This window comes from Necator americanus, chromosome V (genome assembly GCF_031761385.1).
Source record: "Necator americanus strain Aroian chromosome V, whole genome shotgun sequence".
Classification (NCBI taxonomy): domain Eukaryota; kingdom Metazoa; phylum Nematoda; class Chromadorea; order Rhabditida; family Ancylostomatidae; genus Necator; species Necator americanus.
Window position 1 is genome coordinate 30483164 of NC_087375.1, and position 126204 is coordinate 30609367.

Genomic DNA, 126204 nt, shown 5'->3' on the forward strand with positions numbered 1-126204 from the left:
ATCATTGCCGCACTCTGCCACCTTCAGTCTTTGATTTATTGCATGTCTCCCGAATCGAGAATGCTTATTTCGGGCGCCGTAACGTATCACGTATACAAGACACACACAGCGACAGATACGAGGATTTTCATGCACACCAATGTCCATTAGGATATTAGCTTGACAGTCGGCAAATCTTCTCATATGCCATGGAGATAAGCCAGCCCATCGTAGATTTTCACTATTCATTTCTACGACTGTGTTCATCGCTGCTGGTAACTGTGGTTGCTAAGCGCTAAGAATTCGTTCAATCATCCTTGGCTACCCCGAATGTCCTCGACAAGCGGTGCTGGTGGAAATAATAATCATATGAACAACCTTAATCATAATCTGAATCTGGTAAGTGTCTGGCGATTTGTTTTATGCAGCTTTTTTTCTGGCAATTATCAGAGCTGGTAATAGATAGAAGTTCGGTCTTTTGTGCACAGAAGCACTGTTTGTTTTCGTAAGCGTTCCAAGCCTCCTGGTTTATCAGGATTATTTACGGATTTGTAACGCGCAACACTTGTTTGCCAAATATCGTGTGAGTCAGTGTCGAAAACCTTTGCACAATGGTTTGAAAAATTGATGGGAATATTGGAGAAAAAAGTCTCGATTTCAAATAAATGACTTTAACTGGTCATATTTTTGTTGGAGTTCGTATTTTGCATTTAATGAATCTCACACCTATTTCTGATTTTTTTTTGTAGATTGTGCGCGACTTTTTCTCTCCGAACTCATAGTGGAATTAATCTTTTGTAACGGGGTTCTCTGTCCCCCTAAAACTTACAATTTTTTCAAGCTAGATTTTTGCTGACTCGATTCGGAAAGAAATAAAGTGAGAATTCAGTGAAGCCGCAACTCACCATATTTCAAGCTCACTACTAAGAACTTAAGCAGCACATAAGCAACTAAGCACCAATTTTGTTTCACTGTTTAGAATTTAACTTTATGTTGATACCGTAAATGGAATAAGAACATAATTTGACACATTGCAAAAAACCCTTCATCAGTAGTCACGAAGGAATATAAAAGCCACCTTTATGGCCTCTTAAACTCGCTGCCTGCCGTTTTAAATCAACTTGCTCATAACCAGTTCCATTTCTCCAACAGTGCTTGTGTTTCGTGCTTCTTGCTGCATCTTGTTCTTCTTTCTTACTTTTTCCTTTTCCTCCTTACGTACACAGCACACTGCTATTGTCGAACTATCTATTTGTGCCGTGCTATCAGTGAAGCGTGTCCTCGCCGGCCACCTACCGTACCCCGCTGCTGCTCGGTCGGTTCGCCACACGGCCACCAAACAACCGGCTTCCTCGCTCAAACAATGAGCGCAGTGCGGCTGTTGTCTCCGGCGCTGTGATTGGCTGCCGGCCGATGGGCGTGGCCGGAGCGACGAGAGATCGCCGCAGAATCCGCGGCGACGCAGAGAGTACACGACACGATGGGCGTGTCGCGACTGGGGATTGCGTAGCAAAATCGCATTGACGCTGGCTCAGCCGCCGGCTCGTCGCCTCTCCAGCTCGTGGTTTATCGTAATCTGAGGATGATGTGATAGGCTTATCGGGTCGAGACCACAGCCACCGCCGTCGCTACTAGCAGTCGCCGCAGGGATTCGTCTGGACGCGACGACGACAGCGAATCGCTGACGTCGTCGTCGACTTTCGAAGTATGCCCTGCGGCGGCTGCCGAGGAGTTGGGTGATCTCGACCAGGTAAGCCAGCATTAATCCTTGTGCATCTCATCAAATCCTAATCGCACCTTCTAACTCTGGTGTGCTTCTACTGTTTCTTCTAAAATCGATGAATAGTCTTGTGTAGTGAATTTGTCAGCTTATCTGCAGGCCAATTTCTTTTCTGTAGGCAAAACTCGACTCCTCGTCGTTGCATCACATGATTCCAACATCGACCATGAACAATGGAAATTTTGTAAGTTCTATTTCTTAATGTCCACTACTGGTAGATGTTTGCTTTATGGATCTTGTACAGGCGACATTGTTGTGCTACGAAGTGTGTGTGATTAATCAGGAGATTTTGCTCACGTAAGCTTCTTTGCCACCTATTCTGCAGGCACACACCTTTGGTCTGCATTCTCTCATCTCAGCTTTCCGAAAAACCTTGTCTTCATCAAGAATTTTCATAATCTCCACTTTTTACTCTGAAATACTTTCCGTCACTCTTCGAAAGTAACCAATTTGAAGGAATTCAATCTTTGAAGGCTGTATTTGTAATGCAGAGGAATTTTTTGAGTACAACACCAATTCGCCCACATTTAAAAGCACTCGTAAAGTAAAATTAGGAGAAATATTTGCCTGGATCAAACACATTATGTTTTTTTTTAAAATATTTGCTCCCTTTCTGGGAAATAAAGAGCTGATAAACGAAAACTTTAAACGTTCCAAATTCCGGAGGTTCGAATGAGACTTGTCGAGGCATCACGTGGATCATTATGTACATATTATGATGCGTATTCTAAGATGTTTTAGTGGTAGTTACCGTCGCTAATCCTTAGCCAATTGTTTTGCTCTTTGAAGGGTCCCATGTTGATTACTTAGCTGTCTATGCTTTTTTTCAACGACCAACGTATTAAAATTATGCGACATTGAAGAAAGGTCTTCATATTTCAACTTTCAAACACTGTTGCACAGTTTTTTTTTCTTCTTGCAGGTCCTTGTAGTCCTTTCCTCTTTCGTTCTTCTAATTATTCCCTTCTGGAATATTTGTCCAGACATACTTTCTATTCTATTCTGCGTAGAAACAGTGTCCAGAACTGATCAAACAGGTGCAGCAGCTTCCACGGAGCACTTTTTAGAGCTAAGCTTAGTGCGTCGAGTTTTTCGCTTCTAGGAGGACATCTTCAGCAAGTTTCCCAAGGGTAGACAAGCAGCACAGCTAGTCCTTTTTCTTTGGTTAAGGTTTTCTGAATGTGAGCCTCCGGTTCCGTGAAGATACACAGAATGGGATGTTAAGAAGATATTCTTAGTTTGCTGTGATTTGCTCCAAATTCGCCGGCACTTCTTTTTCGTCGACGGTCGTCTGTCGTTCCGCTTCCATCGAAGGCTTCGTTTTGGCACACAGTTGTCGAATCTTCGTGATTTCACTGCATGCGAGCGAATAGTTGCTAATTATCTGGTAAAAATTGTTTTTTTTAATGCTCTATAGTTGTGATGGATGCGGATGACGAACTAAACCGTCGCTGTTTTTGTGACTTGAGGATTGATTTTCCTTTTCAGCGACCTTAATTTCCTCCAAATGTTTTTTTTTTTGATGATTTCTTTTTGACATATCCAACTGCAATAAGTGGATGAAGGGCTTAACGCTTGCTACATGCTGTTACCAGACTGTTACGCTTCGACCAATGCACTCATTCCAGCATTCCTTTTTAAAAAAAAATGATAAAGATGATGGAGATCGCAAAAATGCATTCGATAAGAGGTACTATCCGTCGAAATCAAATAAAAGTGATTCTAATCGTTGTGATAACGTTCAAATGGTTCTGGAAGCTCGAAAAAGGGGAAAAAATTCGAGTTGCACGGTTACGGTAGCTGAAACACAGTGCAGTGTCAGTGAGCTACATACAGTTCTGTGCGCTGGTCACTTTGAAAACATAGCGATCTATAATTTGAAGAAGAGGGAACTGACTCGGAATGTGTAGATGTGCATCAGGTTCTATTCAACTATTTATACATTTAGTTACTCTGAGCGGTATATCCAGAATTCTACGGAATTCTGCTTTTGTTTCCATGGTTAAAGTGTTTTTTTATGTAGATCAAATAGATGCCCACGTACACATTTGTTTTAATGTTTTTCAGTTTCAGTCTATGCCGTACATCCCATCCGTATCCTCTGCAGCTGCAGCCAATATGTCCTCGGTAGCGAACATGACCGCAGCGTATTTCAATACGAAAGGAGCAGCCTACGGAACACCTCACCTTGGCTTCCCAACAGCACCTGCACATAATTTCCTACCGACCGGCATGGGATACATCGGTGGCAGTCTGGCCGAGTGTCAACCGGCAGGACTCGCCTGGAACGCTGGCGCCCCGCCAAGGTATGTTGATGATGTCCACTCGGAAATATTCCCGGAAAAAAGGGAAGAGTCATTATTTGTGATTTTAGCTGAAGAACAGGTTACATTGCAAAGCTTGACGCTTTTCCTCGAGAATATTGAGATTGTGTTTGATAATTCTGAGGAGAAAGTTTTTTTTTCACATAAAACATGCCTCGTATACATATTTTCGAAGTTTTTGCTCATAAAGCCAGTACTGTATACTGTATACGAGTAACTGTGCTGTATAGTGATATTATTTTCACGCTCACCGAGAAGAAGAATAATCTAGCTTTGCAGTATTGAAATGAAGTGATTTAATAAAAGAATACATACCAGAGGACGATAATTTTGAATTTGAATTTGAATTTGTCACAAAAATCCTTGGATTTAACTTAAAACTGTAAAATTTCGGTAGTCTCCAGTAATTTCGGTCCTAGATATGGATAATGTGAATTCCCTGAGTTCGGTGTTTGCAGAGTTTTCTTGACCAAATTTCTTACTCGATCCCTAGAGGCTGCTTTAATCAAACGCTTAGATCTCCATGTAAATGTCTGAAGAATGAAACAGCACGTTTTTTTAATTTACCATTTCTTTAGAATCATTCTTATCAGTATGTACTCAAAAGATTGCTGCGATCATTGAAAAATCGGAGTGCTGCGAAGAACGGTGTCGTTACCTTTGCTAGGGATACTTTTGTACTGTTGGATTTGATTTGGGACGTCCTGAAAGAGATCAATGATCTCTTGGGTCTCTTCTCGAAGATCCTGAACTTGGGCGGTTGTTTCTGAAATGGGTTAGGCAGTTGATATCTACGTATGTAAATGTAGTCGAGTAGATCCTCTCCCCTCTAGCTTTTCTGTTTTACGGAGACCTGTAAGTAACTCCAACCGTTAACTTTTCATGATCAGATCACTTCAAATTCGTAAATTAATTATTAAGTTTGGCTCGAATGATATGTTATCGGTACGTTTGAAAAATAGCTAAACTTGTTCGTATAAACCAATTTTTTGAGATCACTTTTCGAGCACTATTAATTTTTATTTTTTGGATACTTAACTGAGTCCACATCAGCCACGTTGTTTGGTTTTTTTTCCACATCTTCCAAAATATTTATTACATTATTTTTAAGTGTGGTAGCCAAGCAGAAATTTTCCTTTTTGACACTATAACTTCAACTTGAACGAAAATAATTTAGTAATGGAATAAGTATGAACGGTTGAGAAAATCGGCAAAATATTTTGTTGTGTGGTTCAAGTGGAAATTGATTTGATTAAACAATGAAATCTCGGAACGGAGAGCAGACGTCCACCCCATACGGTTCTGGAGAGTCTGATTTTTTATTGAATTAAGCCTAAACCATTTTGAAAAAATGCTAACATGGTCAACAAACTGCTAACATAATATTTTGATATTTCATAATTTTATTTAAATCCAAAGAAAGTGAAAATGAATTGATGGTGAATCACAGGATCAGCCGACACCTCATTGAGGTAGAGGAGAACCTGATCCTGGCTCAGAGATGGATCACCGGATGATCAGCAATGGTAGCCAGGATTACTATTGCGATTAGCAGAACGACTGAACTTTTTTGATGTGATTTTTGTGTTCAGGAAACAACGTCGCGAACGCACCACCTTCACTCGTAGCCAGTTAGAAATTCTGGAACATGCATTCCTAAAAACCAGATATCCGGACATATTCATGCGAGAAGACATGGCTTTGAAGATTCAGTTGCCGGAGAGTCGAGTGCAGGTTCGTCGCTATCACTTTGTTTGTTGTTGGTGGTGCAGAAGATGCACGAAGAGGAACACCTTGACCGATTCCATGAAATCGATTTCGCTACTTTAACCGATTCGGCCGCAAATTCACCGTTCATCAATGCACGTTTCTATGGTGACTCTCCTCTAAATGATGGCTATTTCGCCACGAACTTCATATTCAACCGAATCGGGCACCCGTCGCGCACGTGCGATTGGCGGCCGCACAGCCACACGCGCATATACGCCGGGGGAACTCGTTTCTACCGTAATCCTCGGCCCGGTGCGGGCAACCAAACAAAAATCGCTTAACGACCATATCGATTTGTCGACCAAGTGTATATGGTTGGAGATGAGGTGTTTCCTATGCAGTGGACTACATCTGTCCAAATTTTCACAAAGGGACCAAATGGGTTGGGGCTTCTGAGGTGGCGGTGTATAAACGGTGTTGAGCAGCCCGTTAGGCTTATTAGAGGCTTTCTGCAAAACGTCCAAGATGTTTTATTTCGATTTGGAAATTTAGTTGAAAAGGAATTGGTAAATCCAAAGTTTTCACGGTATGGATCCATATTAAACGTCGGATTTCTGCACGTGGGGACGGAATCCAACAAAATCAAGAGATAGACTCGTGAATAACGATTTCCCAAGCGTAACATTCTCGATGCCTTATCTAAGTTTTAAGTAAGTAAGTAATATTCTCGATGTCAGTGCCATAAACTTCCTTTCTGTTCAAATTCTTAGCTTTGCTATATAGTAAAAACAAATTTTATTCAAACCAATCGATACCCAGGTTTTTTTGTGGTTTATAACATCTAATCCTAGTGGGGACGTGCGGTCTTCAGAAGTTACGTACGAAGAAAGATCTACTGATCACCTTTCAGGATCCAGAGGCATCAACTTTCGCACGACACCACTCCTGGTGATCTATGACTAGTTTGTAGAAAGCGGGAAAATGGAGGATTTGGTTTTTCTGGGCGGGAATTGAAAATACTGCTTTATATGTAGAAAAGTAGTATGAGAACGCAAAACACGGAAACTAGCACTTTTCCTTTTCCTTATAATAACATATGGTGTAAATTGTAACCACAAGAAACAAATTTCAATTAATTTCAATTTAATAATTAATTAATTTAAGGTGTGGTTCAAAAATCGTCGTGCTAAAGCTCGTCAACAGAAGAAATCGCAGCAGAACAGCTCCGGCGGTAGCAGTGGTTCATCGTCGACCGAAGGAACAAACTCCGCTACAGATGCTGATGTGAATGTCAGACATATATAAAATCAAACACCGAGTTATTTTCTATCCAAAAAAACATTCTTTTGTGTTCTAGATCAAATCTGAAGAGCCAAGCGAGACAACGCTAAGCGAACACTCGCAGAGCCCTTGTCCTGAGGATAAGACCTCGTCAACCGCCAGCTATTTGAGCACCAGCGCTTCGCCGAACAACTACGCCGCTACGTCGTTCCGGCCGCAAGCACAGTACACTTACGGTAGGGTTCGATTTATTGATTGGTTTTTTTCGTCGTTACATACTAACATAACATTGTTCGGTCACCTTATGTTTCGTCAATGTTCCGGATTCCGTTTCACGGAATGGGCGTGGTCATTATCTGGTCAGCCAATCACAGCAAAGCAGAACACGTATTTAGAATTCTCATCTTCCTCTTGGAATTTTTAATGATCATTCAACGATTTTCGTCGTATAGACACGCAGAGGAATTTTGCTTCGGCATTGATAAAGTGCATGTAAAGAACCATACCGGAGCAGGTTGTCGAGAGTGCAGAGGAGAAAGAGTGCGTTCATTGCGTTACTTTCGTCGCTGGTAGCTGTAGAAAAAAAGTTCCAGTGGAACAATTCAGCTTCGCAGCAAATATTGACCCAATTTAGCAAGAACTGTTCTTTGGAATTGACCGCGACAATGCGAATATTGATTTTCCAGTCTTTTTTTGCCTGCTAAATATTTCGAGTTCTGCGTAATTAGTGCTTTATCGCGTCGCTTGCACGTATACGCGTCGTGCGCAGACACGAAGTCTCTTGCTGTCTGTGCTCTATCAAATTCACAGTATCTGTACGCGTGATAGCAGAAATTTGAAATTTGGTCCCCGTGGAGTAGGATAAATGATGTACTATGAACGAGTGGGCGTAGCGTTCTTTCTAGTATTTGGAATTTATTGATTTTTTTTTTACAACTTTTAGTGATATGTTTTATTTCAGCAAACTACCAAAGTCCTATGGACTATTTCCAATACACTCAACCGTCTTCCGCAGCAGCCGCCGCAAATCCATACGGGATGGAATCATGGAAATTCCAACCAATGGGCTAGATTATTCATGAGATTATAATTTAACTTAAGAACTAAGCAGTCACTAATTGAATATACATAGACAAACACAAGAACGTGAACGTTTTGCACTTGTCGTGACAATTTCTTCGGGTGTCTGTGTCTCCTCCACTGAGTACACTGTACACGAACTCTCTCACGCATCCCATCTACACATATCTTGAATTGTCATTTTTGTAATTGAGATGACATCCGCTAAAAATACATATTGATTGACATAGTTCGACTATCTCAGTATAATACAACTATAACCAGTGACCCTTTACGCAAAATGTGATTTATTATTTTCTTCTTATTGATTGTATGTTTGTGATCTACGATTTTTGAGAAGGTTAGCAGTTTTTAAATGTATTATATGTAGCATATAAGTGTTATTTGGGAGTTTATCAAAATCCTATGATGGAGAAAAAAATCAATAGTCGTTCGTTCTAATTGCTATCAATTGATCATGGATCAACTTCCAAATAACATCTATGTATCGTTTCGATGGATTCTGCTGCAACTTGAGATTTCAGATTTCTGTTAGCACCGACTTCAGAATCCATCGATGCGTGGAAGATTTATTGAGATTTATGTCTCACTCTGTCTACTATTCCCCTAATAATACTTGTCAATTTGACGAATGTTGAGGTAGATAAGTAGCTTAGCAAACTACGTGCGCAAATTCTGTTCAGTCAACAACCAGCTAAGCCTGGATGTAAGTTCTTTTTCGGGAACTTACATTTATGGAATATGTACATTGTCCGTTAAACGTGGAACATTTGGCAACAGCTTTATTTTTTTTTCTTTTTCTTTTATTATCGGTTTATAGATGTATTCATTGAAGTAGTAGAATAAAAGTGATTGTGAAAAATTATAAGAAACACAGCTTGAATAAAGTGTTTTTGAATAAAACGAGAAAACATATCATTATCATTATGGTGTATTTCAGAAATTAACATATCGTCCAATGTGTGTGACGTCTTTGTTGTTTCACGTGAAAAAAATTCCATCTTGTGCAAAAATATCCGTTTCAGTACTGGAGTCGTAGCATTTCTTATAAAAAAAAAAGAAATCACATGAGTGTGTTCAATCACTCATCCTGTCACTCGCCTGACAAGAAACGCATCTGAAATTTGTATGAAGAAATTTGTAGATTTCTTCCCCTGAAAATTTTAAGCGGGTGAAGCGCAGTCGGTAGGAAGTTCGGCTGTGACAGCGCGGTTGATACTTCGAAACCGCCCTAGGGCCAACTAAGAGTTTCATCCTTCCGAGGTCGATAGATTAGTGCCAGATTTGTCCGTAACGATAAAGACACTAAAATCTCACACCGGCTCGGCCTTATTTTGATACAATGACTTCTAGGAGTGCACATGTAATCGCAAATCTCAAAATCTCTGAATTAAAGACTTAGACGGACGCCGATATAGATTGATCAATGCACTTTATCCTTCACTTTTTCCTTTTTTAATCAAAACATACCTGTAAATCCATCGAACATGATCGAGAACATTCTAGAACAATTTACGCTGTGCTTCGAGGGCATAATAATCCTCTAAGGCCCGTGAGATCTCTCGAAATCGAAAGAGTATAAACGCGTAACACGGACTTGCACATTCTACTTTGTTCAGATGCATCCCAGCTCGGCACTGGAGCTGATGTCAGGGAAAAACCACTTCCGTTGTTGGTCCTGATGTGTTCCATCATTTCACTACGACTACGAGGTCCTGATTTTCCCTCTCTTCCGGAGACATTAACTTGATGATCGGTGCTGTGATCTGCGCTTATCTTCTGCAGCACAATTTAGCCTTTACTGTGCCGTTGTTCTTTGAAGGCATCACCCCACGAATCTGGGCTGGTACGGATTTCAGGTGGAGAGTTCCTATACAGGGTTGTTGACTATGGAAGGGAGGGTGATTCCGTCCATTTCTTCCTGATTGTAAAAAAAAACGGCTCGGAAGATGCAGCGCGTGCACAAGGCTGGCGCGCTCCATTTGAACTCGTTGTTGAAAATGGCGAGCCGGAATGCTTGAAGCCGTAACTTCCGTACCATTTTTTCAAGGCAATTAAGAGGAAATGGACGAAATCGCCCTACTCTCCATAATCTACGACTCCGCATAGGCATAACCCACCTAAATCCCGCACCACCCCAGAGGGGGTGATGCCTTTAAGCAAGTCAGCGGTTCTTTATAACATAGGTTCCGTGCTGATCAATCGACAGTTGAAAAGGTGTTCATTGTCAGGAGAGTGATTGAAGTGTGGTAGCGGTATTCGAAGGCTATACAATTAACTTTTTAAGATATCAGAACACTCACAACTCTCCTCATCGAGGATTTCTTCTAAACGCGGTTTGCATCAATGGAATTCCAGAAAAGTTCTTACGCTTATTAACGACATGGATAGAAGAACACCACTCAGGTTTACTTCACCGTTCTAATTTGAAACTGGACCGAGACAATGACTGTAGCGGGATCCTCTCTGTCTAGCATTGCTATCGAAAACATCAAGAAGAACACTTCGAGTAGTGTCTCGTCAATGATGTTTCAGCACTGGATGCCAGCAGATATGGGTTTCTTCAGAACCGTCAACGGTAATCAGGGTAGACGTGCAACCCATTGAACTCGTGAATGAGTTCTATTATTTGGGCTTTGTACTGAAGAACGATGTATCTGCAAGAGAAATATTCAGCAAATCTTCGCAAAACCATTCTCTTTGACCAATCGCTTGTGGCCGACCCTAATCACCAACGAAGTGAAGCTACGAGTGCATTTATTGACACTCTGCCCTATCACCATGAAGGGAACGGAGATTTGGGTAACACCGCCAACAGCGACGGAGAAGCTTGACAGCATTTAGAGAAAACTGCCTAGATGATTGAGGACTTATCCGAGCACAGAGTGGCTGTCATTTCTTCTCCTTGGTAATCGTTCCACCACAAAAGTCACTTAACCTGGCATGATGAATATCTACTGATTCTACACAACCTTACACTGTACAAGATGTCCAGACTACGCAGTTGTGAGTTGTGCAGAGACGGTCGTACGCACTTTTACGCATCAGGTGTCGTCTGAGGTTTAGTGGTGTCTCCACGCCCTTCATGTCATTCTGTGGACTTGTTCGGCGAGGGTAGCAACATTTCGCTGTGCTTACCTCCCACGAGATGTGAAGTGGTCATAGTCATAAAACTTTTCTGCAACCGACTATTTTAGCCTACCTAGGTTAGATCTAGGATAGAGCTATCTAGGATTCTCAGCTGGATACCCACTTCATATTGTTGATGTTCAATTTTTTTGCACTTGGCCATTTGATGCAACCCTTGCAGCCGTCATGTACAAGCGACCTGCAACTTTTCTTTCACATTACAGTTCTGTGAGTAAGCGAAGATGTTTCTGCTACCAAGGTTGCGACACCATTTGTTCTCTCACGCCCCGTTCCACAGCTAGATACGTCCATTCCAGAAGGCCCATTAGTCCTCGATAGACCTCTCTAGTGAACTTAATGAACAGTCGCTACTGGTTAAAAAGATTGAAGTAGGTGTCTAATCCCGAATATGCTGGGCAAGGATCAGTATAAATTTTTCAAATTTCGATATGAAAACAATATTGTTAATGGATGCCAACCTGTTTCCCATGGCAACGCCTCTAAGCTGTCTCTGGTACTATCCAGACCATTGGAAAATAAGGCATCTTAGCCATTCGTTTGTTGATGTCATGTTCCTTACTCGTAGCGTTTATTCCGTACAGATTCAAGGAAACTTGATTATGTGTGGGAAAACCAGGAGAAGTTTTATCGTCGCGTTCAAAACGTTCATATACATTGAAGACAGAAGACCATGACACCATATTCGCATTCAAATGCACTATCACTAAACTATTAAATGAGATGTTTAAGGAAATTGTTTGAGCTAGTCACGTGATCAGGAAGTCAGGAAATAGGTGGTTCCTTCTGCTTTTTTCTCTAATGTTGCATGTTCATTTTTATCGTTCTCATATTTGAGACAAAATACGACCTTTAAATCCAAATAGCACGAAAACAACTTGACGTATAGTACAGTTATGTGTTTATATAATTCGCTATGGTTTCAAGAAGACACCAGGAAAACACTTTAAAAGTTTTTGTTCAGGACTTTAATGAATAAACGATAAAGTGCACGGCGTTGATCAATTCCTATGGGGATCGCTCTACGAGTTCGACATCAACTCAGACTTTGTCTGCGTTGGCCTACAGATTTACTTGCGGGGTCAGCCGATGTATCAAATCAGTGTGAGTTTATCTCCGCAGATAAGTCTTGTGCCAATTTATCAAGCGCAAAGGGATGAAAGGCTTGGTTAGCCTCTGGGCGGATTCGAACCTCCGCTCCATCGTGTCGCCACAGCAGAACTTCATACCTCTTACTGCGACTGCGCTACACCACCACGACTTTATCAATATGAGTACAAAATCAAGACGTACACACGATTCATATCAGACACTTTATTAGCAATACATTACAAGACGTTTGACTGAAAAAGTGCATAGAAGACAAGACACAAAGGAATCGATTTGCATGATCATATCGACTTTATCGATCTACTATTTGTTAAGCACTTTTTCTAATCCCAATAACAAAACATTGATTTCTGTCTTTCTTTTCCTGTCCTTTTCTGGAGAATGGATTCCGATTAAAAATATGGCAACTAAAAAACTTTATGAAAGAGTAGCATTTTCTTTTTGACGCTACGGTACGCTTCAATGATTGACTCAACAGAAAATTATAACGCAGCCATTTTTTACGCGAGAAATTTCTATAATTCTGTCCAGCTCATACGATTACCTTTGCGGTTGCGTTTTTAAAGGAAAAATCAGTCCGGCAAGAATAAAAATAGGTCGAATGCAATAAGTTGAATGAATTGAACGCTGCATCTCGTGCAATTGCTCTGCTTGATCAGCACGTGCATCCAATTGACAGCATTCAAATAAACCCAAACAAAAACAGACAAGTTTTTCTTCCCCCAAAACAATCAGAAGTAAATATAGTCGCCCCAAAACGTTTTAAATCGGACTTACGCAACGCGTCATCGATGGAGACCCCTGATCCCTCTCCACAATATTCAAAAAACCCCTCGACACCTCCTTTCGTTTTGATTTTCATAATTTTTCATATTATTCGTATAATAGTAAATGAGTCTGTCTGATTTTTTCTGGAAGTGTGCATTATTAGCGTTTGCTGTAATCCTATCTGCAGCAAAATCTCAAAATCCTTCTCAAATCTCTAGATAAGCCCAACTATACACAGTTGCAGAAAGAGTGGAGCAGAAATTCATTTTTACATATGGAAGTCTTTGAGGGGATGGTGTAGGATCAAAAGAAGTAATTAAATTAACGAGAAAAGTAGCTGCTCATTATTAGGAGGGCTGTCGCACAAAAAAAAATGAGACAAGGACTAGATTTCTAGAAACTAAAAATTGGTGTAGGAGTAAAGAAAAACGTTGAATCAGCAGAGAAAGAACTTTTCTAAGGCAACTCAATAACATTCAAGGAATATTATACAAAAAAAATTGTAAAACTATAGAAAATGAGAAGAGAAGAGTTCCGAGAAGCTCATTACGCTCGGCTCAGGAAGTTACCTCGACACAGTACGTTTTACGTCCGACTGTATGTGTATTCGTGAAAAAATTAAGTGTGGAGTACAAAACTCAATAACTTACTATGCTTTTCAAGAGTCGTAATTCTAAATTATCCAGGTAAGATACTGGAACACAAACACTAACTGCTCCAAGAGATCCACGCCTAGTCATAATTCGTTCCCGTCGCGGTTATGAGTTGTATTTTTGCGTGTTGGTAACATCTGAACCAAATCAAAACCATAACCTTTCATTTTATGCCAAAAATTTGCTGCACCTAAAAAAATGCGATTAGATGCCATCATCTGACATCTCTCTACAAGTTCCCTGCAACGTACCGCTATAAAATTTGTCCTTCATTTTTGGTTCCGGCGATATACTTAAATATTTGAGATTTTCATTATTACCAACGTCCTCCCAGCTCACATGCTTATTTGTAGGTATGCTGAAAAATCGATTTATTGATGTGAACGATTGTTGATATGAAGTATAGCTGATTTTTCGCTTATTTCTGTGTTGAAAGAAAAATGTGTACAATTTTGTCAGCGTATATCCACAATGGATATATTTTCTTAATAATTCACCGTCATGTCGCCTCCTTTCATTCTGAGGGAAGGATCACACATTACACATTTCTTAACTTATATCGAAACGAAAAATATCTTTTTCCGGATGACCGCGACGCGTATCAGGGAAGAATAGAATTTACACAGGTGAAAAAGGGATGAAGGAGAGGAAATGAGTAGATTTTAGCGGATGCGCCGCTGTTGTCCTGTTGTTTGTTTGTTGTTGTTGTTGTTGTTGTTGTTAATATAAATTCTTGCAATTAAGTTATGGTAGGGTCAAAACGACATGGAGCACGAGAGAATTGCGTAAGCGGCTGCGCTCGAAGCGGTGCGATGGACCGTAGTGGTCAGGACCAAGCGGGGACTTTTGCTTCCATTATTTTTCGTTGCAGTCATTTCGCAATGCTCCCAATCCGATTTTAACCGCTCCGTTGACCGGGACGTATCGAGCGCAGCCGCTTACGCAACCGTAACGTCCTTCATGCCATTTTGACTATACTGTTAGAAGATATACCACCAGGATAATTCTACCGAGTTTCTCTTCTTTTCGTCTTCTGCTTCCAATTATCGCTTTGACGGATCGTTGAGGATTTCTGGTTTCCTCCTATTTCTATTGCGGAGACGCGCGTTCTGACTTCCAGAAAATAAATAATAAAAATGAATAAATAAACAATAAAAAAATAGATAATACAAATTGAAAATAAGTGTCTAATAAGCAAGTATTAATTCACAAAAAGCGAAAATCCATGATCACATAAAAGCGGCACCTATTCTCAATTTCGACAAACTTCGGAACCGACCGAAATATGTAACGTCGGCAGACGTCCACATTGAATGGCGCCTTAAATAACTGGTTCTCTTGTTTTCTTCAAACATTTAAATCATTTTGAGCCGATAACGATCGGCTTCCACTACCGGTTAATGGTTAAATCAAAAATCGATGTAGAAATTCAAGTTAGGGTAAATGAACAAGGCTAGGGATAAACATGATCGATCCTTGAATTTATGCTTTCTCAGGACCTAACTGCCTAGTCTCGGCACATTACCTTCGTGAAATCTGCGGGGAGATGCAAGCATATTAATCACCACCAAGCTCTTATTTTCTTGATTATGACTGAAAGAAACAGGGAATTTTTCACTATTTCTTTGCGGATCATAAAATTTTAGATAAGGTAGGATATGAAATATCCAAGAGACACATATGAAGGCGATAAAATTCACCCGGAAAAGCAAAAATTAATGCTCGCTGTTTTTTTTTTCACATTTGCTTTGCAGTATATGTTATCAGGAAGACGCAGAATCGCGTTGATTTTCCAGTTCACGTTTTTTTCAATTTTTTTCAAGTTTACGCTTACTTCAGTTACTTCCTCCAATTCCCCCTTTTGACGTCCTTCATTGAGGGGTATTCAGAGAGTGTTCAAAACTCATCAACTAACAAAGCTTTTGAACAAAACAGGGATTGAAATTTTTCTTAAAAAGCTGACTTTTTGAAAACATTTGGATTTTATTCTCTCAACTTCAATGGAATTTTTGTCTCTTCGCATGAATAAAATATTTAGTAAAACATGAACCGAAACATGAACCGATATTTGAAAGACTTCTTTTTGCGACCATAATTTTATCCTGCTATCGGGATAAAAAAACGCCAAGACTTCTCGGAATGAGCCTCGGGATGTATGGCTGATAGCTTACGGTACTACAGTGATCAGAGAGGTAGAAATGTTCCTAGAAAAAAAAAACTCACCCAGTCTTCACAAAATTTATGAACGACTGTTGAATCACATCGGCTACGATTTGCTCTTTCGCGTCAATTTTGAAATCACCCAAAACATACACATCAAACATGTACGGATATTCATTCACGTGTGGTGAGCCTTAAAAATTTCACTCTACAGATCCCATTTAATTCTAGCGACATGTGGGTGTGGCAGTTCGTCACCAAGGTTACTCACCCCTCAACCTTTTCGGTACGTCGGATCTCCAGATAGCTTCATTGTAGTGGTCAAAAGAGTAAGCAAACATCTTCCAGCCGGCTTTTCGACGCGATAAAATCCCGTCCACAGCGGGAACGTTGAAGAATAGGTCGCTGACGAACTGAATTCGCGAAGGGCTTTTGCAGGAACAGTCGCACTCATTCCGGCGAGGAACCGTACCTCTGTATATCGATCCAGGTAGAAATCGTAAACTTCTTCCTCATCCCTATCAACGTAATAGTCGATGAGCTCATTAGTGGCCTCATCTTTGTGATTTTTGAAATAATCTCCATGTATCATTTCCTAAAAATGGGGAGAAATTCATTTGCTCTTTTACTAATGAACACTTATCTATTTATTTGAAGAAAAGCACCTTTAGGTGTTAATTAATTCATTACCTGTTACAAATCTCTATTATTTGACAAAACTTGCATAATTCATTGTCTATTGAATTATTTCCTGACTTTTTGTGGAGAAAAAATCTTTTAAAACAAGAGTTGAATAGAGAAAAAAGGTAAACGATAGATTTACCTTCAAGGAATCAACCAATTTTGTGCGATCCCACTCCTCAAAATGTTTCGGATTTACTCCAAATTTGTGTAGAAATAGCGAAAGGGATTTAATGGCTGAAATAAAGAACTTAAGTTCATGTAATCGTCCAGATCTTCGTTGTTTGCTGAAATTGCTGACATTCCAAGAAAAAATTTTATTTCACGACCAATACAAACATAATAAATAATTATAATAATATAATAATATCATAATAATAATAAATAATAATAATATTACAAATTATGTTCATTTAGTAATTTCAATTTGCGAAATTTCTGTGTACTATCTGTTGTACAGCAAAATCAGATTAAAACTCGCAAACGTTTCACCTATTTCCAATCATGAAGCAAGTTCGCCATAATTCGCTATCGTTCAGCTTATTTCATGCATTCAGTTGCGCTTGAATGAGTGGCTGGTGTCGCGATGATCACAATGACACCCTGCTTTTCGTTCAATATTGGAATTATAATGATTGATCAGTACCGACCTATAGGTTAGCAAAAAAATCTTATTTTCTCCGTTGTGACTCCGTTTCATCTAGCACACGATTATCGCAATTTTGAATGCCTTTGACTGATTCTAAGGTGTTCGAGATAAGTGAAACACCTTAAGGATCACGGACATCCTTAATAATCCTATGTTGAACACAGAAAATCAGTCTGCTTGGTGTACGGTGTATCGGGTAATGAAAAGAATCCCCCTACAGACTTGTACACTGGAGAATGCGGAGAGAACGTTCTGAGTGATGTGGATCTGGTGGAGTTCTCGTGAACTATTGGTCGTAGACCCCGCAATTCTAGGAAGAGAGGTAGGCCCCCAACATAGCGTTTTCAAGGAAATCCTCCTGACTCTCATGCATTTCAGTTCGTCTTACACGTTCAGATGTTTAATTGCTACTACACCAATGCTACTCCCAGAGAGCCCGGGGCAGCAAGCCAGAGTGAGACCATTAACTTTGGAAGGGAAGGGCTCGGGCACAAACAGTGCCCAACCTCCACCGCCGAACTCAATCGCTCAATAATCCTGGGCAACTACTGTGGAAGGTAGACTGATCTCCACCCCCGAATCTGAAAAACGTTTGTCCTTTGTTCACGTGATATATTTTGCGTGGTCTTGTTTTCCTCAAGTACGATATCTCATGGATTCTGCGAAAAAAAGTGGTAGGACATCTTTACTAACCCACTAAGGAATTATTACGTCCGTCTGCCATTAAAATTCTGAAAAAACGTCTAATATAAATAAAGTGCAGTTGACCTAACAAAAACCTACTGAAAAACGACGCATCCTTGTCTGACACGCCCACAATCGAAGGCTTGGGAGGTGCCGTAGCGGCCATCTCGTCTGGATGTTGCAAAAATTCTCCATCGATCACCGGTCCCCATTTGAGGCAGTCAAGGCCATGTTTGGTATAGCCATGTAAATATGAACATACAACAGATACGATAAAGTTCAACTGAGGACAAAAATCCTACCACATCGAGGACTGCATCATATATTGCACGAACTGTAGCGTGTTTCATACAATCCTTCAAACCTTTTCCTTCGCATCCTAGTGCCTTTAACATAATTAGCTTTGCTACAACGACGCTACACACCATCCTGCTAGACTCACCTTTGCAAGATGCAACGAGTTGTTCGCCACTGTTGGTCCTATTGCCCAAGAAGCCCATGGAGTGCCGGACATCTCGATCGAACCAGCAATGTAATCTGTGAGAATTGATCCATACAACAAATTCAAGGGATGCCAGCGATTTACTACGCGGGCAAACCTCTAGTTAATGGGCTGAGAGCTAACTGGCCAACTGCTGATCCTCCTGCACTCAGACCCCAAGCAGTAATCCGGGTTCGATCGCCGCCAAATTTGGGAGCGTTTGCGTGCACGAACTGAAGAATGTGTAATTGCACAAAATAGTGAGGGCTTCCACAAGGGTTTACCTTCACAGCAGCTGCCATGTCGTATAGTCCTAAATTTCCAGGAATGCGTGAGTCACCGGTGGAGAAAAATCCTGAAATATTTTCCTCGAGTTTTTTGACAAGTGCTCCACTCTAATGGCCAACTTTTCAAGCCAAGAGTGACGCGAATTTTGTGTTATGTGCTCGTCTTGTTTCTTTTACAGAAGATAAACAATGACGAATGAGCTTCTACTAACCATAGACACCGAGACGATACTGTATCGTAACAACGATGACGTCATGCGGAATATATATGTCTGCGAAACCACGAAATCCATATATACTAGTCGAACCGATTTCATAACCTCCACCATGCACCCAAAGCAAGATAGGATAACCTTCTTTAGGAGCCTAAACTTTTTTTTTGCTACAAGGAAAAGAAATATTTGACGATAACGATAGAGATGAATAGATCCACGAACGTACTATTAAATGCATGTACCTCCTTCTTGGGTCTGATGATATTAAGAGTAAGGCAATCCTCACTCGGTGGCGGTTGGACCGCAGCTTGTTGTGTGTGAGGATGACATGTGTGACCGAATTTCGTACCATCGCGAATTGATGACCACGGTATCGGTGGAGATGGCTTCTAAACGGATTAACACCGATCCGCCCTATCTTATCTGTATTCTGTAAGTACCATACCTCAAATCGTAGCTCTCCAACAGGTGGAGCAGCGTACGGTATGTTTAGGAACACCTCAGCAGCAGGGCCACTCTTGGTAGTGTGTATGAAGCCCTGGACACTTCCAGGGTCTAAATGAAGAATTTGACCCGTGGCGCCGACTGCAAGCCATAATATCAGTAAGTAGTTCAGCATCCTGAAAATAAATATATTACCTCCATTTCGATCTGCTCACAATTACCGTAATATCCGTTAGAACCTAGAAAACGTCATAAGTATCATATCGGTATATCGGTATATCATCATAGCTTCTGTTGCTTAGAATTGTTGTTTGTTTGGTGTTTGGTATTGTTGAATAAATTGTACAATTTAATCGCTATTTGAATTGAAGAATAATTTCAGATACTATACGACAAAAAGCTAGCGAATTAGGAAAACTTAGGAAGAGGCGAAAAATCCGCTATCGACTCCACCAGCATTTGCTCCTCTAATAATTTTCCTCTCCTGCTTTTTTCTTCGACATTCTTTGCGATTCCTGGATCCGGTCGCGGTCGTTCGCTTTCCTGCCTGTCCAAAATTGTGCGCCTGATTCGCCCCGTTGCGTTTCAGTTGCAATTTCCCCAGAGTTTTCTTTGGCTCCTTCTGCCCTGATGGTGAAGATGCCTCAGGCTTCCGTTTCCGTAGAATGCCTCTTCTCCTAAGATTACCTTTCAGCAATTCATCGATATCCCATTGGACGTGAAGCCTATGCCTCAGGTCCAACGACCATCCTCGACAACTGAGCATCCAGACTCTCTCTCTCTCTCTCTCTCTCTCTCTCTCTCTCTCTCTCTCTCTCTCTCTCTCTCTCTCTCTGGTTGCTTCCAGAGCAAGCTAACGTTTAAAAAATCCCTTTTGCAATTAACATTAACATGATCTAGCTGCAATTTTTTGAGGAAATAATTCAAAGTAATCAGACACTTTCAAAAAGACAACAATGGTTTGTGAGGAGAAAAGAAGGAATCTTTCTTCGACATTTTTTGATAAGTTCTTGTAGATTATTCATTGCCACCACCAATGAACAAAAAGTAAGATGTTATCGTAGTAAAAATGAGCATACCCGCAACAGACAACACAATTGTAACTGAATGCACGTAAAAATTTCAAGAAATTCTAGAGAAATTTTTGACAAGTCAGCTCGAGGATTGAAAATACGTGAAATCTATGCTGATTTTTTTTCGGATTCTGTTAAACACCTTGACAGGGCACAGTTTAAGGGATTACGAAGTGCGAAATTACGAGTATATATGCCGTAGAACTGCCACAGTAATCTTTAAAAAGTTTGATTGAAAGTGAAGAAACAAATGTGAACCATTGATCAGGAGGTTCTGAGCGGAAAAGCTTAGAAGTTGCGTGTAAAATACACATAGAATGATCGACAAGTGATCGACGTTTGCCGATGACACTATGCGGTTGTGATATGAATAGCCGGTTTCATTCAACTGGCACGTCCTGTTTCAAATCAATTTCTGAACCATCACCAACGTAATCATCTTCAGAAGTCAACTATTATGCTGTATGTGCAGAGCGTAATGGGAAAAATAACCTCCTCGTATATATTCTCATATTTTGTTGGATATGCAAACCTAAACAAGTAGTTTGTTCCAATTGTCGATTTCTCACTAATTGCTCTTAGTAGTTCTTTTCACATTATTTATTTGAGTTTACGATCCAGTTTCATATGTGTCTCGATCGAAGACTTCTTTTCTTTTGTCCACATTCCCTTTATCACCTCTATTTTACTAATTCTTTTTAAAGATGCCAAGTTTGCAAGTTGAAGCCTTGGAGGGTCAGGGTTCAAAAAAATTATTTGTTTACGAATTCTTTAACAAACATCATTTATAAGCTTTGGTAGTGGGATCGAGGTCCTACATATGCCCCCCTCCCTATCGAAACCATTTCAAATTCACCGAACTTGTGCTAGCTAACAATTTATTTTCGAATTGAAGCAGGTTTGGATGGTGCAGTTAAGGCTAGGAGGCTGTCTGAGTAATCGTGCGCGAAAAATGTGACTTCTCGAGAGTGGGTCCAGGAAACCAGCTCATATTCGCAGTCCGCAATCACGTAAGTTCTCTGCGAAATAGTGTGTCAAGGAACAGAAACCAAAATAACATCCTTAACAACTATTTGTTTTGCTGTCATTTTGTCATTTTGTTGCATTCGTATCACACACGCATACTCGTATCATACACACATATATATATATATATATATATATATATATATATATATATATATATATATATATGTATATATATATATATATATATATATATATATATATATATATATATATATATATATATATACACACACACACACACACACACACACACACACACACACACACACACACACACACACACACACACACACACACACACACACACACACACACACACACACACACACACACACACAAACACACAGACCGCACCAAACGCACCGACAACATGCGCGACACTCCACGTGCAGCGTACCACGCGCAGCACACCACACACACCTCAGAACACCGCGCGCCGCACCACACCACACACACCTCAGAACACCGCGCGCCGCACCACACCACACACACCTCAGAACCGCGCGCCACACCACACCACACACACACACACACACACCGCACTACCACCACACAAGTACGGCATCACACACCGCACCTCACATCTCACCAAACAAGGTGGTAACTCGTATCGTACGAGTTGCAGTGGAATCTTTCAGCTGGTATGTATGCGTTCCAAAGGGAATGACAAGCCGCAATCAGCTGTCGCGCGAAGTCGTTGCACACTGAGAAGTGCCTTCGATTTGGCAGCGTAACTGGACTGATTGGAGATATTCTGAACGTAGTCAAATGGTGCGAAGGAGTACAATTTAGAGAGAATGGTTCCCAAAAAGAACAACGTTCACTACATGGTTTTCCCAGTGGAACGGACTCAAATGAACCACAACCACGGCATTGTGTAGGCTCTAGAAGAGGGACGTTTGATGTCTTCGCTGCAACCAAACGATTTAAATCGAAAACATCGCTAGGGTTTTTGTGGGAAAGAGAAAAGCGATAGGTTTGTTTTACGAGTGGAAATGAGCGACATAGTACGGTAATTGGTAGGAGCGATGTTTTCCAAAAAGAACAACGTCAAAGTGGAGTCAAAGAGGTAGAAAAACAAAGCTTCTGGCGGCAACCAATTCGTTTGGGCCAACGCGTTCACTTCAGCCCAAAATAGTTGGAAGTTCATTGATTGTGTCTAGGCTGAGATGCATTCGTAAGCTCATACAATGACTAGTGGGGGCTGGCGGGTGAATCAAGTCAGTGTTTTTATCCTCCCAGACAGGAGCTGCACCGATTTATCATCCCTGAAGGAATGAAAGACCTTGACAGTTTTGAAACATTGGTCGTGCACTCACAGCCTCTTACCAACTTCGCCAACCGACCAGAATCGAAATTATGTGGAGATATTTCAACGAGAAAAGGACCTAATTTTAAGAATAGATCCAGGTAATAAAAGAATATGATTTTATCCTACAAAACGACGTGACCAATCGTTTGCTTCCACAACAAATCTTGTGAGAAAATTAGTGGAGAAAGTGAAAATGCTGAGGAATGGCAGAAATCAGCAGAAAGAGATTCTTCGACTGCTCGCTTGAGCTACAAGCTGATAAGCACCTGGACGCAAGAAATGATAGCGGCTCCTGCCTTATGTGGCCGTTTTGAACACAATATTTTTCGAACGATCGAAGAACTTCGATAACATTTGACTTTTAAAGTTTTATGGCAATGATCACTCACTGTTTATCAGTACAAATGAATGCTGATAGTAAGTAAGTTACTGTCCTTTTTTTATTTGAATGAATATTGTAACTGCAATTCTGTCTTATTTTCGATGAAACAATCTTGCAAAATGAAGGAAATTGTTCGAATTATTTTCAAAGAACAAATCTTGCCTTCAACTAAACATTAATTTCCACTACCTAGAGCATCATTTTTGAAAGAAAAATTGCTGATACTCCACATCTTCGATTGATGCGCTACATTTTAAAGTGTGGCCTGGGGGGTCTTTTACTCGTTAACAACATATTACAACAAATTTCAATTATAAATGCTTCTTCTATGGTAATTATTTAACACTTCAATATTGTGATTAGCTTCTTTTACAGAGCTATCATCATTATGATAGCCTGATTTGAATTTAAATGTTGACGTTTCGTGGTAAATTGCTCGCACGCGCCTTAACGTCGCTTCGCTGTTGATCGAGATAAGACACTTCTGGTCTATCACGACAAACAACCTGGACGGATTCTTCTCCAATCAGACGCTACGATCATTCCACAGGAAATATTTATAAACGAGTTCAAAAGATGATGTCTGGAAGTTATTTATAACCGGCATTCAAAAAAATATATCGGAAAACAAACTCTCCAAGAAGAAAATTCAAAGAAATGCTAAGGATTGTAAACACGTACGTAGCAAGTATTCTTTTTAGTATCGGAAGTGTTTGTTAGTGTTCCGAACTTAAAAATGCATGCTGCAAACCTTAATGCGCTAAAACTCAAGAACTTTTCTTATAGACGTAGAAACACGGCATCTGTAGACTGACGATTTTAGAAATGTTACCGTAAACAGGACGAGAGCTTACAGGTTTTTTAAGACGTTATGACCGAAGGAGTACATAACTTAAAAGCGAGGTGACTGCGATCTGTGATCGCTAAGATGAGTTCCATAAAAAGATTGAATTACAATAATTTGCAGAAGAATACATAGAAAAAGTTGTAAAAACATATTGTCTTAAAATGAGAGGATTTTTGAAAAGCCTGGACAAAATCTAGGATTTCGAATGACCACTTCGATGAATTACTCATGAGAGTGCTGTGAGTTAGGATTAACTTTAAAAGACCTAATCTTCTTCCATAAAATTGACGTCTCAGCCTACAAGACACCAGTAGTTTTTTAGACTTCTGCCAAAAGCCTAGGAAAGGTAAGGACGAATTTCTCGCTATAACCAGTATTGGCGTCTGTTTGTCGATTCGTACGAATTTTTACTTACAATCAAAATCCAAGCGGTACCATTCTTGTAGCCATATTATCGGTCTAAATGGCTACTGGCTCTTCCATCTCTTCGTCTACTTCCTTCCTCAGAGAATTTACAGGAGAGAAGTGGATGTTTGAGTGGGTGGATCTCATATGTTCTACATTTCCAAGTTTTGAAGGAAGAAGATAAGGAGAAAGTAAGGTTGGTGAACGATTTTTGCTACAATCATTACTCGTTACGCTAATATCCATTGAAAGTCAAAGCATGGATGCTACCTTCCTGGGTTCGTTGTACCCTCGTTAAACTCACATTTTCAACACTTGTGAGTGCACGCACCTCTCGAACTTGATTGCATTGCGAACACAAGAGATAGCGGTAACTTATGTAAATGTAACGTATAAACATAAACATAAACATTTATTGCAACAACCGCTCTAAAAAAAACAGCTATTTTGAACAAAAAAAAACTCTAAGCACTTACATTCAATCCAAAATCTTTAAGTGATATTGAATAAAAAGTTAATTTAACTACGTAAGTAGTTAGTCGGTGCTACATAAGTTAATTACGTATGTAAAGCAAAGTATCGAGTTGACTTAGGAATTATTTGAGGAAAAAGGTGGTAGAATAATGACACAGTACTAATTTACGAGTTTTTCACGTACGGATTGTCTGTTTGAGTCCGTTCAATTACAAAATTTCTTCGTTTCTGAACACGAATCTTCAACAGCTTCTGAGCACTTTGGAAATAGTGGTTGAGTTTTTCCACATATGGATCGACATTCGAGAAGAAAAACTCGTCCACCGTATTATCGTAGAACAGTGTTTTCATCTCCTTCCTAAGAAAATTTGCAATTCGCTCATTTGATTTTATTTCTCCAGAAATTGCACAGAAAAATTACTTGAGACGTTCGGTGATTCTATATAGATGGTCCTGGTAGTTCAACAAAACTTGACTGATTTCTTTTAAATACCTTAATTATAATTAAGATTACAACAAGATCAAAATTAAGATTCTCATCAATAAGACGCTCGGCGAATCGTTTTCTTCAGAGCCTTATGCTGGAATAACGCTAGTAGTGATGGGCGAGAGTGGCACAGTCGGTAAACGGTTCCACTATGACTGCACTACCGCTGTATGGTTCAGAACCGCCTTAGTGCAAACCAAGGTTTTTATTCCTCTGGGGTCGATAAATTGGTATAAGACTCGTCTGGGAGGATAAAGACACTGGCTCGATTCATTCGCTATCTCTCATAGATCACTGCATAGGCTAGACACGCGCTTCATAAGCCTCAAACGATCCTGCATTGTAGTCAACGCGTTGACGCATCCCGTGGGGAATGATTAACGTTAGATACATTATTGTTTTATCCTTTGAAGGCCTCACCCCACGAATCTGAGGTGGTACGGATTTCAGGTGGAGCATTCGTATCCAGGATCGTAGATTACGGAGAGAAGAGTGATCCTGTCCATTTCTTTCTAATTGCCGTAAAAAACGGCCCAAACGATACAGCTTGGAGCGATCCGGCGCGTAATTTTCTACGAGTTCGATTAGAGCGCGCCAGCCTTGTGCACGCGCCGCATCCTCCGGGCCCTTTTACGGCAATTAGGAAGAATTGGACGGTTCCACCCCTCTCCATAATCTAATATCCCGTATACGAATACTCCACCTGAAATCAGTACCACCTCAGATTCGTGGGGTGATGCCTTCAATTTCGACCCAACTGCTAAACATCGCTCTTGTTGAATCTTTTTCTAATTGAATTTCTTCCACATGAACTCGATCCGGGGTGGATATGGTAGAGTTAGTAAGGGGCTTGATTGTGACCCCACTATCAATGGTTCGAAAATGCCCCAGGTCAACTACGAATTTTACTTTCTCCTAGGCGGACTGATTAACGCCAGACACTTTATCCTTTATACTTAGATGCAGTCTTCCAAGGTTGATTTCAGGTGTACAATTAGAGTGGATTTTTGGATGGAATTTTTACACTAAGAACACGTTTGAATCCAGTAATTTAGGTGCAGGACAAACTCAACCAAAGCAAATGGAACTCGTGAACGTAAGCCTAGAAATTCTTTCAAAGTGCGAAGATTTTATATTTCCCGTAGAGTCAACTACTATTCGGTAGTTGACTATTAGTATTAGTTAGGTAGGTTACTGCTAGTCAACTACTTTTAACACTATTGGTGCGAAAGTCTTGCATCAATATTTATTCTTCGATCCAGAACTTTAGAGGTTACGAATTGAAATTTTTGGATTTCACTGGTATTCAACTACGACTTTATTAAACTGAAGTTAGATTTGAACCGTCGTCTATTACGAATTCCTGCAAGGGCACAAAGCATCTGACGCCACTACTCATATCTGTGATGCGTTCAAGGGAAATGTAGTATCCCGCTGGATTATCGCCCGTTTGTTGCAACGGTTCGAGTCAGTAGATATTTCTTTCGAACATTGACCTCGTTCTCGTCGCCCGAGTGTGGAATGATGAAGCTTTGCGTGATGGTCTCAGAGGCAAACCCATTTCCACTTTACGTGAACTGCCGACGACGCGCGAAATCCAGCCGCACCACACTCGTCAGACATCTTCCAGCTTTGAGTTACAGAATATTGATATCAATTAGGGTCCTTCACGGATTGAGTGCTTCGCAGGTGGCGACAAGAGTGATTGTACGTCATTCTTCACTCCTGTCCCTACACAGGCAGAACTTTCTTCGCGAAATCATTACAGGAGATGAGAGTTTGGCGTTGTATGTTAATCATACACAACAGAAAAGTTGGCTTCCGCGAGGCGAACCACCTACAAAAGATCAAAAGAAGGATTGCACGACAAAAAAAGATTTTGCTGTGTTGTTGGAAGAAAATTGGCCATGCTGATTTACTTCATAACAATGCCGGACTTCACGTGGCAAAATTTTTCTGCCAGAAAATTGTCTATTGGTTGGGAAGTTCTGCCGCAGTTTGGTTATTCTCCTAGCTTCGCTCCATCTGACTTCCATTTATTTCGGACACTGAAGCTACATCTACGAGAGGAAGGTCAGAAACAGCTGAAAAATGAGATTTCGTGCTTCTTCGACTCCCTGCTGGAGACTTGTGGACTATTGGAATTGGTAGTCTACTGAAGCGTTGGATATGCGTAATGGATCATGATGGACATTGTTTTTTCGATTGATATTTATGAACAAAAAAGTTATAATCAATTGAAAAAGTGTGAGATTTGGTGCAAGACTTTCAGACCACACTATTAAAGTTAAAGTAAAGTTTCTGACGTTAATCAATCTGATTGAGATGCGCCCCCACGTTCACTTCAATTCAGAATTGTTTGAGGTTCACGTACGTGTAACTGGCCCATACAATAACCTACAGTGGCTAGCCGATGTGTCAAGTCAGTGTTTTTATCCTCGCAGACAAATCTGGTACCAATTCATCGACTCCGGAGGGATGAAAGGCTTGGTGAGCACTAGGGCGGATTCGAACCTCTGATCGATCGTGCAGGAAGCGGAACCTCTAACCACTACACTCCACCCGCCCCACCACATTATTATTTAAGTATTTTTTCTACACCATGAGTGTATGAAATCTCTAGAACCAACCAATTTTGTGAAATGTTGTGACGAATATTGTACGGTGACAACCATCCTTGAATCTTATAGTTGGTTTTCAATTCATTTTCTATGCTTTTAACCGAATCTTGGAATTGCACTTGGAACATATCGTAGATGATTTTGCCTATAATAAATGCAGTTATCACATCGAAGACGGATCAAACTTCTAGGATTTGAATACAACCTGGAAAACCACATGTATCCAATTGGAAGAATCGATTTTCAGGACAGTTCATGATTTCGAGAGCGCGTCGTTCAGCCATATTAGTGATCTCCTTAAAAACAAAAATAGCCTAATTTAGAAGACAAGATTTTTTGCGTTCTCTACTAGAGTTGAAACGAGGTTCTTAGGGGGAGATCTTAATTTGCTTGGCGTTTCGGCTCTTTCACAAAGGAAGAGGCCAGAAATTCAAAGCCTCAGATGGAGCCTCAATTTGAACGATCTTGTGTTCAACCGTCATGTGCTCTATAACCTTGCAGTTAGGGCATAGAATTTCGATAATCGTTCAAGGTAGCAAGGACGAAAGAACTTATCAATTGAAATTCGTCTTAAAGGCAGCGTATCACGATTTTAACGTGGTACGGTACCTGCAGATTCCGGAACCCAGTCTGGTTCCGCTCATCTTTCCTTAATCCTTCTGAAAAAAAGCGTAGAAGACGCCGATTTTTTTACGTCGATTTCAGTTGCAACGCGCCACCCATGTACTCACCGCAATCAAATGCGAGTGGTAGAAGATATATGATGTCTGCTCATGACCCTCTTCAAGTGAAACCAATTAATAGGATGCTGAGGTGCGTGCACATAGATGTGTGTTCTAGCACAGCTCGTAGGAACTGTAGCGGTTCGCACGCTGTTTTTTTTACGACGATTACGGAAGGATAAACGGGATGACGCAGGGTTCCACAATCTACTACCCGGTCTAACGCTTCCGCTGTGGGTTCCGCGCCGCGTCAAAACCGTCATACGCTGTCCCTAACTAGCGCTCTGCCGGTTGTCCAGCCACCGCTGTCAGGTGTACCAACGAATGTGTATTGCTGTGTAGGATCACCGATGACGACAATTGACGGGATCACTCAATCGGTGGCTGAAATTACTGCCGGACGTGGCTTCCTGCATCTTTATCGAAGCGTGTCGCCGGTGAATACACTTCTGTCCATACCTTCTAGATCCACAACAAGAGCTCGCGCAGAATCTATCCATTTGTCACCGTTTCATATCTTCAACAACGAGTTTCATATCCTCAACACTCGTAAACCTAAGATCGACAATGTCCAACATTTCTGGGTAAAGGAGGTTACCAAATATTTCACGTTCCCTCTAGGTAATTCACCTTTTTGCGCTGCGCTTTGGCGGTGTACTGGACAACAGCACCTTTCTGCAATATCTGGGTAATTTTCGCCGTGTAACTGCACAAGATGTGTAGCTCGCGAATGCCTAGAGCTCAAATTCCTGATTACATTTAGTGTAAGCAGGGTCAGCAAAGCAGCTAGCCATTAGACTCTCATATGGGGCCCATCGTGCACGCAGGATAAACGTGAAATCGTTCGAATCAACCTCTATGCGAGTCTCTGAAGGCGGCAAAAGAGCCGAAACGTAAGCCAAACAAAGGATCCACCCAAAAAATGTGGAAGCCCACTAATAGAAAGCATGGACAGTATATCAAGGCTCCCAAACGCAAGAATGTTTGACCTACGATGTTTTTCTTTACAAACAAATTCTCAGAAATAACCTCTCCTCTCAATAATGCGTAGACGGGATTGGCTCCAATGAGTGCGATCTGCGTGTTGAGAAGCATCGATGGCACGGAGACCGGCCATATCTCGCATAAGCCGGCCATGTGATCGTATCTAAAGTAAATAAACTTACATTTACAATCATAGCAAGCTGAAAAATGAATGAAATGGCACTTTTTTAAAATGATTATCAAAGTAAGAAAATCAAGCAAAATTAAAATTAAGCAAACGTAAGGAGAAGCAGATTGACAGCTGCAATGAAGACCGCGCTTGTTTCCTATTGTAATAAATTTTCTTCTTGTTTCTAAGCCTGTTACTATATCTGTTATATAAGCCCCCTTACCCAAAGAAATAGCATAAGCACCCCAAGTTACGGTACTCGCCCTCGTTGCGCTATTTTCATTATTGTTAGGACACCTACCTCGACCATCCAGTAATTATGATCCCTTCAAAGTTAACTGGTTCTGATTGTTGACGAAACGACTGGAATAGATGAGGTTAGTAAGGTTTTAAAGAGATCGCTCAACCGAAGAAGTGAACAATCTTCTGTATCGGATTCGGCGCTTTTGTAATGAAGACGTAGCGCATCCGCAGTCATTCGTTCGCCTCCTCCTCCTGGCACACGCACTTTTTTTCGTCTACTGCACTCGATTTGAAAAACTGCAGTCGCTCAGATGGTCAGAGGCGCCGACTCTTTTTATTGTTTACTCTGCATTTTTTTTTTTGCAAGTTAACAGATATGGAGTTAATAATAAGAATGTGTCATGAACGTAGATCTTACCAAATTTGGTCTTACAAAAATGCTAATATTCTAGATTTTGATAATACTATATTAGTAGGGCCGATTTTTTATTTGAGAGTGTTAGATGAATTCACATGGATGAATAAAATGAATGACCAAAACAAGAATTTGTGAAATCTATTCAGATGATCGATAGCTCTCATTCAACCTCTCCTACTGGAATCAGTGCTGGAATCAGCAAAACATACATACCCTCGCAGCCAAAAGTGAAAAAGGTGCCCTCGACTCACCCTTTGTTGAAGAACCCACTGAACATTATTTTTTTCGTAGTGTACGTATCTGTTGTACATTGCGGTGGGTGAATCAGCTCCTTTAAATGCTGATGATGCCCAAATTTTCCCAAAATTGAGAACGAGTTCCCTTATCGTGTACTCTGGAAAATAATCTTACACTACTTACTTACAAAGTGACTTCGAAGAGCCTGCATTTATGTTCGCCTGAACAAACGCGCCACGCGTTATCGATTGGAGCAGAGCGGAGAGCGGAGAGAGTGAGCGCCCTGCAGGAACGTCGGCGAAATGCTGCAGGCGCGCCGCGGTTGCTCGGACAAACATAGTTTTGAGCATTTCTTTATCTGTGAACATGGACACATTCACAAACACGTAAGATATTTATATTCAAGGCAAATTCATAATGAGAATGAAGTTTTGCAAAAAACATTAAAAGAAATGAATAGCCATTTCTTCAAGCTCAAAAATTCAAGCCGAAAAAAAAACGACAACTTAGAGCGCTAATATGAAACTAGAGACCGCCTTTATTTCCAATTTACATAGCAGTTAAAAACTACTTTTTTTTCAATAGAAGTAACTCAACTTAGTATTCTTATTCTGAAAATGTTAAACACAGAACTTTCAGGACAACTATCACCTGCATACCTTGAACACCTTGTACGTATTCGGAATAATCCCAAACCACTGGCTGTATGAGTTTTCCGAGCTCTCCTATTTTTACACCAGTTTCAATGAAGCTCCTCAACATATCATGCCAGGCGAGAATACTAGAAAAAAATCATACAACAATATAAATAGAGCTCTACTGAAAATACGTATTACCGTATGCTTTAGCATTACAAGATTCAAGAGTTTTGAGAGTTGGAATAAATTCCTGTCTAATTTCCATCTTTTATTCTTTTGTTTCCATAACTTCTTACCTTTTCTAGCAATTTTTTCTAGCAACTCCTCACAAATTGCAATAGCTACACATCCAGAAAAATTTGTTTTTTGGTTTTTAAAAATGCGGTGATCGTTTGTATTTGAATAATCAATAATGTGCGTAGCATGCCCCTCGCTATACTATTGATTAGGTTTTTTACAATTCTGGCGTTTCGTTCCTATTTGTAGTTTTTTCGAACCAATCACTTTAATTTTATCACGGAACTTTAAAAATGTTCTTACGTACGTTGCTTCGCCGGTAATATTCCTGGTGTATTCTGATATATTTGCCAGGTGCCTGATCGCCAGTTTCTCGCGTGATCCTAATTTCTTTTCTTTCTCCTTGGAAGCCTTACAAGTCCCGAACTGAATCAAGAGCGAAAACATGGAGAAATGAACAAAATACACGGTGTGGTTCCTTACACCTGAGTTTTGTGTTAGAAAAAAAAAATGAGGATCCTGGTTTCATTGCAATTCCCCCCACAAAGATTCGTTAGATGAAGAAGTGAGCAGATTCCCAGGAGGAAATGAGTAGCCGAACCTCAAATGCTTCATCAGCTCCAATATGGAAGCGTTTTATGCCAAAAGGTTTGTGGAGGCGAACAACTTGTCTGATCGCTGTTTTCACAAGGTCTACAGCCTCATCGTCACCGATGCAGATTACCTAAACAGCCTCTTAGCAATAAAATTTCAAAGATAATTCGTAGCTCTTCTGTAAATTGGAAATGTTTCCACCTTTAAATATTTACTCAATGCCGCGTTTATACTCAGCCTTCAAATTTTAAGCGTGGATGACCGCGACGCGTCGACTGTAGCGCGCGCAGTTCGCTGTTTTACATACATACTTCGTCGCTGAGCATAATACAGCTGGAAAAATTCGCGATCGATCGATGCAAACAAAGGCATTGTTTCTGGATAAAATTCGGCCTTCGAGTTCGACGTATGGAACTGTGTAGGCGGAAGTCAAGAAAAGTATTAAGTTGTTTTATAGAAATTTAGCAAATCTATTAAACGAATCTTTTCTTGAATCAGTTCAATATTATTTGAAAAAACTCAATTCCATCACAATTACAAATTCCGATTCAAGAAAAATCCTGATCACACCTGAGGATATTCATCGTTTTCACGATATTTTCTGAATTTTTCGTATTTTAAGATCCATTCCATGTGCCCAAATGTCTGTACGAGGGGTATCACTTCGAGTTTAAGGCTCCTAAAATGCGAGTATGGTGTGTTTTTGATTTTCATTACATCGTCCTGGTCAATTGATTTTTTTTTCTTTGCTACAGAAGGAAGGATGAAATATTTATTTGCTGTTGAAGTGCTTCTTGGTTTACTCTCTGACTACAAAACGTAAGGTACAAATGCTCAGATGGTCACTCTGAGTAATTTTGCATTTTTAGCCTCCGGTCACACATTACGTGGATGGAAACCCATGGTTGAAGGCAGTGTTCAGTTCAAGGTTTGCTTTTATACTGTACTAGGTAGATTCAGGTATGTACTTTGTAAATATTATAGGTAGAAAATGGAAGGACTCTGCTTAAATCCAGGAATCAGATAAGAAGAAACATTTATAGGGATCAGTTCACCCGACCAAGCAACTCTTTACTTTAGTGACGTAAGCAAACAACAAAACTAGCTCGAAACAATAGCAACCGCTTCTAAATCAACTGATACAATGAGGAAATCGTGGATTTTGCCTCATTTTTTATCCCATCCACAATACTGGCGTGAAAACGTGGTTTCTCAAGTAAACTGATCCCTCTGAGTTCGATTTTTGTTTTTTTTTCATTGAATTTTTGGGTTTTCTTAAGAAATAATTTATTCTTCTGTGTGCTGCTTGCAATGTATTTTCATCCACGACTTTACCGACTACCGTGGAAAACTCTTAAAAAATAGTAAGCGGTTCTCAACCGATCCTAGGGCCAGTCGTAGAGTCCACTTTGTAGAGTAGAGTAAAGCTCCCTGCTCGACGAACTTGACACAAGGTAAAGTTCAGCGACCTCTTCTTACCGTGATATACCATATTTGGGAGTGAGTTATTATGTGTACTAGGTGAACTGCGGAAATACATCCCAATTGACGAAAATAACCCAGGGATGATATCGCTGTCTGTGGGATTCATCAGTTGTCCTTGGTACTCTCATAGTATTTTTTATTGGTTGTAAGTAGTTCATCACAAGAGAGATCCTTGGGACCTTATCCTTCCTTAAGCCTTTGATTCGACGTGAAATATAATGTGTAGTGTGTGGAGTACGGAAGAACAACTTGCTCGATGGACTTCGTAGAAGCACAAAATGAACTCTAGCGATCTTGTCCTACCCTAATCCGTTGTTCAAGCTTTAGTTATAATGTGTCGGTGTGAGCGACGGAAAAACGACCTCGACCTCATCATACCGTATTCCCATATTTGGGCTCTTTCGATGCATACTGACTGTAGACTGCGGAAAAACACTCTGTCTGACAAATTTGAACCTAAGGAGAGGCAGAAAGTGAATGCCACACCTCCCCCACGACCTCATCTTACCGTAATCTCTTGCTTAGGCGTGAATTACGGTGCATGGAGTGTGGACTATGGAAGAACTTAGCTTGACAAACTTGGTACAGAATGGATTTCAACGATCTCGTCCTACTGGAATCTCTGGAGCTGAATTATCTTATATTTTATTCGGCCGCTTTTCCCGCAATGAGTAAGGATTATTTCCCATAGATTTCGGGTACAAGCTCAGAATTCTCCTGTACCGACTATCTGAAGCTGTTGTTCTCATACCGTTACCTTATGGCACCTAAATCGATATGTAGGTCCCTTTCTCTTGAAGAAATTAAGTTTTTGCCGAACTAAATCCGTCAAACATCTTCTCGGAACTACACTTACTTTGCTTTTCCTAGAATTTGCCGAACTTCTTTCCTTGAGTACGCATTCGTGTTACGTACGCTTTCTAGTTTACCACTCCAGGGAAACATATCCTCCCATTCAATAAGTACGCCTAGATGGATTTCTTTTAGCATCATTCGTCATCAAATCAAAGGATCTTCCCATTAAAACCAGCTTAGCTTTTTCTAGCTCTTCTTCTTCTCCACTTTAGCACATACTCTTTCTCTTTCTGTTCTTTATTTGTTTTCACGTTTTTATAAATCACAAAGGCTCACCTGTTGCTCCTCCTTTTGCGATGAACTCCAAAAGCGCAAGAAAGTATTCTAATCGTGGCGGAGCTCCTTTTAAGTCAAAGTGCACAATAACATTGGTATAGAAGTACTGTAAAATAGGATTGAATCTGTCTGACATAATAATGAGGGCACTGTCCCGGATGTGATCATAATTAGTTAGAAGGAACAATGTTCGTTACAGAGCTTCGCTTTCCAAAAGAAATGGAGTAGATATGGTAACGGTAGACAAGGTGCATGACATGGTAAGGTTGACTTTGGTGCTGCATCAAAGAAGAAACGATAAAATTGATCGAAAGGAGAACGCATCCTCTCCTAGGTTATTGAGGTAAAAAAAGTACAAAATAGCCTGAGCCTAGTGAAGTTTCGTAAGCGACTGTGATCGAAACGGCCCAGCAAAGATAGCGGTTGCGGTCTAGTCTTCGCCAGCCCCACTCATCCAGGGAGCTCTGATGGATCTAACGATAGTCCTACCTCAAATGCAACCTAATACGCAACTTCACCAAGCCTCGGGTTACTCTGGTAGGTCACTTTGGTGGTACACTTGTTTTTTTTTCAGGTTCAAGGAATGGGCAGTAGAATAAGTGTATTCAGTAGAAACACCAGCGAACCTCATGCTGCGATTTGTTGATTCTCAGACTGGCAATTTCCCTGATGTTCCTCGCGTGAGGAAGATATCTTTTCCGCTCCACCGAAACTCCCTGTAAATTCAGTTTTTAGCTCCTCATTTCAAAATTCTCACTTTCAGCGAGCAAGTGTTTCGGACGATGTTGGAGGAAAATTGATGAATTTCACAGTTCCCGCAATCCATGTTTGCTCGAGAAACCGCGATGCATCCGCAACAAGTACTGTACATTACTTTGTTCTTTTTTCGCCTGACCAACACGAAAGCCGCACCACACGCACACCAAACACACTCATACGCACACCGCACCACTCCGCACTACACAGACCACAACACTCAGCAGCACACCGCACCCCCACAAACCGCGCCAGACCGCACCACACCGCACCCTCCACAAACCGCGCCAGACCGCACCACACCGCACCCCCCACAAACCGCGCCAGACCGCACCACACCGCACCCCCCACAAACCGCGCCAGACCGCACCACACCGCACCCCCACAAACCGCGCCAGACCGCACCGCACCCCCACAAACCGCGCCAGACCGCACCGCACCCCCACAAACCGCGCCAGACCGCACCACTCCGCACTACACATGTTTCGTTGCGATGCGTAACTAACGCTCCGCACAGAGCAAGCATTGTGAAATTATACTTGCTTCTAGGTTAGAAATGTTTAAACGAGTCACCACACCTCATATGTATTGACTTCTCCGATAACTGGTCTCGTCTCGGCGTCGCTGGTTACTTCTAACAGATTTTTCGCACCAGCTAATTTTGCTAGTTGTTGTGTTGTGACAGGTTCTTTCAAAACATTAAAATGATGTTCATGGTTTTCCGCACTCTAAACTGTTCCTGTATGCGTCGCGATAAAATCAATAATAATCAAAGAAGATCTTACCATTCTTCCATTGGTTGTGGTGACCAAATGCAACAAGCCCACTACGCTACATGCTAGGGCTATGTAAATACACCAATTGTATAGAAACCGCTCCAATTTTCTTCTCACGTACTTATTGCACTTGAAATTTTTCTTTTTACTTTATGCAGTTTCCTTTTTTCAGTGAACCCCGTAATTGACATGTGAACATTATATTTTTCCACATCGATTATCTTTGACTGTACAGAGAAGCGCCAAAGACTGGAGGGTAACTACAATTAACTAGTAGTTTAGGAAATTCTAAAAAAGTTCTAAAAGAGTGAAGAAACGTGTACTCGTCTTCTCTATATCTTACCCTAATTAGAGACCTTTGGAAAAACCGCACAGTAGGAAATCTAGCCTCGGGTGGAGAACGTTTCCACATGTTGACATATTCATAACGAAAATTTCTTAGTGAAACTCACCACCGGCATTGCTGAAATGAATCAGAAATGCTTCTCAAAGACTGCGCGTTATCATTGACATACACGTAGCGGCTCATTCCCGCATCCGATCATGTTTTAGTGATATCCTGTCATGTTGCTGTGATATACGATGACATGTTTTAAATATCTGAACCGCACAGAAAGTCCTTAACGCTCCTTTTCCACTGATACTGAGAATTTGATAAAGTTTAAGTCGAATTTAGAACTTGCAGTAAAGACGTCAATTTTCTTCTGTAGTTCAATCAGTGGGTGGATAAGATTTCTTTGAATCTTATCCACCCATTGATTTAATTATTAGAAACATCTTAGAAAAGATGTTTAACTACATAGGTTGGAAGGAGTACAACAGAAGTTTCTAAAACTGAGAAACATATGCTCATCTTTAGAAACTACCATACGATTTCACTGGTGACTATTTTTATTACTATTTTTTTTCTGTAGACTGTTTTCTTTTAGGAGGCCCTTTCTTCCTGAGGAGTAACGATTGACGTGTTGTCAGGGACTAATGTATTGTTAGAGATTAAACATTAACAACAACAGCAATTTTGACCTTTTCTTTTTCTCTTGGTCTGCAGAAGCCCCCGGACGACGTTTCTACGACTAAACAGATAGAAATGACAAGGGAAAAAGATTTTATAATAAAAAAATATCTCTGCCACCAATCAATCGTCATCAACATTGAAGGTAGCTTGAAAGTGATGTTTGTGATTCGACCCGTTTTGTTCTTGAATTGTACTGGAAGACCATGGATGAAGTGAATGCTGTCACTGTGGAGCCGGATGCTGCAATAATGACTTTTCGTTAGGAGATTTCCGTTCAAATCAAGCTTTTTCATCAATTTCATCTTCGTTTTCAGGACATTTATTGATTTCGTACAGCTTTAACTGCTTATATTTCCCAAGGTGACCGTGACAACGTCGTTCACATAATGACACACCTTCTCACCAATTTTTTCGCACTCTTTTTTTCACCTTGTTGTTCCAGTCGCATTTGTGACATAAGTATCAGCGCTCATACACATTCCTATCTCCTTTTAGTCTTTCAGAAATTTCGGGAAAAAAATCTATAATATCTATCCCACTACTGGAATTTTTTTACTGAGCACTAAATAACTCACGTGATTCTATCCCTCGAACTCCAGACGGTAAGTTGGGGAAATAGCTTGACACCCGATTCTTCATTGTTGATTGGTTCCAGAATTCATCGTAGACGGAGAACTCATCCCCATCCTGGAATTATTACACAGCTGTAGATCACATGTGAAATTCAGAGGCATATAAAAGAAATTCAGAAGAGCTATTCCGTTAACTTGTTAGCGCACAAGGACTCATAAGTCAAGCAGACGAATTAAGATGACCACTGCTGGCGTTTATACAAAATTCCAACAAAAAAATCAACAGAACAATCTCAATTATTGGGGTGATTTTTCAAGATTGTTCAGATTTATTCCCCATGTTCGACTGTCTTTGAATCTCGGCTTGTTGAAACGATTGCGGGTCTACAGAATGACGTGAGGGTTGTGGAAATACCTCCATCAAACTTCAAGGGTCAGCTGGTACGTAACCGTGTGTATGATCGACTCTGCACAACTCCCAGCTGCGTAGTTTGCCCGTATGGCAGAGAGGGTGATTGCATGATATCAGGAGTGGTGTATGTATAGGGTCGGTTCGATTATAGGGAAAACGGGACGCCCACTGTGTATTAGGGTCATTGTGCATCTAGATGGACTTGCAAAATCAAAAACCTTCACCCCACTTGGAGCACACCGTAGAATATGTCATCCAGACTCCGAAGTAGAGGTAGAAGTTCGTACATTATCCTACGAGTCTGAAATCACAGCACGCAGAACACTAGAGGCCTTTTGGATAACCGCCAAAAGTCCAAAAATGAACAAGAAGGATGAGTGCATTGTGATCACAAAAGAATTATCCCTATATCAAGACCGATGCGGGTTTTGATCTACGGGGCGGGCCGTGAGGTCCCTATATAAAACCCTTGTGACTCGTAGTTGTGGTATGTGGTGGTCTGCTGTGTTAACAAGTCTAGCTAATGATGTTAACAAGTCTAGCTAATGTAAGTACTAGCCTATGTGTTGCTGTTGAGTTTGCTTACCGTTTGAGTGTTTTCTGTAGGGTGATGAGGCGCTTGAGGAGATAAGTCACTAATGGCTTTGAGTTTTCCAACGAAGGCGATAACGCCGAAACGTTAGCCGTTGTTAAGTAAAGACGATCAATACCAATCTTGGCTACAGCTCAAAGAAATCAATTAAAACTATGTTCAGATCTAGTTGAACCCTTGAGAATGAAATCTGACCGCTCAATCCCAATTTTTGAGCATAGCACTTCTATTATGACCAATAACTCCTCAGTATACCGTATATACTGTACTGAAAGTAAAAAGAACGTTCACCACAGAAGCGTCGCCACATCAATCAATATTGTCAATACACATGAAGCTCATTTAGAATTACGTCAACAAAACTTTAGTTCAATATTAGTTTTTCCTTTGTACAAAAAGGAATTTATTGTTTCATGTAAACAAAATGTTTGTATAGTTACCGATAGAAGAATCTGGTGCCCATTGATCCACCGCAACGCTCCCCGAGGCGTAAACGAAATATCCGCTGGTAGTCGCTTCGGATAACCAGAGTCCAATTGGAACACACCCCGTAAACGAGAAAAGTAATAGCCATAGACCTGAGTAAGGGTGAATTTCGAGGAACAGCAGTGCTTTTCTCATGAAGAAGTGTTACCTGACGATTACCGAACAAAAGCATCATTCCCGAAGTTGGATTGAACACAGCAGCGTCGACATGCGACGGAGCAGAAGGGAACAGTTCGCTCAGGCGGTAAGTCTAAAAATGGGACTTGGTATCACTCAAATCTCTAGGGAATAAACGCATTCAATCAATAAACCCACTTTATGAACTCTTCTGCCACTCAAAGCATAAACGGTTGTGCCAGAGAATAAGTAGGAGAAATCGTCACCTGCAAATATTCATCCAATAAGAAATGACCTAATGATATTTTATAATTTTGTGGAAGGTTACTTGGTGTATAGGCGTCCACCGAATATGGACAACCTCCGGAACCACCGGATGAGCTACCACGGCCACTACCGAAGGAGCTGTCACCGCCACCAAAAGAACTACCACGTCCGCCGCCAAAGGAGCTGTCACCGCCACCGAAAGAGCTGCCACGGCCACTGCCAAAAGAGCTGTCGCCGCCGTCACCAAACGATGGTCGGCTGGGTTTGCGAGTTGTAGTGCTGTCTGGAATGATGTGAGCAATAAATGTCTTATGGTCTACTTTCAAATTTTCGAACTTTGTCAGTATTTTAGCGGATGTATGTGTTCGCTTTCAAAGTTATACTTCTCTAACACGTACCATCACCTCCAAAAAATCGCCCAAACCAACTCTTGCTGGTTGTCGGGGGTTCTGTTGTGAATCGACCACGGGATGAGCCACTGTCTGCAAAATCAAGCTTGGGGGTGGTCACAACTGATTCGAAACAACATAAATGATCTGGAATTTGGCGGGGGGAGGAGAGCAAGTCACTTTTTGTGGGACTTGGAATGGTTTCCTTTAGCTTTTTTGGCAAAAGTACGCTCCTTAAAAGGATTTGAGCTCATCGCGTTTTGTGGTCATTAGAACACCAGATTGGATTCAACATCATTTCACAAAAAAAAAAGTCAAGCAGGAGTATGAGCGAACTGCGAAGGAGGAAGGGTCCAGCGCAAAAATCGAAATTTGTAAGTATGGCCATTGGACAGAGTGCGAAAGAATGAACTTTTGGGAAATAGTGCATTTAGTTTCCATTGGTTTGCACCAAGAGTGGTTTAAGGACTTTTTAGAGGTGAGTGCGGAAAAGGAGGAAAAAAGAGGCAGATTGTATAAAAGGAGGATGTGGCCCTTGAAATTGGACGAATAAAAAAAAGAGACTGAATATTAAGAAAATACCCATAGAACCAATGGCAAGTACAAAGAATTGAAAATTTTTTATTATAAACTTGTGGTGATTTTCTAAGAGTTTGTTTATCCATTTCCAGGAAAGGAGAAAGAAGAAACAGAGGAAGAGGTGTTTATTATCCATTTCTCCTCGATCTTCACTTTGTTGATCCTACTCCTCTTCGAAAAATTGCTCGAAAAACTACTAAAAATGCCAAAGAATTTACAGACTCCGAATTCTGTTCCATCCTAGTACTTTGATTATGGGTAATTTTCCGGAAATTCCCTAAAAGAAAGGGAAGAGTGATAATAGGCTTAATTTCTCAAATAATTACCTCCAAACGACGATCCCCCACCAAAGGATGATCCTCCGCTTGGTCGCTTTGGTGATGTGGGTGGACCTGAAATCACGTTCAAAGGGAAAAAAGCTCTCTTTCCTCACAACATGGGACCTACCGTAGATGTCTTGGATGCTGGAAATGTCATCTGACTTCAGAGTTGGCCTTTTATAATTTCCACGAGAATCGACCTTAAGTACGTTAGTTCGGAATTCAGTTAGGTTTATAGTGCTTTGACGTTTCTTACCGTCTCATGGTAGAAAGGAGCCATAATGGAAGTCTCATCGCGAGAATGAGAGAGGCCGAGCGTATGACCACCTTCATGGATCGCTACTGCTAGGAGGTCCGTGTAATCTCCACTGTAAAATTTTTCATTCTATTTATCTTGTAATCTCAGAAAAAAATAGACGGTTTTCTGTCCACAAGTACTGAGTCTAAGAGAGATGAAGGAAAAAGAAGAGAAGAGAAAAAGGGTATAAACTGGTTGCGGATTCTTTTGAAGGAAGCGGTGATCCTCAAAACTGCTGGATCTTATCGCATATATTACAGATCTATCACATATTACATCGATAAAGGAGAGATACTAAAGAAGTGGGACCTAGGAAAACACTGGATAACGGCAGCTTGATCGCTACAACAATCAACTAGTCTAGTTTTTTGATTATTCCAAATATTAAATGCAGAAAAGAAGGCGAGACGCGAAACTGAGCGTGGAGGACGAGATCGATGAGCTCGAATCAATGAAGATCAGCCGATAATTGCTGCAGCACCCTAGTCTCATCTTTTAGTTTTTTTTTATTTTAATGACTGATTTTCTAATGGTTGAGAAAGACTTCTAGCAAAATTAAAGTAAAGTAAAATATGTAATTTTCTTTATATGAACTATGGAAATGGTAATATGCAAAATTCTTCCGTCAATAGGAATCTTAAGAAGAAAATGAAATAATTCTTGGGATAAGAAAAATTTTATAGAAACACCAATTCCACTGGATGCAGGTGAACCAGATCTTTCAAAAATGCAACCAGTATTGCTACAAGAAGGTGGGTACTAAATAAACGAAGGTATAGAAGAAAAACATCACTACTTCTCGCACAAGAGAAGCAACAAAATAACAGTAAATGACTGGAATATATCGATTCGAATGTTTGCGCGCCTTTTTTTAAAGGCACTATCCGCTATGGATTTGGAGATCGAAGGATCCGAGATCATAGAGAACGCGAATGAAGTGAGCATAGAAAACGGATTTTTTCGGTAGTACTAACTTTTGAGTCGACTCTTCTTTCCAGAACCAGAATCGAGTTCAATTTTATTTATAACATTTTTATTGATTTTTATTTTATATTTCTATCTATATATAATATTTTTATTTATGGGCGGGTGTGGCGCAGTCGGTTAGAGGTCCGTTGTAGCCACACGGTCGAGGGTTCGAAACCGCCCTAGTGCAAACCAAGTCTTTCATCCCTCCGGGGTCGATAAATTGGTACCAGACTTGTCTAAGAGGATAAAAACACTGACTTGGTCATCGGCTGGCCCCCGCAAGTCATCGTATAGGCCAACACGGTTCCAAAACCTCAACGATTACGAATTCCAGTAAAACGCGTTGGCGCGTCCCAAATGGATTGATACGCCAGTGATGCCTTTGTCTTTTATCCTTTTTTTTTATCCTTTTTGTTTATTATTTTATATTATTTATCTTTATTATTGATTTATTATTTTATGATATTACCTGGCTATCTTCCTGGCGTCCATATATGTCCAATTTTCATCGTCATCAAAATGTAGTGCTCCATTCTCAGGCATAGTTGCATGTGCTAGGACACCACCTGAATTGATTTGGTTCAAACCACAAATTGATTCATAATCGTGGCTGTGATCTATTGAGAACTGCCAATTCTTGTGCTTCTCCAAGGTTTCCTCTTCTCTGGAGAAAAAAACGACTATAAAAATGTGCTGCTGTAGAGTCAATTTTTGGGATTGATAAGCTTTATGGTGAAAGAGGATTCGCGTGTAGCGCAGCTCGTAGGAGATGGTAGGATCAGTCGGTCGGACTGCACTATTGATTGTTCCAAACCGTCCTGGAGCCACCCAAGCCAACCAGCCAACCTGCCCGGAGTTGACAAATCGGTAGCAGGCTTGACCGAAAGAATAAGAGCACTGACTTGATATATCAGCTAACTCCAGCAAGTCATTTTTATAGGCTAGACACAAATGCTTTGAACCTCAACCGATTCTGGATTGAACAGAACGCGTAGGGTCATCCCAACACACACGTTTCTCATAATGAGAGAAGCCCAACCAATCCATATTTGAGTTGACTACCTTCTGATCTCCAGTGAAAGATAGAACGTCTACAGATTGGCTTAAACATCGCGATTTTTGCGGTACGTTCAATTATTGCTTGACTACATTTTACCTATTTACAGTAGACAAACATGTGTGTATTGAGACCACTTCCACTAGTTGAAAAGTTGAAAGTGGTAGCCCTCATGTTCGCGAATTACACCCCACGCTCCTGCCTATTCGAGGAGAGATCCCAAAATCGTCGATTTCCTGATACGCTGTATTTAAGTTTGCAGCACAGCTCGATGTTTTTCTTCCGGAGCCTCAAAAAATCGTGCTTCAGTTGCCGGCGGGTGCAAAAACGAGGATATAGTTGGCGGAACGTGAAATGACCTTATTGCACCAATTTTATTACTGAATTCTTGAACTCGAGTTACTTCACTTCACCTATGAACTTTGCATTTCAGGTGATAGTGCACCAATCCACCATACCCCATTATGAATTTCAATTAATTAATTAATTAATAATTTTTTCACCATATGTATTCTTCACCCCAACGCTGACAATCATTTCGTGTCGAGTAGTTCGCCAAACTGCTGAACTTAAGTTCATTTAAGAAAAACGATTGTTTACCTTTTCCATCAAACGGCCAAGGATCATTGTGATTATTGACACCGAATCTAACCTAAAAACAGTTCAATTTCTCTAGAGGCACGGGAAAAAATCCCCGAAAAAAATCCCTGTTAGAAAAGAACCTTAATATCTGCATTACTTCCGGCTGGTACTTCTTCAAACTCTAACGGTGTTACCGCTGCCCATGTTTCGTAGCCTTCTCGGATTGCTTTTCTGAAAATGATGAAACTGTTTTCTAACCAAGTGCAAAATATCTAGATAATGTTTTCTTTGGATTCATGAAAGTTATGCTGTTGTTTTTTTTTTTTGCAAGTTCTCGCTAGTTCGTTTATGGCTTAGGAATGAGTTCTGATACCCATCAACTCTCATAACATTCATGAGTGGTCTCAAAAAGTAGCGGTGAGTCAAATAAGGAAGTATGAACGTAAATGAGCCCTCATCCCTAGGACCCTTCCATTCTCGGTGATTCTTCCACCTTGTGTTAATGTGGTTGTAAAAGATTGCTCGAGATAAAACGACCTGAATCCTTGTGCAGAGCTGAGTGGATGGTTGGAAACGAAGTGGCCGTTGCTGCGATCGAAATGGGACCCTCGTTTGATGCAGTCTGGGACTGAAATGCAGATGAATAAGGGTCCCAGCTCGACCGCAATCGCCAGCTTGACCACCACTTCTTGTGTAGCTGCTTCAGGTCATTTTATCCTGACTCTACTGATCGCACTCAAGTCATCGGAATAACATCCTGGCTATATAGGCCTTTCATCTCGCAACGCTTCCTTAAGTCAGTTTAGGATGGGACAAATAGAGAAGAAAATAATCTACATACGGTAGATTCCTGAGGTGTAATGTATAGCTTAAGATAAGGCAAAAAGAGAACAAAATATTTGGTATACTGTAGCCCCTAGAGGTCTCATGTGTAACTTTTTTTATAGCCTTCTATCTTCTTTTCTGGATTTTCTTTTTTTGTGCTCTACTTAAAGTGTAATTAATCAGCTGACTAATTACACAATTAGTAACATCATACCTTACGTCGTCTCGTGGTAAATCGGAAGAGAAGTTCTCAATCGAGTAGGTTAAACGGTTTTTACGCCATTTGAAGGCCGCACCTGAACATTTTTACATTACGCGAAGATTAATGACACTTCTCGCACAGGTGATGACACATTATTTCGCTTCAGTTTATCATTTTCCAAAAAAAGTTACATTAAAAAAATTGCACCTATTGTGACAAGAGCTGAATTTGCTATTTTCTCCATGAGGAACTGATTGGAAAAGTTGCTCTTCCGGGTTTATCTCAAATTTACTCAGAAATGAGAGGATATAAATAAACAATTGTTACAGTTCAACAACTGAGAAATGAGATTTTTGTGCGCTAAACTCTCTTCTAAGGAAACGATCAAGGATTTCGATTTCTCGAAAAAATACCAACCCAGCCAGTACTACTACAAGAAATTGAATAATCGAAAAATGGGAAAAATAGGAGGCAAAAGGAGAATATGACTATTCGTCGCGTAAGAGCAAATGGAATTAAAACTAGAGGCTTAAACATTTTGGCTTGCCTCGTGTGATCTTCTCTCCGACGATACAACTTATTACGGGAGATACAGCGAGAGCACATTGCAAAATACCCACGGTTGAATGGTTGGATTGGCTTTTTCTGCTTGCTTTAGCTACACTAGCTGAATTTTGAATCTTAGACGATGATGGAAGTGCTCGCGTTCCGTCGCGTAACAAGTTGCATCGTAAGAAGGACCGTCGCGACCAAGGCTATTTCTCACGCCTTTTTCCAGAAACTAAGAACTAAGAGGAATTGGGAATGATCACACTCATATTCGTAAACTGCATCTCATCTCACTCTGATCACAACGTCCTCAGTTTCACTGTTGCTTTTAATTCAGTAGGTTACAACAACAAATCTGTATCAGTATATCAGAAAATCTGTATATGAATAAAAAATAATTAAAAAAATTCCTAATCATTATTACAAACACCAACAACCAACCGACTATTTTTTGATATTTATTTTTTGCGATTTTCTTCACCATGAAACTTTGAAAAAACTCTAGACTAAAAATATCGAAGAAAATCTAGAAGAATGAAGCGATTTTTTTTTTACCAAGATAGAAAAAAAAATCGTACCTCCGCTGGTCACCGCTAACACGTCGGTCACACCACATCGTGGTTCCGCCATCTTTTGTTTCGTATCTTCGTCCAACACTCCTGTCTTCTTCAATCCAGCAAATTCTTGGAATTTTCTAAACATGTCGCCATCTTTTTCTCAAAATCAACCAACAATTTTTTTCGAAAATGATATTCTTTCGTTCACGTACGTTATTGCCCTTTTGAACATACTGGTCACATCGCTAAGATCTGCTGACATTCCTGGAGCCGAATTTAGGCTGTTACTTGGTGCAACATAGCCAAATTCTTGAAGATATTTCTGAAAATTCGAGACTCTCTCGTGTGAATTGCTCCTGAAATGATATTTTGAGCTGTTGAGCATTGAGCAGGTAGTTCTTGTGTACGCAGAGGAACGGATCGTCCTTGACCAAACACCTCTTACTCTATGATACACACACAATGAGTCACCGCGTGTCAAAACTAGTCCGAGTACATTGAAACGTATCCTCTCCACTTAAAAAAAACCCGTTTCCAACAAACCTTGGCTTTTTCATCGGATACGGGCGCCTTCTTCGACGACGACGACGATTTGCTGCCGCTGCCACCGCTACTGCTACTGCTTCCTCCACCGGCTAATTTTGAGATGAAGTCGAAAAAGCCGGCATCAACGGTAGTTGCGAGTAGGATCAACGTGAATATTAACGGTGGTCTCATCTGTAAGTGACGTCATCGTGCGGGAAAACTACAAAAAGCGTACATGAACTCCGGTACAAAAATCCGAAAACTTTGCATACAGGTGATGGTTTTAGTCTTATGAAACTTTTTTTTTTGACTTCTGAAGAGCATGTCATTAATGAAACCGGGGAATTTTGGCAAGTCTTAAGTTCAAGAATCAGAAATGTTTCGGGAAAGGTCCAGAGGTCCGTGATCACACTAGGTGGATTTAAACAGAAATGACCAATACAATGAATACAGTAACTCATTTTCATCTGATGAGCACGAAAACAGCAAAAAATTCAGGGGACTAAAAATTTTCGGTTTTTTCATGGGAATCTGGATGGGTTTCGATAAGACCAACCGTATTTCGGAGTGGCCACATAAAATTACCGACTACAGAAAGCTGAAAAAATCACTTTAAGAACGTCTTTAAAAGCTTACTCAGTCGTAGGCTCAAATCGATAATTTTACTATTGTTTTTACCGGTAAACATCCACCAAATACAAAAAAAACCTGATGCGACGAGAGTAGTAAACAAGTGGTGATAATAAACAACGTTTGCATTAGATGTTTATAAATTCCTTTATCTAAAAATACAGCTATTTTCAGTTTGTCAGGAAAATTTCATCAAGAATTTCTTGCATTTCGCAAAAAGTTCGTCAACAGCAATTATTATTGTACTCGGTGGCGATATGCGTCATTGAAATTACCTCAAATAATGTCGGCCACGCCCACTTGTTTATTTATTTACTCTGCAGTTTCTTCTCGAAAAAAAAACTGATTGGTTGAGAAAGACAAGTTAATTATGCGTTTTAAGTGGAACTAAAGCTAAATGATTTTTTTTTGACAACTGGTTCAAAAAATAGAGTAAAAATTAGTTTTTAAAGATAGAAAAGTTATGCAAATTAACTGCAGAATAATAAAAAAAGGGTTTGCGCTCTATGAAGACAGCAGTAGTTATTCAAGTAGGTAACTCGTCCTAGGAAGTTGATTTGGAAATTACGAAGTCATGCACTGTGCGCTAAGGGGACGCTGGGTGGTCTGTGGATGAGTCACGGTCGCGAGGTGTAGAATAGATGGGTAGGTTTTTGTCAACATGATTATTGTTCAAATTGTTTTTTCACTAAATACGGTACATACAATGGAATCTATAAGAGTCTCGGTTTTTCAACAAGGTCCAGAAAAAATCCAAGCAATAATCAAAAAAGGATTAAGGGTTAGAATAAATTTTAAAGTTTTTTTTTTCTCGAAAATGATCTAATCATCGGATTCGTCGAACAGCAAGAAGTTTGAACTTTCGAGTGATTCGATATCGATTCGGAAATTCATCTGACTGATCGAACAATCATTCAGTTCGGTTTTGTTTCTCAGCCAATAGATACACCAAATATTCGGACAAGACTTTTGGTGTTCACTTTTCCCTCGAATAATTTTTTTTTCGTGATAGAGGACATGCAGAGTAATTATGATATGATTATAATATTTTTTCACCGTTAAAAATTATCCAAAAAATTCGCCACCTCTTCAGGAAATTTTCCCTTTCTGTTGTGCGATCCAAAATCGGGTTTCCCTTCACTTTATTATTTCACACCCGTATGGTGCATGCCCTAGATTACTGGCATCCCGGCGGTCGTCGGAAAATTTTGCTCTCTGAATAACACGGTTGGGATGTCGAATATCCAATATTCCTTACGATGAAAAATTCCGGAAACTCATCTAGTGCTCGTAGTTCTATGATGAGGTCTGCTCATTCTATCTTTTTTGAAAATTACTGCTGTAGTAGGTTAAGACCTCGATAAAGAGGCAACTGGTCTCCCCGAACCCAAATCCTAGAAATCATCCGTACCAGCTTTGTCCATGACCAATTCCATGATATACATACATGGTTATTTTTAAGCCTGCGTTCCCCTGTCTCTCACAAAGTCTCCGAAGTATTAGTCCAAGATCCAGAAGGGGATATTATGTATTTATTATATTATTTATCATAATTATATTATGCAATAATCACAGATTTGCAGCATGACCACACGAGCTTTCCCTTCAAACCTTCCATGATAATCTATGACTGATTATTTACCCCCCTATTTACCCATGTTTCAATTATTTATTGTAAAACGAATTTGTTTCATAGCAGAGAAAATAAAATTTTTCATCTCGCCAACCTGACATGACCTGAGTTACTGAATAGGAACCGTAAAACTTTTTTTCTCGTACAGAACACGTTTCTCAAATCTTCAAATTGTGTCCGAAAACCATATAAATCTTTTTTTTTTCAAAATAAAAAAGAATACACGCCATTTTTCTGCTGAGAGGCCCTGAAATGTTTAAATGGAAATTTCTTAGTCAATCGATATGGATTTCGATAGGTTCAAAACTTTAGAAGGTTCGACATCGAGTGAAAATCGGGGTGGCCTGTGAACTGAAGCAAATTATAACTGGAGTTCTTGCAAGAAAATGTCATCGTAATCATTTCCATTTCAATCTTCACATTATTTAGCAAATAAATATTTTACTAATTTAATAGCAAATAAATATTATAGTAATAAATGTTTCTTTAAATAGTAACAATAATATGGTTAAATAATAAATATTGACTAATAAATTACTTTGATTGCAAAGTCGTTAGCCTTCGAATTTTTTTCTTAACAAAAACCAGCAAATTTCTCAAAGTTGTGAGTACATAGCGCACAAAAAGTTGTTCTATCGTTCGTGATGAGTGGCAGTTGTCCAGAAATAAAAATCCGGACAATTTGTTGACACTTTGTCTACGGTCAAAAACCGTCAGCCATTCACTTGCATTTTTTGCGTTCTCTATCTCGTGCAAGTTACAGGAAAGCAACAGTAGCACTTTAGCAGCACCTCCTTAAATGAACTGCTTAACAGGTCCAACTTAAAACCTTTGTGATTTACATTGCGAGCTAACTAATGATACTTTTTTCCGAATAACAAATAAAAAATGCATAAAAATAGAGCGAAATTGTTATAACCTTAAAAAAGAAAAACGTCATTTGACAGTAGAAGATCGATACTGCTTAAGAAGCGGAAAATGACTCGCTGACAAAGCGGGAATTGCTGAAGGCCGGTTTTAGGTGTAACACACACACGCACAGACACACAACATAGAAACGATAGGAGCGTCGGTCGGTGGCGGACGACACCGGCCGCTGCTGTCCACGGCTGCGTATTCGCTTAACAACGCCGCCATTGACTCTAATTTGGGTACAGATTTGATGTGCGTGTTTATCGTGCATGTGTTTCCGTCCCAGCAAGTCTTAGTCATTTTGGGAAACGACCAATTCATGGGACGTTCTCATTGTTTAAACGAGTTCTCTCACTTCGAAAACAACGTCGGAACTAATTTTCTGAAGGTCATCCAAGATCTTAGCCATTAATCGACGAATACGGGAAATTTTGGCAGCGCTCTTTTTTTTCGCTGGTGAATTCCCATGTTTCACCGAGATTCTTAGGAAGAATTTTATTCCGCCATATTTCGTCTATAGGTCTTTCAAAGCTTTAAAAACAATCAAGGTTTTGAAATTTACACTTGTGAACAAACGACAAATTGGATTCTTTTCACGGATATTTTGGAGAAGTACGTAGGCGGAAGTACGTACGTAGGAGAGAAAAATCTACTCACATTAGAGTTTTTTCTTTCTATTAACGCTTTCTTCATCTTTTTTGCCCGAAAATTTAAGCATAGATGAAAGATTTTAAGGTTTTTCCTTAGACGCATCAGTTCTATATTTGGAGAACAATCAAACTTGATTTTACATCTATTTTTCTCTCAAACCTCCACAATTTGGAAAAAATTATTCGAACTTCGAGCTTCCTTTGTTCTCAACTATTCGCAAAGAATGATCTACTAACATGAAATGAAGTGAATATCACTATCGTAGTGATAAAAATAAAGTAGTACGTCAGATCGTTGTTGGCTACTATGTAGTGTATTTAAGCAGCCGTTCGTACGTGCGTTTCCTCTTTTGAAGAAAGCGAAATGCGAAGGGACCATAGAAACCTAATCTACCGCCTTGGGGCTCACCAATCCAACGCAGTGGAACCGTCTCTCCCCACTCTATAGCTTTCAGGCACCGGCGCACCATGCCGACCCCGTGGGACTCGTCCCATCCCATTTTACAGCTATCTGACTCTGGGACACGAATTCGACGCAATGGTATCCGTCTCCCTCTCTTGGAATTTCTTGACTGAAACACACACATACACAGACGCACACACAAAGTTAAAGTTTATTTTCCCTCACTAACATATGAGGGAAACTAATTTTCCTTATCAAAGCCAACATACATGACTTTATAACTTTGAACAATAGTGAAAAGCTAGAGTGTTCGCCCATCAGGTGCATGGCGATGGTTCGGCACCTCAACGGTGCACAGTTCTGCATCATTGTGGAGTAGTTTCGTGACACACAGACACGAAATGGTGTGCCGACGCCTGATTAGCTATAGAAAGGTGCGCGGCGGGTCCCACAGCGTAGGATTGGTGCTCTGGCGTCGTAGCGCGAGCGATTTCGCATGCGAATGACAATTGTGCCGCGTGCGATATTTGTTGCAAATGGCATCTGTTCCGGGTACGATTTCGCGTACGAATGGCATATGTGCCGCGTGCGATTGCGCGTGGGAACAGCATAGGTGCCGTGTTCGATTCTCGGTGCGATTTCGCGTACGAATGACATATGAGCTGCGTGCAAATTCGCGCGCGAATGGCACAGGTGCCGCTTGCGATTTCGCGTTCGCTTCGAGTGCGATGTCGTGTGCGAATGGCATTTGTCATAAAATTTACCCATTGTTCGGTTGAGACAATTTCAGTTAATTACTTGAGTTATACTTGTTTCATTGTAAACTTGGACGACGACAAAATTGCGCGCGTTCCATCGCGTAATAGATTGCACCGTCGGGGAGAAGAGGTCACACAAAGCTGTTTCACATGCCTTGTTTCTGGATTACTTCGAAAAATTGGAAGTGATCATGTTTATGTTCATGGACTATATTCCCTTGTAGTTCCCTTACCCTATAGATTTGTGCAGAGCTACAACATTGTCAATTCCGTAATATGGTGCCTCTAAGCGTAGATTTCTGGACCAGAACAAAGCTCTGTCGCCACCTCGATCCTAACTGCTAGCTCCATCCGCTACCGTTCCGAGCGTAGCCGCTTATGCACCTGCACCGAGCTTCCTGCTCTTTTGACCTATCGTTGAAATCAAATCGTTGATTTAGCTCAACAAATATTAGACTTCACACGAGGTTGTTATAATCCTTTATTCGTGGCTAACGTTTCGGCAATATCGCCTTCTTCAGAGCCTGAAAGGGTGAAATCGAACCTAGTATTGCCGCGCGAAAGGCTCTGGAGGCTTTTTGGATCCACTTCAAGGCCCCAAAGATGAATCGCAAGGAGGAATGCCTCTGCATTACGCGGGAACTCGCGCCCTATTTAAAAGCATCACCCCACGAATCTGAGGTGGTGCAGATTTCAAGTGGAGTATTCGTATACGGGATGGGAGACTACGGAGAGGGAGGTGATTCCGTCCATTTCTTGCTAATTGCCGTAAAAAACGGCCCGGAAGATGCGGCGCGGCACAAGACTGGCGCGCTCCAATCGAACTTCTTTTATAAAATGGTGCGCCAAAACGAATGGAGCCGTATCTTCCGGACCGTTTTTTACGGCAATTAAGAAGAAATGGATGGAATCACCCCCTCTCCGTAGTCTCCCATCCTGTATGCGAATACTCCACCTGAAATCTGCACCACCTCAGATTCGTGGGGTGATGCCTTTAAGGCTGATATTTGATTGCTGTAGTCACCTCACAATAGGTATCCAGCAGTGGCAGGATAGTCAGCTGATCCTAAGGTACGATATTATCCTCTACTGGTAGCTATGAGGCCCGACAGTAAGCATAGAACTTTCTTTGTTGGGTGGATAAGGCGTTTGACTGGATTAATCACAACCGATCTCACCCTTTCAGGCTCTGAAGAAGGCGATATTGCCGAAACGTTAGCTACGAATAAAGGATTATAACAACCTCGTGTCCAGCTCTAACAAAGAAAACAATTATTGTAGCATCAACATGTCGAGGTTTATCGAAAGTCGCACATGGAGAAATATTAGACTCTTTCACCTCCGATTTGGAGGCGGGCTGCATCTGCTTTCACGGAAAACTTGTCTTCTCTTTATTAAGACACTTTATACATCAGAGAACAATAAATGTGAATAACCCGATGAACTGAAAAGCAAGTAATGATGTGTGTAGGATCACAGACAATGTGATAAGAGTGTGTAAAATTCCGATTCGCTGCACAAACAATACCCGACAGTATTCCAGAACATGTAACACACATACACTACGCAGCAGTATAACAGGCGATCATTGTGAGCACTCATCAGTACAGGATACCTGGTTGGCGGTAGGATTTCGTCTGAGTGAGCAGATATGTATATGAATGCTGTTAAAGCTGTTTTCGAGTGTAACACACAAAAATTGATATCCTGATATTTCCTATGGCGTTCTATGGACTGAGGAAGTGTACCATAGCTTAGGTAATGAAAAGATTGCAGGATGGCCGCGCCCAGCTCCGACTAGGTTTTTATGGACAACCTAAACGAGGAGAATTGCATGCGCTCCTCGTTCTATAGCTCAGTCGTCAACAAATAAACAACATTGTGGAATGAAAAGAACTGTACATGATACGCGTTACACTAACTCTTCGACACTAACAGAAGCTAACTATGCGCTTATCCTGAACGGTCGTCTAGGATATGTTCGCAACTGTGACAACCGTTGAATCTCGTCCATGTACTTCTTCAAACGCTCCACTATAGGCGACACGGTGAGATACAGGAACTCGTCGACAGTATTATTGAAAAAAAGCAGCGAGAGTTCTCTTCTGCAACTCAGAAGTTGAGGGGACAAAAAGAAAGATTTTGAGACTCAAACAGAAAAAATAACCTTAATCCATATTCAATAGAAGTCATTTGTGCCTGTTGACTGGCAATAAAGAACTGTATCTGGTTGAGGTACCTGAATGATTACGGTTTGACTACATATCTCGAAGAGACACGGGAACATTATCGAGCGGGGTCGCTAATGAGCGCTGCCAATCGATAATGTGCTTCGAGCGTCCCCTCGTGTGTAGTGCTGCTCACCAATTCTGAGTGAAATTGTTCTTCATGTTGTAAGGTGACAACCATCCCATAATATGATGATTTCTTTCTAGTTCTGCTTCTATGTAGGAAATCGTCTGTCTAGCTGTTCCTTGAAACAGTGCGTAGACGTTGAATCCTGGTAAAGAAAATTCTGGGTGAAAGTATCAAGTTCTTTTCATATTCATCTTAACGATCTACCTGTAAAATTGCATTTGTTGCTCACCAGATCCAAACCGCCAACGTGAAATTGGGAACAGCCGAGCACTCGCGCGGCTCTGTCCCTGGTTAGATGATGGTCCTGAACAGAACCAGAATCATCGGTGGGTGTGGAAGTTGGTAAAGAAAGTATGAACGGAATCTCACGGCTTACCCCCGCTCTTCCGAGCACCGCAATCTGCACATTCAACACCATCGACGGCGTTCCCATCGGTAGTATCTCGCAAATTGCCGCCATATGATCGTATCTGAACGGTTTATGTCCATGAGAATCGCAATTCGCAAGGATATTGTCGGCATTTTTTCCCTCGCTAGCTAAGATTTTCACGTTTACGCCGAGCGTGCTGGTTTTTAGCGCTGATTTATGAGTAGAGCGACATTTCTATCACCGCCGAATAGATCTACTTCGTACACGGAGATGAGGAAACAAACAAGACAATTCCCACACTTTTGGCGGAAGTACCGCAGGTACACACGTCAAAATGACCATATTAATACATTCCACCCATGAAGTTCGTTTAAATAACCGATTCTGTGGTGATGTAAATCCAATTGGGAAATTTAGAAATAATTTTGGAAGATTTTCTTCCCAAAAAAAGTAGTGCGTTATTTATTCTATCATCGTTAACTACAAAAAAAAAAGAAATATGATCACTTTTCAAAAACGAGGAAGGGGAAAGTTGGGATTATCAAATTTAACCGTGCTTAAATTATGCTCAACCTGTTACGCAAAAATCACCGAAAAAAAGAGAGCGTTTCAGACTAGAGAACGTCTGCTGGTACTTTTTGCAACGCTGCGCATCGCTTCACGGTCATTGCGTTGATTCCGCACCGTTGGTGCCTCCTTATCACTTTTTGTCATTTTAATTAACTGCGTAACAGAGTAGAATTATTCAAAATGTAGAAAAAAATCTGACCTTTGCCATCCTGTGATGATTATACCGTGGAATTTGACAAATTTTTTCTCTTGCTCCTGAAAAATTGAGACTTTGTGAGCATCTGTGGGATGTCTCCAGCTGATCAACTCGCCGATAACTAACTATTTTTGTCTGGATCCATGCACGGTTGTTGGTTTCATAATGCCGAATGTCAATGTATTTAGCTGCCGGAAAATTTGCTCCTTTAAAAGCTGATGACGCCCAGACAATGGGGAAATTTGTGGATATCGTGGAGAATGCAGCATCTGAGTGAGGAGAAGGTAATTTTTTCGATCTGAGATGCTCCAAAATAGAACCAGGGTCAAGCATGGTGATGGGACCTTCTCAAATACGACTCCATCCTCTGAAGTTGCTGCAAACACTTTTGGAGTGGGCTCAAGTTGCAGCTTGAACTGATTTAAGTCTAAACAGCTTCAACAATTTTTTGTGGCTACTGAAATACGCTCAAACCAACTCAAAATTTAATCTCCAATCAGCGACACTGCCTGGAAAAAAAACTGAAAAAAATAGGAATTTGGATTTCCAATTCTGTGTTACTTTCCTTCGTCGGAGACTTAAAGGCATCACGCCACGAATCTGGGGTGGTACGGTTTCAGGTGGGTTATGCCTTTACGGGGTCGTGGATTGTGGGGAAGAGGGTGGTTCCGTTCACCCGTCCATCTCTCCTTGTGTCAGGATAAACGGAAGACCCCAGAACGCTGCTTCTTACGACGTCTTCTATTGTGCCACCCTTTCGCCCCGCCCCCGCCAGCAATTCGTCCAAATGGAATCGCAGGCGGGGCGGGGCGCAAGCGTTGCGCATTGCAACAGAAGCCGTCATAAGCAACAAGAAACATAAAAACAGCATTCCGGGGTCGTCCGTTTCCACTGATACGGGGAGAAATGGACGGATTCACATTCTGCCCCACAATCTACGACGCCGTATAGGCATAACCCACTTGAAATCCGTACCACCCCAGATTCGAGGGGTGATGCCTTCAATATAATATTTTATAAAGTATGCAGTTATTAAAAGCTGTATAATATTTTGCCCTGATTATTATGCTATACTCCATTCACCTACTGCCACACTGGCCACACTTTTGCGACCTCCCCCTTAACGCTCCCGGATGTGAAAATCCCATCCCACGCTTAACCTTGCACAGAACGTTCATTTTGAGTACGTACCCGGCATGGTAACAATCTGTTCCGAATAATCCCAAATCACTGGCTCGATAATTGCTCCCAGGCCAAGATCAGAGATCATATGAACATCGAAATCCTTGAGCATATCGTGCCAGGAGAGCACACTGAAGATAACTTGAAGCCGGCGCAAAGTAGCCATCAATATCGAATAATTAAACTCACGTTGCTGTTCCTGTCAATTCTTTCACATATTCTGCGATATCCTTTAAATGAGTTAGTGCTAAAAGCTGCTTATTCGCGGATGACCCTTGAGCGGAAATCCATTCCTGAGATTTTTCGCAGACGCCGAACTAAAAGTGTTCAAGGATTTTCCAGTTAGTTACGAAAGTTTCTTCAGGAAAAGCAAGAGCAAAATAATTCAAGTGGTCAAGAGAAGGCTGAAAATGCTTCCGAGAATGTACCTCAAAAGCCTCATCTGCTCCGATATGGAAGTATTTGATGCCGAATTCCTTGTGAACGTTTATCACCTGTTTCAGGGCATCCTTCACAATCGAAACTCCCTCGGGGTCACCCAAACATAGCACCTGCAAGGTGATCGTATGATAATGACTTGTCCTGTGGAGTTACCATCCACGATTAGATCAATCCACTTGATCCCGCTCTGGATTTGGACGAGTTACTAAGGGTTCCGTGCGAAATGTCATACGAAATTCCTTCACACCAAAAATTATTATAAAACAGAGTAATAATTAATGATAGAAATCATTTAATCAATAATTAATCATAGAACAAATCAGTTCCAAAATATATGTGAGTAAAAAATAGTGATAGAATAATATAAAAAATAAAAAAAAATGTAATTGGACTCGATCAAAAAAGAGTTTGCAGCAGTGATACCGTACCGCTGCATATTCACGTGATTTCCTCATGTGGCACGTGCACAGACGCAACGATTGGGACCGTGAACTCGTCCATAAGTCTCGAAATTAATACATTTATTAGGTCCGCACTTCAGCATTCAATTTCTTCGTCTGTGACAAATTTTGAACGATTTGTGACAGGCGTTTTTTTCAGCTTCGCTCAAATTATCAGATTCAATGGAAATCTCAACCTCAGGGTTTATTTCTACAAATAAATTCTTCTAGTTTTGTAAGAACAATCGAAACAAACAGTTGGACCTATAGGTGAGATGAAAAAAATTAATTAAAAAACAGTAAAAACATTCAAAAGTATAAAATCATTAAAATGCTTATAAATTGTAAAATTATTTATCTTCCGGTTCCTATTTTTTAAATCACTGTCAGGATCCGACTTTTACATATGGGTTTTGGGAGTATAGATGGAATGGAGAAGCAAAAAAAAAATGGATCTTTCGAGACAAAAAACATTTTGATGTTAAAATATATCTGAAAAAGAAGGAATATGCAGCAAAAACTGCTCCCAAAGCAAAGAAATATCTGGAAAAAGTCGCTCACCTGCGGATAAGCGTCATTTTCCCTGTACTTTCGAAATTTTTCCAATTTCAAGAACCATTCCAAATGTCCGAAAGTTTGCACCAATGGAATAATGTCAAGATTAAGGCTCCTATAAACAATAAACGATTTGAGAAAACAAAAATCTCGAGCTGAAATCGATATTGCGATATTTTCACCAACTTTGCCTTTGAGAGAATTGTTCGAATGTCGTTGAGCGAATATGCGTCCGCATTTCTAGCCACTTCTAGTTGTCCAGACCATGGGAACATATCCTCCCACTCCAGGAGGACACCTGAATAAGTGACCTCATATCATAATCTATGTAAATATTCCGAAAACAGATACTTACCAGTGGCTCCAGATCGTGCCACCAGATCAAGGAGATCCAGGAAATACGGGACTCGTGGTGGTGCTCCTTTCAAATCGAAATGCACAATGATATTCTCGTAGAATTCATTCTAAAAAAATGTTAACCAAACAAAAAAAAATAAACTACATAGAAACATGTTTTGGAACTGTTACTAAAACTTCTGCTGAAAAAAATAGTGAGAAGTATTCAAGTCTTCTATCATCCATCTTTAGATGAACGGTCCGCGACGCGCTCGCCGCAATTTCGAGCGCGTTGCGGCTGTTCGGAGGAACAAAGGGACAGCGTCGCGTACAAGACCCTTGAGAAGAACTGGATATCAGCTTTCTAGAGGGGAAAATACATGTATATGGTCCTAATCAGACATTTTGTCCTGTAGCTCCCGACGATGCATACGGTATCCAGAAAAATTCAAGTTCAATTCAAGAGATGCACACAAACCTCTCTGCTCGATCGTGCTTGAATAGTGGGCGGTTTCGTAGGTGCAACTTCTTGTACATTTCCCTAGAATTGGAAAATGAAATCCTCTTAAATTCAATAGTCTTTCAGGTCACAAAATTCTTCTAAATTAGCCGCAAAGACATCAACCAATTTCCTGTAGAAATTTCAATCGTTGAGCTATTTTTAAATTAGATAAAAATAAAGAAAGTAAATTGATAAAATAGCTTTGAAATGTTGTAGATTGGCAGGTAAAAAATCAACAAATTTCTAGCAGATGTTTCAAATAGTAAACTAGTTTCAAATTAAACAAAAACAAAATAAATATACTTAGAAACTTATAAACAAATAAATGTTTTCTACATAGTAATTTTTAAGTATTTTCAATAAATATACATTTTGTATGCATATTTACTATGTGTCGTCATTGACGGATCGTCGCCGCTCTCACGACTTTTCAGATGAATTGGATTTTCATTTTATTATTTTATTATTTTTTGATGATTTTTTTTAGTGAAAAAGATATTCGAAACAGAAAAGGTTCAACGGCTTTTCCACGAAATAATTCTCATTTAATAGATCCATGGTATGCGAGCCTACAGTTACGACGGTGGGATTTTTTTACGGGATTGAGCTTCTGTAAACTTCACATAATTAACGTGTTAAATATTTACGTTTCGAACTGGCTATTTTTTTCTTTTTTAAACAAGTAACAAGCTTCTTCGCGAAGATGCTCTAGCGTTGCTTGGGAATGGCTTATTCTTGGGATTCATATAATCAAATTAATACTGTATTGATTCATATTGTAACCCGACCCTGGACCATAAGTACTGAGAATTAGGTTTTACGAGTAAATTCATTGATGCGCACTCAGAATATCATGGCAGTTGTAATTTTCAGACAAAAAAAAACTCATAAGTTCTACAGAGCAGAAAAAATTTTTCGAGCAATAATGGGATAAGAACCGAACAAAAAATTAACCTCGATCTTCGCGTGATGCAAGAAATTTGACTTCATTACATCGGTGAACTGCGATATGAAGGCGCCATTACGGTGAGATCCATGGAGCGGATCGTTGTTATCACGGACGAGTTCATGGTTTTTTTGTTCCACTTGCGCATCGCTATGAGGAATCACGTGAGCAGAGGCCTGGAAAAAAATCCCTTTTTTTCGTTTCCCTACAGCTCTCAAATCTCTTTCTATCTGATATTCTAAATCCAGAAATCTGGCGGTGAAAATCCTCATAAATCTACTCCACGATCATGCTCCACTTCGGTAGTAAATCTTCACTAGTAAAATAGTTACTCTGCATAGTAAACAACCCCATAAAACTAGTTATGTCTCTGTTTTTTTAAAGAAGGTGAAAAGAAATGGAGTACGGTAAGTGAGCAGAAAAGACCAGGAAAGTTCGAAATCACCTTTCGTTCCCGTATGGACATTCTCGGGAAAGAGTTGGCAATTTGTAGTGTGATGAAAATCACTGTGCAACCCAAGAACGCCTTCCATGCTATGCCTAAACCTCTGCGTCTGAGGTAGCGTAGAGTGATCATTGCAACATACGGAGGTGAAGCTCTAAAATCAGCTGATCGTAATTGTTGCAGTGGGAAAAAAATCCGAGAAAACAACGAAGGAAAAATTTCAGAGCCACAGAACAGATTAGTTAGGTAGCCATCATAGAAATACGATATAAGGGAAATTAAAAAGTTAAGGAAAATAAATACGGAAAAAAAAGAGGAACGGCGTAGCTAGTTTTTTTATAGAAATGCAACAAGTATTTGTTACATTTTGTAGCTAAAAATTCTTGCGAAAAAAAAACATGTGGTTAAGGTGAAGAGGTGGTAAAAATTTTGATACTTTTGTACATATGTGTACGAGGTAGTTTTCCACCGCTCTACTGTATCCGAAGAGGTCCGCAGCTACAGAAACGGCAAAATAAGGCTGACATAAGTGAGAAGGGGTCTTCACACGATGAGCTTAGGGAACGGCGTAGTTAGTTTTTATTTTCTTATTTCTTTTTTTTCTTTATTTTTAGCCAGATTTTCTCAAAATATTCGAGGATAAGGGCAGTGTGTTTATGGATATAGGATATTTATTCAGAAAGAATTTGATCACAGGAGAATATGATGTAGATCTTCTCGATAAATATCGAGAGAATCACAATGTCCGAGTGCAAACCTCAATTACGGATGTGAGGTTTCCATCGACACTCGGATATTTACAGCCCGCAATCATCCCAGATCTTTGTCTAGTGGCTTATTTTATGAAGACATATCAAATACTATTTGACGTAACGCTCGTATCCCGTGGTAGCATCAAATAATAGCCAGAAAAAATTACGATATCACAAAAAATGGAGAAATATAAACAACAAAAACAACTCGTTTCTTTATATCTATCAATTTTTTTCTGGCTAAGTAAAGGTAGAGTAGTACATTTTTTTAGTGGACACAATCGGATTAAAGTAGATAGGTCTCCGAATCCGACGCTATAAATGTTCTCAATCCCAGAAAAAACTTACTAAAAAAAACCCGGGACTATAGAAAAGAAAAAAAAATTAATCCTATAAAACTGTAGAAAAAACACTATAAAACGAAAAAAAGTAGCAGATTTTAAAAGATTATAGAAGCTCAACTGAGCCCAACGCTTTTTTTTTAGAGTTTTTAGTAACATCTCTGATTTCTGAACTTTCTATGAATTCCTTCCTAATTATTTTAGGAGGTGAAAAATGGAGGGGAGATAATGTATGAGGTTAATGATGGGAAATACAGGCGGGAAATGGAATTTTTCCGAAATTGTAGTTATAGGACATACTGGGACCATGGCGTACTGTAATTCGCAGTAATTCTAAGTACTACAAATTATTGTTTAAGCTGTACTTGAAAATAATTTCATAAGAAATCATTCACTTTTTGCACTTCAATTTATCGAGTTAATCAAATTTTTCATTTTTTTCATCGAATTTATTTAATTTTTAATTAAATTCATCTACAAATCTACCCTCATAGTCGTCTTTTTCTTGTGACTACATGAAATAAGAGAAAAGGTTTGATGATATCAATGTAACCAGTCAAACGGAAGAAAAATGAACAGGGAAGTCAGGTCGGAGGTAAAACAAAAGGATTTCAACAAGACAGCAACGAAAAGACAGCAAAAAATTTGCATTTTTGAGGGTTTCACGGGATTTCTCAGCTGAAAATACAACAAAAAGCAACTAGAAAACATAAAAATCCAGAAATTCCCCAAAACATCGCATCATCTGACGTTGATGAGCCTGAAATATCCCGGGATCAAGCAACTTTAAGCGATCTCCCGTCGGACTTCGGCTACAAAAGTCACAATTGCCATATTATATTGTTTAGGTAAGGTGGCAATTATCAGAAGTGTTTCCTCCTTTTTTTCCCAGAAAATCATCACCATCCTCAACCGGTTCCATAAATGGAAATCTCATCATATAGCCGTGGCAACGGTTGAATGGTACATAGAAAAAATACTTTCACTTTTCCTCTACGCACTTTTCCTCTTATGAAAGCGACATTTTAAAATTATTTCCTGAACGGAAATAAGTCGATTGTGTGATTGCGGAATTTTTACAGTTTCTGTTTATTGCCCAGAGATTGAAACGTACTTACTACGCTTTTTGAGAGTTAGCACGAATAAGGAATGCATGAAAATCGTCTATGTTCCTAAGAAATCACGAGAACACGGAAGAAGGTTACGGTGGAAAATAGAAATTCTCTTTCAGAAAATTATGAACGATTTCGAATAATTTTGCAAGAAGAAAATTTTGCTGAGAACAAAAACATTTTTCCTCAAAATCAATTGGACATTTTAAAAACGTTCAAGAGAAAAACGACGACGAAATGACTTGATGAAAAAATAAATAAAAAAAGAGACGAGAAGTGCCAATGAGAAGAACACAAATTACGTTGTACCGACGAAAAAACAAGGAGAAAATTAGTATTTGATTTTTTTTTTCGGAAGAATTCTTCAAGGAATGAAGAAAAAAAAGGGAATTTTCTCATGAGAATAGCTTATGTGGCAATGTGCACAGCTGAAGTTGAGATAGCAGCGATAGATGGAGTGGCTGGCGAATTCTGAGGAAGAATCCACGGGAGAAAAATTTCAGAAAGACTTAAATTAGCTTGGAAATTGGACTATGTAGAACCTAATTCGATTTTTTTCAAATTGTACTTTTATTGTTCATTTACAAGGATTTGTTATCAACTAATAATTTCAATCAAAAACGATTCATTTTTAGAATTTTCTGACATTTTGATAAGATGCTAATTTTAGAATAATAATACGATATGATTTAGTGATAATGTATTGAATGATATTAATTTTAATCAGAAACAGCTTTCTTTTCGGAACGCATTTTCCTATTTTCCCTGGATTACCTCCTCTGAGCAATCTCTTTTTTTTTCTTTCTAGCGAGAAGTCCGCACAGAGTCCAAGTTAAGAGCTAAGATTCAATTTTCCAAACGAAACGCCCAGAATTTGACAACATCCCAACGGGGGAGGATTAGAATGTGCCCCCCTTGAAAATATGAGAGGAAAAGATAGACAAAAAACAGGATGACTCAAAAATTCCATAGTTCATAGCTGAAAAGGCGAGTAATCCCAGCGAGAAACATCCCAAACCTTCCGGTTATCTCATTAATAACTGACTGTGTAGAACAGTAATAACAGGATTAGTGCAAATGCACACAAAAAAAAACTTCATCAGCTATGAATTAATGCACGACCCATCGCTGTCCTTCAGAGTAACCGAAAAAAAAGTCATCTTATGAAGTAGAAAAACCAATCGCGAAGTACATTTAGCATGCATGTTTGATGAGTTTGAACGACTACGTCCCGAATTCTGCAATTGCAGAATCCTGAACGAGTATCTATCATCTACATTGTACCTTAGGAGAAGTTTCACTCCTCTGTACGAATCCTAAAGAAGAAGAATACGGAAGCGTGCGTATTTTTGCTTCACATTTACATGCGTGTCGTATGCATAGTGCATGCGATACGCATAAAAATTTCCGTAATATTATTTGAAGGGAATTTTTTGAAAAAAAATAGTCGATAAAAGAGGAAACGAAAATTGACGTCATTGGAGAATCCAGGAAAATGAAGCAGCCGAAGTAGCATTTTCCTGTTTTTTTTTTGTGTTCGGTAATTTTTTCTTCTCGGATCAAATCAAAATCTTAATACCTACGATGCATATTCGCCTGCGAATTTTTTCTTAAACGTGAATAATTCTAAATATCATTTATTTGATTTTTTTTTATAATCAGGGAGTTTTATTTTTGTCGAAATAAATGTCAAAACAAAAAATCTGCGGCGGGCATATTTATGGAAAATTTCTGCAGTTCACTTTCTGATCGCAGAATTTCTGCTTTCTGTTTGCATCTGGTAGAAAAAATTAGCGTTTAATAAATAATAAATAAATAATATGAAACTAATAATTAATAATAATTGATATTAGCTATTAATTAGTAATAAAATGCAGCTGACTAAGCTCACTCTGGCAATAAAATAAAGCAGAATAGAATTGCGTTGGTTCAGCACGAAATCTGCTAGGAATTCGTATGTTTTGATCCAGAAAAATTTCCCAAAGGCCATGGACACACGGTCGCAAGGTCATAAACGAAAAAGATCGCAAGCACTAGCGCACCGCTACGTAATTGTACATGGACGTTGTTTCTTTTAAACCAATTTGATGCTAATTTCGTGAACAAAACGTGCAATTAACGCTACGAGGGGGGGGGGGGGGAAACGAAGGCAGAGTCACCACACGAAGCACGTAGGAAACCGGACTGATGACATTGTACGTGGTGTGGTGTGTGTGTGTGTGCATGGATTTATGAAGGCCGTTTAACTACGCTATTATTGAGATCAGTGATGCAAAAATTTCATTGATACGAATATTCGGGACAAGGGCAGGAGGGATTCCCGAACGTCTACTCCCCATTTCAAGGATTCTAGACGAGTGTAGCGGTGAAAAACGGAGCTGTACGTCGCTGAAACAGACGAAGGAACAACCGCCAGAGCTTGCGTTGCGTTCCAGGAACTCGGCGGTCTACGATACAACCATGTCACCATTGCAAAATATTCCAGAGTGGATTTTTGTAATTTAATTGGTTTAATTATTAATTAATTATTTAATTTTTAAAGTAATGTGATTTTGTTTTGATTTTTTCTTTTTTGGAATCTTTCCAGTTTTTTTTCCTCCTGCAATCTGGATTTTTCAAGGAGTTTTTCTCTTTTTTTTCCTTCTGGAAAAAAACTCATCATAACCGAACGGATCAAGAGAAACAAGTCAAATACCTCCCGTTAGGAATCATTTTTCCTCAATAAAAGAGATACGAATAGAGTTCGGCCGAAAACGACGTGCATATGTGAAGTCAGTGCAATCAGCTGAGCAAAGATTTCATTTCGCTGATCCTCCAGGAGGAAAAAAAACGCGAAATCGTAATTTAGATCCATTCTGGATAAAAGGTGCAGGCAAATTTGAATCGAATGACGTAGTATCATTTTGAGGGAAAACGTTTTTTTTTTCCAGGATTCCATGAAAGAGAAGACGTTCTCTTCTCCCTCGTTTTCCTTTTTTCCCCAAAGCGAAATCTTTTCTTACTTGATTACTTCAGAATGAAGAAAGAAAGAATGATTATCTGAGGTATAATTCTACTTTTTTGAAAATTACAGTAGTCGTGGTGGTGGCGAATGAATAACTGCTGTAAGAGTAACAAAAAGGAGACAGAAAGAGACAGAGACATGAAAATTAGGTGAAAATATGAAAATTTTAAGATTTTTCAGTTTAGCACTAAAAAAATCGATCGACTTCTTTTTCTTTCATTCTTTTTTTTTCTGCAGGCGGTTGCGTTTTTTTTTTTAGAATTCCAGTTAATATAGTGTTAATCCAGACGACCTATAGAATGGAGCTGACGGTAAAAATTTCAAATGCTATATTTATTTTTCAGGAGAAAAAAAGCAGAATATGGTCTTTATCCCTGAATCAATAGTGCGAAAACTGATCATTACCTCAAATATTTGGAAAAAAAAGCTTTTGTTTCGATTTTCATTTGCTATTACAGTACTCTAATATTTCGCAAAAGTGAATGCAAAAATACAAGAAAATGGATCTGTACAGAGACTTTCGTGGCTAAATCTAGGAAAATATGTCTGTTCTTTCTTGCAGAAGGAACACGAGTTCAAGGACCAGTTCTCGCAAAGCATAAATTGTTGGATTGTGTAGCTGTAAAGAAACGAAGAGGAAAAATTCATTGCATAGGTAGGGTAACAACGAAAAATGTGGAGAATGGTAAGAGTAGAATGAGAGGAAAGCTATGATATTTTCCAGAAAGGCCCTTTTTAGGCGCCCTTTTTTTTGAATCATGAGCAAAAGAAAACGCAAAGAAAAGAAGTTTGAAATGAATCTGAAAAACTCTTGAATTCTTCCAGAAACTTTCAGGAATCAACGACAACGAACAAATTTAAGAATGGCTCAAAAATCTGAAAGGAATGAGCAGCCACGGTTGAGAACGAGTTATTAGAAGCGCACTTATCTTAACGAAACACCGTAATCGCGAAACCAGTTCCCTAAACCTCGTTAAAACGTTAAGTGCGTCAACCCTATAGCAAGTAGCACTTTCCTGAATGACCCTATTAAATCCATAAGCGGAATGGAATGACATCGTTTCCACTTTCAGCACCACGCCCTCATAATATTTTCCTGTTTATGCGACGATAGCGGGCGTTGTTTTTTTTTCTCGCGAGTGAAATGATCGTGATGGCACAACATTCGGCGATAAGATAACGATACGAACAGTTAACAACTATCATACGGATTGATCGCTGATGACACCGACAGAAATATCGCCGCGATATCTTGTTTTCATGTTTTGAGGAGGAAAAAACACCTTTTATTGCACTACAAGCCATAATCGGGCACAGTACGGTAGAATAGAGGCTCGGCATGATGGGACCTTTCATATCGAATCAGAATGTCCATTTATTCGGAAAAAAAATAAAAAGGAAAAAGTTGTGGGAAAAAGAAAGTACAAACTATTTTAGTCATTAAATCAGCGAGAAACCACCTCTGAAAGTAAAATTCTGGAAGTGTAGTGGAATTTTTCGGAGGATCAGTGTGGAGAGGAAATGGGAATGGGCAGGAGAGCAGTGTGTAGCGATAGGACAATAGGGGAAAGAGGGGGCGATGTGCAGGCCGAGGGACAACATCCATGATGGCGGTGATCCGATATCGAGGAAATTATGCATGATCAGCTTGAGAGTGTAATAAAACCAGATGTAATTTGTTGTATTGTCTGATAATTAGATCAAATCTAAAAAAAACCATTAAAAAACGAATAATTCCCTTTTTCAAAGAAATGGATTTTTTATAATGATCTAATAAAATTATTCTTTGTATTTCTGCAGTTTCCCATTTAAAAACATTCCTCTAATGTGCTTTTCTGATTATTCGAAGGAGTAAAAAAAACGCAATAAGTACAAATGTAGCAAAGAAACAGCGGAGAGCATTTAAATTTCACTTGCAGCCGTCTAGTCGTTCAAAGGCACACCACGAAATTGACGACGTTCCGGTCGCACCACGAAAAGATAGGGTTAGAGCGTAGATCACGAGTTTGGCCACTATCACGTCCATTACCCTTCAATTATCCGGAGCTTGATAGAATACCACGATCAAATTTTCCTACTAGGCACCTAAGAACGCCAGCGAGAGCCAGAGACAGCGTCAGCATCCCGTCGCCGATCATCCGCTTACTCGTGGACGTTGTATGGAACGTTGTTAGGTGCATCGTAGAGAAATTCGATCGACAACGTCTTTTACGGAGTCCTTCTCACAAGGCAATACAGGTAGCAATTGAGCGTGACACTCGCAATCCACACCCCTAATTCTATCTCTTTGTGGAGAAATCCTAACATTGTCCATTTCATGGTGTGCTGTCTTCAAAAAAAGCATAATATTCATAAATTCCCGCTCAGGCGGGTGTTTTATTTTCGAATATTGCTTTTCATACCGCGATAAGCGACATAAATAGAATTATTGCGAAAGAGAATCTTTCGAAAACTGCACTCATCTTTCCTTTTATTCAGCTATTTTATGATCCATTAAATCCTGAAAAAGTGATATTCTTGCTCTGTTCCCAGGAATATTGTTAACGCTTAAAGGCATCACCTCCCGAATCTGAAGTGGTACGGATTTCAGGTGGAGTATTCGTATACGGGATGGGAGACTATGGAGAAGAGGTGGTTTCGTCCATTTCTTCCTAATTCCCGTAAAAAAACGGCCCAGAAGATGCGGCGCGTGCATAAGGCCTATTAGACTCGTTGTGGAAAAGAGCGCACCAGAGCGCTCGAAGCTGTATCTTGCGGGGCCGTTTTTTACGGCAATTAGGAAGGAATGGACGGAATCACCTCCCTCTCCGTAGTCTCCGATCCCGTATACGAATACTCCACCTGAAATCCGTACCACCTCAGATTCGTGGGGTGATGCCTTTGACAGATAAACTGTAGAAATCTTCCTATGATTCATTCACGTTTCCCTCACATTTTCACCCCCCGAGAATCTGTAATCCAATTTTGAGTGCAAATTTCCGGGAACGAATCATCTTTTGAACTGAAAAGTCTTTGTTCACAGTTTCGCTTGTGTTTTTTTTTTGTTTTTTTTTGTTCTTTTTTTGAATGGACGGCAGCGTGAAAAGTTTTATTTCACACCAATTTTTTTTTAATTTAGGTAAGAGAAGGCAGGACCTACATTTTCCAAACTATGAAACTCTTTTTTAGCAAATTCCCCATAAGAAAAAAAATTAATAAAAGCTTTTCAAGGATCCAATCATACGTATCCGGGAGTTTTGGGAACGTTGAAAAGCTGAAAAGCTAAAATATTCGAAATAGTCAACTTTAAGCAATTAAAGTTTTTCTTTGCAATAATTTTAAACTGCAGTTGCTTTCCGAATAAAACATGACGTCATGGCTCTTAGCTTTTAGAATTCTACCCTTTTAAAGTATATTTTCTAGACTTTGACATTATTTTTGTAGAAATAAAAATTTTTTAAACATACTTTTTCTACGTTACTCAAAACGATTGATCTGCTGCTTAAGGAGACTAAGAGAAAGTAGAATAATGGTTCCAATTCATTATTATCGAATTTTCCCCGGGAAAAAACTAGTAAACAATGATTTACAAATTCCAGGTCCTAACTTTTAACATGCAGAGTCATACAGTCAACATGGTAATCCACTATGCGTTTTCTGATTAGCGATCTTCCCGATTGGATAATCCCGATCCCTTCCACGGATTACACCAATTCTGAATGTTAGGGCTTAGAAGTAAGCGTAAATAAGTACCTTACTTACAGCAAGTTTTACTTATTGTAAACTCAATGACAGATACCAAAGCACGTATCGTACGGTATCGTTAAATGCTGATGGATTTAAAGTGGATCGAAGAGTTTCTGCAAGAGATTTTTTCAACAGCTTAACATCAATTACTGTAGCTGTCAAAGAGAAATTTGAATCCCGGATCCTAAGGAATTTTTAAAGTAAAGCTCTTTAATGTGCTGAGAATAATGGCGATCCACAGAACCGCTCAAAAGAAAAAAACGAAAAAAAAACTTTGCATCGCTTCCGAACTGAGTCATTGCAAAAACGGTAACGTTTCACGTGCACCGTATTTCTACAGGAGTTCCGTCCAGAATCTCTTCAAAAAATTTCAAATACGCATATCTAGTCAGGATTTCGCTCCCGCTATCGCCTTCGCCACATAAATTTCTTCTCGGGAAATAATTTTCTTTAGACGTGAATGTATTTAAAGGGAATAAAAACCGAAACTTTAACAAATATGCGCGCGAAAAGGTTTTATGTGCAATTCTGCGTCATTTTTATGTCTTAGATTTGAAAACATTAAAATATCTTGAAACTCTGGCACTGGCCAAAATGAACGCTGAAAATGAAAATGATTCATGATGAAAAGAAAACAAAGCTGGGGAAATGGGATCTGACGAAGAGCAAATTCGCTCTCTTCCTTAAATAAATTTTAATTCAACCCTGGATGCAGAATTATTTGCTCCATTAGCTATAAGCCCCTCATATCAATCCATGTGCTGCTAGCTATTCGGGGCGGTCATACAAGGGACGGGGACGGAAAAAACGAAGGCACCTGCGAACGAAGGCTCCATTTTAGAGAATAGAAAAGAAAAAAAAAACAAAAAATCGCTTCTTGTAAGAAACCAACCAGCAAATTCACTAAATTTTTCGAAGCTTTCTTTCCTACTGTGCCACTTTTCTTTTCGAGAGTAAGAGGGAAAAGGTAGAGAGAGGAAGGATGAAAACGGGAAAACGTAGAGAGAGGAAGGATGAAAACGGGAAAAGGTAGAGAGAGGCAGGAGGAAAACAGGTTCCCTGCCTTTCGCAATTTTTTTTAGAGATTTATCGCAACATATGGTCGTACAAACGCAAACACTTAGCAACTTTCATTTTCGCTCAGAACCTGAAACCCTTAAAGTTCACTTCGAAATCACTTTGAATTATTCGAATATTCGATCGAATATTTCGATCGTGTTCGACTGTTCAATAAGGTTACAAGAGCTGGTATGGATAACCGTTATGATTAGAAACACGAAAGATTTTAAGACGAAAAATAAAATTTTTATATCGATGATTCAAGGAGAAAAAAGATCCGAATAGATCCTGGAGATAGCACAAGCGGGATAGCACTGAGGCGAGTGCAAGCGACAAGCGATAGAAGTGAGAGAGAGGTACGTACTTAGTTAACGGAATCGTAATAAATTGCGCTTAACCGTAGCGCTATACGAAACTGTCGTATCGCCGATAAATGGTGCTCGAAGACGTTGCCATAAAAGAAACAATGAATCATGCAGCGATGAAGGTCCTGCGTGGAGTATTAGTCATTGCGACGGGCCGCGATTCAAAAACTTCACTGTACCATCGTAGTATAGTTAGAGGAGAGATTCTGGATCCAGTTCACAGTGCTTTGCAAAAAAATGTGAAATGGGTGCGAGCTAACTGGCGCTGCGCACAGCTTACTTCCACGACTACGCTACGTTCCGAGTATTGTTGGTGGAAAAAGTGCAAACGACTTCCAATCACCAAGGCAACTCTATGTAAATATTACTTGGAGTGCAAGCTATTGGACTCTGAGGCACGTAGCAGTTTTGTGAGAGGAGGTTCGCAGAAAAAACGGGAACGGATGAGGTGGAGTTAGTTGTTCGTGGAGGAAGTAGTGGAAAATTAGGGTGCGAGCGAAGAAAATTCTGAAAATCTCCGTCCGGGACCTCCATTTCCCACTTCTCGTATTTAGGTCCATAAATCTGCGCGATCATGGATATGCACTCTTTTATTAGCATTCTATCTCAATACATAACATTAAGAAATAGTGTACTAACAAGAGAGAGAGAACAGATTTTTCCTAGAGGCCACGAAATAACTGAATGATATAAAAAATAGATTATTTAGGAGGAATACAGTAGTTAGAAGAGTTCTATATTCGTTACAGGGAAAGAACGAAGAGATTCTGTAAAATAAACAGAAAAAGATTTTTTATTCATGATATTATAATACTCCGAACATTTTAAAATAATACAATAATAAAGAATAAATTTAGCAACGTAAATATATAATAATATATAGTAATATAATATTGTACGATAATTTAAAGAATTTATTTTTTCAATTTAAAGATTAACGTATAACGAATCACTAGCAACTATTGACTAAGGAAAAATGGAAAAAGAGAAGGCAGAGAAAAATAGGAGATGGATGAAAGAATGATTATGTGAATGGGCGAATAAGTCAAGGAATTAATTAGTTCTGCCGCAAATGATCAAAAAACTACTAATTACTCGGATATTTTATTTAGGAACTCGAAAAAACCTTCAATCCATCACATTTATTAGTCAATTTTAATCGATAATGCACACAGGATCTATCAATAAATTTTTAATTTTTTAATTTAGATTTTTAATTTTGCTACTGTGGGTTTGACATCTGCAGCTGATCATTTCATGTTTATCGTAATCACGTTGAGAAAATCAATGCGTTTGTGTACGGTAACACTTCCATCGATGCGTAGTTTTAAAATTATTCAGAATAAATTATTTTGAACGAGATATTAATGGAATTTTAATAAAGGTAAATGGCAAACATACCATTAGAAATCACTGTACTCCAGTAGGAAAGCAATAAAGGAAACTAGTGGTTTCTTGAAAATCTATAAAATTCAAGAATTCAAAATTTAAAAAATTCAAGAATTCAAAAAATCTACAAATCTTTGTTCTAAGCACATATTCCTCTATTTTCCTCTTCATTTCGTTTTTTTCTTTTTGCCCGAAATAATTAGGCAGTGTATTTAAGCGCCAATAATATGCACGCAAATGACAATTATCAGAGCGTCAAGGAAAACGAGAATAAATAAATAAAAACACTGTAAATATAATATATAATAAAACAAAAAATCATCAGGTGCAACCAGCTTCCCGTTAAAAAAACATAAATTGTACGGTAATAAACGGACGAATAATGGGTTTATAATATCCAATTAATTTTTTAAAGTTCATTTTATTGACTAATTCTCTAATTAGTTAATAATTCTAGGAGTTTTTTTTATTAGTTTCTCTTTTCTTTTTTTTTGTTTTTGTTTCTTTATTTCATCCATTTTATTTCAAAGTAGTCTTATGATCAAATCCAATAGATGATTGCCATCAAATGGGCTACTAGCGGCGCATTAAAATATATTGAGACTTCTCCTTCCTGGAAGACACTACACGTCACCTAAATTAAATCCATATGTGCACAGAAAAGACGAGAAGATCACAGTGTGTGCGAAATCGTTCCGGAATTTTATATCCGTTTCATATTTGTAGACGAACAGGTGGATCTCGTATGATTTTGACGGATATAAATCCATAGAAAGGCCGAAAACTGGATTAGATTTGCGAAATTTTAGAAACATTTCAGAGAGTTCTGCTTAGAATTGTTTTTTTGGGACCCTTTCTTGTTTAACTCACTTTTTTTCGTGGAATTTCCGAATATTTTCGTGTACATCAGAGAATTTTCCGCTTAACAACAACGAATAAATACATAGATCAACTCGTTGACCGTAATTAAGTTACAAGATGAAACTTTCAGATTTTTTCCGAAAAATAAAAATTACCAGAAATTTATTATCACCGCTTCTCTGATTTGTTATTTTCCCTGCTTCCAAATTACTGGATTAATAAATCCGCTAATAATCGGTAATACTTGAACCAAACGACGCGTAACCAAGGGGACCCATATAAACATACTCATATGGTAAACTACGCTAAATTACGGATCGTGGTCGTAATCCTGCAAACTATCTCATTCCCATGAAACCTGTCACAATATTTAATGTCACTTCCAAATGATTATCACTCTGGGAAAAATATTACTTCATATTTTTGATATCAAGAAAAAAATCTCACCAAAGCAATTAAATGGGGGTAACGTGAGGGAAAAAATAAACTTGGGAATAACTTGTTGCTTAGGAACGGGAATGCTAAGATTTCCACTGGAACATTTCTGAACAAACATATTGCGGTGAAGCCACGCCCACTGCAAAAAATATAATGTGTATGTATGAAAATGTATGTAAAAAATAAAATGAAACATAATAAACAAACAATACATAAATAGTACACACACAGCAACAATAACAAAATACATAATACATTTAAAAAATGCATTATAGATACAAAAACTATAAATGTGAATTATTTATTCATTAAAAAAAATTAGTGACCTACAAAACCTCCAGATTATTCCTAAAGTTTTTCAGCTCCAAAAATTTCTGCTATTTCCCATCGACGAACCTGAGGAAATACAGAGAAAAATACGACTTTTAGATTAATCTCCGCTATAAGCGGAGCAAAAACTGAGACAAAAAAATCCAGAAATGAGGGAAATAATAAGTGTTATTGAGGCGCTTATCTAGGTCCTGGAAGGAAAAGTGCTTCCTCTATCATTGCCGATAAAAAGATGAGAATTGAGCGTATGGAAGCATTGATAAAGGAGTTCATTGATCACATGCATATGTGATCTTTGGTGAGCAAACGTGTCCCCGGGGTACGGTAGTTCTGACGCTGATGGCCGTTTAACGTTATTTGACGACACAACGAAGAGATAACAAGCTTAGAAAATGATTTTCAGGGAAAAAATTGCTAGAAATGAGAGCAAAACGAAGATAGATTGATCTGCAATAGTCCTCAGATCTCTCCCCTGGATCCGGAAAATACTGTAGCCACCACCAAAACGTTACTGCGTGAAGTAAACACCAATGAAAATAGGAAAATCTATTAATGGGTTAATTTCTAAGAACAAAGATCAGCAATAACTGGTTGCTAAGAGAGGCAAATTTTCCTTACACCTAATTATTACTGATGAGAAAAAAACGACCGAAGATCAATGTTCGAAGAGCAAATTGCGATAAATTCTCCGAAAAAGCAAAGAGATTTGCATTTTTTTTCGAATTTTTTGTCTATTAATAAACATATGTGCCGCAATTTTGATAAAAAAAGGAAAATGTATGCTTTTTGGGAGTATTTTATGCAAAAAAAAGAAAGAGGAAAGAAAAAAAAGAAGAAGAGATAAGAAAATTATTAAAAAAAAAAGATATCAATCAATACAGCATAAGCATTCTCACCAGGATAAGACTTGAATTTTTTTGTAATTATAATTTTTTTTCAATAGGTGTAGTTTAAAGTCTACTTTTTAAAGTTTACCTTGTTACCCGGCGGTAGCACATTGCACCAAAGAAAATGTTCATTTTTCAGACATTGCGAATATTTGTGTTATAAGATATCTCGTGAGAATTGTTATGACATAAATGCGCCAATATTTAAGAAAAAAAAAACTTATAAAAAAATTTTTACTTATAATTTAGTAACAAAAAGATTTCCATGATAAAAAATATGATTGGAAATTCGAAAATGAAAAATGCATCAGAAGATAATTGTTGTAGAAAATCAAATTTTTCCGATGATTTTTCGATGAATATGAGAACAAAGTAGGCGGGGAGGAACAATTTCTGGTCTTTTACTCGGCGATTCTTTTCGCGGAAACAATATCGGAAGAAAAAAATGCTGATAATATGTGCAGTTTACAAGCAGGGAAAATATTTGCGATGTCGAAAATGTTCTTTAGTAGTAGAGAGAAAAAAATCGATGACCGTAGAAGATAATCGCTTTTTCTTATCTGAACGATAGGAAATGTTGTGCATAATAAACGGTACAAGAGGACGGTCTTTGTGAAAACGCACACACATATACGAAAATTTCTGCTTTCTACTCCTTCACCGAGAAAAAACAAATAGCATAAAAAATTTTCCATCGCCAAATAATGCGATTCCCCCTGTGGGGTGCGAGTGTAGGAAAGTGCAAGTGTAATCAAGTTTTCGAACGTAATTCGCACATATGACTAGTTCGCCAGTAATTGCTGTATGCTGGGCGGAAAAAAACCGCATCCTTTATTCCGGAATTGTCCAGAAAAAGAAAGAGAAAATTGTCCGATGGATGGAAATCCCACTAAGGCCCGGCTTCGGGAAAACTGGGCTGGAGTTTATGAAAGGCCCCAAGGGCTGGTCCACGACAATTCCCCGTCTTTCTACGCTCTTGATTGTTTCAGTTGAAAAATTGGAAAGAAAATGATTGAATTGAAAAAAGCGCTCTGAAAAAAACAAGAATTTGAGATGCGTAACTGCGTAAATTGCCTGAAAAAGAAAACTTTGAAAAAAATAGAAGTTTTAAATAATTCGCAAATCCGTACCAAACTAAAACCACCCACTAAGCCGGACTAGGCGGTCCGCAATGCGATTTATAGCTATTAAACTACTGTATAAATAAATTTAGGGTTTTATTTCCGATATGAAAATTTCCCTTATTTTCTTTTCCTTAGAAGGATCATGGAATTCAACTAGGAAAAAATGTGCCGAGAAAAGAAAATAAAATATCCCTAAACTTGTATCCGCAATTGCAGCAATAGAATATTCCCTATTCAACGTAAAAATGCAGAAACTCTCGAAAAACGCGTAACGCGCGTTGCGAATCCTTATACGATCTACGATGGGCTTCTGCGAATCCGCAAAAAAGCGTCTGACGTCATATTGGAGAAAAAATTCCCCAGTGGTTAAAGCGTAAGGGGTCCTGTCCAGAAAAAACGAAGAAGATGGATTGAAAACGGGTTCGAAAATGTACTTTATAGGCGTTTCTGATGATGTAATTCGAAGCTCAGGAAAAAAAGTACGTGAAAAAAAATCGCACGAAAAAAACAGGTTGGAATTCTTGGAAAAGCCTGGAGGCTAGGCAGGGGAAAATCAGGAAAAAAAGGAAGAAGGACCACGTAAAAAGATGTTTACAACCCAAGTAAGGTTCTGCAAATCATTATCCGAAAGTATGTGGATTTGAAAGTGACCGTGTTCCTTCGCGTGGAATTTCTTGAATGACCTACCTATTCAGGATTTGCGGACGTACAAAATCGCCCAGAAAACACTAACCAAGGTCCTGGGTCGAGCAGATATGGCCGGCCTACACTAGGAAATCTATGAAACAGAGGGAAACCAGTAGATTTACTAGTTTTTAGATCGCGTTTGGATCGATCCTAAAACAAATCCTAACGTTTGGTCTTCCGCTGAACATTCTCTTTTCCCAGCATTAATTGAAAACATCTCTATGACATAATAACCATAATTCAACCACTAAAGCGCTTTAGGATATTTGTTTTCATCAAAGCACCTCCTAAACTTTTTTTTTTTACATTTAGCACTAGATTTTATTTCTTCCCATATTTACAAAGATTTTTTCACTGAAAAAGGAAGAAAACCGTGCATACAATTTCCCTATACTGTTGCAAGTCAAAAAAAAAACTTTCAATAACCAGATGAAATTTTTTTTTCAAAACATATTCTACTTCAGAAAATAAGCGAAGATACAGGAGAATATCGCTCGAAGAAATTACGATGTGACCCGGAAATAAAGCCAAATTCTGGATTATATAAGTCGTTTAGGTATTCGGCTATGATCAAAGGAATCAAGCTGAATGAGATCCTCAATTAAGGGAAGTGAAGTCTTCACAAAAACTATAATATTAGTCAAAAGTGAATTAAAAAAACAAAAAAAAATCATTAGAAAATCTACAAATTCCAAAAACGAATGGGAAAAGAAGAAGAATAACGAAGTTCTTAGCATCATTAGATGGGCGGGCTTTAAAAACATCCTAGAGAAAGAATAGAAGACAAAGAATTGGCAGAATATCCCCATTACTAGTAAGTTACGGACATTTAATAGCGTGAAAAATAAGTTTCTTTTGGAGCTTATTATTGTTTGTTTGTTTGTTTGTTGTGTTTGTTGCTGTTGCTGTTGTTTGAACCACAGCAACAGCACAGGCGACGTCGTACGATTTGTTTCTGATTTCTATTCCTTTTCTTCTTCTTTTTTTTTTGTTGCTAGAAGAGACTTTGTACATAAAAGGGAAATGAGGTGTAGTCCTAAAATAGGCGTAACGATTTTATTTTATTTTTATTATTTATTGTAATATAATAAATAAAAATAATAAAATAAAAGAAAAATTTAGTAGGTGGTGAGAAAAAAGCAGATGTCCAGAAACGATCTAATTTCTGCGCTATGGCTGAAATTTTCTCGTTACAGTAGCTTTTTTCTTTGGGGAAAATTCGTCCAAACTACGATAAGAAACATTTCTGAGAAATATCAGCGATAAGGAACGAATGAAATGCGCAAGAGATCTAATACGTCAATCCATCACCACCAAATCACATTATGAGAAAAAAAAGAGAAAAACTAACCGCTAAACTGAACAAAACCGGTTTCCCCTAAACGAGTAGAAGCAGAAAAAGGAGAATTTGTCGAAAAACTCCGGTAAAAAGTGGGAAGAAAACGGAAAACGTTCGTTTTTCCAGCGATTCGTTGCCGAATCGAATCGATTCGGACGTAGTTCAAAGCTTTCAAGGTTCACGATAGCCCTAAATGACGTCATTTGACGAGAATCCCCCGGATCGCTTAGCTCGGCCTAAATCGTTACGTTACGTTATGGTGATTCGAAGTGGGAACTCGCGGGATGTCGGTAACTTTTGCAACGGAGTAATCACATGGGAGCATACATACATACGTTGCTAGGGAATTCAGCTGCAATTGTGTTTGTAGCGGCCGTCCGTCCGTTCAAAGCTAAGTGCTCTCGTGATACATTAATGTTTAATTCATATTTAATTCATTTATGCCATTACAGCATACTTTTATGGAATGTCTTCGTTCAAACACCGCCATTAAAAATACATAGGAAATAAAAGAATAAATAAATAATCTCCAATTCCTCTCTTCTTGAAACTTCGGTTTTTTCTTGAAACCGACGTTTCGACAAACTCGTCTTTTTCAAAGGCCTGAAAATGGAGAAAATAAAGAACAATCTTTAAGAACGCGGTAGTGTACCAACCCCGCTAGTCGGTCAAACTGGTCAGTTGTTTTCCTTTTAAGGTCTTGCGTGGCGTACTTGGAACAATATCGGGGGTTGGCGAGGAGAGAGGAGGAGTTTGGTGGGATATGCATGGTATCAGAGACCTCGAACCATTTTCAGGCCTTTGAAAAAGACGAGTTTGTCGAAACGTCAGGCCAATAAAGAAGTTTCACCTAAACCTCGTTGGCATAACAAAAAAAACATAAATAAATAAATAGTTAATTAGTAGAGGTAAGGAAATAAAGTTGTTATTTAGTGAACGTAAGGGATCGTCGTGTAGCTCGTTGATTTCGGGTCGCGAACAAGCCGGAAGACAATGCAAGCGAATACAAGACGCCGCTATTTTTCTGGAGTTATTCCTAGACGTAATGAGGTCAATGGAACGTTGCAGAAGAGAACCAGAGACGAGGTGAGCGGAAGGAGGTGAAGTGATGATCGCTGAAAAACAACACAACGAAGAAAAAACGTCCAGAAGTGTGGATTAATGGAGGATCGTCGAGAGTTCGAAACAATACGTCGAATACTATCAGAAGCTGCTAACAGCCGGACGAAGACACTCATCAGAAGACTCATTTGGATCGATTTTTTGGAAAAAAAAATCCAAGAAAACCGCCACGGCACAGCTGTAAACGGGAAGTGTGCAGGTGCACAATCCGCGCGAGAAAAAAAAATTACGGTAAACTGAGCTGGAAAGAAAGCAGTGTTGTTTACTTGTCGGATCACACGAAACCGTACGAAAATTATGTACTTAGGGGATTGACTGCCCGCCTTCCCCTGACGAGGTGTAATGGACATTTGTTGTTGATGATGATTTTGAAAGTGGAATTACGGGGAGAAAGAAATTATTCAGAGAATTATTTATTCACTGATTAGATTAGTGATTAGATGAGGTGATGAGAAAAAAATAGAAGCGAAAATAGATACGGTATATTGCGCGTCGATCTCCGCAATAGGCTAATAGCGGCCGGAAATGTTCTTTCGACACAAATCGGATATGTTAGTCAACGTTTGATTTCCGTACGTACGTTCATGAATGCGCTCGTAAACACCACTCGATTCCACTCGTTCCGCCTAACCTGGGGGAATCCTGGGCTTCTCTATCCCCAAAACCCCACAAAAAAATTCAATTCAAAAATTGGATTATTCGAAAAAAACACTGCCTACAAATCAGGGAAAGAATACGGTAGAGATTATAATGTGACATGGTAGAGTAGAATGAGATTAGTACGGAAAATTAATTGAATGCTTGTAAAAAAAACTGTAATTCAATGGATTTCACATGTCGAAGAAAAAACGGAGCGAATATCCATTCAAAGACTACGACAAAGAGTGAAAGGTAGGCAATTAAAAAAACAATAAATTCTTCAGAAATTTAAATTAATATTTTTCAGGAATAATCGCAATCGTTTCAAAAAGAAAGTTTCCTTTCATTCTTTTGTGAAATACTTTGTGAAATTTCCACGAAAAATTACTCTGAACTGTCATAAGTAAGGATACAAACTTTGAAAATAATTCTTTAGTCCAATAAGCAATAATTGAATTCTTTGATTCTTCAACAACTATAATAGAAAATTTCCTAAAATTTAGATAATTTATGTGAGCTCTCGTAATAACTGAAAGTCCAAAAATTTACGAAAAAATCTACACATTAAATGAAATAAATAACATATGTGATGTGAATTTCTTCTCGCGTATTTGACCAGAATAATAATTTTGTATACCTGATAGGAAAGGAATGTAGTTGTAAAAAATCGCATAAACCGTCATGTGGTTGATAGATAAGCGGAAGAAAAATCTTTAGATTTTTCTGACTTTAGTGATTAATAAGGAATGCAATGAGGAATGTGAAACAAAAAAATTACATAGGAATTAGGATTTGAAATCCACGATCAGCTCTAACTCTCAAACAAACTTCTCGGATTACTGAAATACGGACGAGTTTTCGCTTCACCAGACACTTTTTAGCTGCGGAGCGCTCAGAAATCCCATTCAAAATGACCATTTGGAGATCTTCTGAATTTTACAGTGCTATCAGTAGTGAGTTTAACGCGGAGGATCCATTCAAAATGAATGACGACGACATTTTCCAGCATTTTCCGGATTAATATGCGAAGAAATAGGAGCGGATGCAAACTTCTCGAGTTTTCATTGTAAAAATCAAAAAGCTCAACAAATACAAAAAAAAATTCATGTAAAGAAAATGAGATATAGCAGATTAAGGATGGAAATAAATAATAAATAAATAAACAATAAATAAATAAAATAAATAGCAGCAGGATGGGTTGAAGAGCGAAAAAGAAGATTGAGCGATTAAATAGCAAAAAAGAAAGGAAGAATGAAAAACACAGAACGGTTCTTAATCGAATCAAAATAATTCAGCCAACGAATACTAAATGAACGATGCTATTTATGGTCACGTCACGAATTTTCAGCATAAACATGAGAGAATGACGGAGGATAAATATTTTGTCATATCGGAAAAGTAGAAATTTCTTATAATTTTAGGGAAATACGGAATAAATCAAACAATAATGACAATTTGTGCTTGGAATAAAAAAAGTACATTTACACGTAATCTGAACGAAAATGAAGGCGTCTTGCTGCATTCATCAATAAATTATGAATTCTTTTCATGTAATGTAATGTAAATAACATCTAACATAAAAACTGGTCCAAAAAAATAAAAATAATATATCGTACACACATAATAAAATATGAAAAAATTATAAATAATTATAATAATATTGAAATAATAAACGTTCCTGTGATAAACGCAGAAAAAAAAATGTATTGTGACCAACGAATCAAGGATATTTCTCCGAAACTTCAGTGATCCGGTGATAAATGGGTTTTTTTTTTCGGCCACAGATGCTGGTCGAAAAGTTTTAACGGAGAAGAAGCTGGATATCCGGCATTATTATTCTCATAATATTTCTAGAAGCACGATTTTCGATAACTGAGGAATTTTTCGATAAGATTCGATTTTTTCCCCGATTTTTTTTTCTTTTTTGTATTTTCAGAAGCACGAGGGATTTTTCGGTAATTTACAGGTACGAGATCTTTTAAAACAGATAAAACTACATGTAAAAAACATTTAAACACCGCTCTTATTGCCGCGAATCCACCAAATTTTCATCAATCAAAGCGTTGCTCGAAAAGAGTTCCAAAGAGAGTGAAATTATAGCGAAAAAAAAAACAAGAGCCCATGAGCGGAATTTTTAATTGTCCGTAATTGCACCGAAACTGCACAGAGGCGATAAAATTCGGGCCCAAATGCACTAATAGGATCGTCGACGATGTACGATGGGTTGGGCTCTCGTTCAAGGTCGTGCGCCTATCAGATCAAGTGCGTGGGAGTGCTGAGTCCCGCCGCCGTCGCCGCCGCCGCCGCCGATGACCCTCACCCTCAATTAACGGCATGGGCTAACTGTGTGCGAAGAGGTGTGCACCACAAACCAATGAGCATATAAATGAGGCTCCAAGCTTCATCAATTAGTATCGTTGGGTGTGGGTGTGGACGAGTTTCCCCGTCCACTAACGACGTCGATTCGTTCACACCGCTCACCGTCACGCTTTTCAGGAACTAATGTGATATATGATACGGGGCTATTTTGGTGGAAATTGATAGTCTAAGAAGAAAGGGGATTGATTTTTTTTTCTGGAGAGAGGCTAACGAAAACAATACTACAGCTGGCGGCACTGCGATCCGAATATTTCTTTCGGTTTTTTCTGTAAAAATGCTCCACAGTTCTGGAAAATTGCAAAGCATTACCTTAAAGTCTCAAATAAAAATAACAAAATAATCAAAATAATAATTAAATTAATAAAAATTGCATAGAGTTTTAGTCTGAGCCTGACAGTATCTAGGCTCGTCAAATTTACCCATCGGCTAGCCCCCGTAAGTGATTGTATCGACCAGTTACACGTTCGTAGTCCTCAAACGATCCTGAATTGAAGTGAACGTGGGGGCGCATCCCAAGCGGATTGATTAACGCCAAACACTTTATCCTTTATCCTTTAATAATTAGGACGTTAAGCTGGACGAATTTAACAAATTATGTTACATGCACGTACAAAATAATTGGCTACTACTCTCTTAATTGAAGAGGATCGCTTCAAGAATTTGCAGCTTAACCACCCAAGCCCTAGGATGAATGAGTTATATCACCACCAAATTTGGTTTTCAAACCATTTTGCAGATTTACAGGAAGATTGCACGAAAAACTGTCGCCATCCCCTCCGACAACGCAAGGGCAGAACAAATCCTCCATTTTAAATCCGATGCTGGATCAAAAAACTTTTCCTTTAAAAAGATTGTCGTATGAAAGAAAACCAAACAATGACAATTAAAATAAAATAATAAAAATAACAAATATGTGCGATAAAAATAGGCTTTAAAAAATGAATGTAAAATTAACCGCCTTCCTTATTTTTAATCGAAGCACTTTTAGAAGAGTTTTTGGTGAAGACTCGTCAGCTATAATCGATTACATGTCATTAGCATGAAGAAAGAAAAAAAGCCTCTTTAATTCTTTGAAAAAAAAATCCGGATGTAATAATATTATGGAAGATAGCCTCAAAGCAACATGATCTGCACAAATATATTTGCAGCGGGTAAAACCACAAAAAACCACGGTAGAAAAATTTACTTACTATTATTTGTTATTATTCTATTACTATTTTCATATCACTTTCATTATTTTTCATTTTTATTTACTCTATTAAAAATTATCTTTAAGGATTCGATTTTGAAATTATTTCTATCGCGACCAAAAAAAACGCCTGTGAGGGCAAGAATCTAATTTTTTTTTTGAAAAAAAAAAACCAACGGATAATAAAAGAGTTCTCAGAGAGATTTATCGAGATTCCCTCCGGCAAAAAAAAACACTAGATTGTTCCAGAATCCTGATAGTAGCCGCATAAAATCTTCACAATTTCTCTCGCGATAGATATGTAAAATAATATGTAGTCGGAGATTCCGTAAATGCACTAGAAAAATTGGTAAACGCCTCAAATGATACCCTAAGGGGACTTTTTATCCATCGGTTACTGTAACAAAATAGAGAAACAACCGACAGAAATAAAATTCTGCTTCAATCCATTTTCTGGTGGAATTCAATTTACTCTCGAAGACGTGTTTACTGATAAATGGCGACCATTATGCGAAATAAGATAATCGAAGAAGAAAGGGAAGAAAATAAAAAAGAAAAAAAATCGGTAAGAAATTTGAAAAAAAGAGCCAATGCGGAATCTCATATTACTTTTTATGTTTTTCTTACACCACCTAATGTAAATAAACTAATGAAATGTTCGCCGTTTGATGAATTTCATAAAAACTCCATCATCCAGGATTTTCAGAATTTAGGAGAAATATTTATATCGAATTATTGCACCAAAAAAGTCAGCACCTCTTCAGAGCCTCTGTTTTTCTCATTAGTCCGTCGACTGGAAACATTTATGGGAATAAACGACTAAAAATTGTTTCACAGTTGAAAAAAATCTCACAAAAATACTCTGATACTAAAATAAATGGTCAGATGAAGATAAAGGTGAGGGAACAGCAGCACTTGTTGTTTTGGGAACGAATTTGTGGCCTTTGTGAAAAGGTGGTGAAAGTAAACGTGCTACCGCCATACTTAACAATTCCAGCGCCGGCAGACAATAGAACGGGGATTTTCTGTTTTTGAGTTCGAGTGAAATTTCCCTTTGTGTCCCAGAGCCGCACGTTGAGTAAACAACTAAATAAATGAGCAGTCATTATGGGAAGTGATTCGAAAATAAACGGTTTCAAATGCTCGACGATCTGATGAGAGAAGAAAAGAGCTACTGTTAGAATGGCGCCGTGTAGGTGGACATGAACAGGGCATTAGCATCGATGTTTGAACAACCGCTGCGCTTTTTACGCTAATGACTGCGCATGTTCCGTTGCTGGGGATGAACGAAAGAAATTCACGCAAAATTGCAGACATTTCAATTATAAAGTTCGTATTAAAGGTAGTGTATCACAAAATTGGATCTGGAAGATTCTCTCCACGAATAACTAGGTGCAGGGGTGCAGTTAATGAGTGTGGACGTAAATTTCCCACGCTACGACCCCGTTTCCCCGACGATGCAACTTATTACGCCGTAGAATGTGGACAACTCGGTCATCGACAAGCGCCCCGCAATCCAATAATTTAACTCGTGCAGGCAACAGAAGCTCCCAATCAGATAAAAGGTTGCAACATGCGTTACGCCTTTCTTTCTTTCTATCATCTGTAATATGTTGCATCGTTGGAAATACGGGATCACACAAGGCCTCCCCCTGCCTTTTTTTCTGAATTACAGGAGAATCACAAGCTTGGTCGCTCCCACACTCCCGAACTATAGCTCCAATCCTATTTGTTCTAGAAAAGATTCCAACTTACTATTTACTTCTTAGTTGCTTACTATTTACTTGGAAACAACGTCAACTTTATGATGCGTTGTTTCCAAGTAAATAGTAAGCAACTCTGTCAAAATATGTTAACCAAAACTTTAAGGATAAGGTCATGGGTAGCAAAAATAGGTATCAAGAAACAACAGATACAAATTAACGGGACTTGTGTCCACATGTGCGACCGCAACGCGTCTGCCGCAACTCGCGCACCTGTTTTGCTTGACGGATATTTTTGGTTTCCAAGGATATTTTGTGCCGTTTCTGGTTACTCTGTACCTCATATGCAGAAAAAATAAAATAAGTGAATAAAATTTAGAAAAAAAAACAATTTTGGGCTTGTCATTGGTTGTGACTTTTTTCGAGACTACTGTACTAGAAATTCTCATTATTTGTTATTGTTATTGTTATTAATAATTAATTATTATTAATAATTATTTGTTCCTTTTCCTGCTATTGGATGCTTCTCTTAGTTCTTACACCTACGAAGAAGTAACAAAATGGGAGATTGGCAGTAAACTGTCGAGCTATCACGATCTAAGGATCACGCATAGAAGCATGTACCTTTAGGAATTGAGGTTGAGGTTGTTATGCGACATGTGCACGCATAAAAATCTCGACTGTATGGGAGTATTCGTTTTTAAGACATTCCCATGGAAACAAATATGAGAAAATTTCTGATGTATGCAGAGAAATTGATTGCTGTTCTCTTCCCAGGGGTTCTTGGAATGTACGTTTTGCAAAATGAACGATTGATGATACGGTTAGATATGTGACAGATGGATAAACACCTAAATACATCACGAGGGGACGGAGTTCAGCAAGAGAATGACGTTGAAACCGACAAGGTGGTATCCGTACTTTCCTGGGAAAAGGAAACCAATCCAACAGCATATCAACTTCTCACAAGATTTCCTTCACTTTCTTTCTTAGTTAATTTAATTTTTCATGCATTTTTCAATACTTTTCATTTCTATTTTTTATTCTTATTTTATTCTTATCTTTCAATATCAATTTATTCAATAAACCATACCAACAGTTTATGAACTTCTTACAAGATTTGCTTCACTTTCTTATTTATTTTTAAGTTTTGTTTTTTTAAAATCAATTTTTTAGAAGTTCGATTCGAATAAATCAAATATCTATTCTTAAAAACGTGACAATTTCGCGTGATTACTCAGGTGATCCATAAGGAAGGTGATAATTTGTAATTTTAAAATAATTAATTAATAATTTCAAAAATATTTTTATTTTCGAAGTATAATAACAAATTAATTTTTAACAATGACTCTGAAGAACTTAACTTATTATCACCACAGTCATAACAAAGAAGAAAGAAAAGAACGGAAAAAAGGTGCGTTCTGTGGCAATTTCAATAAAATTTCCCTTGTTCGTCAGTTTTGAAAAGAACACGCAGAAATTCTTGTAAAAAAAAAGAGTTACCATGGAAGTGGAACGGATAGTACGCAGAGACTCGGCATCATTCCTGTAACTGACACTTATTTCGCCCGTTTAGTGCTTGGTGTTATTTTTCTATTTCTTTTTTTTTCTTCTTGAAAGGAAACGGAGTATTTTTAACTGACACGTACCAGAGCAGACGAGGGATTTTTCTATGACCTGATTTAATTTTAAATTTAAAAATTAATTTTTAAAATTTTTAAAATTTTAATTTAATTTTAATTTTAAATTGTTTTTGGTGCATTTTGCATGATGCTTAGAAGCGCAAAAAGTTTCAGTGACGTTAATCATTCCATTCAGGATCCGCCTACGTTTTCGACATCAATTCAGAACTGATTGAAGTTTTTTTTTAGTGTACACGTCAAAAATTATTTGTGGAGGCTCCCCAATTTATTAACTCAGTGTTTTTGTATTTCCTGGCAAGCACAGTTGATACCAATTTATCGCAAAAAAAAACAAAAATTTAATTTTAAAGGAGGAAATGCTTGGTTGGCTTCATGGCGGTTTCGAACCATTGACTGTGCAACCGGAACGGAACCTCTTTCCAACTGAGCTACACTCTTGTTTTTATATTATAATTATTACAAATTATTGTTTATTTATTGTTTATTGCTTATTGTTAAGTCATTACACATATGTTGTCAATGTTTTGTTGTACAGAGAGAAGTTGTTTACCAAAATTTTGTTATTTTGAAAATTTAGTTGCATTTTATATGGATATTGGACCCCTAAATAGATTTAGTTCCAAATTATTTATTTGTTTCCAATTATTTACCGAATATTGCGGCTTGAAATTGTCATTATTTGTTTATGGTGCGATAAAAATAAGCATCCAGACTACACAGGCGTAAAAATATTCACTAGTGATAGTCGATTATCGATTTTCCTGCTAATTCAGGGTGATTGATCCAAACACCCAGTAGTCACTTAGGGAGCTACCTACTTCCTGAACTCAATACTTTTAAAAAATTCCCAAAGAAATTGCAAAATAATGGGAGAATCGAAAAAACGTAATATGCGGTCATCTACGGTTGCTTTTGAATATTTCTTTGCATCAGTAAAAATTAAAAGATTAAGGTTATTAGAATTAAAATTAAGAGATTAAGCAATAACTGTAATAGATTTATGACGATAATAGAGCTGACAGGTTAAAAATGAGAGTTCGATCGAGAATGGAGGAATCAGAAGCGTCATTCGGCATTAATTTTCCATTATCTTCTGCAGCATTGTCGAATTGAAATTGAAATTATGCGACAAATAACAAAAACAAGCAACGTTGAATGGGCTGCTAGCCACTTTAGCCTTTAGCCGGTTCCGCCCACGCGCAAAAGTGCACGGTTTTTGCAACACATCGAGCCCGAATATGAATCACGAAGAATCTTCGCACATAAGTGCGTGGGAGTGCGTTCAGTGAATGTGTGTGTGTGTGAGGGGAACATATTTGAATCGTAATATACGCAATAGGGGAAACTCTGCAGGGAATCCACACCTTTTCGTTGGGAATTTTCCACGAAATTCCCTGAAACTATCCATCTATCGAATTCCAATCATTTTTCTTGTACTTCTCGTTTTTTTTTTGGTGAAATTGTAAGAGCTCCGCAAACATTCCACGAAATGCTTCGAATTCCCCCCGTGTTAAAATAGGTACTGATTTTTCTCGGCGGCCCGGAATTTTGGAACAGGAAAATTCCATGAGTGAAATTGTTTGCTATGAATCACGAAGCAGAAGAGAAAAAAACTCCCGCCTCAGGAAAAATGAGTCTGATTGCGAACGAGTCGAAGACTTACCGGTTTGTTCAGCTACAGATATTTCGACTTTTCCACGAAAAACAACAACAACAACGTTACGAAAACAATATTTCGTAAACTATTCCATAGCTAATACATGGTATTCAGTGATTATAGCTAGAATTACAAGTGTGATCTGTGGATAATACAGTACTGTGAACAAATGGAAATTGCAACGTGATCCCGGCACGATCAACGAACCTTCGCGAGAATAGAGCAAAATATCGAACAAAACTATCAATAACAAAAAAAACAAAGAATAAATTTATTTTTGAAAATGTAAATTTGATAGTTTTTCCTTTATTCGAAATGTTACATATAATTTATGGTAGCATAAGTAGCTATTGTTAAAAATTGGGTTGTTTTATTCATCCTATATATTATGTGTCATTATATTTATTTATTTCAATTTATTTTTATTTCTATAACATTCTCGGCTCCATGTCACGCGGTAAATACCTGGGTCCCACTGTTTTCAGGTCCTGCAAGGAAAATCGGACACATTTAATAGATTATAGACTTTAATTGAGCGAAAAATTAATCAAAAATACCGAACCGAAAAAAATTACCATTATGAAGTAATTTTCTGAGAGAATGACAATTGCAGGTTCAATTCCGTGCAGCTATTTATGGAAAAAAATCTTTAAAAAATGAAAAAATGATGAAATGAAAAAATAAAAAGAGACATGTTATGATCGAAAAGGAAAATAACAGAAGAATTTTTCTAGAAGAAATTCCATTAATAATAACTATGAGAATAGAAATAATAAAATAATTCCTATAGCACCAAAGAAATAGGAAGTAAAATAATAATGACCAAGAAAATAAAAATATGAAGAGGATCCCCATGAGGAAAAATTTTAGCTACAGCCGATTGCGTTACAAATGTGGATAAGATGGGCTACACGAGAATTTTCATAGTAAACAAAAAAATTACAGTAATTCGCAATATTTGAAACGATAAGTGAGTTTAATAAAAGAAAGAGTTACTGTATGCGAATGAGCGAATTCAATGAGCTCTAGTGATGAGTTTCTATGAATTTTGCATGAGCAGCGCAATCATGTGAATAAAGGAAAGGAAACGGTGGTGTTCCAGGTTGTGTAATTGCAGAATTCGAATTTTTATTCGTCTGTCAGTGGTGGATTTCATTACTGAGCTCGTAGCACAGCGTAAAACAAGTACCGGTGATACAGGAAAATGATGATGGGGATTTAATTGAGGGAAGATTAGATTAGATAAAATTTACTGAAATATTTCATTCGTTCAGTGATTCTGACAGCTGTATAAGTCCAAACACGATGGAAATAAATGCAAATAAATCCACAAAATTAGAGCTACTGTCTGTAGAAAAAGGGAACCAGAAGAAAAAGCCCTTTACTGGATCACAGACAGCGTTGAACATTTCCCGCGTAACCGCAAATAACAAGATCCGACGAGGGCGGGCGTTGCCCTCATATCCCCGTCATTACGCCGTATTGGTCAGTGGACCGGAAAAGGTACACGTGCATGCGTATCCGGACAAGGAATCCGTAATAAATTGCTGTTCGGTGAGCCGAGATGCAAGCGGAGCAGAGACCAAATGGGAACGTGACCGTACGACCTGTGCTCACTACATGTGTACTTGTGCAAATAGACCAATTCCGATTCACGCATCGATCGATCCGCATTGTTTGCACGAGATGAGAGGACGGTGACGTACGATCAAAAATCAACGTCCAGCGTACGGCCCTAATTGTCAGAGAGCACCGCCAATCGCCCCGATCAACCGCCAACTACACAGATCCACTATTGAACAGTTTTCACAATTTCACAATTACGCACGCGTAAAATAGCGAAGTAGGAATTTCTCCATTTTTTCCTAAGACATCTTGCGGCTTACTGTTCTCCTCATCAGCAATTAAGCAGAAATCCTGCAGAAAACTGCATGGCGTGTCGTTTTCTGCAATATTTTGCTGAAAAATTTCTGATAATAGAGCTAGTAAATCATTGGCTTTTTTAAAAAATAAAAAAAATCATTGAAATAAATTAGCAGCTTATTGGGAAAAATCAGAAGAAATCATTAGGTTTTATCGAAATACCCACGGGGTCTAAAGTACGAAAATAGTAACTATAAATTCGTTTAAAAAAAGTTAAGTAAAACTCCAGGAAAAAGTAATCTATGGCGAAAAAATGCAAAATATTGAATTCCTTAATGTGAAGGTTTATAAGTTTAGTGAGAACCAGAAAAAAGAGTTTTTTTTCCTCCAATTGATCAAAGTCAGACCTCAAAAGGGTGATTAATCAATGAGCTGAAAGGTCCTTTACCTCAGAGTTCACGAAAATCTGCGATCTGTACCAGCCAGCCCTGGTTTTTCTCCGGTACAATTATCCTTCTGTGGCCATATTATGTAGCCCGATGAAGAGCCTATAAACCCGTGGATAACACGTGGTTTTGCGTGGCTAATGAAATCCAGATGCAGAAAAATTTCCAAGTGTTGTTGATTTCCAAGTGGTATACAAAACTTTTATGTTCATACTTAACTCTTTGAGTAAAAAGAAAGTAAATTAAGTAGATAAAAAAGCGTTAAAATGTTAACTATTTAATTTATTTATGGCAAGTGTAGTGTAGGGGTTAGAGGGTTCCGCTTCCTGCATCGGATCGATCGGAGGTTCGAATCGGCCCTAGTGCTCACCAAGCCCGTCATCCCTTCGGGGTCGATAAATTTGCGCTAGGCTTGTCTGGGAGGATAAAAACACTGACTGAGCACATCGGCTGGCCCCGCAAGTCATTGTATAGGCCAGTTACACGTTCGTAAACCTCGAACGATTCTGAATTGAAGTGAATGTGGGGGCGGATCCCAAGCGGATTGATCACCGCCAGACACTTTATCCTATACTCAGTTTATTTAGTTCTTATGCTTGAGATCAGGAGAGATCAAGGCGCTTTTGACGCTTTCAAATTTATGTTTATTTATCGCAAGTAAAAGAGAGATAAAAGAATTAAAGGAAAAAGTGCACGAGGTTGATCAGTTTCCACCACGGGGTGGAAAGGAGGGTTAGGGGGTTTTTCCTGAGACTTCAACTCAGTGCTCTTTGAGGTTTATGGATGCTTGTCGATCCTTTGCAATTACCTACAGAGGCTAGATGATTTACTAAGTGGGTGTATCTGTCTCCTTACACAAGTCTCTTGGACCAATGTATCGTCCTCAGAAGGATGATGGAGGTTTTCAGCGGTGGCTGATCTGATCTGTGACTCGTCGGTTGTCTTGAAGGAGGTGAAACAATCCATCTTTTTTTTTAAATTTTTAGCTTCTATTCTTATTTTTATGATTTTACCTTTTTCATACCAATCCATAGCTCTCAACTTTTATTAAAGAATATTTGAGTGAAGTATTTGAAAAAGTATGTAGGAAATCACATTTCAGTTGGGCTGAATGAACTTTGCAGTGAAATATGAGCTTGACTGCGCAGGTAATGTTTCTTTTTTCTTCTGAAGAAACATTTTTTTCAGGAAGAAAATTTCTGTTTTTGTTTTTTTTTTTAAGAACAGTATCCATTATATTTGCATGTACTATATTAATAGTTGGAATCAGTCGACACCTGATCTTATCCCGTACCTCAAAATAAAAGTCAAAAATTTAATTTTGGTTTGGACAGGGAATTCTGTTATGAGACTTCTTTTTTAAAAAAAAATAACAAAAAATAATAGTATATAAAAAACAATAAACATAATTAATAATACTTGGTAAAATAATAATAAAAAAATGAAGCGATAAAAATAATAACCGCGAACATTTGAAAGATATAAAGAAGTCCTGGATTTTTCAAAAGTATTTTGAAAAATTTTCAAAACGAGTACAGAATCAAAACAGTACCGCAAGAATCTACTGTAGAGGAAAATGAAACCGCAAAAAGCACCGAATAACATGAAATACGAATATGAAGTAGAAAAATGTAGAAAAAAAGAAATGGGAGCTTAACTAAAAAGTAGAACAATTGTGATCTGCGGCTTTATCGGTTATGTGACAGGGGTGGGAGGTGAGGCGGCGGCGACGTTCCAAATCCATCCGAGAGCTAAAAATATCGGTAAATAGTGCAAAATTCAGTTTACCATTCACCTGCACTTTACGTAAAACGCACCGGCACCGTAAAAGACTCCATCTAATAATTTTTGCAAGGAACGGAAACAGCATCATGTATTTTGTTGTGAATAATTAGTTGGAGCAATTAATTTAATCGAAAGAATAATTAATTAGAACAATAAATTTGATTGAAAAGTAGAAAACAAAGCAATACAGTAAACTGACCAGAAGATCCTTTAAAAACAGATTTCTTAAGTGGATGTAGAGCCTGAGAATTTGTCAAACAGATATTTCTCAACTTCCACTCGTTAAAATTGCGCATTCGCAATCGCATTAAAATGAAGAAATGAAAAATAAGAAATTTTCCAATCGCATTAAAAATTCACATTTCCTAAAATTTCTCTGATGAACAAGAAGAGTTACTATGATCTGCTTTCGTAAAAACCAACCAAGATTTCTTCTAACAAAGTCCAAAAATAATATAACAAAATAATCTTCGTAATAATAGGAAAAAAAGCAGCAAGAAAACACGAGAAACATCCAGAAAATTCCACGAAAGCGCCATTGTAGCTGATCCTCTTGGAGGCTGCGGCCTAGCTGTGATCTAAACAGATCAGATAGGAACCCTGAGAATCTAGCAAATTCTTGACCTTCCCAATCCTCGTTGTTTATTTCCGTCAGAATTTTTCTTCGAGCATTTGATTACTCGTTATCTTTTCCAGTAAAAAAAATTATGAACACAGCATGGATCAGCCATTAAGTTTGACAAATAAAGCTGTTAGAAATTTTCTTGACCCACAAATATAGACCCATCGTTATCGACGGCCCTCCCATCTGGAGATCATATCTGATCTGAGGCGAAACGAAACTCATTTCTCAGTAACATATTACTTAATTCGAACTTGTCAGAGATCCAGAATCTTACTGGTCATCCCTGCAATTTATTTTCATAGGATTATATACGATTTCTGAATTAAAGTTATACAGTACAGCTCGAATTGCCGAAATTGTGCAAATATGACATTTAGGGAAAGCTGAAAAGCAAAATCTCGACAAGAATAAAGTAGAGTTACAGTATGTATAGTAGTTACAGTAATCCATCTTGCATCTCTGAAGTGAACCAGGTAAATCTCCTCCTCGAAAAAAAACACCAAGAGACTCAACAAAAAAACCTCTGTTCACATTTTACCGCATGAGAAATTGAAAAGGAAAAGCGCTCAAATTCCCGCTGGTGAAACTGGAAGAAAATTCTTGGATGTGTTACATTCGAAAAAAAAATCTATTATTATAGAATTAATGCACTGAGAACAACTAGAGCTTGTAACAAGACGCTGAAAATTGATCAAAGTAAATTTGATAGCTTTATTTTTTTGCTAAAAATAGACCAGCAATGCAACATATTAGACAAAGAGAACGTTTTAGTTTTGAAAGTTGGTCCTAAGTTTATCCGAAGGTCCTATTTTCTCAGATCCGTACGGATATTTCAGCAATAAAATGCAGCGGAGTGAAATTGAAACTTTTAGCACTTTAAGCAGCAGATCCATCGCCAGTGTAACTCGTATAAAGCGAACAAAATGGCATGCAACGTTAAATTTCCCATGTCCAAGAAAAAATAAATTCCAAAAAGTTTGATCGTTTCTCTTGTTGAGTAGATTCCTCCTATGCATGAACCTAAGCAAGTTTCAATATGAACTGTTAAGGTAGGTATGAGTAAATAAACCTCGGAAGGAAAAAACTTATGCGAAATTTTCGAGGAGACTAAAAATAGTCAAATTTATTTCGATCAGTTTTCCAGCACTATTCAGAGTATTCGTTCCGTGATAACAGAATTATTTTATTCTTTCGAAAGAGGTAAAAAGGATAAATATTACTGAATATAAGCCGGTGTGCAGATAAAAAATTTTTTCCGGGAAGTCTGAATCAAACAAAGAACACCAATGAAATCGATAACAAAGTACGCCAGCGATTCCTCTCTTCGTTTCCACTTTTTTTTGGAGATTTGGCCTTCCATATACCATTCCAAAAATCACAACGTATCGATCCATTCAATCACAACTGGATGTTCTTTGGATATTATCCGAGAACTAATTGCGAGCGGATAGATCCACCGTTAAGCTGTTCATAGAACGTCCGAGGTATACGTATGACGGAGTTTCCACGATTTGGGAGCCTTCAAGTTGTGCTCCTCCGTCCTCGCAGTAGGCGCAGTTCTCACGGACTGTGTCTTCTTTCTGTTCATTTCATTTCATTTCATTTCATTTCATTTCATTTCATTTTCTTCATTTCTTTTCAGTTCTATCCTCTTCCCTGCTTCGTTCAATTCGTTGAGCATCGTTTCTGCTTCATTGGAACTGCTCGGAAAGAGGACGATGTCGTCGGCGAAACGAAGGTTCTAGAGAAATCTTCCATCAACACGCATGCCCTTTTTTCCCGAAAAAAGTGATTTCATTATCCATTGGATTTTTTAGACACTTCATCCTTAATCCTTTATCCTTTATCTACCTTGGAGTGTTCGAAATTTCGTTTCTTTGACTCTTCTTAGTTTGGAAGATCAGATGAAGATGGTGAACGATAAGGAACGAAGGATATGGTGGTTGCAGGGAGAATTTAGCCACTAGGAGAGGGTACCAAGGATTAAGTCCGCCATTAGTCGCAATGTCTGTTTCCTCGTTTGGAAAAAAACCACCACTTCGACTTTTTTAACGTCATTAAGACTCTAGGACAAGGAAGAAGTCGAACAGAATGTTGTCCTTGTGAAATATCCGAAATCCTATAACGAAAAAATAATTATAATAAAAAAACCAAATAATGAAAATACTAGGAATAAAAAATATAAAATAAACCAAAAAATAACACATAATATGTGATATAAATCAAATCATAAATAAATAAATTTTAATTGAATACTATCCGTTGTTTAAAGCTAATTATTTGAATACATTAAATAAACAAATTAAATTAAATCGAAAATTAATTAATAAGTAATAAAATTACGCGATAAATAAATCAAAATCTTTTTTGAATCGATACATAGGGATCCAATTTATCCATTCTATTACGAATCGCTAAGACACGAATCACAAGGTGACAGATGTCGTGTTTAAGCGCTTTGAGAGTAGTTTTCCTGAAAATTCCTGATGTTTAAAAGCTTTTTTTCCAGCCCGCAACATATGTGAAACGGTTTTTAACCCCGTGAAAGTTCGAATGTTATTGCTGTTCGAATAAACGAAGAGACGAAACCACGGCAACCGCTGCCTCTTCGAACTCTTCGTTGTTTTTCACTAATGGATCAATCAACGTGACATTTAATGTAACATCGAACTAACCTTTTACTGACAACCGACACATACGACATCATATGCCCTGGACAACTGTTCCTCCTCACCACAACCGGAAAAGCTGCGGATCAGACGAGCGGAGACAGATTGGCGGGAAAAAAACACTCTTCTTTTTTCTTTTTCGATGTTCAGAACTAGTAACTCTTCAATTTTTGAACAGAAGGATTTATGGATTATGGATTGGAGATTTTTCAATGGTGCAGCACAAAATGCCATGTTCAATTTCATTTTTAAGTGTTTTTTTTTCTCATCTTAACATGGTGGTTTTCACACTTTTTACTGCAAAAAAGCTTTAACTTTTTAGAAGTTATTAGTGATAAAAATATTTTTTCGGATAGAACTGAAAATACTGTTTTGTCTTACAAAGTTTTGCTTTCGCTGAGGACACGAATCAAATCATTAAAAAATTTTAAGAATAACCTGAGGAATAAAAACTCTGAAATGCAATCCGCTTGAGCATTATTTCTGTGTTTGAACCATTCTAACAACGAAGGAGAAAACCTAATCCATGAACAGTGAAAAGCTTTCCATTACCGTGATATTTACGATTTTTTTCGAACTCTAGTCAATTTTTCTAACCTTTCCCACTCACAACAGCGTAGATGCTGCGGCAATTTCAGGTGTGTACTATCGCTGGGCGCCGTGTCCACAATTCCAGGATTTCCTAACGAAGTCAGTGAACTGAGAGCAAAGATCATAATTCAAAGTTCGAGTAGTTCTCTTCCAAAGAAATTCCCATTAGAAGAAAAAAATCAAGCCATGGGTTTTTTTGAACTTTTGATTCGCTGTTCAAGTAAATTCTACAATTCTGGAAAAAAAAATTCTTCTTCCTTCGGTCTACTTCCATACTAAAATTTCGGAAAGATTTTTCCCGATTAAACGGGTAATTGTAAGAAATGAAAATCTCACGTATTTCTTAAACTTTAAAAAACAAAAAAAGCCTTCTTAAAAAGAAATGTCTTTTTTAAGATACATATTATGTTTACGGATTTGCTTGCTAAAACTGAGGTTAAGAATATTTTTAGAATATTTCTACTGGGTGCATTTAATTTAACAAAATGCTCACCGATTACGTTTCTCCGGGTTTCAGACAGAAACCCGAGCAAATTTTCCGTTTTCTGGATTACGCTATCGATTGCAGGAAACTGTACGAGGTTTTAGGAGAGCATCCTTGACTAATTTTATCTGAACGAAACGATGGATATATACGTATGTATACTTAAAATGTCGTTAAAATATTCCAGAGTCAGATTTTAAACGGAAATATCTCCAACGCCAACGTCAAACCAAAATTTGATCCGCGTCTTTTCAGTCCCTCTTGAACAATCACTCAGAAAATTACACTATTCATTAAAAGAAGCGGGCAGGGATTCTCTTATCCCACTCTACTTGACCCAGTCATTAACACAACGCAAATATTGGCGGTATACTGAAAAGAACCCCCGCTGTACTTGTTGTTTTAGCACCTGGTAACCGTAAGCGTCACTGTAAAGTACTGTCGGAACAAACAAGGTGAAGAAAAATGGTGCTACTTTACCGTTAGCAAAAATTACTACATAGTCGCTTACGGATATATTGTAAATATCTTGTCAAGCCGCTCTAGAGTTATCTACGGATGAAATTTTCCTTGTAAAAAAATGTCCCAGAAGCTAACTCAAATGATCCTCATGTCTTTTTCTTTTTTCCTCGCTCAAAACCAGTTAGAAATCTGGGAAAAGTGCGTTGAACGCTAATTTTCTGACGTATAGCTATCAATTCTCGGTAGTTAGTCATTTTTCCACCGTTGCCGCTCATCCATCATCAGTTGTTGCCGATATTATTGAATGAGGAGACGAGGCGGCTGTCGCGACGACGTATGACGGACGCGTAGCGGACAGACATGTAACCGACACCACAACCGCCTTGATCGTCGTAGCTATTCTTCTGCCGCAGCGGAATCTCCGCAGTAATCACGTGCCTCCTCAGAATCTCCGTAGTCAACCCTTTCTTTTCCTTTTTTTTCCTTATTTTCACCTCGATCCACTCCATCGAAGCCAGGAACATATTCCAGAGTATATCGGAAAAATTCCACAACACTACGAATTATTCATTTCCATCCATTCACACTCGCCCATAGTTGGTTTTTCTTTCATTTTTCTTTCTTTCATTTTTCATTATTTATGGTTTAGAGGTATACAGTAGGCTACCGTAACACCTGTAGACAGATTTTAGCTACCATGGATTTGTTATTTTTATTGTTCTTCTTTCCGAACGTTTTCCTGGATCTTATGCAAACCCCGTAAAAATTCAATATAACTCCTCTCCTTCTTCTTTTCTTTTCCAGAACGATTGAAGAATGATCCAGAATAGTTTTTCGCTACATGTCTAGGATTTTATTAGGCTGTCGATATATTAGAACCTAAATCAAACAATCATTCTGATGACATTTAAAAAACACAAAAAATTATTTTTAATATATAATAATTGTATTTATTGTACATTCAAAATAATTTTTGGCCTCTACCATTGCCAAAATTGAGTGTTATTTATTTTATTATTATTTTATTATTTATTTGCTTATTTATTTACCATCAAGAACATCAAAAAACCAAACAAAACGAAGGGACAGGGGAAACTGAAGCGTACGGTATAATTTAGCCAGGAGAATGAGCGGAAAATCCTTGATTAAGGTTCCAATTCATTATGATCAGCTGTTTTTCTGCTTAATTAAGCATTGTTACATTGCTTAGGATTAGAATTACACGGTTCAAGCATCCTGGATTTCATTTATTTCGTTTAAAAACAAAACTAAACCATAAATCCAGCAAAAAAAATGTGAAATTTGTTCGACGTGTTTAGTAAAAGAAAAAATTGAATAATAATATAAATAAATTAAATGTAAAGTAAAGGATAAAGTCGCTGGCGTATCAATCCACTTGGGATGCGCCAACGCGTTTTACTGGAATTCGTAATCGTTGAGGTTTTTGGAACGCATGTTGGCCTATACAATGACTTGCGGGGGCCAGCCGATGATCAAGTCAGTGTTTTTATCCTCCCAGACAAGTCTGGTACCAATTTATCGACCCCGGAGGGATGAAAGGCTTGGTTTGCACTAGGGCAGTTTCGAACTCTCGACCATGTGGCTACAACGGACCTCTAACCAACTGCGCCACACCCGCCCCTATAAATAAATTAGAGTACTTGAATTTAGAAGGAATTTAAAAGAAAGGTTAAGGTAGAACACTATTCTGGTTCAGTATTTGGTTCCAAATAAATCCGAAAACCAAGCACAGCAAAACTTCTTCATGACAAGGTTTATTGAAAGTCATACATGGAGAACATTCTGGCTACTTAGCGGCACAAGCAGCAGAATTTAATAGTATTTAAAAAGTGTTTTCTCGTCATTTTAGAAACGTTATCCTTATTTTAAAGGATCGTAGGTTAATTTGAGGTTAATCTGCTCCGTTACAAATTACATTTAAAAATCTGCTTCACTACAAATTACAATAAAACGTGGTTTTTATGAACTGAAGAGGTGAAAGGTCTAGTAATCCAGAATTAAAGGACCCCTATCGATGAGATCTTGGAACGATGACTTGCATAATAAGATCCACTCAAGCAATCATTAGCACTCATGGTAACCTCGTTATCTCCTCGCGGTAATAACCGCAGCCAGCAGGAACGATTCATGGAGAGGTTCTAGACGTATGTCACTCTTATTTTATCCCTTACGAGGACGAAAAAGAGCTGCCTACCGTCCACAGGTCCCACTGCCGTTCTGTTCAGGACCGGCGGCATATGCAAATTGCCTTCGTGAAAATGATGACGTTATGTTCAAGTACCTCTCCTAGGCCCCATCCTCAAGTCCCGCGACAAAGTTCGAGTATTTCGGGGAGGCTCCTTACACCCTCTGGCTTTTCCGTAGCAGAAATCATCTGAATGTGTGATTTCTGGAAAAAAGGGTTCGTTCTACCTCAAGCGTGCAATTCAGAGAGACTAGAGATTTTTTTAAAATTTTTCTTGTAAAAGTTTTCCTGAGAGGTTCTTTATTACTCGGCTTTCCAGACCTATCCAGAATATTCATAGCCGAACCTTTCTATCGTTACAGAGATTCGTAATCCTACTTAATTCCTACGATTTGAGAACTCAATACGAGAATGTGTAAAAAAAACGTCCTTTTTCCTCTAGTAACCGTAAGCAGCCGATTCTGGATTTCCCTCCTTTTTTCCATGGTTGGGAAAACACATAGTGTAAGCAAATAAACAAATAAATAAGTCCCTTTTCATGATCTATTACCATGATATGAATCCATAATAAAGAAGAATGAATTAATGGTAAAAAAGTGAAGGTTAACGTAATGAAATAAGGATTTCGTAACCGCTCCGGCGGATTCAGCTGTATAGCTGTTGACACGTGAAATTCTCGTACTTTCCCTGAGTCTTAATTAGGAATCGCCTAAGGCGTTAATAATGCATCGCATACATCCTATCGACCCACTAAGAAGGCGATGTCGACGGCTCAGTGAAGCGACGACGAATAATTTCTCCACGACTTGGTCAAATACTCCCAGTATCGGAACGATACACGCTTGGATTCTACGTAAAACCCTTAGCCTTAGCGAACCCGTTCATTTTTCTCTATTTTTTTCTTGTTGAATTTATTCCCATTCATGTGACTTATTCATATCCCATAATCATATGAGCTTATTAGGGAAATAATTAAAATTCCTTTAAGCGTTGCTTCTATTATCAAGTATTATTATAATTATTGTTTTTTCTTATTACTTTTCTCTTTCTTTTTCCCATCTCTCTTCCTATCTCATATGCATTTTCATTTCTTTCTTTCCTTTCGTTCTGTCGCCACCTCATTGAACGTAGTGAATAAACAAATAAACAGATATTTTTAATGGTGTGGATCCCAAATATTTATTATTTGTAGATTATTTTATTTTTATTTTACCATATTACTTTTTATGTATTTTCATTATTAACGAGCATTCTTATATTTTAATAGAATTTTTTTTTCAGTGGAATGACAAAAAAAACCTTCTCAGTTCTTAAAATAAAAAAAAATAAATACGATTTATGCAGCAGATTGTTGCCTTTTTTGATCTCCTCCGTTTTCGATCTTGATATGTCAAAAACATCTCGAATTGGTGAAATTCTTTCATTGCGAGATGAGCTGCGGTAGTCCCGCCGCCGTTCACAGTTTTAAGGAACCCGAGGTCTTTGATTTTGTAGCAATCCTATTTTTTCCAGAAAAAAAACCAAAGGACAAATATCAGTTCTTTGGTGCTGTGTCGAAATGTCATATAGTTGAACAGGTGGCTATGTACTCATCTAGTACATAATTTCTGTTTTCTACGCTGTTACAGCGTAGTTGAAACTGAAACTACCGTACTACTTGAACGTCAGGGTTTCGTTGAAGGATACTTTTTGAAAGTTTCAGAATTCTAAGAGGATTCTCTTGAATTATGCCATTTTTTCCCATTTTGCATGCTCTTTCAGAGTTTGTCGACTTTTTTCGTCCACTTGTTAGCTTCGTCGCTATCAATCCTACTAGATTACCAGACATTTCCAAAAAAATCTGTAATTTTCTTATTTCGCCTGCATAAAAATATTTCTTGCCTATTTTTCCTGCATAGAAATATTTCTTTCCTATTTTGCAGCATAAAAATATCGTCTAATCTTAGTATGTGTCCTCTTTTTCCCTTTCGGTCCACAATTCTCCATCTGTTGTCGAAATTTCACGTCCACCCGAAACGGATCGAATCCACGCTGGTCACTTTATTAAGTTACTAGCGAGCCCTAATTACTAATCAACCTCTTCGTAGGTGCCAAAACAGCATGTGTGTAGGGTTTATGCTAATTTCTACATGTTTACGTACCGCTTGTCATTAGAGCCGTTTCCTACGCTAATGCAATTCCGGGGCCCGTTGCCGCCACGAGCACACAAAGCACGGTTCCGACGCATGGGCGCACCAGACCCTGTGAGAAATATGAGCGCATACACATAGCTGTCAAAATCATAATGGATCTAGTGGATCCGAATCCGCCATCCTGGATTAGTCTATGGTAATATTTCCATTTCATTTCCATGGAAAGCAGCAAAGAAAAATCCTACCGACTATTCCTATTGAAGAAAAAAAAACACTCGATATTTTTTCTTCGTTCAATCAGTTTTTAATCTAACAGATTTGTCAGATTTACAGTAATAATACGAATTTGCAATTAGTAACTGGATCCGGTGACCACATAAGCAGCAAAAAAAATATCATAGCTACAGTAACTACCTTATCCCATCGTTCCATATTTAATGATCTTCGCAAATTTATCGGAAATCGGTCCCTTTATTCACGAAGGGTCCCATTATTCAGGTTTCTAATTCCCTATTAAGGGAATATCGCTATTAATACTAAGATTAGGATAGCTCATATTGTGCGCTAATTTTGGTAATTTATCAAAATAGTGAAAAAATACAATTGTGATGACAACTACGTACATATAATGGGTGTGGGATCAATGGAATTACCAGAGTTATTTCTTACCAAGAACAAGAATATTGAAAATAATATGACTGAACTTGAGTTTGAGATGTCGGAACAAAAAGAAAAAAATGAACAGAGAAGGGGTCAGAAGTGAAAGTTGTGAAAAGTGAAAGTATATTAATGAATGTATGTAGGCGATTAAGTGCGTATAATGATGATTTAGATCTACAAAGTTTTCTTAGTTGGCCCTGAATGTCATAACTTCCAAGGAAATGCATCTATAGCATAGAATATATTTTTGTTTATCGTGACTGAATTTTTGGCTGCGTCTTTGTCAGGATGTCAAGATGTCTAAGTCTAAAAATTTTTTTCAAACTTTAACAAAACTAAATTTTAAACTGTGTTATTAATAATTAGTATCAATTATTAACAATGATTAGAATTCCAAGCTTTTGAAATTTTATACTACGACCTCACTGGCACTCTTTTTACTTATTTTGTTTTTATAATGGACCACTACTATTAATTCATTGCCACAGATACCTCGATACCAACAGCTCAAAAAGTTTTTTTTTAGCATTAACTACCTAACACGAGGAAATTTTTCCTTCAAGCCGAATGGATACTTCTTCAATAAAAAAGCAATCAGTATCCATTTTCGTTGATTTCCAAGGATGAAAGAATTTTTGAAGAAATTGTCGTAAACTACACTAATCCGCTTTTTTCTCGGAAACGAGTTTTTTTCATCATATATCATCTCACATAAAGAACATTTTGAGGCTTTTATTCCGGAAAAGGTTAGTAAAATTTTATTCTTGGTGAGGTGGCGCAGAAAACCAAATGTTAAATCTATTAAGATAGCAGTTACAAAATCAGCCGTTTAGAAAGTCGCTATTCTCAGATCTCACTCAGATTGGAAAAATGTCTGCAGAACTAAAATTCACTCATTCTCCGCCAATCTACGTAAAGCGCCGCTTCCATAAATCACCACTCACTTTACCGAGAGGATAGGATTTTTTTCAGCAGAATTTTCATTGGTCCACATTTTCTGAATGCGAAACTATTATAAATTTCGTGAATAGATTAGTAGTAGATAATAATGGTAATCGGTAGCTTTGCAGAGCTTTAAGGGAAAAAAAACTGAAGGCTTTTTCCTGAATTGAATGCGTGCTGTTACGAAGAAGATTATTTCTTTTCGGTGCTACGAATTGGTTATTAAAGGAAAGCCTTCAGTTTTAGTCGAGGTCCATGTTTATTTTGCAAATGTTAAGGTAGTTTGTTTTTATTTTATCCGAAAATCAAATCAAGAAAGAAAAGTAAAATGAAAAAGAAAAAAGTTAGTTCAAAAATAAAATTTATGACTTCCCAAGAGGTCCTGGATTGGCAGGCTGATCCTATAACGCATTAAAGGCAGCGTAGCACGAATCTGGACGTGGTGAGAGAATCCGCGGGAGAAGCTAGAGATGTGGTTGTAGATTGCAGGATCAGGGTTGGTTCCGCTCACCTCTCCCTTAAAAACGGCTTGGAAACCCCTTCAATTCCTTAGGAGCATTAAAATGTTCCTCCATGTATGCGTTCTGGTCCCCTCAGTAACCTGTTCATAGGTTTCACTAGAATAGGCAGTCGAGGAGAACTCGCTGGCTTTGGACCGCTGCGCAGGTGGACGCGGCGCGTGTGTAGCGGTGGCGCGCTGCCGCTGCGATCGTGGTGAAAAATGGAGCTTTTCACGCCGTGTTTTTCTACGGTTTTCTACGACGGATAGGGAGAGATGAGCGAAACCATCCCTGATTCCTCAATCTACGACCCCGTATAGAGTTTGTCCATCGAAAATCCATGATCACGTCAGATTCGTGGGCTGATGCCTTCAAACAGCGACAAAAGGAATGGAATATTGCTGCTAAGTGTAGTTTTTCTTTTTCTTTAGTTCTTCTTCAATAAAAAAGCGATATAGTAACCAGCCTCGTTGATTTCGAAGGATCAAAGAATTCGTGAAGAAATAGTCGTAGTCATAAATATAAGAAAATTATTGCTGCTACATGTAGTTTATTTTATTTTTTATTTTAGCAAATAGGCGCTGAAGCAGCGATGACGAGGTGGAAACGTAGCAGGAATAGTTTTCAGGTCCGATTGTTTATTTCTTTATGGAAGAATAATTCAATAGCGAGGAGATCCCTATCCTAGAGAATCAAGAAATCTTTCTGATCCACGGATCTGCAAGAAAAAAAAACTACCGTTGATGGGTTGATACTACGAAAAAAAAAGGACGGTTCCTTTGTTCTCTACATTTTCCAAGGATCCAATTCTCCTATTTCCATTAATTGATAGATTATTTCTTTTCATTGTTTTCGTTTTTGATGACAGAACCAGAAAAGTTCCGTAGTTTCCTAATGTGTTTTACGATTTTTGTTCCCCTTCCACTTAATTTGTAGTTCTTATGTGATTTCATCCAGTCTTCGATAATTTTCCGAAGCTTCAAATTTACTTCTGCCGTATTCTTTTCTTATCCGTGGAACCGATTACCCTGTGGATCATCGGCGAATCCACAAGTGTTCCTTCTCGTCGTCGCCATTAGTTTCTATCCATGTCCACGGTCCAAGTGCATGGCTCAGGCGATCGGCGCTCATTATGTGTTCTTATTGTGCTGCAGCGGGTGGAGCAGCAGCAGCAGCTCTCTAATTTCTAATGACATAATGCTATCGGCGAGCTGTGCGCACATGTTACTCTAATGTATGGTCAGTTTGCTGATGTTGTCCACTTTGTCCCACCAAGAAATTCCTGAATTTGATCCAAGCAGACTTTTGAGACCCTCAAATCCTCCTCCTGCCTTCTTCTTTCCATTTAAGATTCTTTTAGTAACTTTCTTTTAAAAAGAGTTTTGTTTCCTTGGCTTTCAGTATATTTTCTGAACGTTTCGGTCTCTTGGAATTTCACAGTATGGATTTTAAAGAGACTAGAACTAAAGCGAAATATTTGAAAAGAGAGAAGAAGTTAAAGAATATTAAAATATTCTGAAATAAAATGAAATAAAGAGATTATTGTTAAGAAGAAGACTATGAATTTTTTCTTGTTTTACACACCTCCCCTCTAGCTGAATTATTTTTCTCATTTTATTATTATTATTATTATTCCATTATTTAAACCTGGCATTCCTCCGAAACGTAGATCTTTCCGCATCGTCTCCTTTCGAATATTATTGATTGGAAATAGAATTACATTTTATAAAACAGCAATTAGATCTAATAAGTGATATTAATATTTAATTAGTTTTCTGGAGTCCTCTATGCAGCCTTTTTATTTTCACATCTGAGAAAATCCACTATTAAACGTTCTGTTATTGTGTAAACTTTAAAAGTATTCCTTTTTTCCCCGGAAAACTTGGGAGCACTCGTTTTCTGCAGTATCAGAATGGAAATGGCAACATTTGCACAACTTGCCTACGGTTTATCCGTCATTTATTTACTATTTGTTTATTTATTTATTCAATTGAGAAGATATGTGAACAAAAGACAACAGTGAGCGCCAAATCAGGAAAAAGAAAGGAAATTAAGGAAAAAAGAGAGAAAGAAATAAAAAAAGAGAGGATTGATTTTTTCCACCACTTTTAAACATTCTATCTATTGTAATAAGATAGTGGTCATTTGGTTTCATCCGTTAGAAACAATTCTAGAAATTTCTACTTTATGGATACGACACAATGGAGTTGTTTTGTTGTAACAAAACGAAAACAAGTGATATTTTTGTTGTTTACTTCCACTTCTCCGAATTGTATACTACTACCGCATATTCAAACTAGTATTGAAGCTTGAATCGAGTAAGCGCTCACTTCACTCTCCTGACTCCACTCGTATTGGAACGCGCTTATCTGACCGAGTGCCAATCATCGTCCTCCTCTCCCTATGCCACATTTCAATATGTTTCGATTCGAATGTTTCGCAATTATTCTCCTCTCATTTTCGGCCCACTCATAAATCCCATGAGTCTCATTTTTAGCCATCGAATAAAGCATGTTATGCTGTCCAGGTGCATTCGGTCCATGGCCTTTGACCTCACCGCTCGTATTATGTCCTCACCCTCAAATTAACAGCTCGTGGACCGATTTGGCCCGAAAAAAAAAATTGGAACGTTGGGTGGCGAATGCTAGTTTTGTACAATGCAACGAGGGTTAGTTAGAAAATGTTCAAAGTTCATCTACAGTTTTTCCGACCATCCAACGATTACCCAGAAATTTTTTAAATTTTTCTTCGTAAGTTCTCTGACATTATTACAAGTGATGAGCAGAAAATTTGACGAAGAAAATAATTGATGAAAATTTTGATTTTCATTTTTAATCCGTTTTAAATTCTTTGATGAGGGTTCCGATATGTTATAAGCAATGTATCGGACGAGTTTTCTCTCCGAATTCTGTTTACAGTGAGTATTAGTGTTTGGAAAAGTTAAGCCGGGAAATTTCCAGGAAAAAAAGACAATAGTAGAGACGCGCCAATACTACAAATAAGATCTGCTGTGATATTAATGGGACAGGAGCCTAACTGGATATCTCAGTAATCCATGGGAATTTCTGAGAAATCCACTGAGTTTTGTACGCTCCTGACGAACTTTTTTTTCTTGGTTAGCCACAGATCACAGAGATGGTTTTAGAACGAAAATAGCGAAATTTTCTTGCATTTTTAATTTTTTTCCGCTTTTATTTTCGTAAATCTTATTTTTTTGAAAACATTTTGTAGGAAATGTTTACTGAACTGCTTTTTTTTCGATATTTTGCTACTACCGTGATGTTCTATTCAATGAAAAGAACAATATCGTGTTGGTGCGTTCTTTCCGTTCGTCCGCGTTCCTTCAACAGAAGCGAATGATCGTAATGACAACGTTACGTAATTGGTGTAGGTAATTTGAGATCGGTTTCACGGTGCCGAGAAACTCCTCCCACTAGCAGTTTCTCATCTGTCTTCACCTGGATTACGGTTTGATCGATTTTTCTGTTTAATGTTCTTCGGATCATGCGGAAATTGCTGGTAATTTGAGAAATTTTCGCCTTGTCACTTACCTTCTTTCCGATTCTATTCTCTTCATCTTTAAGAACACCTCTTTTTCGATCGCCAGCAAATTCTGCAATTTTTTCTCCTGACGAGACAGTTCTACAGAATTAATGGTTATTTTCTGCTTCTGACGTTGCCAAATCTCTGAATGCTATTCCAGAGGTGTTACTGACCTGATCCATAAGAATGATTTGGATATTTTCAAAAAAATCTAAGAGTTTGTCTGAATCCAGAACTATTTTGACTTCAATTTATTTTTAAGTATTCACTTCGAATATCCGTGTATATTTTGATTCTGTCGTTAATTTTGCCGGGAGGATCATTGGTTTCTTTTTCTGGACCATCTTCAGACAGACTCTCTATTCTCCTTTTCCAAAAAAGACACGAAAGTTACCGCAAGTTCTTGTTGTTTTTCTGGAAACTTCCCGACGAAACTTCACCAAACACTAATGTAAACCTCCGCTATCGTGGCACTCATCTTGCGCAGCCGGTCTTCTCATCTTTTCAAACGTTTGTTCCAATTAGTGTCGTTGTCAGTCACCGAAGGTACGTGGTGCAGTGTTTGCGCGTATCGATTCGTTGTATTTACTAATAATACCTACAGCAAAGACGTCACTTCAATGTTCCCAGTAGTAGGCGTTTGAGTCCCTATGGGTCCCAATAGGTGGGCGAAAACTCATCACACATAGGATATGCTGGATTTTTCCCTGTGTCTTCAGAGCACCCCATCCGGAATAATCATGCATTCGCCATGTGCCACCACGACCTCTTCACATTTCAGTTTGGGGGTGAATATGAAATCCGCCAAAAAGTGCGTGTGAAGTGGTTCGTTAGTGGTGGGTCCCGTCCACCACCATTCCCTCCTCTAATGCCTCCAGAATAGCGTTGCCAGCACGCACGCATATTCAAGGACCATTTTACGCGCAGTGGAGAGTCAATTACGGTGATGTGTGGGTCGTTGAGTGTTTAAGCACACAACGTCCGATTCCGTCCGTAGCAGACTCCGCAGACCTCTTGGTCTTCCACTGTTGAGGTCAGCTCGGATACTGGCATTAGCGGTGGGATTATGCGGGTATGACGATCGCTGGATGAGAATTATAATCAGCTAAGCCGTTGGCTGGGTTGCTCTTCATGGATGGGTATTCTGCTTCTGGAAGAAGAAGGAAAAATTCCTGACTCCGGTTCGATTATTTTGAAGAACGACGGAATTCAAGGAGATTGAAAGAGATTTTAGTTTGGTAGCAGCAACGAAATGAGTCAAGGCGGAAAGGAAATTTACGACCCGGTACGGGTAGTCCTCAGAAAAGTTCACCAGAAGATGATGATCCCGGATACGAGCCTCATCTACTGTATCTGGTTTCGTTAGAAATTATTATACAAATAATAAAAAAATTTAAAAAATAAAAATAAATTAAAACAATTATTCTGATTACAATCGCTATGGTGCATTTTCGTATTATTAAGCTTAAGGCATACTCTTTTATCCAGAACTTCTATCTCTATACCATTTCCAAGATATTTTAAGAACCTATCCTATCCTATCCTTAGAAAACTATCCGTAGAACTCCTCTCGCGCTCACATGCATCAATAAGAATACCTTTGGGAAAAATTGATTGGAAATATCGATTTCTTCAATATGAAATCTGAACCTACTAGGGTCCCAAAATGGGCCCTAACTTGTCCTATCGATGTGAATAAATTATAAATAACGTTATCTATCCCTAAATCAAAGAAATCCTTCAAATTTCAACGATAATACAGAAAACTCTGAGAAAACTATGTAGAACACCATAACTATCCAATGAAAAGGGTAGAAAAACAGTGAAACCAGGATGTTTCATGATTTTTTCCATGTATTCATGGATAAATGTTTAATGAACTGAACGCAGACGTATTATTGAGGAATTTTCATCTTTGCAGTGCACCTACATACATTCTGCCGTGGGTCACCTGTTATATGTTAAATAAATGTTGTCATTCACATTTGAAAAAGAAAACGACGTCTTAAATTGTCACAAGTCTTGTTGTAATAGCACTTGTGCACATAAAGTTGAGTATTTTTAGCATTTCTACGAAACATTTGTCACGATGATTTTGTCTTCACGGGGAAAAAATTGCAGTGAATTATTTTTTTTCGTTCTGAAGCGAGAAGGAGATTTTTACAAAAATTCCCACGAAAACTTAGTCACCTGGTCACTTGTAGATGTGCCATTCCCCCAATGAAAATTAGGGCCACCCCTTATATTTCGTGAATTCCCATACATTTGTGATCATAGCGTGATCATAGAAAATTCTGAAGCTGTACTAGGAAGCCGTCGGAGAAATTTCAGTGCTGCGGTTGAAGCGATCTAAAGGGATATTCGAGCAAAACACCAACCTATGAAATAAAGTGAACCTGAATTTGGTGCTAATAACAAGTTAAAATACAACATTCTTGTCCTTGTATTTCAAAATGTTCTGATTTTTAAACCTTAAGTTTAAATTTTACCTTTAAAACAACTTTAATTTTCTTTCCTAAATTTTCTATTGCAAATACAAAATACAAAATTCTTGTTTCTCCCCAATATTCGGTTCTTAACTTTACTTTATTTTGTTCTAAAGGATAAGAGTAAAGGATATCTCGTTATTACCCCGAAAAAATTGGGGGAAAAACAGAGTTCTATCCGCATGGCTACAAGAAATCCTGGACTAAGGCTATGTTCATATTCGAGTCCGGAGAAACTTGTCAGAAAAGGCTAACCAGCAATAATTTGTAAATGAAGAAATCCGTCCACATACGGGCACGATATTTCCCCAACTTTTGCTGTGTGGGATGGTATTGACGATTGGCACAAATCGTTTCGACATCGAATTCGGCCGACGTCCACGTTCGGACACGAGTTCCATGATTCGAATTTGTTAAGAGAATCGAATAGAACGCTGATCGGTAGAGAGACATTTATATTACAGCATCTGTAATTCGATTAGACGACGGGATTTTTTTTTCGCCTTCAAATGAGTGATACGAAAATTTGTGCGGTGCAGTTTTGGGGGGGAATTCTTTCTTTGTTTTTAAGTTTTCTTTCTCAGAAACATCTCCTACGCATTTTATTGTAGAAAAATCCCGTTTAAAGAAAAAAAAGACATTCTTTTTTTTCGTGTGTTCTTCGATACCAAGAACTCTATCCATCGCGGTTCGTACTATCGACACTAAACACGTACAGTAACCTTAATGAGTCACATAATGACGCCCACAGGTAATTGTCATCGTTTTACATGCCTCCATGCACCGCGTAGATATTATCGGATGTGAAAAAAGGCCTTGGCACTAAGCGCCAGTCGGGAACGGAGCTGAAGTTCTCCGGTCCACGGCCCGTATTCGATTCAGATCGTCTGACCGCAGTTAGTCAGTCGACCTCCGATCATTTCTGGGTGAGGATTTTGAACTGACGCGAATTTGCACAAATAACATTTCGTAGTTTCTCACACAATTCGCTCGCTTCTACTCCATTTCATTTATTCATTTAATCCATTTTATTTTATTTATTACGGTAGTCATTGTTATTACCACTAACATCAGCACAAATATTATTATTATTACTATTATTATTATTATTATTATTATTATTATTATTATTATTATTATTATTATTATTATTATTATTATTATTATTATTATTACTATTGTTATTATTATTATTACTATTATTATTATCTTCATTACTAACATTTTTTATCAACTCAACACAATATTACTGATTTCTCTAGAGGGTTGTTGTTGAGAATTTAGCTGTTGTGGTTCTTCCGCTAAATTATTGACCTACATATTAGATTTAATTTAAAAATATTAAATTTATGTCAAAAGGTAAATATACGTGTGATACGGTAACTATGTCACCCAATATATATCGATTTTTCCGGAGACAACTATATTGATAGTAACTATTTACTTCAAAAAAATGTCTGGTCTTCCACGCTTCTTTGCGCCAGCAATTCGGGTGCATGGTGCAGGATGCGAACGTCTGGGGAAGAACCGATCAGCCATGTTAATACAACCGCTAGAGATTATTTTTTCCTCTTAGAATCGCAATCTTATGAACCTTTTCTAGGGTGACCCTATGTAGTAATCTCGAAAAATAATCTGACCATTTTTGAGAATATTTAAAGTTCATCTGAGAGTTGATCTACGAAAATAAGTACTGAGGGAGAAGAAGGGGCACTGCCACGAGAAAAAATCCATACATTGAGGGAAATTTTCCAGTAAAACCACAACCGTTTCAAAGTGCTGCTTTTGAATAACATTCCTCATTGACGCCTACCCACTCCTATTTCTTCTGCTCGCATGAAAATCTTGCTATGACCCGCACGATTTGTATGTGTGTACTTACGGTATTCTTGCGTGTTTTGTCATTTTTGTGCATTTTTGCGTAATGACTCATCGTGCGCTGGAAGTTTTGAAAGTAGAATTAACGGCGCACCTTGTCAAACGTCATTTTACTAAAAACCTTGAACATGTCGATCGAAACGGCTACAATCAATCCATCGATGAATTTCAATTGCGAAAAGCGTGTAGACGCGCGCGCGCGGTTTCGTCCACGACACGACGTTCCGCGCAGGACCCATCGTTTTCGATCAGTGAGTGATGAGAGTTTGCTCATGAGTTGCTTGCGTAATTTCTGTATGATTGTTGACTTAATCGCTTAGTCGACATCCGCTCATCGACGACGAACTTCTGCGCGTTCATATTTGTTTAGCGATAGCACAATTACGTGTTGTAAGTATGCGTTATCGATTTTTTAAGGAGATTGGGCGTGGAGATTTCGCATCAACGGAGAGCTCAACGATTACTGTGTGTCTGTGTGTGTGCGTGAGTGTGTATGGATAATGCTCGTTCGCTGTGCATGAAGCACGTCCTCGTGCGTGCCCTCTTTCCCAGAGGTCCCACTTGATCAGATGTCGTGTGTCACAGATGCGCTTGTTCACCCCCACTCAACAACGATCGCAAACGACGCTTATCCCAGCGTTCCATGCTCTCTGCCAAATTGATCCTTGAGAGAATTCTGCCAGAAAATTCCCCCTTTTCCCTCCACCAAATGAACATTTTCTACACTTTTTATTTTGCATTCCCTATTCCCTGAATTTCAATTATTCATAGATACACCAAATACACCGTGTTTTGCACGGTTCATCAATCATATTTGCTTCGTTCGTTCGTTGGTGGCAAGACCTTGATCTGCCCTTGTCGCACTTTTCAGCTTGAATTTCATTTACAAATTAGGGCACGTTATTTATTCATGGGTAATCAGTTGCGCTTGAATTTCCCTGAATTTTTTGCATTTCCCCTCAGGCTCCACCCACTTATATATCCTGTTTTCATTTTTGATACTTTTTCTTCGCTTGAATAATTCAATTTCGCTTCAGCTTAATGGCTTTTAAGTGGGGAAGTGAAGGTTTTCTGGATAGGTGAAATGATCCATGAAATTTTCCAGTGAAAAAGTTCCAGGTCCCATATTTTATACATTTACTGTACTTAATGTACTTTTATCACTTTGTACTGTATCTTTAATATATTTCCTCAAGCTCCGCCCATTAGTATATCATATTTCAATTCTTGATGGTTTTTCTTCGTTTTAACAGTTAAGCTTCAGCTCAATGGTTTTTAAGTGGGGAAGTAAAGGTTTTATGGATATGTAAAATGTTCCATGAAAATTTTCAGTGAAAGAGATCCAAGTCCCACATTTCGTACATTTTGTACTTAATTTTTTTCTGCATTAATTTGCGGATTACTAGTTAATTAAGCGACATCAAATCGACTACGAATATTTTGCTCCTAGGGTATGCATAGATTTTCATCTAAAATTATTATTTCAATGATTTTTTCCCAAATCGTTGCATTTTCTTAGTGATACTATTTTATTTATTGAAGGGTTATTTAATATTTCCAATCCATCACGCTTAGAAGTGTTAATGAATTGATTTGGTCATCAAAAAAGTTACAAGAATTTTAGTACGGAATATTTATCTTCCAGAATTAATTAATAATTAATTAGTATTAATTACTTCTTTATCAAAGCAAATAATTTTAAAATCACCTGCTGCAATATTTGGATAGCACATACTGGGACCATCATTCTCATTAACGGATGATATTCTGACTTCGAAGCGAAAGATAATAAATATGTAGAAAATAGAAAAAATTCAATAAGAGTGATTTTGTTTACATAAGCGGGAAAATTCGAGGAAATGCTGTGGAATTTTTGAATGTGTTCTGTTTCTTGCATTGTGAGGCTGAAATGTTTTTTTTTTTCGTTTTTTATTTCTTTTTCCGCTTTTTTCTTCCCGCTTCTTTTTTGTCTTCAATGATTTCGTTACGCTCATCTCTAAAATAATAGAATAAAGGTGTATTTAAGGATACAAAAATTCTATTTTCCGAGAAAAAAAGAGTCTTCTGAAACTGGTCTTTTTTATTAAGTAAAATTCGTGGAAACTTCCGTTTCAACTGTTCTTCTTAGAGCAGGCGCTAGGCGGCAGAAGGCAGTTGCTTTCCCCTCAGTGACATCCTAGGGTTTCTTGGGATATGTAGTGAGTGGTTCCTGGACAGTAGTCCTCTGGAATTATAGGTCCCCTTCACCTGGTAAATTCACTCCCCTTTCACCTTTTTTGCAATGTTTTCCTTAGTAGGATGGGTTGTGGAAAATGCAATGTTTTCCTTAGTAGAATGGGTTCACCGACGTTTTCCACCATCTGCTCCCACGTGGAAGAGGCCCCAGACGAGGCATGGATTGGTACTTGTGTCATTTTCTGTAAATTTCCACTTATTTTTATATTGTATTATTTTTATATAACCTGCATCCTCATATTATTTACATTTTTGACGTTTTTTTATATACACACACATAGTTGACATATTTAGTAGATATTACTGTACTGGCTACAAAAATGGGTTAAAAAGTTTTGGATTTCTTTGAGAAGAATTTGCACAGGATCATTTAAGAAGTGATTCTTACTGTCTCTGGAATTATTGCATCCGGTACGCCCAATTTTCCCCCGCAATGCTGTCAGTTGCACGTTTTTACATTTTTGCTCTTGCACTGTCAGTTGAAAACAAATTACAAGAGCAGAAATGTTGCGTTTTGAAGAAAATGTGTTGTTTGAATGAAATAAAAAGGATTACGGTAGTGGGAGAAATATAGAAAAAAAAGTGTAAAAATCTCAATTGGAAAAATTTCCATCGATGTTTTTTTTTCGAGATCATCAGATAATTTCTGCCAATTCATTTGATTTCTACGGATGAATTTTTGCAAATTTGTAACGATTCTTTTGTGGATATATTGTTGAGTTTTTTTTCACGTAAAGAGTCTTTTTTTTGTTCAACAGAATATTCTCCTTTCAAATGATAACATTCTAATATTTAGAATTTTGAAAAAAACATTTTTTTTCATCAGAAAGGTGAAGACAAAATAATTGTTCTTCATCGGAAAACATGCAGATGGCTTTATAAAAATTCTACTCATATTATTCCTAGATTTTCCTTGTTTTCATTTTTTCTCAATTTTGTTCTCTCAATTTTTCTACTACCGAACGGATCACTTTCCGCTATATTCTCCTTTTTGCGTGAATTCCTTCATCCTACCAAGTTGTACTGACTCCTGATGACTTTCTTTCCTAAATGACCGTGAACGATCGTGGAAACATTCTGTCCGAGGAACTGGACATCTCGAACAGAAATTTTGCGCATTTGTCGCTTGAAGTACTCCTAAGGCACCTTATTTCTTGTTAATATTCAGCTTATAACAGCGGATTCGGGCTCGAATCAGATGATGTACTCATGTGAGCCCTCAAAATGCCCTCTCTCGCTTTTCACGCCCTACTGTCATTAGCAAATTGGAAAAACATCATGTGCATGTTCACCGCTCATCGCCTAAAATATGTATGCATCCATCAACGACTAAAACATGCCCTGCCGGTGCTCCATCCCATTTTCATATCAAATATTCCAAACATTCGCTGAAAATTCTCAGAATTTGCTTGGAAAAAAATTCTGATGACTTTGAAATGGCTTCTTTTTTCATCTTTCATTGCATTCATCGTTTTTGCCTCTTGTTTTTTTTTCAGATTTTTTTCTACCTCTTAAGCAGATGAAATTTTCCAAGGAAGAATACTATTAGGAAATCTCAAAAAAAAAAAAATCTGATGAAAGATCGACAAATTTTTTTCCCCATCTTTTAAGCAAATGATTTTTTTTTCAAGGAGAAGAGAAGGAATACTCTATTAGGAAATCTCCAAACAAATGTGATGAAAAATCGGCAATACTTGCAATGTCGAATAAATTTCTTTCTTTAATAAACGTATAAATACTAATACTAATTATTCAATTTTTCTTTATTTGAATTCCTTCTGAACACGTCTTTGAGGTGTTTCTCCATGCACGCAGCGGAAATTTTTTCCACATCAAAATTTTTTCTTATTTTTCTCATCCCTATCGCTATTTATTCTCTTTCCCCTTGAGGTGTACTTCAGAATTTACGCCAGAGTTATTCATGGTATCGTTGATTCCGCCTTCTATACTCTTTCGTGTTCTTAATAATTATTAATCTGTCCTTTGTTTCTATAACGCAAATCTTATGCAATTTTTGGGACCAGTTTTCGTTTTGCCAGAATTTCCCAGATTTCGTGACTGCCTTTTCTGCAACTCCTTAAAAAGTGCCGTTAGATTTGATAGCGCTTTTAGATGTTGGGAATTTCGAAGATTTGTTGGAGGAAGGAATGTCGCTCTTTGAAAAACAATGATTTCGTGATTAAGAAATTCTAAAAATGTATTTTCATTTTTGTCATCTGTTTCCTGGATCAGATAGTCGCTAATTTTTACGGTCGTAGGAGCAGTTTCTAGAAAATATCACATGATAGATCATTTGTTTACTGCTTAAGATGCACTACTTTAGTTTTTTTTTCGATTCGTATGAAACTTTCCGACTTTCTCGTATGAAACTTTCCGATGGAGAAAATGATATTTTTATTTGAGAATTTTCTTGGACAGCTATCTTGAGTTCATCTCTTTGAATGAGCAAGGAATACATGAAGTTTTTCGGTATTTTATAGCTAAAAATTCGTTTCGAGCCCCAAAACTCACCTTCAGAACGTAAATTTCGCTTTGAGAATTTAAAAAAAATTCGAAGATAATAAAAGTTGTTCAAGATTTCCAGCAGGATCTGGCCGTTCCTCGAGCTTTCGATGGACTGGTGCCATCAAAACGCTAAAAAAGACTCTTTGTGGCGTGTCCGGCGTTGCAAGGCCGTTCTTTATCCTCTTAGAAACGTGCGAGAATTCTCCTCCATACCCTCCGACTTTGCCTTTCTGGGACTTTTTTCTACCGTAGAAGAAACCTCTTAGAGAAATTCTCTTCGAAAAATTCTTTGTTAAAGTGCTTCGGGGTGGGGCGGGCGTGGACAAAGAAGGACTGGTTCCATTATAACTCATGGAATCTCTGAATATTAGAGCCAGGAGCCTCCTCATACTGCTTCTTGTCTGATTCGTGGACGAGTCGTCCCGGGGACGGATGAGGCTGTCGTCGCGCGTCAAGCCTTATCCACCGCGTTCTACCTCATTTCAGCCGGCAGATGCGACACGAGGCTCTCGTAGGGCCTCGTTTAATTAGTTTTTATTGCTTCGAAATGCTCACTTCTATGGCGTTTTCGTATGCCGCGAGGAGGAAAATTGCACCCTCGTGTTCTATTTTCGATATGGATACGCTTAGAGCTGTAACCAGTTGTAACCTATCTTTTCGAAGAGTAGTTAAGTTTTGAGTGAGTTTTGCCCTTAAGCTGGGTTTCAGTAGTGGATTTTCTTCTTCTTCGTTTTCCATTTCCAAAGGTTTTAGTGGACAAATCCTTTCAAAAAAAAATCCCTCTCGTTGAGGGATTAATAGCTCCTGTGTGGAACTTTCGAGACTTTAGATATGTCATGGCCGGGCTTCATTTTCTACAAACACAATAATTGCTGGACATTCGGTTTTTCGTCTCACCGTCTCCGCTTCTCGCTCCGTTCTCCTCCTCGTCTCCTCACGTCAAAGCGATTAGATCGCGGTTGAACAGCGGAATTCCCTATGTCAATTCGGATCAGTGTCATCATAGCGCTCAGTTGCTTTGAGGACAACCCGACTTCGCAGCAGAATTTCCCTCAAAACCCGTTCTTCACTCGTGGATTCGTTATTTCAGCTCGCATCAATTTCTGTTTCGTTTTTCACGTCCTTAGATTTCCCAGATGTAATTAAGCATAGAAATTAAAACAAGCTTTTTCTATCTATTTATTCGCATCCAGGACCCGCGTGGAATACTAATTCATACAAGTCCCTGCCTTTGCTATTATTTACTTTTTCTATTTTTCCGCTCGATGTGGATAGTTTGTTAGCGTGCTCTTCATTCTAAACAAGGAATTTCTTCCTACGACTGCCGCCGGCTTACATTCATTAACAACGGGATTTGCCGTGTTTTAAACATTGGCATACGGTAGTGGCGTTGTGGATTACGAACGGAGGAAACTGACCGCTTTTTCTTCCTTCCTCAACTTTTTTCGACACAGAAATTATAAACTAAATGAAGCGTCGAGATTTTTCCTCGCGTTGCTTGGATACTGTAGCACCGCGGTTCACCTTCTATGATTTTTTGTCTGCCACATTCTACTTCGTAGTCGGCAGAGGTATCAATTTCCAGGTTAACGATCGTTAATGGATTTATATTTCCGATACTCTATTACGTTGCAGCTCTACCGCAGGTTAAAGAGGAATGAATAGCGTAGGTTTGCGGTAATATTGACCGCATTTCACGGCCGCGTCAGATCTTTCCTTCAAGATTCATTTCAGCCTTTCTTCATATAACTTTTCTCCTGCGGAAGTCCCGAAATAGCGACATAATTAGAAGAAAACCGTTCTCAAGCCATTATTTTCCGCAAACAAAGCCAGGTGCTATAAAAGTTGTTTAACATTGACTATGTACATAAATAGGTACATCTCGTGTGCACCTGTGGATTCACGGAAGCATGTCTGTCCACCTGTACCATCCTAATGTGTGTTTTTCCATTAGCGCATCATTTTCACTTAACCCTAAGCATACGGTAATTTCTTCTGGACGTCTTCTTCTCCCGGACGCTCGTTTTTTCCCACTTAGGATTTTTTTGTACGAGTTTTCGTCTCTTCTCCCCTTCCGCCACCAAAAAAACGTTGTTCTTCCAGAGGCTCTCGTCCCGTTATTATTCGCTTCTGTTGCTGTTGCTTCGGTTGTTTATGCATGTCCGAATATGTGTTGTGTGTGTATGTTTTCCCGGGGTGTTTATGTCGACAACATTTCATTACAATAGCAACCAAATTTGAGGTTCTCCCAATATATTGATCGGTTTTCTTGATTTCCAGGATATTTTGGTCGGGTTAATCAGCATTATGGGAGGGTGACGGATGAAATGGCGTGCCAAACCGGGGGAATAAGTATATGAGCGGAGGGAAATCCAGCTGATAGGATGATCTCATTTAGTCCTCGGCCCGCACAACATCCAATATACTCGCGTATTTGATGTGTAGTGGAACAGCATATTTATGGTGGTGATTTTAGGTGATCAGTGATCTTTAGTGTAAATCCAGTAATTTAGGGAACCAATACGGGAACTTTTTGAGGATCATCCATCCATGGATTTTCTTCTCATAGTTTTTCTTTGTGTTTGGCTTTTTACTGTAGCGCGTTCCCACGCCAAACATCCGTTCAGTGGGACATTCGTAATTTGATATCTATGTAAGAGAATTTTATTGTTTCGCTTACCATATTCGTCAAAAGAAGTATTTTTCGTTTGCAAAACGTTTTTAAATAGTTTTTTTTTTAAACGAAAATACAGTGGTGATCCTTGTTGATAAAAACTTAATTTTACTTTTTTTAAATGTATTTCACAGCATCAGAATGGGAGAAGAAGCGGAAAAGTAAGCTGAGTATTTAGTACATCAGTTCATTCATTCATTCATTCGCTCATTCATTCATTCATCCATTCATTCATTCATTCATTCATTCATTCACTCATTCATTCACTCATACGTCAGAGCATCTATTAGCCTATAAATTTACTTATTTTGCTCGATCTCCCACTAATTCTCACATTTGAACATTAATTATTTTGCTCATCATCATTCATTAATCTATTTAATTATTCATTTATTCATTCATAAGAATAGTTATTTTTTTTGTTTGGACACTCATCAATTTCCTCATTTAAACACTAATTATTTTACTCGTTCGCCAATTCTTAAATTTCCCTGTTTCAACTTACTTTTAAATTTAGTTTCCAAGGGGACCACGGTGATTATTGCGATGTTGCTTTCCCTGTAGCATTTCGATGGAGAAAATGAGCAGGAAGTTCATTAAACTTGGGATTTTCGACGAATATTTATTATACATTAATTTATTATTATTAGACTATACATTATATATACAGTACTATAGTTTTCGCGTATTTCTGAGGGGCTAGTGGAGGTCTCGCAACTCTTCAACCTCAAATACACCCTCCCTATGATCTAATGGCTTACGCTATGTTTAAACTTTATTTTTTTGATATTTTCACTTTAAGGTTGTTACCTTGAGATATCATTTTTTTTAAATCTGTGAAACCAAAAAAACACTAATTCTACTCATTGATCATGATCTCAAGTAAAGGAGGCGGCGCTCTTTTACTGCTATGAATTGCAACTTCCAGATATTGTTGAGTGATTCCATCAACGTTTTCGTGCTGAACAAAGAAAAATCTTCGGCAAAGTACATCTTGGGATTCTTTACGAAGCACGAATGTTGTGCTAATACGCATCCACGCTGCGTTCCCAGCGGTAATTGCCGTTGAAATCGCGTAAATGTCGTGTGGACAAAGGTTTTTGTCTGCTTTGACATTTCACAACGACGTTCTCGGGAGAAGTACGTTTTGGGAAACATCCGCAGCGATGCATGATTTGATTTGCGATCTGGCCTCTATGACTAACGCGTTGCACGGCCGGCGATGTGGCAGTGAGAGCCATCCAGGCAGTTACATCTCTATCTTCATAATCGTCCTTGAAATCATTCAATAAAAACCCTGTTGGTTCTGGAATCAATGACGCGAATTATTCCTCATTTTTTCCCTTTTTTGCAATTTTACAGATAAGGAGTGATTTTTCGGAAATTTCCTTCTAACGAATTTTCGTGTTCTGCGGTGGTAGCACTGGGCTTTCGCTTTACGTACTTCCATAATCTAAATCTTAACGCAAAGTGAACAGTTTCACGCAAAAAAAGGAGAATTTTCTCGTTTTCTCCCAAACTTTCTTCAATAGTTTTGATTTTTTTAGGCATTTTTAGGTTCTGTTTGCCAAAATCAAGGATTACGGATGGAAATCCGTTTTTCTCCTATTTAAATTTTGTACTGACTGATCATTTTCATATTTCTACAAATTTCCGGAATGTTTAAATCGTAATTCAACTTGGAAAATACGGCAAAACTGACTTCTTTGATACAATTTTTCTGGGGATTTTTTCTTTTGAATTTTTTGACGCTCAAGGCCGGAAAGATTTAAAACGAGTGAAGCTGAGTTTTTTGAAAACTTTGAGCTTTTAGTATAAAAATCAATTTTTGTTATTTTTTCTCTATTCAAATATAATCAAACAAATCCTCAAAGATTTTTCTCTTCTCTGTTAGGTCTTCTTTTATAATATTTTACAAAATTCTCTTCATTTTTCTCCTTTTCTTAAACGAGCATTTTCCACGTTGGTCATTACCGTTCGTATTATTTTTTTTTAATCTACATAGTTATTTTTCTTATCTACCATTGTTTTTCTTCTTTTCTCACAACTTTTCTCATCGAGACCATTCCTAACAAAATTTCTTACACTTGGTAGATGGACCTCAAAGACCTTTCATCCTTCATTTCACACCTATTTTCTCATGATTTCTCCGAGTTTTCTGTATTTGTGGGATTTCTGTTCAAAGCGAGAAAAAAACTCGCGTTCGATTTTTCTTCGTCGTCCCACGTGTGACTCGTATAGATCATCAGTTATGCACAACATTTTGAGGCATCGGAGGACAGCGGACGGCCAGCCATGGCGAGTGCCGCCTGAATGCCTCCCAATGGCGGTGGCTGGCGACTCCCGGGCCGCTTTTGTGCGAAATCAACCGAACTTCACCGTGGTTTATGGTCTGCTTCTCTTCTTCCTCTGATTTGCTTCTTTTCTGTGTTACTTTTCATGTTTTTAAACCTGGAACCTCATTCTTTACTCTCATAGAAAAAATTCCTAGCGGATATTAACAGTCTATTTCCCGGAAATCCCTAACCGCTTGTATTGAGCTCTCAGTCGCAAAATGACAACAGAGCAAATTGCTTAGTCCCACGAATTAATTATAGCCGAAATTTGGGCCCAAAACTATGCGATGTTATTTTGTTATTATTGATTGATTTGTTATTGTTAAACGTTAGCCTAATCTAGACTAATTATGTCCAATATGTGACTTTTAATCTCAACCTCATACGTATTTTTGTTTCAGAAATACGTTGGATTTAAGTCAAAATGGACACTTTTTTTACAAGTGGACGTGAACTGGTCCCCGTAACTTCTGCTGTTGAGTTCGTGTTTGTCAGTTCAATTCTATTGTCACATATAGTTTATAATACACAAAGAGAAAAGACTAGGCCTGTACCAGTCCATATCCTATATTTACGGAGAGCTTTTTTTGGATGGGGACCAGTTCTCGTTTGTATTTATAAGAAGGTTTTCGCGTTATAATTCTCCGCGAAGTAGGATGTACATAGTCATCCATTGAGAAGAAACTTGGGATAATACGTTTTTTTTTTAAGATTTAGCGTCCCCATTAGATTGGATTATTCCATCTTTCCCTAAATTTCCTGCGTTTGCATTCCTATTCACTTAATAATCACAGACATATGAATGTGAAAAAGTCCAGGAAATAATTCAGAACAAAAAATGTCGAGAATAAGGATCTTTGCTTCACATACGTTATCGATAAGTTTGCAGTATCACTCGGATTTTAAGAGTTTTTTATTTTTATTTGAGAGAGAACACGTTTCTAAGAGATTCTGTGTAGGAACAAGTCCTGAAGCTTGTCACGGGATCAGCACGGACCATTTCTGTTTTATAATATTGCTTAATGAGCATAACCAACTTTATAAACGAATTGCTTCCCTCTGTTTGCCCTGAAAATTTCCCGAAAAACTGAAAAAAAAACGTTCTCGAACAGGTCTTTAGCTGGCCTACTTTTTCTTAGTATGCAATTACAACGTAGCAAAAGTATTAGATTTCATTTCTATGGCGCTACTTTCCGTACGGCACGAAAAACAAACTTCTTAACAAAGCAGCGACTTTTGCTTCGTATTTCCGCTTGTTTTTCCTCGTTTCTGTTCGGGAACTGCGGCGGAACTTCTCGAAAATGCCACATTGCGTGTCTTACTGAAATCAAACAAACGGCTCAGCTCATCTCTCATCGTATCACGGACGTTGCCTGTTCGTATCCTTCCAGGACATTTTGTGAAGGAGAAAATTTATCCAGCCATAATTACCACTTGTAGTAATTATGGCTGGATAAATTTTCCCACGATATCTACAATCAATTTCCGAAACAATCTCCAACTTCACTGGAAATGCAATGAAATGAGAAAATTCTAGAAAGTGTCGAAGTGTCCTTAGGGCAGAAGAAATGAACTTGTCCTCGTGAGAACATTGAGGGAGAGGCAAGAAGGAAAATTAGTGGTGGATTTTCTCTTCATCACCTTCTCCTTATTTTCCTCTTTTTTCTTCGATTTTTCCTTCTTGTTTGGCCATCACATTTGACTGCTACATCTCGATGGATTTATCCTTCCATGAATTGTAGCGTATTCAGATTCCCATGGTGTCATTGAACGTTCTCACTTGTGTTACCTGCATCCTTTATTTGTGGATGGCGTTAACGAATAATTAAGCAAACAAATAAACAGAGTAAACAAGTCATTTTCCTTTCAAGTTAAATTTTTGAAGTGCAAGACGGATTCCTTAAGCTGTTATTTTCGCTCATTTTGGTTCATCGAACAGGGGAGGATTAGATCTGAGCTTTCCTGATTTCTCTGGTCCTTGATTAATTTCATATTCCTGAAAAACCTACTGATTGATTAGTATTTCAATTTTTTTTAGGAAAAATCCATAAAAAAGCCATTTGTCTTTGGAATTAAATAATCGAGAGCTCAAAGTGAATTTAGGGTGACTTTGAAAAAAAGAAAAAAGAAGAACGATTATCAGCAAAAGTGTCGAAAGGTTTTTAAGTTTTTGAAGGCGAGAATATCGCGCAAGTGGAAGTTTTGATAGCATCATTTCTCCCGAAATCCAGCTATTATTTCGCTCTTGTCTGCAAATACAGATCTTTAAAGAAAAAAAAAGGTTAAGGAAGAGATTACAGGCTTATGAATAAATTTTTGGTTTGTCTCCAATTCCATGTCCACTTTTAACTCCTCTCTCTTTGCCAAACTTCGCTTTCTTGATTTGCTGAGAGGCTAACACTCTGTTTTTTTTTGCGAATCTATTTAACTAGCTAGTTTAATTTAAGTTTCAAAACAAAATAATAATAAAGTGAATGGTTTAATTTATATTTGAAATAAAGACGAATCCATGAAAAATTATCATACGTGGCAGTTAATCTACTGCTATTGTTCACAAACATGAAGGATCGAAAGCTGTAAGGTCCCTCAGTGAAAAATGAGGTAAGCAAGCAGTGGTTTAGAGCCATCACTTTTCGATTGTATTAGGTTTTGAAGTTTCAAAGTTTTCCTAATTTTTTCCCTCTGTGGTCTCCACGTGAGACGTTGGAGACAACCGGAACCCGCAACTTTATTACCTTAAAAAGCAGTTTTTTCTATGAAATTTGAACCTGAACTCTACCTCCAAATGAGTGAAAGACAGAAATAATTTGAGAATTATTTGTGTTAGCGAGAAAAAAATTCACTCAAATTTTCTAATCACCAGCCACTGTCCCCGCATACCAAGCTGCAGAAACGCGACCGTTTTCCTCGTTATTTCCTCTGTGTGTGTTTTTTTCCTCTCGTTTTTTTCTGGTGTAATACGAGAATCTCTAAGCGGCAGCACGCCTTTCCTCTACGGCTCTCGTCTCGGACAAAATTTGCACTTGAGCAATTTTCATCGCGCTCCGTTTTCCTAATCCTTCTTAATAGCCTCCTCAAAGCGTGTGACTCTGTGTCTAAGACTCCCATCACAAGCATCGCCTCCTTTCACGAGCTCTCAGCATCAAAGGTGAGTATTTGGAACTCGTTAAACTCATTTCAATTGATCTTCACTCAAAATTTAACAGTTAAGAGAAGATAAAATACACTTGGAAGTGGTTGTGTGGACATGGACCAAACAACCCATCTGACGCTTTCGAGCAGGCTGTTATTAGGGAAGGGTCAAACCGCTCAACTCCTTGTAATCCTGGAACATCGAAAATTGCGCAATTCATTGTTTTCGCTACTGCAATTACCATCTGTAAGCTCACTAAGGGTTGATAATTCGCTTCCATTCACAGAAAGCATAATATTCACACTTCTGTCATTTTATCCAGTCATTTCACATAATTTTCTATGTAAATAATTTAGGATCTTCATTTTCAAGCCTGACAACCTTCTAAAAAGTTTCTTCTTTTAAATTAATTTTCTCTAAATTAAATGAGGTTCGATGCGGCTTTCTTCTGGATAAATTCAACCAGTTGATGGAGTAAGGTATCCATGAATTCTACATGACCGGACCCGGAACGAACAGCACCATCCTAACTTCATTCCAGCCATGCTAACAGTAAGAATGATGATAGGGTGTGCGTTACCATTATTTCGCTTTCGGCTAGAATCAATCAATAATGATAAAAGTTGATCTCTTATATATTTACCAAAACAAAATGGATACTCTTTTCCGATTCTTTCCTCCAAGTACATATTTTTTGGCCCCTTCTGGATAGTTTGAGTACGTTTTTATCGCAAAAAAAGAGCTGAAAAATCACTTCAGAAAGAAACAGTGAAAAATTAAACAATAGAAGTGGAGAAAGTGTCTGGAGTTAAATCCGCATGGGACGCATAAAGTGGAGTAAAAAAATAAGTAACTTATAGTAGTTGTAATAATAATAATGGCAATAGTACTAAAAAGAGGGCTGCAGAGAACGTGAACCCTCGGAAGCTTCTCTGTAGGGTGTGGCCTCGCTGCAAACGCTTCATTATCTCTTATTCGCAAAAAAAAGTTCTTCCTTCAGGCACATAAGAATATTTTTCCCTAATACTTAAGCAATTCCTCGCCTCGGCAACCCTCTAAATTTTTAATGACGCAAAGTTCGTCAGCAGCCGTGGCACTTGGTGACATATGAGCAGCCTCTGTTGCGTCAGCGTTGTTATTTGTTCGTAGTGTTGTCTGTTTAAGCTCATACTGTACAAGTAGTCGATTCGTGCTACGCAATTCGGAAATCCGATCCAAGCAAGCAATTCTCGCTCGCAACGGGTGGTGCGCTTTAATTGAGCACTTAATACAGCGTTTTGTGGGACATTTTCGTGGATTTAATAGGTGTGCTGAGTAGGAGCCGGCGAGCACCGGGCACAACTAGTTGGCTGCTCCGGGTCCCCTGCTGTGCTCTCGGCCGTCGGGGCGCCGAGAACAAGGAGTGAACAGATGAGATACGGATCGTACGGTGATTTGGCCCCGGGAAGACGTGTTGGGAAGTTGTGTGTTGCGCAAATCAGCATCTGCCTAATTGCTGCCGCCCGGCCGGACGACGACGACGATGATGATGATTGTCGCGACACAACGATTAAGTGTCTTCTACATAGGTGGCGATGTTGATGCGCATTGACGTGCACCCATCACTTCCTCATCAACCGTACAACAACAGCTTTATTCATATGTAATTACTACACGCTTCTATTGTGTTCTTCGATCACATAAATGTGCTAAATTTTGGAAAATACTACAGAAGCCACACCCACCGAACAGTTTCTTCTCAATACCTCAACTGTACCGTTCTTTTAAATTGAAAAAAAGAACTAAAAATTAAAATTTAAAACTGAAAAATTAATGTTAAAGAAATGATGAAATTAAAACTATTAAAACTAAAAAAAATTAAAATTGAAAAAATTAAAAATTAAATAAAAGTTTAATACATCTAATAGAGATGCACCAACGCGTCTTACTGTAATTCATAAATTACTGTAGTTCGTAAATGTAATCCATAATTCATTCATAATTTTTACTGTAATCGTTGAGAAGGTTTTGGAACGCTCCGGATCCGAATTTAGCTGAATACATGATAGTATCGCAAGCAAAAATTGAACTCAATCAGATTTTCCCTGCTGCCGTTTATAGCTCTACTAAATTACTGAAATCCTCCTTTAGCGCCTTTTCCGTCCCATCTAAATTTGCCATTACGACATATCCGATGCCATCATCCAGACTTCTTAGAAAGGAAATCCACT

General features: G+C 38.4%; 7 protein-coding genes across 12 annotated transcripts; 2 read left to right on the plus strand and 5 right to left on the minus strand.

Annotated features, from left to right (window-relative positions):
- Positions 1-309: 309 nt before the first annotated feature.
- Positions 310-8145, plus strand: RB195_015690 (uncharacterized protein; the record flags this gene model as incomplete). 2 transcript variants are annotated; one of them, XM_064206524.1, is made up of 8 exons in its annotated part: positions 310-378; positions 1574-1729; positions 1878-1943; positions 3833-4065; positions 5676-5817; positions 6958-7083; positions 7151-7310; positions 8036-8145. In XM_064206524.1, 8 exons carry the CDS (start codon positions 310-312, stop codon positions 8143-8145), a joined length of 1062 nt encoding a protein of 353 aa, XP_064062404.1. The 2 variants fall into 2 exon arrangements, with proteins under 2 accessions (XP_064062404.1, XP_064062405.1); XM_064206523.1 differs by having other exon boundaries at positions 6958-7077.
- Positions 8146-10599: 2454 nt separating this feature from the next.
- Positions 10600-10988, plus strand: RB195_015691 (uncharacterized protein; the record flags this gene model as incomplete). Of its 2 annotated transcripts, none has more annotated exons than XM_064206526.1 (2): positions 10600-10741; positions 10831-10988. In XM_064206526.1, the coding sequence occupies 2 exons, from the start codon at positions 10600-10602 to the stop codon at positions 10986-10988; spliced, it is 300 nt and encodes a 99-aa protein (XP_064062406.1). The 2 variants fall into 2 exon arrangements, with proteins under 2 accessions (XP_064062406.1, XP_064062407.1); XM_064206525.1 differs by having other exon boundaries at positions 10600-10732.
- A 2927-nt stretch (positions 10989-13915) lies between these two features.
- On the minus strand, positions 13916-19608 carry RB195_015692 (uncharacterized protein; the record flags this gene model as incomplete). Of its 2 annotated transcripts, XM_064206527.1 has the most annotated exons (12): positions 13916-14022; positions 14084-14190; positions 16056-16185; positions 16264-16405; positions 16465-16587; positions 18309-18392; positions 18449-18543; positions 18606-18720; positions 18772-18842; positions 18987-19140; positions 19232-19378; positions 19435-19608. In XM_064206527.1, 12 exons carry the CDS (start codon positions 19606-19608, stop codon positions 13916-13918), a joined length of 1449 nt encoding a protein of 482 aa, XP_064062408.1. The 2 variants fall into 2 exon arrangements, with proteins under 2 accessions (XP_064062408.1, XP_013299848.2); XM_013444394.2 differs by lacking the exons at positions 18309-18392; positions 18449-18543; positions 18606-18720; ... (2 more) ...; positions 19232-19378; positions 19435-19608 and having other exon boundaries at positions 16465-16584.
- A 243-nt stretch (positions 19609-19851) lies between these two features.
- RB195_015693 (uncharacterized protein) lies at positions 19852-20199 on the minus strand (the record flags this gene model as incomplete). The annotated part of the gene is made up of 1 exon (XM_064206528.1): positions 19852-20199. One exon carries the CDS (start codon positions 20197-20199, stop codon positions 19852-19854), a length of 348 nt encoding a protein of 115 aa, XP_064062409.1.
- Positions 20200-25120: 4921 nt separating this feature from the next.
- On the minus strand, positions 25121-36914 carry RB195_015694 (uncharacterized protein; the record flags this gene model as incomplete). 2 transcript variants are annotated; one of them, XM_064206530.1, is made up of 17 exons in its annotated part: positions 25121-25313; positions 25377-25448; positions 28073-28208; positions 28269-28359; positions 29815-29932; positions 30240-30301; positions 30851-30993; positions 31496-31617; positions 32019-32137; positions 32313-32435; positions 32876-32984; positions 34647-34758; positions 34922-35027; positions 35548-35637; positions 36256-36405; positions 36463-36582; positions 36906-36914. In XM_064206530.1, 17 exons carry the CDS (start codon positions 36912-36914, stop codon positions 25121-25123), a joined length of 1875 nt encoding a protein of 624 aa, XP_064062411.1. The 2 variants fall into 2 exon arrangements, with proteins under 2 accessions (XP_064062411.1, XP_064062410.1); XM_064206529.1 differs by lacking the exon at positions 36463-36582.
- Positions 36915-37598: 684 nt separating this feature from the next.
- On the minus strand, positions 37599-46958 carry RB195_015695 (uncharacterized protein; the record flags this gene model as incomplete). Its single annotated transcript, XM_064206531.1, has 17 exons — positions 37599-37708; positions 38044-38155; positions 39485-39622; positions 39679-39780; positions 39846-39913; positions 39976-40197; positions 40313-40396; positions 41209-41274; positions 41330-41402; positions 41459-41570; positions 42939-43035; positions 44127-44178; positions 44249-44339; positions 45148-45229; positions 46263-46378; positions 46454-46563; positions 46785-46958. 17 exons carry the CDS (start codon positions 46956-46958, stop codon positions 37599-37601), a joined length of 1809 nt encoding a protein of 602 aa, XP_064062412.1.
- A 6739-nt stretch (positions 46959-53697) lies between these two features.
- Positions 53698-67440, minus strand: RB195_015696 (uncharacterized protein; the record flags this gene model as incomplete). 2 transcript variants are annotated; one of them, XM_064206532.1, is made up of 17 exons in its annotated part: positions 53698-53857; positions 53920-53991; positions 54117-54252; positions 54315-54414; positions 54487-54580; positions 55250-55305; positions 55373-55515; positions 56438-56559; positions 56618-56745; positions 56857-56979; positions 57871-57979; positions 58051-58162; positions 58220-58328; positions 58679-58741; positions 59657-59824; positions 60094-60247; positions 67388-67440. In XM_064206532.1, 17 exons carry the CDS (start codon positions 67438-67440, stop codon positions 53698-53700), a joined length of 1902 nt encoding a protein of 633 aa, XP_064062413.1. The 2 variants fall into 2 exon arrangements, with proteins under 2 accessions (XP_064062413.1, XP_064062414.1); XM_064206533.1 differs by lacking the exon at positions 67388-67440 and having other exon boundaries at positions 60094-60225.
- Between the last annotated feature and the right edge of the window lie 58764 nt (positions 67441-126204).